This window comes from Patella vulgata, chromosome 2 (assembly GCF_932274485.2).
Source record: "Patella vulgata chromosome 2, xgPatVulg1.2, whole genome shotgun sequence".
Classification (NCBI taxonomy): Eukaryota; Metazoa; Mollusca; class Gastropoda; family Patellidae; genus Patella; species Patella vulgata.
This window is the reverse complement of record NC_065880.2, coordinates 74,766,143-74,875,247: the sequence shown is the minus strand read 5'-3', so window position 1 is coordinate 74,875,247 and position 109,105 is coordinate 74,766,143. Positions and strand designations below refer to the sequence as shown.

General features: G+C 36.3%; 5 protein-coding genes across 9 annotated transcripts; 3 read left to right on the top strand and 2 right to left on the bottom strand.

Moving 5' to 3' along the window:
* Window positions 1-23,473: 23,473 nt before the first annotated feature.
* LOC126811423 (uncharacterized) lies at window positions 23,474-44,045 on the bottom strand. Its single transcript, XM_050537029.2, has 7 exons — window positions 43,952-44,045; window positions 41,309-41,436; window positions 39,174-39,238; window positions 38,434-38,471; window positions 37,525-37,604; window positions 36,036-36,098; window positions 23,474-28,664 (listed from the first exon to the last, which is right to left on the bottom strand). The coding sequence occupies exons 1-7, from the start codon at window positions 44,001-44,003 to the stop codon at window positions 28,560-28,562; spliced, it is 531 nt and encodes a 176-aa protein (XP_050392986.2). The 5' UTR covers window positions 44,004-44,045; the 3' UTR covers window positions 23,474-28,559.
* LOC126811409 (uncharacterized) lies at window positions 40,226-52,424 on the top strand. 3 transcript variants are annotated; one of them, XM_050537002.2, is made up of 9 exons: window positions 40,226-40,319; window positions 45,173-45,595; window positions 46,167-46,308; window positions 47,005-47,129; window positions 47,688-48,303; window positions 49,129-49,339; window positions 49,975-50,048; window positions 51,048-51,164; window positions 52,066-52,424. In XM_050537002.2, the coding sequence occupies exons 2-9, from the start codon at window positions 45,494-45,496 to the stop codon at window positions 52,266-52,268; spliced, it is 1,590 nt and encodes a 529-aa protein (XP_050392959.2). In that variant the 5' UTR covers window positions 40,226-40,319; window positions 45,173-45,493; the 3' UTR covers window positions 52,269-52,424. The 3 variants fall into 3 exon arrangements, with proteins under 3 accessions (XP_050392959.2, XP_050392960.2, XP_055954527.1); XM_050537003.2 differs by lacking the exon at window positions 40,226-40,319 and adding an exon at window positions 44,040-44,093; XM_056098552.1 differs by lacking the exon at window positions 40,226-40,319 and having other exon boundaries at window positions 44,762-45,595.
* LOC126811420 (3-oxoacyl-[acyl-carrier-protein] reductase FabG) lies at window positions 52,369-68,665 on the bottom strand. 3 transcript variants are annotated; one of them, XM_050537026.2, is made up of 10 exons: window positions 68,635-68,665; window positions 62,376-62,483; window positions 60,371-60,504; window positions 59,175-59,267; window positions 58,098-58,183; window positions 56,056-56,149; window positions 55,244-55,313; window positions 55,016-55,052; window positions 54,153-54,216; window positions 52,369-53,982 (listed from the first exon to the last, which is right to left on the bottom strand). In XM_050537026.2, the coding sequence occupies exons 2-10, from the start codon at window positions 62,431-62,433 to the stop codon at window positions 53,824-53,826; spliced, it is 795 nt and encodes a 264-aa protein (XP_050392983.2). In that variant the 5' UTR covers window positions 62,434-62,483; window positions 68,635-68,665; the 3' UTR covers window positions 52,369-53,823. The 3 variants fall into 3 exon arrangements, with proteins under 3 accessions (XP_050392983.2, XP_050392984.2, XP_050392982.2); XM_050537027.2 differs by lacking the exon at window positions 68,635-68,665 and adding an exon at window positions 67,985-68,005; XM_050537025.2 differs by lacking the exon at window positions 68,635-68,665 and adding an exon at window positions 67,814-67,862.
* LOC126811422 (3-oxoacyl-[acyl-carrier-protein] reductase FabG) lies at window positions 68,603-75,298 on the top strand. Its single transcript, XM_050537028.2, has 9 exons — window positions 68,603-68,747; window positions 69,712-69,845; window positions 71,324-71,416; window positions 72,096-72,181; window positions 72,771-72,864; window positions 73,465-73,534; window positions 74,007-74,043; window positions 74,326-74,389; window positions 74,710-75,298. Exons 1-9 carry the CDS (start codon window positions 68,699-68,701, stop codon window positions 74,866-74,868), a joined length of 786 nt encoding a protein of 261 aa, XP_050392985.1. The 5' UTR covers window positions 68,603-68,698; the 3' UTR covers window positions 74,869-75,298.
* A 6,780-nt stretch (window positions 75,299-82,078) lies between these two features.
* Window positions 82,079-90,736, top strand: LOC126812549 (mitogen-activated protein kinase kinase kinase 4). The gene is made up of 7 exons (XM_050539006.2): window positions 82,079-82,198; window positions 83,803-85,558; window positions 86,605-86,880; window positions 87,601-87,759; window positions 89,005-89,162; window positions 89,519-89,538; window positions 90,732-90,736. The coding sequence occupies exons 1-7, from the start codon at window positions 82,125-82,127 to the stop codon at window positions 90,734-90,736; spliced, it is 2,448 nt and encodes an 815-aa protein (XP_050394963.1). The 5' UTR covers window positions 82,079-82,124.
* Window positions 90,737-109,105: the final 18,369 nt, after the last annotated feature.

Genomic DNA, 109,105 nt, shown 5'->3' with positions numbered 1-109,105 from the left:
GACGTCCTAAACACGGAACTTGAAGACCTACGTACATTTAATCAACCATAGATAATGAAAATAACTACGGGTTAGTCTCAAAATAGTAAAGGAAACAGTGGCATTGTTTCAATCGCGATTAAGAGTAGTGTCCCCTGTCTAAACCCGTGGGTTTTCTCCCGGTACCCCGGCAAGCCAATGAAGAAAATGAAATCGCACCTATGTTGAGTGGACGTTAAACTCATATCTTTGCTTCCTGTTATATTGATATTTATTGTGCTAGATTAGTATCATGTCGTGATGTCGTGGTGTCGCCCTTTATAAGGCGACAGCCCGACACTACGACATTTTAACCCGTCACCACGACAACCTGACATCGGGTTAAAATGTCGTGATGTCGGATTGTCGTGATGTCGGGTTGAAAAAATTATTACTGAAAAAAACGCAACACAATTTATATGGAAAACAATCACTGCTTTATACACATAGCACAAGTATTCTTAGAAAGCACATATGAATTGTGTTGTGTTTTAATGCGCTAAATCATTAAATGCCGCACACGGATTGTAAGTTATTACTGGTGTCATACATTAGGCAGGTGGGCTTACCCTTTCTAGAACACCCGATACCACTTCCCATTTGAGGAATTAACATAGCTAACCAACTTCTGTTTTATTTTTTATACATAAAACATTTCATTATTTTGAGTGCGAACAGAATATGATAAATTAATGAATATGTTTTTAATGAGTTCCTACTATAGTGGGGAGCCGCTGTGACTCAGTGAGTAAGAAATGAAATGAAATGAAATGGGGGTTTAACGTCCTACTGTTCTGCTCCGAATGGGCTAATAAAGACAGTAGCGAGTTAGACGTTGGCTCTCTAAGCTGGATGCCCCGTGTTCGATCCCGGTGTTGGCCGAGACAGTTCATCTGGATTTTCCAGCGTGGTTCCCCCTTGTCAGTGGTGCAGTGCGAAGGGCAAATGTGAAGTCGAGAGCATATAACTAATTTTGCTAGACCATTTGAATAGTATAATCTATTATCATATGAAATAAAGTACAACTATTTCGTCATATCCTTTCTATATATGATTGTATATTTTATCTTTATATTGTTAATGTTACGTGCTTTAAACCATGTCTTGGGTTTTAATCAAATGCGTTGACATTGATATCAAATGAAATAGGTTTAACGTCCTACTGCTCTGCTACGACATGGCTAATGAAGACGGGCATACGCCATGCAATGTGGTATGAGGGTATATTATATACTCTTCTATCGAATTCCAACTGCCAATGGATCTATTACGTGCATTAACAACATATTTATTATATTAAAAATCATTATTTTTCACGAGAACGAAGAATTCCTATAAAACTGAATAACCCAACATCATTTAAAATAAAACGTATCTTACTATGATGAAAGATGTACTATAGGATTGTCAATTGAGATACGGCAATAAAATACATTATTTCAAATATTTAGTTAGAACCTGTTGTAATATTAACATGATGAAACATGTGGGATTGTCAATTAATAAAATATATCATTTCAAATAGTATTTAGTTACAACTGTTGTAATATTATCGTGACACACATCCTCGTCAGATAAAACCTCTCATGTCACGCACTATTTCCTGGTAGATTACTCGCCCTGTTACCTGTCAAATAAGCTTGTAATAGACATGCTGACCTAGAAAATATGATTTTTTTGATTAAAATGGAATATATCGGGTGGCCCTAAATCCTCTGACCGAACGTTAACACCCATAGTTAGATATTGTAACTGAATGACCACAATCCGCATCAAAAACACATTTCAGCAATATTTGACATTGCTCTGGTAGATTGGCACTAAAAGTTATGAAGCTGAAATTTGTTCGATCTATGCATGATAGTGTTCATTCAATTAAAACAGTTTGATATTCTAATGAACGGTTTCCGGCCAATGTGGTGTTACAGTTAGGCTAATTTGTTGGTGGGTTCGATCTATGCATGGTAGTGTTCATTCAGTTAAAGGACAATATCGGTGCCAGTCATTATCACATATGTGATAGAACTGGTTAAACACGTTCCAAATATTATTTTATCAGAGATCATTGCTACAATAGATGCGTAATCAATGTTTGAACAATCGGAAGTGACGAACGCAAAAGGAAAACACGAGTTATCCCTCTATATAAATGACTGACAAAAAGTTGTTATATGAGACTGTGAAAGGACATCTGACAATTCATAAAATAAATTGACTGTCACTAGATAAGAGAACATGGAAGAAAAATAGAAAAAATCTAAGGACATTGAATTTCTCTTTTGAATTGTCAGATATACTCTTACAGTCTCATATAACAACTTTTGGTCTTCGTGTTTTCCTTTTGCGTTCGTCACTTCCGATTGTTCAAACATTGATTACGCATCTATCGTAGCAATGATCTCTGTGATAAAATAATATTTGGAACGTGTTTAACCAGTTCTATCATATATGTGATAATGACTAGCGACAACATTGTCCTTTAAAACAATTTGATATTCTATGGAACGGTTTCCGAGCAATGTGGTGTTATAAAGTTAGGCCAATTTGTTGTTAGGGCGGGGGCACCCGATATAAAATTAAAATATTTAAATACTCCAGATTTCCAGACCAGGATATATATCTTATAAATGATGTTTAGGCCTAAATATTTGACGATCGACCCTGTTCGACGCAAACCCAGTCAGATATTTGGTCAAACTTTGTAGGAATTTCATTAGAAAGTTATACTTATACTTATTCTATTGTGAATTTTATCAAACGGATTGCCGTGTTATTTGCACAGGGTTTATTCAACGCAATTACATGTGTACTGAATGCTTTATGGCAGCCTTTATTAGGTGGATGATAGAGAGAGAGAGAGAGAGAGACAGAGAGAGATGGGGTTTAACGTCCACTCGACACAAACTAGGTCATTTCGGGACTAACATATGGTTTAATTTTATTTCAATAATTCGCTTGCGCGTAGGGGTCTTTAGCAGTGGAAAGAAACCGGAGGACCCGGAGAAAACCCACGAGGTTGAACAGGCAACCCTACTCCTTGTCACGTACAACCGGGGGGTTATTTTATGATTTGAAATAAGCTATATTAAATGATAGAGGTTATTTTATATTTTATGATGTATATTAAGCTGATGGCAGAGGTTATTTTATGATTTGTGATAGGCTTTATTAGATGGTAGAGGTTTTGAATTCATGAATTATGAATAACATCGAAAACATAAGTATTTTGAGACTGCCCAATTTCGGGGATTCCCTTAATTAGTCATCAAATTTGAATACAAATAATGAATCCATTAATTCTTTGTCGTTCCCTCTACCTTTATTGACGTCAACTAAGAGAGATATATTATGCATTAATATAACTATTTATAACTATGAAACGGTGTATTTGTAAAGTATAGATTCCCCGGTTGTACGTGACAAGGAGTGAAGTCGCCTGTCCAACCTCGTGGGTTTTCTCTGGGTCCTCCGGTGTCCTCCCACTGCTAAAGGCCCCTACGCGCAAGCGAATTATTGAAATAAAATTGAACCATGTTTGTCCCAGAATGACCTAGTTTGCGTCAAGTGGACGTTAAACCCCACATCTCTCTCTCTCGCTCTCTCTCTCTCTCTCTCTCTCCGTGAAGCATAACAGTAATACGTAAAGTACCGTTAATGTTTGAAACCGCACTCGATATAGACAATGGTGAAATAACACGAGAAGGAATGTCAAGTTCTATTTTCGTCAAGGTTACGGTATCCGGTTAATTACGTTAACTTTCTGTTTTCTCTAAAAGACGTGTATCTACAATATTAGGCTTTTTGGTACAAGAAACGCAAATATTGCAAAACATTAACCGCAATGAAATAGAGGCTTACATCAATCCCCCGTAAATTCTGAAAATATATATATATTTTAAAAATCAATATGAACCTGTGGGCTGCTTTAAAGAACAAAATGTAAACTAATAGAAAGTTCTTCATTAATTTCTAAATCAAATATTTTAAATGATTCATCTAACAAAGCAGACATACTATGGTGCCCTCATTACCATGATGCCCTAAGCACGTGCTTATGTTGCCTAATGGTTAATCCAGCACTGGGCAGAGCTATGATTTCGATCATGTAGGCCTTATATCATGTGGCCAGGCATTTTACTCCTTTTTTATGATCTTTTTAAAAAGACCTCACCCCGGGCCGCACCCGCATGCCAGAATAAAATAAATTATTTCAATGTTATATTTTCACATTTTATCATTGCTTGATAGAGAAGCCTAGTCGATATGTAGTTCGGTAATAAGCAGTAATTGTATTCCATAGATTTGTAACCTGTATTTTCTAAAATAAAGTAATTACAAAAACAGAGCTTTGGTGCTGCCTTGAAATCCTTTTTTAATACCTGATTATAGCTATAGTAAAATAAAAATATGATTGTCAGAAATATTCTTGTCATAATTAAGCCTGAATTGTATGTTTTTTTATAAGCTATTTAATTCATTTTGAGAGAAAAACAAGGACGTGGAAATCAGCGATAAGAGGACAGAGGGCTATTAAAATATTCATAACATGGTATTATATAGTATTAAAACACTAACTAAAAATCGATTACTTTAAAATAAGCTGGCGTAATCATCATAATGGCCTATATAACCAACAGTAAAGCATGAATATTAACAAACATATATGCTTCCATTCTTTCTGTTTTAAAGAGAGAGAGAGAATTGGGGTTTAACGTCCACTCGACACAAACTAGGTCATTTCGGGACTAACACATGGTTCAATTTTATTTCAATAATTCGCTTGCGCGTAGGGGTCTTTAGCAGTGGGAGGAAACCGGAGGACCCGGAGAAAACCAACGAGGTTGGTCAGGCGACCCTACTCCTTGTCACGTACAACCGGGGAATCGATATTTCTGTTTTAAAGTTTATATGCAAATGAAAAGAAATGGGGTTTTACGTCCTACTTTGCTGCACCGACTGGGCTAATGAAGACAGGCATACACCGTACGTGTTATGAGGAAAATATTTTCTCGGGTATATAGGGCACTACAGCCTACTCTTATATCGAATTCCAACTGTCAAGGGTTCTTTTACGTGTACGCCAATGTGTACACGGGACCTTGGATTTTTATATTATCCGAATGACTATACGTTGTCCCTTTCCAGGCCTCCCGTCCTGCACCACTGACAAGAGGAAACTATATCAGCCAGCACTGGGATTCATTCACTGTGCTATGAGGGAAATATTGCAATGCTCGAAAGGGTGTATTCAGTTCAGTACAAACGATAACTTATCTTAATTAAAGATACATTATGGGAGATAAGATAAAGATATGGCAGTTCTCGCTATAATAGTTAAAAACTAGATAGTGTAAAGGTAATTTGCTGGAAATTTCAGTCAAATTGATCCACTATGAGCGGAGAAAGAAGCGGGTGAAATTTTTGCATAGTCTCGGTCATCATTACTAAAATCATTAATATAAACAGCATAGTCTCGATTATCCACTTTTTCTGATTTAATTATCAACGTCCGTTAGCGGCATATAGGAATCTAATCCAACCAACATCGAAGGCTAGCCTTGACATCGAGAGTTTATTATGGTCTGGATAAGTTAATTAATGTCTAATTGGTAATTTAGATAACATTTCAGGCCTAAAGAATGACTTGTAATAAGCAGATTTTGCTCTTGCATAATGTATGTTTAACAATTACTATTAAGTGTTATTTAGCAGAATTTACTGTGGGTCGCAGTAGATCAGATGGTGGTATGTAAATATAGCGGGGGGGGTCATTATTAGCAGAATTTACTGTGGGGCGCAGTAGATCAGATGGTGGTATGTAAATATAGCGGGGGGGGGGGGTCATAAAAAGAGGAGACTACGCAGAGGGGGTGAGACGACGTGGTTCATCTAGATATCTGACACGATATGTTTGTTAGATATCATGATGACTTGTTGTTAAGTAACGTGATATAAGACATATGGAGGCTATAATATACATTATAATATACATTATGTATATCAAGATCTTAAATCAAACAGTCACATGACATGAGTAATATGACCGTTTGTCATTAATGAACTCAATGAAGCATAAATATGAGCGATACCCGGATTAAGAATAATTATTGTCATGTAGGCCTATACTTATCTTACATATTGACCTTTAAATGATCTTTGTGGCTATTAAACAACTTAATTCTTCAAATTTCCTTTGTCTCAAACCAGAAACATATTAATACGTGTATAATATATATATTTGTTTAGAAAATGACGTTCGGCTACATTTGAATATAAATTCAGAAATATCCCTCGATATCAACAGATTAAATATCTATATTTGTCCCTTTGCATGTCATGTGTTTGTGACGTTTGATTGCATATTTTTAATAAAGATAAAAGTAATACCCTTGAATGACATTTAGAAGTACAGGGCTGGATTAACCATCAAGCAAAATAAGCACGTGGTTAGGAGGGCATGATGGGAATGGGGGAAACGCGGGATATCTAGGCTACTTTAGTATGATGCCAAATAAAAAAGTATTTTATTTTAAAATGTTCGATGTTTTTTGTCTTTTCTTACTGCGACCTGTTTTGTCGCAGTGGCGTTGCATGTAATGATATAAGAAGTAGTAAATCCATAAAGTTTTTTCGACGATCATGTTTAGGCTACAATGGGGAGACCACGGGTAAGACACTGGCTCGCTAGTCTGGAGGTCGGGTGTTCGATCCCTGCATTGGCCGAGAACGTTCATCCAGATTTTTTGGCGTGGGTCCACCTTGTCAGTGATACAGGACGGAGGGCCTGACAAAGACAGCTGTCTAATCGTTCGGATGGGCGAAAAACCGAGGTCTCGTGTACACATTGGCGTCCACTTAAAAGATCCCTTGAGAGTCGGAATTCGATGTAAGAGTAGGCCGTAGTGCCGCTGTCCGAGCAAAATTTCCCCTGTTAGCAAACTGTATGGCGTAGGCTATGCCCGTCTTCATTAGCCCAGTTTGGAGCAGAACAGTACGACGTTAAACTCCATTTCATTTCCTGGATTTTCCAGAATAGTTTGTAGGATAAGAAAAGGTGTCCAGCTTAGTCGCGGTCTGGTATATACCGTTGACAGCATATTAATAAATCTCAATCGAAATAAGGGTAGGCCCTAACGCCGCTGCCCGGACAAAATTCCGCACAGTGTACATTGTATCGCGTTTTCATTATCCTGGTCGGTGCAGAGAGGTAAAACGTTATCACAGAGTTTATTCTTATTTAAACTGCTTATTAAGGCCAATATCTAGGTCATTCTAGTGTTGTTTTTGTTGGTTTGTGTGTGAATTGATCGACTTTACATAATAAAGGCCTTAGCCTGCACTGAATGGATTCACCAAATATATAGGCCTGTATACTAATGTTTAAATATATTGTAGTTAGGTACATAGTATAATGTAATAATAGATCTTTGTTATTTAACATTCGGTATACATCGGATAGCACAATTGAGTATGTTTAAAGTAGCACTTTTGTTATTGATTTATAAAAACAGAAATGAAATTAAATGAAACGGGGGGGTTAACGTCCTACGATTCTGTTCCGACTGGGCTAATGAAGATGGGCATACCCATATCCACTGTGCTATTAGAGAAAATTTGTCCTGACAGCGGCGCTACGGCCTACTCTTATATCGATTTCCAAATTTCAAGGGTTCTTGTACGTGCACGCCAATGTGTACACGGGACCTCGGTTTGTCGTCCCATCCGAACGACTATACGTTGTCCCTTGGTAGGCCCTCCGTCGAGCACGCTGGAAAATCCGATGAATTTTCTCGGCAAACGCAGGGACTGAACACAGGACCCCAGTGTAGCGAACTAACGTCCTACCCACTTAGCCACCGCCAATCCCTTTATAAAAACCAATCACGTCCAGTCTTTGAATGGAGTAAGAGTTAAAAGAATCTATATTATGGTAATCTACAGACTTATTGACTCCTTACGAAAATCTAAATTTCTCAAATGAAACTCTAATTTTTAAATGGTTTGGCTTCCAAAATAACGTTTATTTACAGTAAGTAACATTATACAAAGACATTATTCATGAATAATTCGAGAACCGGAACTTAAACGGTTAGATTTTCTATATTAATATACATATTGAACAAAAGTTGATTTATGACGATAAATTATTTTTCTGACTTGCATATATACCGCTTTAACATGACTTTGTGTGGCCGTTTGAATAATATTCTCTCGTGTCAAAATATGACTTTATTTATTATTATTATATGACCATCCTTACAACAAACCTCTTTAAATACGTCACAAGAAAAACATATTGTACAGACATGATTGTCTAGGCGCTTTAAAGCCCTATTATGAAATGAAATGAAATGGGGGTTAATGTCTTATTTTTTTGCACTTGGGTTATGAAAAGAAGGGAGAATATGACATGATCAATCTTAGGCTAATCGAAGGAGAGGGTGTGTGTGTGTGAGGGGGTGGGTGGGGGGGGTATGTGTCTATGTGTCTGTCATTGCGACAAATGAAATAAAATGAAATGGGGTTTATGCTCCGACTGGGCTAATGAAGACGGGAATGCGCCATGCAGTGTGCCATAGGAAAATTGTACTCGGGCAGCGGCTCTATGGCCTACTCTTATATCGAATTCGCACTGCCAAGGGATCTTTTTACGTGCACGCCAATGTGTACACGGCACCTCGGTTTATCGTCCCATCCGAACGATTAGACAACTGTCCTGTGCCACTGACAAGGGCAAGCCACGTCGGAATATCCCTCTGAACTTTCTCGGCAATGCAGGGATCCAACACGTGACCTTCAGGCTACCGAGCCAGCGTCTTACCCACTTACCCACTGTGGCTCCTTCGACCCAATGTGACATTTTAAGGAGTATGGTCGCCTGCCTAACCCCGTCGGTTTCCTCCCACACCTAAAGGCACCTACGGGCAAGCGAATTATTATTGTAATTAACAATTGTATGTTTGTCCCGAAATTACCTAGTTTGTGTCGAGTGAGCGTTAAACGGATTACCTCCGGTGACCCCCCCCCCTCCCCCTCCCACAGGAAAGCTGTTTGACGTTGTCAGGGATATACACAATGGTCCGCCATAAATTCGAGCTCAACTAAAAGAAGACCTTCACATACCCACGGTGCAACAGTTTGGTATAAACACCGTGGGGCTGAACAATAACAGTGCACGTAAAGGACCCTTAGTAAGAACAAAATCAACCTGGAAGGCGGATGTCCTAGACATATTCTGTCTCTGGCATTGCACGCATAGCTTCTCTCAATTTACCTTTCTTTGTGCAAGAATTGATTCTTTTTTATTGATTAGTCATAAAAATGCTTTCCTTCAAAAATATGGAATATACAATTAAGATTCCGCCGATCTTAAAGCTACTGTAAAGCAATAATTAGGATCAGTAAATACAGTTTTGAGAAAGAAATCAATCGTCTGTAAAGCAAATCCAATACCATTCAGGGTTCATCTCGGTATATGTGGGAGTATTAAACATATTTCTAATCCGTCTGGCTTAACAGATCTATACAAGATATTTTTGAAAAAAAAATAGATATTCCTTCATTCGAGTGATCTATACATAGCAGTAGTGTTTGAATGGTTAGTCTGTCCTGCTTTAGGCCAATTATGTAACAGTGCAGACACGTTGACAAGTCAAAAATGAACGACGAACAGACACCCCTAAGATACATCTACTTACAACAGCGAGAGAGAGAGAGAGGGGTCATTTTGGGACTAACATATGGTTCAATTTCATTTCTATAATTCGCTTGCGTGTAGGGGTCTTTAGTAGTGGGGGGAAACCGGAGGTCCTCCGGAGAACAACTACGAAAGGTTTTGACAGGCGACTCCTTGTCATACACAAGCGGGGGATTCGAAACCACGCCACTTGACTCAATGACAGACCTTTTTAACCATTAGGCCACCCAACCGTGCAAGTTACGAGACAATCCAATGTTATACCAACGAGAATTTAATTGTTTTGTTATTATTTGAACGTAGTTAAATAATAAATTCAATTTTAACACAGTCAAATTTGAGCTTCGCATTTACATAGCAAATAATACGAATGAAGCCTACCCACTGCAATGTTGCAATTTTACACAATAGCCTTTAAATCATTTATACCGTTAGATCTATGTTAACGAAATGAAATGAAATGGGGTTTAACGTATTTCTGCTCCGACTGGGCTAATGAAGACGGGCATACGCCATACAGTGTGCTATGAGGGAAATTTTGCTCGGGCAGCGCATTATAGCCTACTCTTATATCGAATTCCAACTGCCAAGGGATCTTTTCCGTGCATGCCAATGTATACACGGGGCCTCAGTTTTCGTAACATCCGAAGGACTAGACAGCTGTCCTTGTCAGGCCCTCCTCCTGTACTACTGACAAGGGGAAACCACGTCGGAAAATCCAGATGAGCTTTCTCGGCCAATGCGCGGATCGAACACCCGACCTCTAGGCTAGCGGGCGGGGAGGGGAGGGGAGGGGGGTGGATGGCCGAATGGTTAGCACGTGCGTGCTTTATCATAAGGCCTGTCATTGAGTCAACTTGCGTGGTTTCGAATCCCCGGTTGTCGTGACAAGGAGTAGGGTTGCCTGTCCAACCTCGTCGGTTTTCCCCGGGTCCCCCGGTTTCCTCGCACTGGTTAAGACCCCTAGGCCCAAGCGAATTATTGAAATAAAATTGAACCATGTCTTAGTCCCGAAATGACCTAGTTTTTGTTGAGTGGACGTTAAACCCCTCTCTCTCTCTAGGCTAGCGAGCCAGCGTCTTACCCACGTAGCCACCGTGGCTCCTATATTCATGCTAGCATCAAATGGTTAGAGAACGAGTATTTAATAATACACTACCGTCTTGGAAAAGAGTCTGCAATATATTTTAAGGAAAATCAACTATTTCGGCCGTTTCTTCCGGTGTGGATATAAATATTATTATGTAGAAAATATATGCTTGTTTGTATTACCAATGCCTTGGAAAAATGTCTACAATGTATTATAATCAAAATTAACGATATCTCCATTTTCTTCTCCGTGTGGATATATAGAAAATATAAGAAATGAAATGAAATGTTCTGCTCTGACTGGGTTAATGAAAACGGGAGAAAAAATAAGATTGACTTTATTCTGAGGTGAGTCATGTTATAAATATTTGTTCAATAATGTAACGGGTTTTCTCGATAACTACATTGTAAATAATATGATTATTTTTTTATTATTATAAACAACACCTGGTGTATATTATAAATTGTTCTATTTCAATTTGCTCATATTCACCTGCCGTTATAATATATATGTTACATTGATCAGTGTCTGTTATAATTGTCAAGATTTATTCAGCGCGGGTAATAATGAACAAATGAGATAGGATTTAATGTCCCATTTTTCTGCACATACCGGGACAATGAACATAGGCAGACGGGTATACATTATTAAAGGACAATATCGGTGCCAGTCATTATCACATATTTGATAGAACTGGTTCAACACATTCCAAATATTATTTTATCACAGAGATCATTGCTACTGGCACCAATATTGTCCTTTTATTCCAACTGGAAGGGGTTCTTTTAGTTACGCCGGAGAGAGAGAGAGAGAGAGAGAGTCCCTCCTCGTGAAATGGTGAAAAGGTAAGCATATCACGCCACATGCGCGACACCGGCCACTGCTGTCATGCTAGATTAAAGGGGTTTAACCTAACGTCAACACAAACTAGGTAATTTTGGGACTAATGTATGGTACATATTTATTTCAGTTATAATTCGCTTATAACCGGAAGTAACCCCACGCGGTAGCTCAGGCGACCCTATTACTTGTCATATACAATCTTGGGATCGGAACAGCCCAACTCATTAAACTTACTTTATGCAAGAGCTAAATCTGTCCATTGCAGGTTTGTTTTTTTTTAGGCCTGAAATGTTATCTAAATTATTAATTAGACATTAATTAACCTATCCAGACTATAATCAATTCTAGATGACATCGCTAGTGGATTATGAGCCGATTTACTGCATAACTTTCATTCACGATTTCACGATTAAATGGATAATCGAGACTATGCTGTTTATCGTACTGACTTTAGTAATGATGACCGAGGCTAGGCGGAAATTTCAATCGCTTAGTTCTCGGTTCAAAGAGGATCAATTTGAATTAAATTTTCAGCAAATTGCCTTTACATTATCTAGTTTTTAACTCTTATAGTGAGAACTACCAACTCGTTATCGAATCTCCCATAAGGTATCTTTAACAGACCTTTTGATCTAAAGCACACGTGTTATACCACTCGGCCATCCAACCCTCCTTACCTAATTAATACACAATATTATAGCAGATAGATAACACTTAGCATGTATAAAGTACTTTGTTTATTCCTGATCAAAGCTATAATGGTTTAGTACTTCCACATCTGTGTTTTATTATCAAGATAGAATTGTTTAAAGAAATAGCCATTATATTACGTAACTAACACTATGTGTATATAATTTAATTATAGGAGGTTTCGTTAACTATTAAATGTTATTCTAAACAACAGATAAGATGTCTGTTGGAAATCTGGAGAATTAGTAAGAGTAATTAATAATCTAGTGTTCGCTTTAACGGTTTCATTATGTGTTATTGATATCTGCTGAGTAGCTTGAACCAGGGACGGACTGGTAAGCTCTTGTTTCCCTGCCCCCCCCCCCCCCCATTCCCCGCTCCCATCGCGGCGCGGTGGAGCAAACGTGACATGACGAGGAAACGGAACTAGCTTCATTCTTCTTTCCTGCATGCTACTCATTATTCTCTTCGGAATTAGGTCATTATCTTTCTTGGTAAATGCGAAGATGAATGTGTGTCAAATTAATTTTGTTCACTCTGGGCCCATGGGCCATGTTCGACGGTCCCAGGGCCGGTCCACCCTTGTGTGCATTCTTAAAGGGTGGTTGTAGTGCCAGATTCAGATGAAGAGAGACCCTACGCTATTCCATTTATGAGGCACCTCCCAGTCCTCTATCCCCATGACTAGAGGAAGATGAACGGATGTTTTACTAAGAAAAGTCCAGTAAGAAAAGTCCAGGATACTGTCGGATGTTTAAGATTGCAGAGAGTTTAAGTAAGTCTTATGACAGTGTCAAATATGACATACATCTTGGCCGGAATCCCTACATATCAGACCACCTACAGATTTCGTCAAGGTTACACGATTGTTGCCGAGGATTGTGAGTTAGGGCTAGGCCTAGGGGTTAGATTTAGGGTTAGCGCCAGGTCTGTTTAGGCCTACATCTCGTGACCTTGGCGAAATCTTGAGGTGGCATTAATATTTAGACCTAACACCGGATATCTTGAGGTCCTAGGCTTCAGCATATAGCCTACGGGAAAGCCCGGCATTGGTTCTTTGGCTGGAGTGCCACTTTTCGGCCAGTTTCTACGCTTTTGCATACACATGTACATAGTAAAAAGGATCAGCTTTATTCGCTTTTACATGTTGGATTGTCTGTATGGTATTCCCGTTCATATTGTTTAGGGTTATTTAGAGCAGGCGGCCTTTAATCTAGATAATGCAACAAAACGTGACAGTACATACACACAATGTATTTTTTGTTTTAAAATAAAATGGTCTATACAAGGTCCTCACATTAAAACCCAGAGTAGCGACGAATCCTTAGAAACAAGTACAGACGCATGTTTAATGGTGTCTGAAAGATTAAATATACAGGTTTGTCTTTAAGCCAACTGGACTCATTGATCCTATTTTGGGGGTCGGGGTGAGGTAATCTATTCGATCTCAATTCTTGTCAAGTAAAATTATTATATTAGAAACCTTGGCTGTGAACCGGGACAGCAAACCGGAAATGTTTCCAATTGAATCGCGCAGCCCCTTGTACCGCTCGTAGCCTTCCAGAGGAAATAACATGGAATGGAGATAAACAATTTAATCTGGAACACGGAGCACAAAATTTTGAAGAAATGTTTTGTTTTGTTTTGTTTTGTTTTTTCTATGATTCTGTAATACATTGCAGTTCAGGAGATCAATCTATTCCCTCGCTGATGGAGGTCACGGTGACTAAGTGGGTTAGACGCTGGCTCGCTAGCCTGGAGGTCGGGTGTTCGATCCCTGCATTGGCCGAGAAAGTTCATCCAGATTTTCTGGCATGGTTCCCCATTGTCAGTGATGCAGGACGGAGGGCCTGACAAGGACAGCTGTCTAGTCGTTCGGATGGTAAAAAACCGGGGTCCCGTGTACACATTGGCGTGCACGTAAAATATCCCTTGACAGTATAAATTCGATATAACAGTAGGCCGTAGTGCCGCTGTCCGGGCAAAATTTCCCTCATAGCACACTGTATGGCGTATACCCGTCTTCATTAGCCCAGTTCGGAACAGAACAGTAGGGCGTTAAGCCCCATTTCATTTCATTTCATTGCCTCGCTGAAAGCAAAATGTTTGTCCAAGTAGAATTTCTATTCATCCAAATATAAAATACATCAATATTGATGGAAATCTTGAAAGTATTCAATTGGTTTTGATAGGGTGGAGATTGGTGTGGTGATTAGAATTGACTGAATGCGCGGTTTGGAATAAACAACTGCTGTGATATCCTGTCGTTAATGGTAGGAATTCGTAAAACGAAATGGAATGTATATTTTACTGTTCTGTTCCGACTGGGCGAATGAAGATGGGTATACGTCATGCAGTGTGCCATGGGGAGAATTTATGCAGACATCGGCTCTACGACCTAATATCTTATTTCGAATCCCAGCAGTCAGGGGTTCCTTCAATTGCATGCCAGCCTATACATTATAGTTTTTTTGTACTATCCGCACGACTAAACGTTGTTTCTTGTCAGATCCTCGTTCTGCAAACATTAATAAAACCAATCAACAATACCACATGTAAGTATAAAATAATAACAGAAATGAAATGACACGAAGTTTACGTGCATGCTAGCCTGTACACTATACTTTAGTTTTTTTGTACCATCCGCACGACTAGACATTGTTTCTTGTCAGACCCCCGTCCTGCAAACATTAATAAAACCAATAAGCAATGCCTCATGTAAGTATAAAATAATAACAGAAATGAAATGATATGAGGTTTAACGTCCTACTGTTAATGAGGTTAATGAAGACGGGGAAGAACAACGGGATATCAACTTATACTAATTAGATTTTTTTATCGTATTAATCTATTACATCACGTGTACTAATCCTGTCATTACTAATTATGATTGACGACGTCATTATAAACCCTATTGGATTCAGTTGGAACCAGGATTCTGGATGACGAAAGAGGACAGCAGACACCGGGGATTCTCCATTTTAAATAGATGGGATACGGAGCGGGTTTCATATTACGAAGAGACAGATGTGGAAGCAGCCACGGGGATTCCCTATTTAAAAACCGAGAGGATTAGCATGGAAGCAGCCATGGGAGTTCCCGCATTTTAAATCAATGGGATATGGAGATAGTTTCATGTTACCAGGGGGCTACGGTGGCTAAGTGGAAAAGACGCTGGCTCGTTAGCCTGGAGGTCGGGTGTTCGATCCCTGCATTGGCCGAGAAAGTTCACCCAGATTTTCCGGCGTAATTCCCCCTTGTCAGTGATGTCTAGTCGTTCGGATGGGACGATAAAACCGAGGTCCCGTGTACACATTGACGTGCACGTAAAAGATCCCTTGACAGTTGGAATTCGATATAAGAGTAGGCCGTAGTGTCGCTGTCCGGGCAAAATTTCCCTCATAGCACACTGTATTGCGTATGCCCGTCTTCATTAGCTAGGTCGGAGCAGAATAGTAGGACGTTAAACTCCATTTCATTCCATTTTATTTCATACTACGAAGAGATGGACGGTTTAGGCCTATTACTATTATTGCATGACACAAAAGTAAAAATTAATCGAATAATTATGATAGTATCAAAAATTGCGTTTCCATAGTAGCCAAGCACAATCAGTTGTTTTCACTATAGACTCAAGGTCGCAGGACGGTATAAGTCTAAATTGTAATCAATGAAAACGTACGTTGGCTCATGAAATGGAAATCAATTTACTCGGATGAAAGTAAACATTAGGTCTCCGTTGTAATAGATCTCTGTACCGCTGGCTGTCGGATTCCGTGGAAGTTCAATGGGGTGCGGGTGACATTTTTTTTCTCCCATTTTCTTCTAGTTCTTTTTCTTGGGGGGGGGGGGGGAATAACACGTGCGCTTTGTATTATAAGGTCTTTCATTGAGTCAAGTGGCGTTGTTTCGATTCCCGACTTGTACGCGAAATGGAGTAGGGTCGTCTATCCAACCTTGTGGGTTTTCTCCGGGTCCTCCGGTTTCCTCCCACTGCTAAAGACCCCTAAACGCTGGCGAATTATTGAAATAAAATTGCTCACTCGCTGTCTCTCTGTCTCTCTCTGTCTGTCTGTCTCTCTCTCTCTTGACCTGGGTGCTCCGGGAATCACAGGTTAGGGTTCCGATATGGACAATATGTCGCCGTTTCGCGCCTAATTGTGTAGCAGAATATGTGAATGCCAAGATAGGGGACTTGTTGGCAGACTATACTCTACTCAACACCTTTGGCTTCTGAATTCCAAGTTCACAGTATTTTTTTGCAATTTGTAGAACACCTGATATCACGTATTTATCCTCTTGATTTGATAATAATTTTATCTTAATGTCGATTTACTGTGTCTTGTCCGCGGGGTTGTCTTTTGGATTGATTTCTGTTTGTGTGTGGTGCGGGTTCTCCGTCACTTACGACTGGCCCTAGGGTCCATCCACATGATTTGATAATACTTTTTGTTGTTTATTCTTTGCAATTTCTGTATATTGGCGGTCTTGTCTCTAGGATTTCTTATGGATTTCTGATTGTTTGTTTGTTTGTTTGTTAGTGTGTGGCTCTTATCTTTGCATCTTTATATTTACTATAGTGTTCCTAATCGTGGACGGAATAACCACCATTATTGATTGTTGCCACTGGACAACTACTACAACTTGTCAGACTGGAATAAAATTTACCCCGATACGAGGTTTGATATAGAATTAATATCGACCATATAGCAAATTCCACAAATATTCCGGGTCGATATTTCAAGAAACAGTGTACTAAGGCTAGTAATTCTCCCTCCATTGGCCTATGATCTTTCTCGTCAAAATCCTGAAAATTCACCATAACCTGGAAGATATTAATCCAAATATTCTTCATCGATACAAAGTCAACAAACATTGTCTTGTAAGAAGGGAAAAGAAAGTTATAAGTAGCTAAAGAGAGAGGGGGGGGGGGGGTAACGTCCACTCAACACTTATGTGGTGTTCGGCAGTGGAAGGAAACCGGACGACACAGAGAGAGCAGACGAGGTTGGACAGGTGTCCCTAGTTCTTGTCATTTACACACGGGGATCTTAACCACGACACTTGACTCAAGGCAGACCTTATGATCTAACACGCACGCGTTAACGTCCAATAAACACAAACTAGGTCATTTTCGGAGTAACATATTTTACAACATTATTTGAATAATTTGCTTGCACTTAGGGGTTAGCAGTGTGAAGAATTCAAGGGCTTCAGAGAAAACAAACGAAGTTGGACATGCGAGCCTATACGGGGAATCGACACCACGCCACTTGACTCAATGACAGACCTTATGATCAAGAGGCATGGTGTCAATTCCCAGATACGTGACAAGGAGTAGGGTCGCCTGTCCAACCTCGTGGGTTCTCAAGGGGGGCTTCGGTCTTCACCCACCACTAGTTTCTGTCGAGTGGTCGTTAAAGACCAGATTACTGCCTGTTTTATATTTCGTTCGCATATCATATAAATGAAATGAAATGAAATGAAATGGGGTTTAACGTCCTACTGTTCTGCTCCTAAACTGGGCTAATGAAGACGGGCATACGCCGTACAGTGTGCTTTGAGGGAAATTTTGCCCGGGCAGCGGCACTATGGCCTACTCTTATATCGAATTCCAACTGCCAAGGGATCTTTTACGTGCACGCCAATGTGTACACGGGACCTCGGTTTCTCGTCCCATCCGAACGACTAGACAGCTGTCCTTGTCAGGCCCTCCGTCCTGCATCACTGACAAGGGGAAATCACGCCGGAAAATCTGGATGAACTTTCTCGGCCAATGCAGGGATCGAACACCCGACCTCCAGGCTAGGCATATCATATAATATACAATTCATTTCTAAAGGTTCGTTATTCGCCATGTTGTTGTGTTGTTTTGTTTTTGTATTATATAAATCAATAAATATATATGCTGCAGTAATTTTAAATAATGTTTTCTGAATGTTTTATTATTGAAAGATCTTTAATCAGCTTAATCGTTTTAGTAAACTAACAATATTAGCCATACTTCACTAAAACACACTATCATTTATACAGTCTATAAACACGTTTATCTAAGAACTTTGTTCACATTTAACATATGCTACTATACATTATTATGTGTTTATCAACAGACTGAGGAATTCAGGTAGAAAGCTGGTGGGCTAAACCTTGCTCTAAAGCGACAAGTATTATAGCTTTCTCGAAAAAATTAGGAAATAGATTTCGGGAAAGGGCAGATTACCGCGCAAAGATCAGAGGCGAGGTGACTCATGATTTTGCATGAGGAAACAGATCCCGTCTGGGCCCCCAAAAAACAATATTTATATGTGTGCCACCGGGTAATATTGGACTATGTGGAACATGCTAAATCGGTAAGATGCTGCCTCGCTAGCCTGGAGGTCGCTGGTTCGCTTCTTGTGTTGGCCGAGAAAGTTTATCGGGTTTCCCCTTGTCAGTGGTGCAAGACAGAGCATCTGACAAGTAGGCCTACAGCTCTTTAGTAGTTCGAATGGGACGAAAAACTGAGGTTCCGTGTACACGTTGACGTGCACGTTAAAGATCCCTTGGCAGTTGTAATTCGATATAAGGGTAGGCCTTAGCTCCCCCACAGCACACTGTATGGCGTATGCCCATCTTCATTATCCCTGTCGGAGCAGAACAGTAGGACGTTAAACCATATTTCATTAATTATCCCGGTTGGAACCGGAGAGTAGGGTGTTAACCACTTTTGCATTGAGTAGAAGTTCCTTTAAGGTAAAAATAAAGTGTAGGTCGAAGCTGGCAGTCTTACCCTGCTAATCAATGTACCAAGTATTACCTGGTATTATGTTTCCCTTTATTCACTCACTGAAAGCATCGTATTGGTCTTTCATCTGTCTATTCTATCTACAAGGTATACCCCAGTCTCCAAACAAGGCAATGACGCGCCGTTCACCGGTAAATACCATTCTGCCATGTGATATCTCGTCTGCTGTTTTTAGTGTATGGAGCGCCAGTAACTCCACTCCATTCTTCATTAATTGAATGTTGTTTATGATTCCAGAATTTTCCTGTAGCTTACAATTGTATACTGTGTTATAATTGAACACATACCTTGGAATCTGAACATACTGTTGTAATAAGCATAGTTGCTATAATCAAATTAATTGAAACCAGGGCCAATTTTCGGCACATTTGACCAAGTTCCCCAAATTGGGCCCCGTACTAGAACGGGGACCCGCAGACAAGTATAAAAAATTTCCCAGGCAAGCTGGCTATTTTCAGGTATTAGTCAATTATACTAATATGGGCCTTGTTAAAGTTACGTTTATCCTGCAGTGTATTCATATCCTGTAATTTGGGGCCTCCCAAATTGGACCCCGCTTTTTGTACAACCGGCCATGATTGAAACCATAGCTGACCTATACAACAACAAATATATTTAGATATTGACTGTAGACCTACAACGGGTCAAATTCCAAACATTAAAGAGCTAAACCTGCCAATTAAAACTATTTTTTCCGGCTTTAAATCTTATATAAATAATTATTTACATGTTTTTTGTTGGGGTTTTTTTTTTCACTTGACAAATTATAACCAACTCTCTAGATCATCGGACTACAGATATACAAATGGATTTGAACAGCCGAGAGATTTAAAAAATTTAACGATAAAATGAATAATCCACACTAAATTTCGGTTGTCAAGTATTGTTGCTACATTAATATACAATCAACGCCGCATCTTAAAACAGTCATTACTTCGCCCAGAATAAAGTAATTAAATGAAATTCTCAATAAATACATTTTTCATTATCTGTTTTTGAACTATTATGGCAAGAACTGACAGCTCTTTATCTAAATCTTACACAATGCTTCAAACGAACCTTCATTGAAATGATTTCTAAAATTAAATCTACAATCATCAGATTTCAAGCAAATGCAACATCAGCAACTATAACATATGAAACTTGAGTTTTAGGTCTTCAATTCCTACATCGACGATTTCTTTCAGTATACTTCGAGGATTTTGAAAAGTATTTATTCTGCTTACATAGTCATATTTAATGAACTTGGAAATATTACCTTTTATAGTCCAATTACTACCGTTGGTAAGTGTATAATTATTAATAATTAATGACTGTTAATGATACAAGTACTTTACTAAGTACATTATAGTGTAGTGGTTGGATTCAGAGTGTGCAGGGGTTTGGTGAGGTCCGGTGCCAACTGCTTGGTTGTATATGCCCCAAACACTCAGGGTCCAGTGCGGAGAAAGGTTACAGAGTAAGTGGGACAGTAGGACAGCGTGCAGCCTACTTTTGTCTCGCAGCGATCACCATGTTTGGCGCAATATAACCCTGTTGGAGCTGGGGTACCATAACACACAATCTTATTCATTCATGGAGCATGTACAACGATAATATTTAATTTTAGATCACTAAATTTTAATTTCACTCTTTGATTGGATGCCAACGCCCCCTTGAATGAATGACCGGAACCGTCTCTTCTTCTGCCCTCGCCGTACACGAAACTGGTTGAGTCTACTTTAACATTTGATCAATACATATATATCAGCAGATATTACTCTATTTGTACTATAGAAAACAAGGAGAATTCGACCTTGACATTTGGAGATGGTGTGGTATAATACTTTCATCAATTCACTTGGTACTTTATTTTTACCATCAATAAAGAAGTATTGCATCATCAGATTTGATATTGATACGTTTCAACACTTGTGTTTATATTCTATATTTATTTCTATTACACTGTAAAACAAACACTGACATTTTACATCCATTATGTATGGTTTAATGGTCGAGGGCGAGACATTAAGTAATATATTGTAACAAGAGGGCCATAGGCCCGAATGTTTTTACAATGTATTACGCAATGTCTCGCTCTCGACCATTAAACGACTTAAAATACAGACATCCTGAACGTGCTTTTACAGTGAAATACGTCACGCAAGTCCAATATTTCACTAGTATAAATAATGTACGATTTGAAATAAAGTTACGCCAACATCAAAGGGTGATGTCGCATTTGTATTTTAATAAGAAATATACCACGAGACACATTGTTTTGGTGGCCAGATCAAGTGAATATAACGAACCATGCAGGGCTGCATCTTGTGGTGAATAATGGGATTTTAAAACCCTGGGGCCTGTTTCACGAAATTTTAACTAAGATAAAATCCAAATTTTAGTAATTTGATTGGATAATATTAGACTGATTGTAGTGCTTAGCCAATCAAAATTGAAGTATCTATACTAAAATTTGGATTTTATCTTTAGTTAAAATTTTGTGAAACAGGACCCTGGTATATACGAGAATCACTGTTGTTAAAGGAACTCTCCCTAGTCAAGGCCAGATTTAGATTAAGCCCTTGGCTATTTCACTGATGAGACCCTCCCAGTCCCTCACCCTCACGACCAGAGGAAGATGGGGGGTATGTTTTAAACGCAGTTGAGCAAAGTCGACGATGCTGATTTGTAAAAATGACATATAACGTTAGTGTTAAGAATATTATACGCCTTGGTCGAGGGCGCCTTAAATCTTGAGGCCCTAGGCTTCAACTTGCAAAGCCTGTGGGTAAATCTGGCATTGTCCCTGGCAGAATATTGCGTTGGTGTTAGATTAGAGCGTAGTATAAGAAAGCAAATTAAGCTGAAAGAAAAAGAAGTTATACAATAATTGTAATTGTATTGCCCTCTTTTCCATACTATAATTTAGGAGCAATGAGTTACTACCACCCAAACGAGCTCACGGATACATGCCAAAAGTTCAAAGAATATATTTTCCAATATTTGAATTTGAAAATTATCTATTAATATGAAATTTATTTCAGTGTGCGTGGATGATCTGAAAATTTGTTATTTATCATGAAATGATAAACGAAATGAAATGTCAAGTAATGAACAGCATGCCAATATAATGGTTTTAATATATTGATGTTGTCATTGTAAATATCCACCCAAATAATAAATTGGTTTATTGTCTAACTATTATTGGCATAAATTCATTTTGTATTGTATATAAATTAAAACCGAGCCATAATTATTTTCAATAAGAAATGCATGAATTGCTGGATCGAGACGTAACCTTGGAAACAAGCAAAAATGCCGTAGGAGAATGTACTAAAACGATATGCTGATATAATGGCACCACACTGCAGGCCCTTAGGGTACCATGCCATATTGGCTGGTTACATATATATTTAAGAGTAACACATCAGGATGGATTAAATCATTTAAGCATATCCATGTTTGAATTAAGCGCTAGGCTAAAAGGCCTATCATGTTTTGGTTGGGTTTTTTTGGGGTTTTTTTTTACTTGGTAGTATTTCGCATCAATGAGTTTAAGGTTAGGACAGGTGATTGTTGATGAGATTGTGGGTTAGGGTATAGGTAAGGGTTAGCGCTAGCCCTGTTTACATAATGTGACCTTTGACCAATTCTGTAGGTGGCCTTAAGAAATAGACCTAAACCATCTCAAACCCGAAACGTGGACGTAAAAAATTCAATCAACGGTAAATTGAGAGGAACAAAATAAGAGTAAATTAGGCACGACTCTACATGTATTACACCTGTAAGTGATTCTGTGGTTACCTAGGTAACATGCTAGTCATGTTACAAAACATCACAGACAAACAATAAAACAGACAGGCACAGCAAGACGAGTTGAGGAGATAGAATAAATGTTTACAAATTGTGAAGGGTGATGTATTGTTTTTAGTCTAACCAGGTGTATGGAGTGGAAACCCTCTCATTGAGTTTGACATCTCAATCATTGCAGTTAGTAAATGACTGACATTTGAGAAGAGAGAAAGATGGGGTTTAACATGCACTCAACAAAAACTAGTTGATTTCGGGACAAACATATGGTATTTTAGAATTCAGCTGGAGGAAACCGGAGAACCTGGAGAAATCCCTTGAGGTTCGGCAGGCGACCCTACTTTTTGTCACATACAAGTGTGGAATTGAAACTACACCACTTGTCCCATGACCTACCTTATGCTCTAAAGCGCACATGTTAGATCGTTAGACCATTCGCCCCCCACCCCTACACTCACTACAATTCAAACCTAAGATTATATATATAGACCTTTGGAGAGATCGCCTGTCTACTTCCCTTAATGTTTCTATCAGAACAATAAACAACAAACAATACATAAACATCAATAAATATATATATTTTTTCCAGTACCAAATAATTCATGTACATACAGTATCAAGTTCATAATTATACTGTACCATTTAATATATAATGTACATATACAGTACCATTTAATATATATTACATATAATACAGTACCAATTAATATATTACATATAACACAGTACTGATTAATGCATGTACATATACAGTACCAATTAATATATTCATGTAATACATACACAGTACCAACTAATATATAATACACATACAGTACCAATTAATATATACATGTAATACATACACAGTACCAACTAATATATAATACACATACAGTACCAATTAATATATACATGTAATACATGTGTATTACATACACAGTACCAACTAATATATAATACACATACATATACAGTACTAATTAATAAATAAAAAGAACCAATTGTGTAAATAAGCAGTACAAATTAATATATTGTATAAATATAATAATAAATTTGTGTATCATTAAACCATATGCTTTATATTACAACTAAAATAATCTACTATAATTAACAAAAGTTACATTTTTAAAATATATATTTTGAACAAAGAACTGCTACATTAATAATGTAATAATAAAAATACATCTATTTTAGTTTACATAATAAATACAACAATAGAATCACAAGTAGATACAGTAGTGTACAAAGGATTGGTGATGTCAGGGGTCAACTCCTTGATTGTATACCCAAGACTCTGTTATAGGACCCAATTGGCAAACGTCAGCAGATTCCAGTATCGTACATCTCGCCTCGGCTGTATGACGAAGTCCGCCATTGGAACTACTGTCAAGTTCCCGGATTACCAACGGCGTTGCCCATGACAACGCCTTTGAAGAATGTTTTATCATACCATGGACCTTATAATATTATAAGGTCCATGATCATACAAGTATTTCAAAGCCTGAAGCTGTTTTTCTTTCAAGTTTATCCAATTTTCTTTAAACAAGGACAACTTTGCACTGAAATTTCTACACACGCTTCGAACGACCCAATTTTGATAACTTCTTTTTAAAAGCGGCAAGTTTTCCTAATAAGTAAACCAGTGCCGCATCGCAATTGTATAGGCGTAGGAACATATCACTTACCATCATTCAGCCTAGGCTAGATGTAGAGTAACGGAATCTGCCAAGTGCTATAGAGATGTGCGAAAGGAAGACATTTCAAATATGTCAAAACAGATAACATAAAATTTGTATTCAAATTAATTTCACTATTTGATTGGATGCCTTCTGAAATGGGGTAGTGCCTCATCAGTGATTCTGGGTAGGTATAAGTAATCTATATTTATATTTCAACAATAAAGGTGCTGGCTACAGGTGGATATAGGTAATCAATATGTATAATATAAAGTTATAAGTCAAGGTGAAAAATATTCCTACTTGTAGTAAACACCGATCATATGCGGCCGATTCTTAGATGGCTGAAACATTTTTAGAACACAAATGATAATAAATAATAAATGAAATTGTAAAAGTTTTTAAATAGCTGCTAAATACTCATCCAAAATAATAAATCCCATGAGAAAACGGAACAAACACAAAGCAGCAAGGTTCAAATTTTATCACCGTTCAAATCTGATATGAGGAAAATTGTTGCTGCCCATACATGTTCCTACATAAAGAATTCCCTGAAAGTTTCTTTTAAAGTAATGATTTGTCATATGCATTTTTCACTAAAATATCGATTTTCTAATGGCTTAATCAAGACTAAATATGTACTCGGATTGATCTTTTAACATTTAATCAGAATCAATATACTAACACTAGATAACCTCACAACCTTGATTTAATTGGAATTAAAATAGACCTATCACTTCTCTTAGCCCACAACAAAATTGTGGGGGGTGATCAGCATAGATCAATGAAATTTGATTTCAATATATCTTTGTATATACTGAACAGAATTGCACAATTTTTGCACTGATGTTCCTATTAGAGATTTATCTTTCACGATATTGTAGTTTGCAAGGGATTTATATTGTTCCTAAATTAATTTTACTACTGAAAGAAAAATCAACTCTTCTAGATTCATGTTTAAAGAGAAATGAATGATACATTGAATTGTTTGGAAATGACAGACGCATTTTCAAAAAAAAATAAAATTGATGAAGAGGATGTATGAACCTTGCTGCTGAACACAAAAAAAGTTTCAAAAATAAAAGACATCCAAAAATATTTACATTTAAAAAAAATAACATAATATAAATATTGATTTAGAGGAGATATTTACATTGAGGTAGTACAACACATTAACAATTTTACATAAATAAATAGGAATTTAAAATTCTCAAATATACAACTAATCATACAAGAACAATCATATATTTCTCACAAAAACAGAATACACAAATTGAATACAGTGGGAATAATATATGTTGCTCTTCATCAATAGGCAGTGTACATATATTTGTGAATAGTAGTGGGGGTGGAAGGGGGGGATGGAAGATCCAGAGGAAACCCACAAGGTTGGACAGGCGACCCTACTGCTTTTCACATACAAGTGGGGAATCAAAACCACACACTTGACTCAATGACAGACCTTGCGGCCACCCAAATCCTAACAAAGGAGCAGACTGACAAACAACAATCACAAATATATAGATTTGAACTCTGGCCCTATGCAAATGTACAGTACAGCAGAATAATATATCTTGAGCATTAATAATATACAGAACTTCACTCTTATATTTACAAGCAAGATAAGCTAAAATTGTCTGGGTTTTACTCACACTTATATATAATAGATAAGTGATTTACTATATCTACTGAGTGTTATACACTTCATACTTGTGACCAGAATAAAAACATAAGCCAATAAATCGTTTATGGCACTCTTCCCAACTGCTATTCAAGATGTCTGTAATATGTTTGCCAAATGTATTCTTCTCGAAGTTGAAACCTTGTATTCTATAGACAATATTGGCAGATTCATCAGTCTTCATCTTTACGCAGAAAATTATCGTATTACCGGTATGATAAAATTCTATTTAAAAAGACATTATGCAAGAGCTGAATCTATCTATTACAGATCTTTTTTTCCTAGCTTCAAATGTTATATAAATTACTGATATTATTTAGACATTTATTAACATAAAAATCCCATAATCAACTCTAGGTCATCGAATGGCTTAGATATTGAATGGATTAGAACACTCCTGGCGTTTAATAATTTAACGATAAAATGGATAATCAAGACTTTGTTATTGTAGCAATGGTACTTGACAATCACAACTATGATGTCAAAACCTCAAACACTTATAACCTAGCTTAGAATAAATTCCCTTTTCGTTATCTATTTTTGAACTATAATAGCGAGATTGGCCAGCTCTTTATCTAAAGGCTTTTTTATCGACTTGCCAAATCAATTTGAATTTAATGGATAAGTCATGTGACGGTATATTCAATTTCAAAGTGCTTTGGGGAACTTGTTAATGCGCGGATTAGCTGTAAACAATTCTTGTGGCTAGACATAGTTGAAAAAAAAACATGTGATGAAATCGCACCTAGAGGTGATTTTGCAATTTGTGGTAATTGCTTAGAAATTCGGTGTCTATTAATTCGTTGATTAGGGTAATCGATTTCAATTCGGTGGACGGTAAAGATGAAAATTTGATTAAATGCAAATCACTTTGGCTAATCAGTAGACGATTAACGCCTCCTATCTTACATAATGCATCTTTAAATAAAAGTTAGACAATATTGGCAGCTTCATCACTGTTATTTTGTTCACAGAAAATTATCGTAATAAAAATATAATGCAGTTGAATTGATAACCTGATAAGGCTATATATAGGCCCATATAATTTGCAATCAAATATTTTGGCATATCACTTCTACAGTGTAATTAAAACATAAAAGAAATATTAACAAGGACTAAATAAAGAAAGTATTTCAACAGGTCTAAGGCCTGTACACTTTTGTGCCTGTTCATGGAAAAGGTCCAGTTCGGAACCATGTACATGGAAAATGGGCCTTATTTTTCAAGAACAAGTGCATGGGAATGAAGTTGAAATATGGCAGTTGTAGGTTAAATACAAATGGCAATAAAAACACTACATGTACTAGAGAGAGAGAGAGAGAGAGAGAGAGAGAGAGAGAGAGATGGGGTTTAACGTCCACTCGACACAAACTAGGTCATTTCGGGACTAACATATGGTTCTATTTTATTTACATAATTCGCTTGCGCGTAGGGGTCTTTAGCAGTGGGAGGAAACCGGAGGACCCGGAGAAAACCCACGAGGTTGGATAGGCGACCCTACTCCTAGCCACGTACAACAGGGGATTCGAAACCATGCCAGTCGACTCAATGACAGACTTTATGATACAGCGCGCGCACGCTAACCATTTAGCCATCCAACCCCCCCACATGTACTGGAGCATCTTCATATTATCCAATGTGAAAAGTACTAGGGCTAGATACACACTGAACACAAACTCAGGATTTACATATGGTGTATTATCCAATGTGAAAAGTACTAAGGCTAGATACACACTGAACACAAACACAGGATTTACATATGGTGTATTTTTACTTTGATGTATATAGCTAGATAGCAAGAGTCGTGTCATATTGCATTCAGGGCTCTGTAGCAGTAGAAAGAAACTGGAGTAAACCAAGGAAATTGACCGTAATTCGTGTTGAGTACAAACATGGATTCATACTCATGACTTAGCATTTGCATTGAGGACACAAATGGGGTTTAACATCTTACTTATCTGCACAGATCGAGATAATCAAGATGGACATTGAGAATAGGCGGTTTAAAAGTTACATACAGCGATAACCAGAGGTCGGAACTCAAGTCTCGCAACTTGGACTAGAGTCCCACGAGTCACATCAATGACCCGACTGAACTCGGACTCGAGGTCCCACAACTTGTTCCAACTATAATCATCCATTTATCAAGAAACAACTGTACATAATGCATTCATGGATGCCATAGTACTTTTCACAGTGGCTAGATGTCCACATGGTTATAATAAATAATATTTTAATAAAATTTGTATCAATATATTGTAATGCTGTCAAATGTGGCTCAGTTGTCAATGAAGTGTTCTAAGATATCACCATAGTGGATTTTTACGGAACATGCCAGTCCAGTTAGCATCATCAGCTTCTGCTATTCTTTTATTTAAAAAATTTAACTTTCTATCAATATCTTCTAATTCCTGTAATATAAAAATTCATATCATAAGGAAATTAAAGAGTAAAACTGTGCAAATGAAGATGGGTGTACACTATACAGTGTGCTACGAGATAAGTTTTCTTTGGACATCATCTGAATGCGAAGATGGGGCAAATAGACCAGTTAAAAAACCCAACTCTCTTTCTGATTCTGAGAAAGCTTTCTTTGCTTAAATACACAGACTCCAGCTAGCTTTGGACATGTAGAAAATGTATTTTCCTAGCAAAATAATGACATGTGCCTATATGTAATTAACTTTTAACTGCCGAGGTCTACCAGTACATATTGTTAACCTAGCAAGACTGGCTTTATCCTATCATAAAAAAACCTTGGCGATTTTAAACTAGTTCAAATAATAAGCATCTGAATGGCCTATTGATATCATAATTATGTGGTCATAATGACAAAATGTCAAGATGAATGACCTATGCTCTTTAACCAAATTTGATATCTAATGAATGGAGAACATGAAATTTACTAATCTGTGACCTGTCTGCCATCCATGGATTAAACCACTATATCTACACATAGTTTTGTCAAGTTTCTTGCTCAGGGATTATTTCTAATTTTGATTACAATATTACTGGAGGCAGAAGATGATCTTGAGAACAATCAGGGATTATTATATGATATAATATAAAAGTTTATCAATGTCTTCTATATTATCTAGTTTAATGATATGACTCATAGATGTGTGTGTGACTCTTTCCTTGTAATAAACTACAGCTTATCTATAGACAATCTATGAACACTTGACATTGATAATAGAGGCCAGAAAATTATATGTACTATATAGAGAAAGAGGCTCAACACAAACTAGGTCATTTCGGGACTAACATATGGTTCAATTTTATTTCAATAATTCACTGGCGCAGAGGGATCTATAACAGTGGGAGGGGAAACCAGAAAAAAAGTTATGAAGTTGGGCAGGTGAACCTACTCCTTGTCACATACAAGCTTGGGATTGAAACCACGCCACTTGACTCAATGACTGACCTTATGATCTAAAGCGCACATGTTAGACCACTCAACACCCCTACCCCTGTACTGTCAGCTATCAGTCTAGATCTTTAGTCCTCAAAGAGACAATGTCTGTTGTTTGTTTTAGCCTACATGTATTTTCCGTATAATTTCATATAAATTTAAATCAGTGTATGACAATACCACTTGTTAAGTCAGGGGCACGGTATCATAACGGTAAAAAAGGGTAACAATATACCAGTTGAACATATTGGAACTAAGATACAAGTTTTTAAAACAATGAGATCTTTGTAAAACTGATATCTAACTTCCCCAAATCAAGATTGTTTTTTGCTTTAGTCACATGTCCAACCCACCGGCACCCCAGGTTGATAATTTAAACCACTTGATAAAACGACATGTTTATGATGACATTGTAATCTTAATATAAAAATGACCTTGATTCAAATGACTTTCATCTCAATCGTTCATTTTTTTTAATAATCACTTCAAACAAATATTTTTTTCACTGAAAAAACACACCAGGTCATTCAAGGCCTAACATGATACAATTTTATTTTAATTATTCGCTCGCTTCTAGGGGTCTTTTACTTTTTAGCAATGGGAGGGAAGTGAAGGACCCGAAGAAAATTCATGGGGCTGGGGAGACGACGGTACTCCTCGCCAGTCGCCATGTACAAACTTGACATCGAAACCACTATACGAATTAAAGTTAACACGTAACTCGCTTTTTCTCTAAGAGGAATACATCAATCAATTTTTCTTATAAGCTGAAACTGAACTAAACTGACCTGCACAAAGACATTTGAATGTCAAAATGAACTATTTGTAGATATAGAGATTGAAGATAGTTATATTAGGTCCTTGTGTATTGAGTGTGTAACTAGACAAACAAACCTGTGGGCAGACACATTGACGGTACAATATTTACCTTAGATCAGTCATCCTGACATTACACAAACTCCAGGTAAAACAACGCTAAATACACTAAAACATGTAAACGATAAAATACCTTTGCTTCCATGTAAAGTGAACTTTTATAATAAGAGAGAGAAAGAGAGAGAGAGAGGGGGGGGGATAAGGTCCACTTGACACAAATTCAATTCTATTTCAATATATAATGCTTGTAGATTTGGGTCTTTAGCTGTTTGAGGAAACCAGAGGACCCAGAGAAAACCCACGAGGTTGGACAGGCAGCCATACTCCTTGTCAGGTACCAGATATGTAATAAGATATGTACCAGGTACATGTGTATGTCCATTTAACCCTTTCACTGCGTATACCCGGTAGTACCGGGTATTATAAAATGTCGGTAAAATGCGCGTACCGGGTATTACTGTGTACTCAGTAAAGCCCTCGCTAAAATTAGTACCGTAACTGCAAGTGCCATCTATTGTATTTTCTATACACTAAAACATATTTTCACGTGTTTCAAAGCGGCAAACCGTAAAATGGTGGAGTGCATAGTGACAACGTAGACGATGCACTCTTGACGAAGTCGTGAATGACGTCTTGCTGACCAACACGTGGACAATTTCGAGGCGGGTGATACACATAATTCGTTTCCAGTTACTTGAAAATGATAGTAGTCAGGACAGTGATTGGTATTATGAAGTGTGTGATTTATTGCGCGACGTTCTGCCCATGGCTAGCTATGTCTCTCGTGCATGATGAACAAGCCCAATGTGAACACGATAGCCCTGTGTCTGCAGTAGATTCTGACAATAATTCTGATGTTGATAATAATGCTGGCCTGCTGGATCGTAAAAAGACGTAGGCAATTCCTGAGTCCCGAACGTGTCGATCTATTGACTGACTATCTTGAAAATGATATGGGACTTGGGGATGAAAGTGAAAGTGAAAGTAAAAACAAGGTATTGCAATCCGCACGTGGTCATGGCAGCAGGAGACGTGATGCGCGTGTTCGTGACGGCATTGCTCATGGCTGCTATTGATATTTTTGTTCATTTTATATATCTTTATCAAAATCCAGTGAAAAAAACAATATCTTTTAAGTATTTCATGGAGAAAAATTCGTTTTCGTGTTAGCTTTAGTGAGAAATGAGAAATCCAAAATGGCCGCCATGACGTCACGTGACTACATTATTATGCTAATTTCCAAAATTCTATTTTTTCCTCTTAGCCCAACCTCATGCCCACCCCAACAGACAAAAAGATTTTTCATAAAAGCTTCCATAAGTACTGCTTGGCGTTCAGTTCCAACCTCCCTTTTTTCCTCAAAAAAGGGTCTAGCACAGGCAGTGGATTTACGTCTAGCATTGAAAGGGTTAAACAGAGGAAATAATAACGTATGTACATGAACATTTTGGAATGAAATCTGTGAAAAAGATAAGCTCAGTGGAAATAATATGTAGGGATGGGGTTTAACATCCACACAACACAAACTAAGTCATTTCGGGGCTAACATACAGTTCAATTTTATATAAATATAATGCTTGAATTGTAGGGGTTTTCAGCAGTGGGGGCAAACTGGAAGACCTGGAGAAACCCATAAGATTCTTGGTTAGGGGTTCCTACTCTCTGTCACATACAATCTTATGATCGAAAGCACGCCACTTGACTCAATGACAGACCTTATGCCCCTCACCCCTCCAACTATACATTAATTTGGTATTATTCACAATTTCAATACTTTTCATATGTATCCTACACCAAGATGTTTATTTTAAAGTAACGAGATCTAATATCAACAAAATCAAACAGTCAACGAACAGAATAAATTACTGGATGTTTTGATGGTAAATATAACACACTTCAGTGTCCAAGTCGTATATAATCTAAAAAAAGATAAGTTGCCAGACAACTAAATATGCATTAAAGATGCATTATCTGACTGTTGCAGTTCTTTCTTTTGGCTTCAAATGTTATATAAATTATCATTTTGACATTTACTCACATGAAGAGTCCAAAATTAACTCTCTAGACTACCGGATGGCCTAAATTTAAATGAATTTGAACACTCGTGAGATAACAAAATTAACGATAATAAACAATCTACACCTCATTTTCAAACAGTCATAAATTTGCCCACAATAAAGTAATTTAAATGAAATTTTCCATATATTCAATTTTCATTGTCTATTTTTGAACTATTATAGCTAAAACGGCCAGCTTTATATCTAAATCTTACATAAAGCTTCTTTAACTCTGAGATGTCTATCTAATTTGTCGCAATTGTGATTGTCTCCCTCTTGTCTTAACAATAAACACTGCATTTAAATTTCAAGTTAAGTGGATATTAACTTTAGTCTCTAGAGTGATCAAGGGAAATAAATCTGAAAGGAAAGTAGTTGCATAGGTTTCCTTGTATCATAAATATAAACATCGCATTTAAATTTCCAAGTCATCTGAATATAAATTTAGCCTTTAGAGTGATCAAGGGCAATAACTTGGAAAGAAATATTAAATCGGTTGTATCATGAATATCAACATCAACTAATTCAAATAAACACTGCATTTAAATTTCAAGTTAAGTGGATATTAACTTTAGTCTCTAGAGTGATCAAGGGCAATAAATCTGAAAGGAAAGTAGTTGCATAGGTTTCCTTGTATCATAAATATAAACATCGCATGAATATAAATTTAGCATCTAGAGTGATCAAGGGCAATAACTTGGAAAGAAATATTAAATCAGTTGTATCAACTAATTCAAATGACCACTTTAGCATCTACAAATTTTTAAAAAATCCAATAATAACTTAAGCCTCAACAGCATCCACCTTGAATGGCGGTCTTACCAACGGGCAGGGGTGATGAAAACATACAAACACAATTCAATGTAAACCTTTCAAAACAATCAGTTAAGCTCGGATGAAGGATTTTGCTTACATCAAATAATAATACTCAAATTTTCCAATCAAATAATAAACCAGCATAAAAGGGGACTTCAAAATCGTCTATCCGACAATCTCCCAATGTCAATCTCTCTTTTGTTCACATAAGTTACCTAATGCTGACATGCATTTTTATGAAGATAATAATACATAGAGACCATGGAGTTGTCTATTATTCTACCATATATTGTCATCACTGTGCTAAGTAACGCTAGATTCTACAATATATCTTCACTCTAACCCCTTCTATATCTTATACAATACATCATATACTGACAGATCAGAACATAAATACGTTAAGATATATAGTTCAAACATAATAATAATAATAATTAATGAAATAGATTTCGAAGATAAGAAATTATAACACTGTTGATGACTTTCAATAAAAAATAAAGGTGAAGTAAACCTTGAGATATAGAAGTTAAGTTGACAGTTCTATATCTAGACTCAAGTCATAAATACATAGTATGATTCATACAACAAGCAGGGCACTTAAAAATATAATCTGTTTCACAGCGCTAATTTAAAAGCTTTCTTTTGACTCTGTGCAACATGACTGACCTTAAGTTCACGTGCAGTATAGGTTATGTGTGGCGTCACATTATAGGGTGTCGATAATACATGCATTGTTATACAAATTGGTCTGAGAAGAATTGAAACCCTATACTGATTTTAAGCCTTCGCGAACTATTTTAGGTCTTCATTTACACCAGAAAGGAAATATTTTTTATCCAGATAACGCTTTTATTTTTTTTTTAATAATTTAAAAAATTGTTTTGGAATTTAATTTGCAGAAAAAAAAAAAATTTTGAGAGATAAATTACCACCCCTCTCGGTGATAGTAGCAGCCAAGTGAATATTTAAAGATGCATTATGTAAGATCTAAATCTATCTATTGCAGGTCTTTTTTCTGGCTTCAACTGTTATATAAATTATAATTTAAGACATTTATTCACATGCCTAACTCTCTAGATTATAGGATGGCTATAAGATATTGAATGAACTAGACAATGACTGCCATATCTTTGTTTAAAGTTATATGGATGCCACTCACGGTTAACCTTCACAATAAAGAGAATTGCACAATGTCTGTCATATCTTCGTTTAACTTTAATAACAACCACACTCACGGAGATTACAGATTGAAGGACTGATTGTAGCAGTGGTATTTGACATTCAAGACTACTTGGGCTATTTCTCGTCAAAACTTCAAACATTCATAACTTCACTCAGAATAAAATAATTTAACTAAAATTTTCAATATATTCATTTTTCATTATCTATATTGAATTATTATAATAGCAAGAATGGCAAGCCCTGTATCTAAATCCTACATAAGGCATCTTTAAAAACAAAAAATTACGCTTAGTTTGCACAATAAACTGTTATTGACAAACTCTTTTGATTTTTTTTTTTTTTTGTGGGGGGTGGGGGGTAGGGGGGGGGGGGGGGTAGAGTGATTTGGTTTAGTCAATTTCTAATGCATTATAAAAATCAAATTCATTAAATTAGTGTAGAAACTGGCAAGAGAAATTTATTTTTTTGCAACTGAACAGTGACCCACATCAAAATTTATACTACCGTTACATGATTTGAGAGTATGTGAAAGGTTAGAAAATGCTAATGAACTCTTTCAAACAATTTAGTTAATTTAATTTTTTGGGACTAGGCTCAAATCCAATGAACAGAATAACTAAAGACTTTTTTTATCATCCAAATCCCAAAACGAAAGCATTTCAATATTACTGATGAAATCAGAGAAATAATAAAGAAAGGAAAGGGGAAGTAACTCTTGTCCATGGCAATGTAAGTCTGTTTCTCAATATTTTTGTCTGAAATTATGATGTACTATGTGTTTACATGTGCAAAATAAGGGAGGTGAAATTAAACTCTTGTAATGCACTGACAATTTTCAAATGGTGGATTATTGGGACCAGACAAGACAGAAAGACATTCTGCTATGACAGAAAAAGAGAATATGGCCTACAATGAACTTTGGCAAGAAGTAAGGCCTTTCATATTCAACCCAATGCAGATCCTCTATTGAACATTTCAGAGTTAAATTCTCTAAATTCCATGTAATACACCAATTCTGTAATTTCAGTTTGTTCTGGATGCAAAATCAAGCATCTCCTTTCATAACTGCATCTCAAAACATTCATTGATATAACTGATAGAATTTTCCACGATTCATAAACTATGCTTATAGCTGCCAATCGATCTCGTCTATGATAATTCAATATCTTAACCATGCAAGATCATAGAATGGTACTATGGACCAGCATCCATCTTGGAATTGTAACATCATATCAAACCTCGAAGTCGGTCAATCAATGTGCAATTGTTTAAGGAATCCAAGGAACATATTGATTGTACTTGAATTCGAGGAGCCTTAGGCTTTTTTCGAGGTATGTTGTCCACAAGAAGAACAACAAGAACCAGATGAGTATTGCTTGTAGCCCAGCTCTTGGTCCAAAAATATCCTTAAAAAATTAAGCTCAGAATAAATTACTTACTGCATGTACTTTTTCATCTCTTTTGGACTGTAATTGTGGACAAGAACTTTCTAATTTCTCAATCTGTAAATAAAGTAACAAATACAATAAACCAAATTACAATCATTTAGAGGTGCTCTTTGACTAGAGGTATCTAATATTGCCCCAACCCCTACCACAAAAAATAAAGATATAGATTGCATATATTTTTTTATTCGTGTAGTATAACAATAACAATACATCTAGTTGTGAATTCAAAGTAGTCGCGTATACATGTTTGTTTAGTAATACTGGATCTCTGGCCCCCCAATATTTCTTTTACTTTCATCATACTGAATCATAGCGTTTCAAAATGCCGTGAATTTGAGTATTCCCCACCCCAACTATTTTAGCGATTACGCGACCACTTAATAAAATCTCGGTGCTTTTTGTGCTGACATAAATTAATTACGCTTGGGTGCATTGGAAGCGAACATCAATACTTGCATCGATAAATTTGACCGTCGCTGAATCTTGCGCCGAACGAAAATTCTTTACTCAAATCTCGAACATAACTTCTGTAAACTTGTCATTTTGTAGCAACCTTCGATACAACTGTCTACCATTGTAATGTATTCGATAATATTTATCCATTTTTGTGAAGAAAATCGATGAATTAATTTTATTTTATCAAAAAAACACATGAACAAAAAAACATCGCTGATTTTATCACTGATTTACAGGGGATGTAACTCTGTATGTAATATTATAGGGGGCGCTAAAACGTCTGTTTAATAAAAAAAAGTGGCAATGGAAAAGAGATACTAGATGATCGTGACAAAACTTTCATTTTATTCACTCAGTATCAAATAATGTGTCGTTACACGTGAAAACAATGACCAGGTAAGTTGTTTTAATAAAACAAAAGATTAATAAACAGATAATCCCGGGTTGATTGTTATTTTTACATTTCTTTTTACCTGATCAGTGGGGGTCCAGTTAATTAACTACTACTCATGGGATTAGCGGGAGTGTTAAAAAGAAAGAACGACAAGATGCTGTCATTCAACAATGGCCGTTGAATTTATTAGTAAGATAGTGACCGCTGACCGCGTTAGAGGAGTGCCTGTTAAAACAGTAGAATTTTTACGGGGGGAATTAATCGTGATACCCGTTGCACGCGTTGAACAGGTGCGTGTTTAGTAGAGGTTAAATTACTTAAAAATCACTCGGGGGGGATTTTTTGGTGCTCGTTGAAGCAAGTGTTCGCTGATTAGGAGTGCACGCCGGAGCAAGTTCTACTGTACTTTTAAATATATTTAGCAAATAAAATGAAATTGGGTTTAACGTCCCACTTTTCTGCTCCATCTGAGCTAATGCAGGTTGGCATATGCCATGTAGCATGCTAATGGAGGGACATTTTGCCTGGACAGCAGTATTATATTCAACTCTTACATCGAATTCCAACTATCAAAAGTTCTATAGCATGCATGCCAACAAACCATAGAACATACAAAACAAATGTACTTACTCTAGTAATGATATCAACTAATTTTAACTTCATTGTTTCATTATAACTTTCTAACTTTACAGATCGTGATAATGGTGCAACTAGAAAAATGAAGAAAAAACACATCAATTTAAACTAAAAAAAAAATACTCAATTCAAAACTGAAAAGTCTTTTAGTTTTACTATTTACCTTTAATGTCCACTCGAAACAAACTAAGTCCTTTTGGTACAAATGTATTTCAATAATTCACTCACGCATAGGGGTCTTTAACTAACTCCTTTTGGGACTGTCATATGGCCCAATTGTATTTCAATAATTCCCTCACGCATAGGGGTCTTTAGCAGTTGGAGTTAACCCTTGGGCAAGCACGCCTATTACTTGTCCCATACAATGGGGTCATTTCCTGACTTATATATGATAAATCTTTATTTAATAGAGAGAGAGAGAAATGGGGTTTAACGTCCACTTGACACAAACTAGGTCATTTCGGGACTAACATATGATTCAATTTTATTTCAATAATTTGCTTGCACATAGGGGTCTTTAGAAGTGGGAGGAAACTGTAGGACCCAGGGAAAACCCATGAGGTTGGACAGGCGACCCTACTCCTTGTCAAACGGAGAATCGAAACCCTGTCAGTTGACTCAATGACAGACCTCATGATACAGCGCACACGTGCTAACCATTCGGCCATCAAACCCCCCTTTATTTTATAACATCTCCTGAGCATAGAGGTCATTGGCAGAAGGGGAAAACCAGAGAAAACTAATGAATTTTGGTAGGCGAACATACACCTTGTCACATACAAGCCTGGGACCCAAACTACATCACTCGACACCCCAAAGATTTGTGACCAAACTGAAAGTAAGATTCATCCTTATTAATTTTGGCCAGTGTGTGATCTAGAAATAAATAAGCAGCCAACTTACTGTTTTGATGTCTTCTAACTATTTCTAATTTATAAGGACTGGAAAAAAGAAAAGTATAAATCAGTCAATTAGTCCAATATCAAGTGAATTATACAAAATATGGTACTAGATCAAAAAGATTATTTGTTTATTCCATGAATGTTGTAATGATCATTATTTAAATAAAGACTCAGTTTATATGTAAAATAGATCAATGTAGCATATTTATTTCTGATTGCCGTATACAATATGGGTGAAAAATGATTCTTGGTATAACAGGAACAGAACTGGTAATGTAGAAATGTTTAAAACAACATTAAATGAAATGGGGTTTAGTGTCCTATTTTTTTGCACCAATCTGGATAATGAAGATGGGTGTATGCCATGCAATATGCTATGAGGGACATTTTGTCCACACGGCAGAGCTACAAGCTGAACTCATTTCGTATTCCAAATGCCAAGGTGTACACAGGACCTCTCTGTTTTATGTCCCATCCACACAGGAAAATCCTGAGGCACTTTTTTGGCCAACACCGGGATCGAACACAGGACCTCTAGGTTAGCGAGCCATCGTCATACTCACTGAGCCACCGTGACTCCCTAATGTCTTATGCCCCTTAAATGATTCAGCTAAAGATACTGCTTTTGACAACTTTTTTTTCTAATTTCTAAACTGAAATCCTATTCAAAATGGAATATGAAGCATACAGCACAATGTAGAGAAAATGATAAATAATTACAATATACAGGCATAAACTTACTTTTCTTGTGAATTAGATTCCAGTCTTTTGTTTATTGGTATTAACGATCCCCTCTCATTTCTCACCTACAAAACAAACACACAAAATATTATTAATGGTATTAGATAAACAATAAGACAAGATGCAGGGGTGGGGAACACTTACTAGAGTAGCACAGGTTGGACAAGCTTGTAGATCTATGTAGCTGCTGGATCAAGATACAGGGACAGGGGAACAGTAACGCTCCCTTAAAAGAGTAGCAGAGGCTGGACAGGCTGGTAATCTAATGATGCAGGCAGAGAGAGTAGACAAGAACAGATAATTTAAAAATGCCCGCGCAACAGTAAGACAAAACAGATTTTAAGTTCAATATTGAGGTGTGTTTTTTCATAACGTTTCGGGTTATGGATAAACTTAAAATCTCTTTCATACTACTGTTGAACAAGGATTTTTTAATTATCATAAACAATAAAATAGTAGTTGTCAGTTTATACCCATACCTTTCATATCTAGTATAAATATATGGGAGCAGCAGTGGCTCAGTGATTAAGGTGCTGACTTGCTAACCTGGTTTTCCTGATTTCGATCGCAGTGTTGGCCGAGTGCAGTACGGAGGGCAGAAAAGTAGGACATTAAACTTAATTTCAATTCATTTCAGTTCTCTGCTGTCATTATTAAAGAACCTTTCTGATTTATCTACCCCCAAATGGAGTTATGTCCCTTGAATTAGTTAATTTACAGGAAGGAGTTTACAGCAGATCAGAATTGGAATAGTATATCTGACTATTTTATCCTAGTGCCTAGAATTATATATATTCAAACCAAAAGTGAACAACTACAATATTTGTATATATAACGATAAACTAAGAAATATAAACCCGGGTAAAGTAGTTGGCGTAGTGAACAGTTATGAAATAGTCTACATTCCACAAAGAAAGTCTATTCTACATTCTATATTTATCAAAGCAATATCAAGATGAAATTTACATTTCAACTAATTCATTATTTATATTTTATTAGTTAGAATAACATAATTCACACTGAAAGAAGACATAATGATATTGTTTATTTATAGTATTCTACATAATAAGTTGTTGTTCTGCTTGAATGATCACATTGCAATATAGTGCAGGAAAGACTTGACTCCTTGAGGTCTAAGACTTAACAGTAAGTATAGTCATTAGTCTTGATATATACTGAGAGGGTTTAATGTCCACTCAACACAAACTGTGTCAATTCGGGACTAACATTGTACAATTTTATTTTAATAATTTGCTTGCCCGTAGGATAGGGTCTTTAGCAGTTGGAGGAAACAGGAGAAAACCCAAGAAGTTAGGGCTACCAATATTTATAGAGTATTTTATTGAGCAATGTGAATGAAGCCATTAATTTCAAACTAGCAGCCAATCATGGTGATATATAGACAATAATTTTCAATTTAAAATGGTTTAATAAGAAGTAATACCTCTTTAACTTAACAGTGTGACTACAGTACTGAGTTTAGACTTATTGGGTCCCCTGCTGGTCATTTTTAGGCAAAATACCAAGATTTAACAAAGATATTTATTTTGTATTTTATATTAATCATGTACAATTCATTGTTATGATCCATGGTCCTCTTGAATTCGTTTATTATTGGTATTATTTACATTTTTAGTTGTCAGTTATTTGATTGCTTATATCCTCTGACAAAGACATCAAAAACGAAATGAAATGGGGTTTAACGTCCTACTGTTCTGTCCGACTGGGCTAATGATGACGGGATATCACAAACATCCTGTCAAAGTCATCAGGGGCGTAGTGAGTGGCTAAGTGAATAAGACGCTAGCTCGATAGCCTGGATTTCTTGGGGTCGCTCCCGATGATGGCGGAGAAAGTTCCTCAGGATTTTCCGGTGCAGTTTCTCCGTTTCAGTGGGGCAGGACAGAGGACCTGGCAAGAACAATGGTTTAGTCATTCGAATGGGACAAAAAACTGATGTTCTGGTTCACATTGGCTTGCATGTAAAAGAACTCTTTGACAGTTGGAATTTGATAAGAGTAGATAGTTGCGCCGCTGTCTAGGCAAAATGTCCCCCCAGCACACTGTATAGAGTATGCCCATCTTCATTAGCACAGTCGGTGCCAAACAGAAGGACGACTGAGAATACAACCCACCTTAATAATCAAGCCCTGATCATCTAAACCTAAATCACTTCTTATTTTCTGTCTTATTTCTTCACCTATGTCATCTTCATTCACTTCAATATTCTTTACTTCTGTTTTTTTAGGACTATTACCAGCATCTACAAAAAAATTAAAATATATTTAGGCCAAATCAAATTAATTTTGAGTTCTCCAGGACTTGATACATAAATGGCCACTCAAGTTTCACAAACAATGTGTTACATTGCTTAAAATTTCAAATCTTCAATATTTCGAACTATTTAAAGGCTTTTGAATAGAGCAACTAAGTACTTTTTGTTGTCAAATTAGTTTTTTCCCCAAACAAATAGGAAGTAAAAATTTTAATAGGTAATAGAGAAGAACAAAACTTCAAACTAGTATGGCCTTATTAAAGACCTTTTCAGTCCTGGAAATCAAATCACTTCTGACTGCTGATTACGTAGTGATGCACAGCATGAAAGACTCAGCGGACAGGGGTCGACAAAACTCAAAGTCACACATTTCAATGTTAAAACTATGGGTTTTTTTTAGTGCATAGAAGTTGTTTTGTCTGGTGGATATTGGGATTTAATCTTACATGCCTATATTCAAAACTTAAGTTGACTCGAAATAACATTGCATCAAAGGCGTCTACTAATTTTTGGCTGAGGCAAATGTAAAAATATATCAGCATTTATCCCAAGTATACCCGGAGTATCGAGGTTAATTGACAGGATTGCATATTCACTGGCGATTTTTTTTGAGAAATATCAGATCACAATACTACTTAAAGGAGCTAAATCGCTAATATTTTGGGCCTAGAAATTGATACAAATTGGTCGTAACGCATAGAATAATGTAATAGGAATATATATAAACTGATTTACATTCAATCGTTTCCATTTTTACTCTAATTTAAAATCAGTTACGTTCGGCGAAATATGTCAGAAGTCTCAATCGAATGAAAATTACTAGCGTCTGGTTATTCTAGTCTACATTGTATTTATTGCGCATACTCTCCCGATATGAATATGCCGTCACCGTTTGACATGACTTTTTGAATGTCTAGCCTCGTTCTTAGAGTCCCTTGTTAGAATGGGCCTGAAACGCATTATGGTACACGCAAGGCTCTACACAGCATTTTGAACTTACTTGTGCAAACATAAGTAAATTTTCAAAACCACTAGCCAAACAAAATTTTCAGTTGCCAAGTCTGAAGATTAGCTAAATTATATTGTGAACATACATAACACTTCAACTTGTCGTCCTATAATAATAATAAAAGATGTTTTAAACATTTTTTTCCGACTGGGACTCACTGCGAGACGAAGACGGCAAAGCTTGTAATTTTGCTTGTTTGGGTTGTGTAGCGTCAGTAGCATGACTATCATCATTTTTCCCCAACTGAGACTCACTGCGAGACGAAGTTACTTTACTAGTAAAGTAAGACGATATAGGTTTGATTCGTCTGCTGGCCATGCTGTCAGCTGTCTCGTAAACTTCCGATAAATACAGCGCAAGCGCAATGAGGATTTCCTCGCAGAGGACAATGAGATTGACCCAATTTCAAACCAGGAAAGAAACAAGAGTGACAGTTGACCGGGATCATTGCTGATTACGTTATCTTTACAGAGAAAAGTTCAGATAGCTATAGTGTTAATTGGGGACTTTAAGATATATGTTCACTCGCCAGAAACCTAGCATTTATAAATATCTGGTCGCCATTGTCGAAATTCACTCGCAAATGCGAGTGTTTCAGTCGCATTGTAGAGCCTTGGGTACACGATTCGTGTACCAATGGTAAAATGTTTATTTTGTCTTAAATATTGGATATCAGAAGCCCATCTTTTTCCGGTAAGATCACAACATCAATGTTGTTTTAAATTGACAAATAATTCGTGTTTTCAATGTCGCAGATTTTGGATATTGATATTGAGTTAGAGACTTAGCTACTTTACATATGTTTTTGTGCGCAGAAATATGCACGAATAAAATATCAACCGAAGCAATATGAATGTCAATCTTTTGGTTTTGAGCATGGGCGTGGATTATGGGGGGGACAGGGGGGGGACAAATAGGTCTCTGTCCCCTCCCTGATTTTGATTGCAAGGACAGATCATTTTGAGGTTGATATCCACATGAATGTCCAGGTCTGAGGGCTATCTAACCACTGCCTTGGGTCTCGCCACAGTTACAAATCTTCACAATATCATATTACCCCTAGTTACAACTTTCATCGAAATAACACTGATACAGTAAACTGTTCGTAATTATTATTTTGGTTTGGTAATCATGAAATGTTCCAGGTTCCATCCGTCCCCCACAAAAGTTGGTACTATTTCAGTAACGTACCTCTACCAGTTCCCATGATCGTAGAGACTTGAAATTTTCAGGGGGTATTCACATGGCCTAGCCATGACCTCACACCAAATTTCAGCCGAATCTGGCTATAACTTTTTATTTTACCGCAGTTTAGCTTATAACGAGAGAAAGTTTATCAGATTTTGACGCCAGAAAAAAAAAGGCAAAAGGCATGCTTACTGTGTAGAAACATAATCAGGGGAAACTGGAAGAAAGAACGTTACCCTGCTGAGACAGAACAGGTGTACAAGGAATCTAGTAAACTGAATAAAAAAATTGGCTCAAAGAAATAACCTGTTTGATATAATCTGTGGATTTCAAACCAAATTGCTTTAGTTTCTGACATTTTTTTGACAGCCGGAAGTTTAGAAGGTTATGGGGTCAAGCTGATTCAGGGGAAACAACTCTGCACCGCAGGATTTGGATACAGACCACAGTAATTTCTACAATTATACAATTTCTTTTCTCTGCTCTTTATATTTGTATCGTTCACTTGAATATAGCTCTCAAAATAAATATCGTATTTCAGTAGCTGGTTACAGAGGCCTGGGACACACTATATTGATATGCGTCACGTGTTACTTCAGATGTCATCATGTGAACTATAAATAATCACCAATATTGATATACGATAAGATATCAATAATCAAATAATATCATAATCAATTTACTTAGGCTACTGCTTAATCATCAAGAATATAGTCCTTAGTCGGTCCGCCATATGTCCTTGAGCTGGGTTCTTTTCGGTGCAGGGGCGGATTAAGACCCATGGAGGCCCTATATAGGCACTTTAAAGAATTTGGTGCCCGCCCCCCCACCCCATATCGTCAAATGAGGTTTATATATGGCATTATTATTTGAGTCAAAGAAGGTAACACCGATAAAATGATAAAACACAAAAACAACGCAAAACTAATTAAAGTTCCTAACTAATTTTTGGATTCAATATTTTAAATTTGTCATACAACAAATCAGAAATTCTTTTGGTGCACCATGTCCCATGATGCCCTAATATCACCATGTGCTTATTTTGCTTAATAATAATGGTTAATCACGTCCTGCCTGCTTCAATGGCGTGCAGAGGTGGTTGTATGACCTCAAGATTCTAGTACTAAGGAATGGGAAAAGGGAAGTTTGGATTCACTCCTGAAATGGATGCACCCTTAGCCCTGAAATGGAAGCCCGCCCTTTCAGCTGAAATGACCCGTATCCCCGGGCCGTTGTCGGTGAATATATGGTATGTGAAAAAAAAATTCGATAAGCTCCGACTTGTGTGCGGAGATCATTATGGTCCGATAGATCACCATATTGGAAGTAGATATTTCAGCTGACACCTCATGCTAACCACATGAACCAATAACGCGAATTGTTGTGTTAACCCTCTGAAATAGTATTGGTTGATTTATTTTCCGGACGTTTGTCTTATCCACCGGACATTAACTGTGAGGACCACCACTGGAGAAGTATGTGGATATCAAATAAATTGACTGCTATTTGCGTCTCTTATCTTTTCAGTGCATCAAATTTGAAACACATAGATTTGTTGATCCTCTGTAAGATGATAGCGACAAATAACAGACAACAACTTGACGTTCACAGCTCTGGCCTTATTTTGATAAAACAAACTCCAGTCAGATTGATAAGAGTAGAAAGCTATGTGTACTGTGAACACAACAAATGGTAACTTTAACCCAAATGACTACTGATGATACAGCATTATTATAATATTAATCACAAGCTTATGTTGAAATCACATGAGGTGAAAATCACGGATAATACTACAATATAAAGATTACAGTTGAGTACTCGGGGTTTTGAGTACATCGCTTGACAATCATGGAGACATTATTAGCTGTTTTGTTCTTATTTTTGGGAACAGCATCTGCCCACATTTGCTTAATTTCTCCACAACAAAGAGGACAGATAGACATTAGCACTGTAAGTATTTTCTTTCATTTGAAGCACTCTGGGACACACCTAGCATTTATCTTTAACAAGCCATGTTTTTAGCATTTTCCAAGAGATTCGTTGGTGGGGTAACCTGTGTTGTTCACCTTGAGTTAAAGTGGTAGCCCTATTATAATCGGATGTCCTTTTGTTGTAGAAACATATGTTCTCCGTGAGTGAATCCTTGTTAGATCTGGAATATTCTTGATACTACTGCTCCTGTAGAGTGGGACATGGGCACCCTGTGGCCACCTTTTAATATCGGAGATAAGAGATGTTTTCAGACATTCATGCCACCAGATCAGTATCGACACCGGAAAATCAATTAATTCCTGAGAAAGGCCAAACTCGAGTTCGACGTCATTTCTAACAGTACCATAAATATTAAAACCCTACACCCAAATACCATTTCTTTGATCTATCCAAGATAGAGATTTCTTTTCAGAAACGCAAGCCTCCAGTTAAATATCGACACCGGACAATCGATTAGTTTCTGATAAAGAAAATGCTCGGGTTCCATATATCGTAAACCCGTTTAGTCATAATATTCCTTCATTTATAGAGTGGTAGCAGGACATGTTTTAAACATGGCTTCCCTTGTGGTGGAGATTCGCCAGCTGCTCCACAATTTATTCTAGAAGCTGGACAACCAGCATTCATCAAATGGCAACAGAACTACAATCATTATGAAGTAGGATTTCCAGGTAAAACTTGATTTTTTTATGGATATGGATAGGATTAAGCTGGGAATATGATTACTGTTTGAATAAAATCTTCTCTCTGAGGTAGGCCTATCCAACCACACCCTTTCCAACCACGTCGACATGAGCTGACTACCAAACTTGCTTTTGATAGACAAGTATTTCTTACCTGTTTATTTTATTGTAAGATTACTAATTATTTTCAGTTAATAATTCTCTAAAAATTGCCATACCTTTTTGTTAAACATATTAAATGAGCCAATAAACATATGTTTAACGAACAACATCGATAAATAAATCATATTCACCATTTTCATGAATACACAATTTGCCATGGGGGTCGTGGTGGATGAGTGAGTAGGTGATGACCGAGATGTCCCGGCTTGGTTCCCCCTTCTCAGTGATGCAGGACGTAGGGTGTGTTAAGGAACAGTGTCCAGTCGTTCGAGCAGGACGAAAACCCGAATTCCCGTGTACACATTTGTGGGCACGTAAAACAACTCTTGAGAGTTGGGATTCGAAACAAGAGTAGACCGCTGCGCTGCTGTCCGGGAAAAGGGACCCTCACTGCACATTGGACGACATATGCTTGTCTTCATTAGCCAAGTCGGTGCAGGAAAGTAGGAGGTTAAACCCAATTCTTTTCATTTCATTTCTACCATTTTAACATGTGACTTAAAACTCTTATTCTTTCTATAGGTTATATGGATATATCTTATGGTCCAGTTAACAGTACACAGGAAAGTCAATGGACAGTATTAGCAGTTGTTTCAGATAAATATGTATTCTCTCAAGACTACCAGGAAAATTATACAGCAATTGTGGTTTGTACCGTAAAAGCTTTTCAAAAATCTGTGGGAGGACGTTAAACTCCATTTCGGGAGCCACGGTGGTTCAGTGAGTAAGACATTGGCTCGTTAACGTGAAGGTCCCGTGTTCGACCCCGGTGTTGGACACCATCAAGATAAAATGGATAATCGAGACTTAGTCTGGTTTGCCCATTAACATTGTTGCTGCGATAATAAACACTCTACGTTACATCTCCCAACACCCATAAATTTGCTCAAAATAAAGTTAAATTAGAATTAACTTTTCAATATACTCATTTGGATTATCAATTTCTTAACCATTATAATAAGAACTGTTAGCCATTTATCTAATTCCTCCATAATGCATCTTTTTTAATCAAAGGGCCAAGGCGATAATTTAATTCGTCTGATTTGGAGTATGAACAAGGTGATAGTTACCTGTCGGATTCGAAACATAGGCAATAAGTACACTTTTACACAACAAATGATACTGGCTTTTGGTGAACTAGACTAAGAATTACATACTTTTCCCAACCTTTGCGATGTCATCATTTTAGTAGCTTTATTTTCCAGACAATACCAAACACTCCATGTGATCACTGTGTACTTAGGGTAAGATACAACGCCCACAAAGCAGGGGAAGATACTTTCTACCAATGTTCGGACGTACATGTTTCATCTAACACAGGACATGCGTCACCCTTAAAGTTTCCACTCACTGATTCAAAAGATAAGGCTCTTCAGGGAGCTGTTCAATTAACTCATCGTAAAAATAATCCTAAAAATGTCAAAGGAGCTGAATCTTTCTATGGTGAAGCATATGATCCCTTCAATCCGTCCAGAATCACCTATGTCCAAATAGATCCCACGACTGGAGAAAAAACGAGCATTAAGAGAATGGACTTTGGTTTGGATGGTGGCAACTCCCAAGCTGGCGATACCAAATATATTGCAGATACCGTTGTTGGTGTAGATCCAGTCGGGAAATCAACTGTTTTTATGTTCCATGGTGCTGGTTCTCTCGATGTTATTCCCAAACAATTACTAGAGATCGGTTTGTCAAACGGAAGTGTCTTGAATACACAACATATCCCAGCCCTAGACGGTACAATGGCTATCAATGGTTTAGCCTACATGTACCCAGAACATTACTTGACATTCAGCCTCCAGGAAGAGTCTACAAAACCAGGTACGTCTTTAATATTAAGTGCAGGAGAACCGCAATACACGAATAAAACAAACCGATAAGACAAACCCGCGGACAATACAAACTACACAGATTTTGCAATCCGGGGGCCAGCCAGGAGTGTCCACTTGGCTGTACAGTCCCGGGCATGTAAAAATACAGGTTTCACTCATATGTCTCCATCGAAGGAGCTGGATGCAAGCTGTTCGACACAACTAGTTGATAAAATGTCTGGTAGCCAATAGGATACACGAGGGTACAATATTGCAACTATTGAACACGAATGTTCTCTCATGTGTTCAGCATAGGTGAGCCCTCCGCCCCACCCCACTTCCAAAATATCCGAACTCCTGAGATATGGTGTTGCGGATGCAATAATGGGCATGTTCAGACTAATTTAACACATTATAGAACGCGACGCTGATTACTAGTACATGTACAGGGAATTCTCTAACATTTACGTACTTGTACATAAACCAGAGATCAATAACCCCTTATTCTGGGGGGTTTATGCATTATTGTTGTATCGAGGTATTGTTTTATTTAATCGTTGGTTCACAATGTACGGAATAACTATACGGACGACATAATATGTGGGTTAAAACAAATTGTGAGTATTACCTGTTTTCTCTAAAGCTTGGATGCCCTTGATTGTCTAAATAATTCATTTTTACCCTAAATACGAGAAGCCGGGAAGGAAAGGATATCAGGAAAGTTTAAAATAATGGAAATTTGAAGATTTTAATTTGAAATTTGCCCGCATTTATTGATACATTCTCTCAAGATAAATACTTACATTTTCTTTTAATAATTCGTTTATACATTTAGGTAACTTTTACTTTGTTGTTGGTATTCTCGACCACACTGGTGGTTGGAAAATGCTGGCTAAAACACCAACAACTGAAAACCTTTACGTCAATTACCAATCTATAGTTTACAACAGAGGCAAACATTTACTTCATATATTGATGGGAAATGAAAACGCTGCCGATGCGTTGAATGCGAGGATATACACATTTAACGTTTCTCCAAGCACAGAGTAAGTAATTCTTTGCTATATCCTTTGTTTATGAATCCAATTTGAAGTCTTTGGACTAGCAAGTGTTCTGGTGTTGATGGGATGTATTTATGTCGATATTACCACCATTTTTTACTGCCAGATCTTTAATATTTGAGCCAAATCAGCTGAAAACATCATTTAATCTCAAGTAAATTTAATATAAGCCATAAATTCAAATATTTCACTGACTAGTGTATAAAATAAGCGTGTTCCGAAAATGTGGAGCCGCGATGGCTCAGTGAATAAGGCGCTGGGGGTTATGGGTACTATCCCGATGTTCGCCGAGAATCCTCAGGATTTTCCGGCGTGGTTACCCTTGTCAGTGCTACAGGACGGAGGACCTGGCAAGGGTCAGTGTCTAGTTGTCCGGATGGGGCAGAAACTGAATTAACGTGTACACACTGATGTGCTCGTAAAAGAACCAATGGCAGTTGGAATTCAAAACAAGAATAGGTCATAGTGCCGCTCTCCGGCCAAAATTTCCGTCACAACACACTGCAAGGCGAATGGGACCACAGTTTTCGTACCATCCGAACGACTAGAGAATGTATCTTTTAAAAGAAGGTATCTGTCTCCCGTGATTCTATTAAATATGTTTTTATTATTATTTCTAGACGATTCCAAGGTTTCCGTGAACTGGATGTTTCGAGTTTTACGTTTATGTCTATCGACGTGTATGAAAAAACTGGTATGTATTTAAAATTCAATAATTTAAAAATAACATATAGAAGTCAATACACAGTAAAATTATTCTACCCGAAATGGCCATTCGGTAAACTGATGCCACTGCAACCTTCGGTGGCCGTTAAAACTGACGTTTGCATCTCCACTTTGGGGAACAAATGCTGCCCAGGCCCGTTGCCAGAATTTTCAGAGGGTCTACCCAGGGTTGTGGAGCGGAGGGGGGGGGGGGCTGTGGTGGAGATTTCCCCGTGCAAGATATTTTTATAAAATCGCTATGGCAATGATTATTTCTGGTGCATATCTGGACCTGAATATACAATGACGGCACAACTTTATGCGAAACACTAGTGTTTTTCAAGTGCAGCACACACCTTTTTAGTGTTTCGATCCCTGGGGTGAGAGTATATGGCTTGGAGATAGGGGCGCCTTCTCAACCTCGTGGGTTTACTCTGGGTACTCCGGTTTCCTCCCACAGGAAAGTCCCCTGCGCTGAACATAGTAAAATAAAACAATCGGTCTAAAATATCACCATCGGTGAAAGCGGTCGTTAAACACTAATAGAAGAAGAACAGATCGAGGGGATGATGGGTGTCTGCCTTCATTAGCCCAGTGGGTGCAAAAACAAAAGCAGGGGGTTAAACCTTTTTCACCAGGTCTATTTACTGTTATATGTGTTTTATTTTATCATCAGGTCAGGTATTAGCTGTATATTTACTGTTATATGTGTTTTATTTTATCATCAGGTCGGGTGCTAGCTGTATATTTACTGTTATATGTGTTTTATTTTATCATTAGGTCGGGTGCTAGCTGTATATTTACTGTTATATGTGTTTTATTTTATCATTAGGTCGGGTGCTAGCTGTATATTTACTGTTATATGTTTTTTATTTTATCATCAGGTCGGGTGCTAGCTGTATGTTTACTATTATATGTGTTTTATTTTATCATCAGGTCAGGTGCTAGCTGTATATTTACTGTTATATGTGTTTTATTTTATTATCAGGTCAGGTACTAGCTATATCACCAGGATTATTTACAGATACATATCCTAGTTATAGTCTGGTTGAGATAAACCCTATAACTGGTAACGTCACTCAAATAATGAAGGTCACTCCTCCAGGTAAAACACGTTGTATACACTTAAATCACTTTTATTTTCCCTAATTCATAAAATTACATTCCCACTTCTGTCACTTTTGTTTTCCCGCGAAACACTGTCTCCCAATAACTCTATGGGGTATTTATTCATAGAAATGACATTCCCATCCATCACAACTGGAGATGTCTCAAGCACCTGGTGATCAATTGTTTTATCAATTCCATTGCACATTTCTATTTTATATATCCATATCTGCAGCTTTGGTGATCTGTCGAATCGAAATCAATAAATAAATCAATCAATAAACAATTATCATAAGCCTTACTAATATTTCATTTTTAAAGTCCCATATTTATTTTTTTGTGTACACCATGCTGAAAAAGTGGTATAGACACGTGAATTCACAATACCGTATCATGAATAAAAAACATGAAATATGAATTTATTTTGCAAAGTTTTCATGTGTTATCAAAAATGACCGACAGTGAAAATTTTGAAGTGGAAGCCCAGGTTTGAACACTCTTGCACCCTTGGTACATGAGTAAAGAAATGAAATGAAACGAAATGGGGTTTAACGTCCTACTGTTCTGCTCCTATGCTGGGCTAATTAAGACAGGCATACGCCATACAGAGTGCATTCCAATGTATACACAGGACCTCGGTTTTTCGTGTCATCCGAAGGACTAGACAGCTGTCCGTGTCAGGCCCTCCGTCCTGCATCACTGACAAGGGGGGACCATGCCGGAAAATCTGGATGAACTTTCTCGGCCAATGCAGGGATCGAACACCCAACCTCCAGGCTAGCGAGCCAGCGTCTTACCCACTTAGCCACGTGATCCCCACACGAGTAAAGAGAAGCATGAGATGTATATGATGTTTAAAATGTTAATGGTGAATTAATGTTCTGATATTTTCATTCTAGGTATATTTGAAAAATATTATGGTGGATCTGTTGTTAATGGCTTAGATCAACTGAACGGTCAACTTAAACATGTGTTCAGAGTCGCTGATTCAGAAGCAGATGTAATTGCATCTATTAACATTGACAGTCAAACAGTTACCTTCTCCCAAATCACCAACTTGAGACATATACATAACATAGTTCACGTCCCTGCCACACCTTAAATAGTCACCCAGTTACTTCTCTTCATAAAACCATATTGTCATATTACTCAAGACAGAAATTACTAAATGATTTTTTATAACAAAATAAAAACTCTAGATCTAATGAAAACATTTTTATGCATACATTGTATTTTTTTTTCTCACAAAAATACAATTTCAATTAATAATACAAATATCAATAACTCACCATTTAATAGCTATATACCTTGGTTAATAAAATACAATAATAAAATATATATGAAAGTTTTGTATTATTTCATACTATATAAAGGGAACCATTGCTACTTAATCTTATCATTGAGCCATCCATTTCGAAAAGTCTTAAAGTGTGAATCCATTTGATTCAAATATCTTCCAATTACATTTTTGTCACTATCAGGATCAGCCTTGAAAAGCTCATTTATTTGCATGTAACATTTCTATTAGTGTGTCCTTCGAGATTAGAATGTATTTCAACGGATTTTGGTCTGTTATGTTTAATATCTGCAGAGTGTTCTTTATTTAGGGGGCAAGACTATATTTCTACCCTGGTAATTTGAAACATTATGACAGAGAGATTTCTTGTCAGTCGTACCAATAAGGAAATAGCTATATTGGTCTAATTTACTACAGATATAGTTCTCGTTTGACACATTGTTGGAATAAATAAGCTAAGACTCCACTCATTTGTGGATTTCTGCATTGAGTTGATCCGTCTCGCTCTTGTGAGCGAATCTTTTTTGATAGTTCCTTTGGGTACATCTCTAACAAAACAATAATAGTTTTCCATATAAATTCTGTTGTGTTTCTATAGTAATAGTTAATTTAAATGAATGAAGGCTTTCTGATAAGTGGGATGTTGGATGGCCGAATATCTTTGTAAATACTTAACAGAACAGTTTTGGACTGATATTTCTATAGGAGATTCATCTTTCACAGTATTGTACTTTTCAAGGAATTTCTATTGGGCTTCAATAAGACTTTAATATGCCACAACATGCTTACTTTTAATAAACTTCTTGTTAAACATGTATTATGCAAGAGCTAAATCTGCCTATTGCAGGTCTTTCTTTAGGCCTGAAATGTTTTCTAAAGTATTAATTAGACATTAATTAACTGATCTATGTCTTAATCAACTCTCGATGGCATCAGATTTCTCTGATATTAAATAGATTAGAATGGTTCTGCGATACTTTGATTTAGTCAAATGTGGAGGACCGAGACTTAGCTTCGATCAACCAGCACGGTGGTTGAAATTATTGCACACGTCTGTCGAACCTTCAAAGGCTAATATCTTCGCTTGCAATAGAGTAATTTGAATGAAATTTTCAAATTATTCATTTTACATCATCTACTTTCGAACTATTATAGCAAGAATGGCTAGTTCTTTATCTAAATCTTGCATAATGTATCTTTAAGATTACATGCATAGTATTAAAATCCCAAATTAATTTAATAACCATTAATATCATAAATATAAGCATGATGGGTATGTTTTCAATTTTGTAATGTCTGTAAGTAATGAAAAGTTTGTTTGAGGCACTTTTCTCTCCTCATTCTATACTCAGATGTTACTTTATCGTGGACACATGGCATGTCTGCCGCCATCTATTGGTGTTGAAGTTCCTGTAATAAAGGAGGCACTATCTGATGCCAGAAATGCAATCACACTTGATACTTCCTCAACTTGACCATGTCGACCTAAAGCATGAGTTGTCTTACATCTCTCTAAAAACTGAAATGAAATAAAAAAGAAAATATAATAAAAAATGTCCGATTGGGCATATTCCATTTAAGTTGTTTGCCAACTTGCGTAAGACATGTCTGGCATATACGAGCGAAACAGCATCCATGTAAAACCAATTGTTGATAGAGAGTTGATATAGTATTACATTGTAAAATTACCTGAACATAAGCTTCATCTGACATCCCACCTCTTTTATGGATTTCTGTCTCAATTACACCAGGACTAAAATAAATATGTAAAACTTGCAATCAATCACATCAGGAGAGTGTGAGAGAAATAAGATTAAACGTCCCCTTGACACAAACTATGTCATTTTGGGACAAACATGGTACAATTAAATTTCAATAATTAGCTTGCATACAGTGAAAGGTAGCTGAAGGACCTGGTGAAAACTCATGAGATTTTGCATGCCACGGATCAAAACTATGCCACTTAACTAAATGACAGACCATATGCTCTAAGGCACACATGTGAATCCCCCCCCCCCCAACCAGCAACAAAAGAAAAACATTATATGTGGGGAAAACTTGCAGAAATTGTTAAAATGGTCATTAAAATCTTCATTCAAATACTTCTTCGATTCTGGTGGGTGCATGTTTTGTTAATTGGCAACCCATTTTTTTCCTGGGTTGGAGTAAGAGAGAGATAAATGGGGTTTAAAGTCCACTCTACACGAACTAGGTCATTTCCAGACTAAAATAAGGTTACAATGTTATTTCAATAATTCTCTTTTGCATAGGGGTCTTTAGCAGTGGGAGTACCCAGAGAAAACTCATGGGCAGGGCCATATTAAGCTTACATGGGGCCCCTGGCTGAAAATTTGGAAAAGGGACAGATTAATTCATTGTCCATTACACTAATGCAATCTGTATGTGAGTATTGTAGATATATAGATTTATTTGGTACAAAAATATACATTTATTTTGGATGCCCCTTTAATATGACAGTCATTTGTGGGTTGGTTGATCATTACTTAAATGCTGGTATATTTTTGGTAAAACATATAGGACTGTTAACTTACTTGACACTGTTAACTCTCACTTGTTTTGTTGCAAGTTCTAAAATAATGTAAATAAATAATAAATAACAAGAGAATATATATATACATGCATACAAACACATTATTCTTAAAATTCTTCGGTACATAAATTATAAATGAAATAAATGAAATAGGGTTTAACATCCTACTGTGCTACACCAACAGAAAATTTGTCTCCTGTGAATATAAATACATTGATACGTATCTTACCTAATGCTGTACATCGAGTAAATTGATCTATAGCACTTTTAGACATACAATAAGCCAAAACACCAGGAAACTGTAATTATAACATCAAACATGTTAACTTAGAAAGTTTCAGCATGTAACAATGGGGTTTAGCACCAATGGAGATAATGAAGACACCCATACGTCATGCTGTGTGATATGAAAGAAGTTTTCCCCAGACAGGGGCACAACAACCTACTCTCATTTCGAATTCCAACTGTCATGGGTTGTTTTACGTACAAGTCGAAATATACACAGGACCAGTTTTTTTTATCTCATCTGAATAACTAGACACTGTATTTTGCCATGCTCTCCATCCTGCATCATTGACAAGGGAGAACCATGCTGGAAAAATCCCTGGGAACTTTCTCGGACGACACTAGGATCAACCATGGGACCTCCAGGTTAGCGAGTCAGCGTCTTACTCATTGAACCACTAATGCTAGCAAAAGAGAAACTGAGTTTAACATCCAGTGGGTCGCCACAAACCACAAACTAGGTCAATGGGGGAGAGAGAGAGAGAGAGTGGGCTAGGTCAATAAATAAATCTAGCATATGCTAGAATAGTAAATTTTATATTGCACAGTATATACCATAATATAGTTTCATACTTACATATGTTTTTTTTTTGTATGTAAATAAACTATTTTATAAAAAAAGGAAGCCACTCAATCAGGATTTCAGAAAAGAAAAAAACCCCATGAGCTTACATTAATTACAATACACATATGGATGCTGACCCCTGTACAGGACATGAATCATTAATTTCTTGTTTGACAATATAATATACTTACTGATCTAACACCATTGACACTTGAAACATTTACAATATTTCCTTTACTCTGTGTTAAATATGGTACACATAACATAGTTAGATGGTATATAGATCTGTAATAACACATAACATAGTTTGATCTGTAATAACACATCACATAGATCTGTATTAACACATAACATAGTTAGAATTATGTAATAACACATCACATAGTTATATCTGTGTGTGAGAGAGAGACAGACAGAGAGAGGTTAACTCCACTCAACACAAACTAGGTCATTTTGGGACTAACATATGGTTCAATTTTATTTCATTAATTCGCTTCCACATTGGGGTCTTTAGCAGTGGGAGGAAAGGGAGGACCCAGAGTAACCCCACAAGATAGGACAGGCGACCGCACTTCTTGTAACATACACCCTGAGAATTGAAATCACACCACTTGACTATATGACAGACCTTATGATGCAATGCGCAAGCGTTAACCATTTGGCCACCCATCCCCCCAGATCCGTAATAGCAAAAACATAGTTAGATGCAATCATTTAATTTTCGTACGCTAGTTACGTATGAGTTAGATGCAGGCATCGATATTTCCGCGCACATGCGCAGGCACAATTGCTTTAAAAAAAAAATTTGCAGGCACATTTTTAAAGATGTAGCCACCCCGGCGGCGCCTGCGCCCGGCACTATTTTTTGCCGCCCAGCACAAAGAAAAAATCGAAGAAAGCCGCCCAGTCATATTTAAACCCCTTCGTCCTTCTCTGTACACAAACTCGGCGCTCAAAATTTACCACGGCAATTAAACGGCAAAGCCATGGTAAAAGCCGATGTACGCAAACCATGTCTGTCACGGCATAATTTATTTTTGTGTGCCGTAGTAGACCCTATCATCCCAAATTAGTTTAAAGAAAGATGTATTGGTATTTTGTTTATTTATACTTAGAAGATGTGTAAGCCTAGGTATATTCATTTTACAATTATTCTACGGTCTTTATATTTGTTTATTTGCCGTAAATAGGTCACCCAGACCAATTTACGGCACTCCAATGTTACAGGTTTGAATGTCGTAATTGTCCAACACGTGCCTGCAAATTTTCATGATGTTTCTTATTTTATTTCTTACCTGTGTTGACCGTGGATTTGCTACGCCACGAGAGTAGGACTAGGAGGACGATGAGAGCTTTCTCAGTTTCTGCCTGACCTGATTCTCATTCCACCGTAATAATAATAATATTCGTGAGACACGTACAACAACTTTACAAACAAGTCAAATAATACAACGTGTTTTAATTATCAATATCTACCTGTTGTCATAATTCGTTGCAGTACTCAAATAAAACACAAACACCGTTTTAAGAATCGTTTTAATTTTTAATCTCAAAGTAATAAAGTAATATTTGAAAAAAAAATCCAACAAAACAACAAATACCGAAAGGTCCTCAACTATCCAGAGAAACAGAGTGGGGTGGGACAATTTTATGCTTGGTCGGGTGGTGTCAAAAAGTTTTTAGATCCCTGTATCATTGATGAAAATTAAGTGAATTTGGTAAAATTTGAATATACAGTGTATAAATGGAAATTTGATTTGCACTGAACCAAATACAAAAGGCAGCAGATGCTCTGAAAATACACCAAGAAGGATTTATTTTCATAAAAGACCACGCTCCCCTCTCAAAATTTTTTTAGACTCCCTCCGCTCGCCAGATATATTTATACACCACTCACCAAATCATGGCTACATCCCTGTGTTTCAGTATGACCCTGCAGGCACATTTTCAAGTGTGTGCGCAGGCACACTCAACTTTTATAGAGCCCTGGTTAGATGGTGTATAGATTTGTAATTCCAAAATGATGTGAAGTATTAAATCAAGTAAATAAAATCGGGTTTACTTGAATGGACAGGGACTTAGGCTTTGTACGAAGTGGGCCACCTTGAACAACAACAACACTGAGAAGAAGATGAGTAGAGCTTGAGGACCACCAGTTCCTGATCTAAAAGTAGTTACTATACCATGGACCTTATAATACATATCATATTATAAGGTCCATGACTGTACTTACCTGACATTAACATTGAAGACCTTATCATACTGTTCTAATGAAGTAGTCTCTATAGAACCCACTTCTACTATACCAGCACTGTTAACCTGAAGTTATAGATTTTTAATACAATATGGGTTTTACATCAGGGGTATAAATATATTCTCTAAAATGAACCTTTATTCCTGGATGGTTATGTAACGTTTCTTCTTCAGATTCGGACTGTTTTGGTTTGTCCAGGGACGTACCATTCAATATATCCCAAGTTCCAAAGGGTTAACAGTGCAGAAATGTACCCATCAATTTTTAAGGCAGGTACATTTTCTTTTTAAATGGTTTCTGTAATTAGTCATAATGTACCTTTTTTCCTGAATAAAATATCTGTGCAAAACTTTTAAACAAAGTCATTTGGTAATTTAAGGTAAATTAATTGTTTACTGTTATACTGTTATGATCTTTCACGTTCACTTCCAAAGTGCACATATGAAATCTGTTTCTATTGATAACAGATCTGGAATGTATAAAACCCACATGTTAATAACATTTACAGTTAAATTAACAAGGTTTTTCAAGAGAAAAAACTATAGATACAGGTATATGGCTCCCTGCCCCATCCCCTAAACATTAGGGAAGAAAAGGAATAAAATACACCAATAAAATACTTTGGTCATTTTGAAACTAATATCAGATAATTTGTCTTGTGAGCAATACTAGTAAAAAGAGAAAGAGAGATATGGGGTTTAATGTCAACTCGACACAAACTAGGTCATTTTGGGACTAACATATGGTTCAATTTCATTTCAATAATTCATTTGCACGTACGTGTCTTTAGCAGTGGGAGGAAATCGAAGGACCCAGAGAAAACCCATGAGGTTGGACAGGCCACCCAACTCCTTGTCCCGGACAAGTGGGGAATCGAAACCACGCCACTTGACTCAATGACAGACCTTCTGATCCATCGTGCACGTGTTAACCATTCGGCCACCCAACCCCACAATACTAGTAAAAGTTAGAGGGGTATGTCATCATGTATAAGTTACACAAGTCCTAGATTCCACAGAATCAGCAAATACTGGTTCACATAAAACAAAATCTTACCAAGATATCAAGCTTTCCATACTTTTCTATTGTTTTTTCAACTACAATTTTAACATCAGCTTCTTTCACAAGATCAGCTGGTATCAATAAGGGCTGGAAAGAAATGAACATATGATAAATCTTTAAGTCAAACTTTCTTATAAACAGGATTGGGAGTCACGGTGGTTCAGAGAGTAAGGCACTGGCTTATCAACCAGGATCCGGAGGTCTCAGGTTAGACAATGGTGTTGGCCGGAAAAAATTCCTCATAATTTTACAGCATGGTATATTTGTTAGTGTTGCAGGATTGAAATCCTGGCAAGGAACAGAGTCTAGTTATTCGAATGGTATAAACAACTGAGGTCCCAAGAACACTTTGGCAGTTGCAACTTGAAACAAAAGTTGTCCGTAGCGCAACTGTCCTGGAAAATTTTTCCCTTATACTACACTGTATGGCATATGTCTGTCTTCATTAGAAATAGAAATCTGTCTAACTACACATTTCTCATCACTGTGCTGGTATAAAATAATACACTAAGATTTTAATATAGGTGTACAGGTCGATTTTCCTTGAGGGGGCTGTATCATCTTTGCCGGAAAACTATGGTGGAATCGCCGAAAAATGAACCTACCTAACTTTACCAGATAGCACCCAATCGGCAAGTAGAACCGATGGAACTGCAGTTTGAGTTTGAGAACTAGACACCTTGAATCAAAATCAGAATTGTGTGATTTTCTGAAACTCTGAACTCAGATTTGGAATTGCATCACCCCATCCAATGGTCAGTAAATGGTCTTGGATTTCGGGCACTTCATTTTGAGGGATGGAATCATTTTCATTTGTTTTGCCTGATGCCTATTTCCTTTAACCTTTAACCAATGAAAATCCTGCATCCTTAAAATAGTTTAGTTAAAGTTTTTATGAATACGGTCCCTGATTAGTTGTCATTTGATGACACAACGACCTCCGGTGACAAATGAAAAGCAGTACCCCCTCTCAGCAAAATAAAGCTAATGCCTGTACAACTTTTATTCCAGAAAAACTAAACCCACCTTTTACCCACTGTAACACCGCTGAGTCTGTTCTCACAGCAGATTTTTACTGCCAACAGAAATAGTCAGGTTATGTGGATGCTTTCCAATCATTGTGGATTCTTAAATTCTGAATACCAGGTATATTAAAACTTTTATACTTTTAATAATTATCATATATTTACTTGTTCTGCAGAATTCTCTTTACACTTTGAACCAGTCTTATTTAAGTTTTCTTCGTTTCTACCAGTTAAAGACAACTTGGCACCAAGCTTCGCGAAAAGCACTGCTGTATCTGCACCTATACCTGAACTAGCACCTGGAATGAAACGAAATGAAGTTTAATGTCCTACTTTGGCTAATAAAGACAGGCATACACCATAGAATGTGTTATGAGGGAAATCTGAGAAATGAAATGAAATTGGGTTTAACGTCCTACTCTTCTGCACCTAACCTGGGCTAATTGAAGACGGGCATACGCCATACAGTGTGCTATGAGGGAAATTTTGCCCGGGCAGCGGCGCTACGGCCTACTCTTATATCGAATTCCAACTGCCAAGGGATCTTTTACGTGCACGCCAATGTGTACACGGGACCTCGTTTTTTCGTCCCATCCGAACGACTAGGCAGCTGTCCTTGTCAGGCCCTCCGTTCTGCATCACTGACAAGGGGAAACCACGCCGGAAAATCGAGATGAACTTTCTCAGCCAATGCAGGGATCAAACACCCGACCTCCAGGCTAGCGAGCCAGCGCCTTACCCACTTAGCCACGTGATCCCCGGGAAATCTGAGACCTAATTTTATATCAAATAAAAACTGTCAAGAGGTTTTTACGCTCAAACCAGCATGTACGCCAACAACTTCACACAGTGTGCTATTAGAGAAATTTGCCTGGACGGTAATTTAATTCTATCTGTCAAGGGTACCTTTACGCCTAGAAGCTCTTCATTGCCAGGCACTCTGTTCTACACCACTGAGAAGAGGAAACCAGACTAGTAAATCGAAAGGGACTATCTCCGACAAAAACTAAGATGCGACCGTCGAGTTATTGAGCCAGCAGCCCTGCACCCTAGTCACTTAGCCACCTCAGCTCTCAAACTAGCACCTGAAGTAACAGAAGAGAAGACGTGGATTTCAAAAAATAATTCATATCATAAATAAATCATTCTTTGTTCGGATTTTGCAAGCTTCTAGCTCTTACTACATTATTCAAATTTTGAAAGACCCTTAAAAGGACATAATACATAAATCTAATTATGAAATGAAAGATAAATGAAATGTGGTTGAACACCCTACTTGTCTGCTCCTACTGGGCTAATGAAAATGGGTATACGCCATACAGTGTGCTATGAAGGAAATTTTGACAGGACAGCAGTGCTACAGACTACTTTTATATCAAATTCCAACTGCCAGGGGATCTTCTACGTGCACACCAATGTCTGCACGGGACCTTGGGGTTTTTTTTCATCACATCAGAATGACTATACATCGCCCCTTGCCAGGCCCTCGGTCCTGCACCACTGACAAGGAACCAAGCAGGTAAATCCAGATGAACTTTCCCGAATCTCGACCAACGCAGGGATCAAATACCTGACCTCCAGGCTAGCGAGCCAATGTCGTACCCACTGAGCTACTATGAAATCCCAATTCTAACTATGATGGGATTCATCTTTTTATTGGTATGTTAAAGAGACTGACCAATGATTTTCAACAAGGTTTCCATAAATTTTAAATATGTATTTAGAAATAATCCTCCTCTGTAACACAAGCAAAAAAGTTGTTATAAGCGAGAAATTAGTTTTATTATAAGTGGAGTTGGTGTAATTGGTGCAACAAGTTTGTTGGTCTTCCTGTGTAATATTTGTACTTTGAACGGCAATAAAATTAAGGTACTGGAGAATACGTTTGAATACAAACAGCAAGGTAAAATTTATAGCTTTTATGGTTACATTTCTATTTAAACTAATTTGAAGAAATGACCGGCTGGTAAAACTCTGAATTAATGAAATGGGGTTTAACATCCTACATTTGTGCACCATTCATATTGTGGATGCTCCATTACAACCTTGGGGTTCACTGCAAAAAATGTTCAATAAATCATCAAGAAATTCCTCACCCCAAGCCCCAACCTGGCCAGATTTCTTTTCTTTTTTTTTTTTTTGATCAATGGGTTAATTCTTAATAACATACCTGTGATCAGGGCAACTTTTCCATCTAATCTCGAAATAACAGATGTGTTGCTAGCCATAACAAAGCTTCTTCAGTATTAATGCCAATAACTTGAAGTAACCATGCAACCTTAAAAGTTAATGATAATTAGAGGCCAAAGTCAATCATCCAAGCTGTTTATAAAAGCTATCATTATTAATATGCTTTGAAAAGTAAGAACTTGATCTGTGGTGATATGTGGAACGGGCTAATTTTTTACTTAATAAAGCGAGAGAGAAAGAAATGGGTTTTAATACCCACTCGACACAAATTTGGTCATTTTGGGACTAACATCTTATGTTAAATAATCCACTTGCGCGTATGGGTCTTTAGCAGTGGGAGGAAACAGGAGAACCATGAGAAAACGCACAAGCTTGGACAGGCGACCCTACTCCTTGTCATGTACGGTACAAGCGGGGGATCCAAACTACGCCACTTGACTCAATGTCAGACCTTATGATTTCATGAGCACACGTTCTAGACCACCCAACCACCCTTTTTACTTGATAATGTTATATGCCGTGTTTGAAATATAGTATGTATATAAATATAGAAGTCTATATTTCCATACAAATGGATTTATTTAGTTTCAGCTAGAGTTGGGAGTGTTGTCAAACATACTGTGTGTCCTCCAGCCCCAAATGCTGGGTATTATTCGCCACCGCCATATAGAAACTTATTCCGTCAGAATCCAAGTAGAAATGGCCCTCCTTCTAGCAAGAATTTAGAAAGTGCAAGATCTGTAATACCGAACTGGTACAACCAGAAAAGTGATATGTGTCAAACTAATTGATGATACATGTAGAAAAGTGAATACACCTCAAACAGTGTCTAGTTTATTGTGATTTATTTCTGTGATCCAATCAGCAGTGCTTGTGTAAATTCATGTTTTGTAGTGCTAATAATTTTTGCTTGTATCTCAGGTTGCATGTAGACATTACAGGAAGAAGAAACAAAGTCCAAAAGTGCTGGAAAACCCATCGCTCAACTGCACCCTATTCTTAATCATTGCATTATTATTTATTGAAAGTACATGTAGTACGCTTATACAGTAAACTACATGTACAGTACCAATGCATGCTATATTAGTCATTACATTATTTCAAAGATTTTTATTTAGCCTTGAATCTGCATGAAGAAATACAAGATAACCACCAGTGTGGCTCTAAAATAATTTCCATTGTATTATGAATTTGAATCGCCTAGGAATAGAGTTATCTCCCATGTATTGTACAAACACAAAATTGAGCACTTTATATTTAAAGCAATAGTTTTATCTAATTATACATGTGTGCATTTATAGAATCTTACTCTCTGCTCAAACCTCTCTTCTGCATAGCCCACAACCAGGGTTACACAATACATGTACCTATACTGCATTCTAATGTACAATTTTATTTTATTTTTTAAAAAAACTATGTCTTCTGTTGAACATATATTTATTTACTGTGATATTCTCACCCTAACCTTTATGCTACAGCTTGTAAATGATCCGGCCATTTCTATGCGCATAATATAAGCTTATAAGTTTTCCTATTCTGCAGCTTTGAATCGCTTCCCTTCCCTCACGCCTTTGCTTAGCCCATTCACTCCCACAATCTATTGTGATTATTGTTCCCATTGTTTGTTTATTATAATAATTATATTACCACATAATATAAGCTTGTAGATATCTCTAACAGGAGTCAAATGCCATTAGATCTAGATCTATTGCGAACACATCCCTCCCCTTACTCATATGCTTAGTCTTTTATTCCCCATTTCTCTTCCATTTAGTTATCTATAGGTATTATAGTTCCCAGTGTTTATTATACATAAACTTGTTGGCACTTTGCATGTCCAAACAGATTTTGATTTGTTTTCGCACCATATCACTCACCATAAGTTATATACATTTCCTTGTTTATATGTGAATTTTTGTTTGTTTTTGTTCTACTTTTTTTATCCTTAATCTGAAGTGTTGCCAAGCTATTGGTCTAATCTATACTGGGCATTGCTTGTATTATTATAGCCCATTTTGTTAATTGTCTTGTCACATGACTTAGCCTCTGCTGTATTAGAAGTAGTGAGTTTTTAGATTTACATTCTGTTACTACATGTAAGTGCATGCCAGTTTATCATTATTATTTGTCTTTATTATTATTGTTGAATGAACTAGTCATGGTGTTAAGTGTAGGGTTCTGGAACATCAATGGCCTCTTGTCGAAGTTAAATAATGACAAAACGCATAATGATCTATTTCAAATGATAAAAAATTTAGACATAGTATGTTTTGTAGAAACATGGACCAACTTTGAACAAACTGATGTTGGAGTTTTCGATAGTGCTTTCAAAGGATATTCAGGTCTAACCTTTAGTAGGAAAATAACAGGGATAGGGTCAACAGTTTCAAGGGGGGGCTGTGCTATTTTTGTTAAAACCTATCTTAAAAACAAAATCCAATTACTAGACCAAAAAGATGGGGACATTATCTGGATTAAAGTACCAAAAGATATTGCAAATTTACCAAAGGATCTTTACATAGCAACTGTGTACATTCCTCCCCAAAATTCCAAAATATGGCTGAGTAAAAACTACAACCCATTTGACATTCTTGAGCAAGATATCTCAAAATACCAAGTTCTTGGTGATACCCTTCTTGGGGGAGATTTCAATGCCCGTACATATAATGTTGAAGACATTGTGTTTTCTGACAGTAATTCATCTAACCTGAATCTACCATACCCAAACATAATCAACGAAAACTCCAACGTCAATTTTCTCAAAATTAGAAATAACAATGACAAAAAAACTAATCTATGGGGTAGACATCTGATCAATTTATGCAATAGTACTAACACGTGTATTTTAAATGGCAGGTGCGTCGGGGATTTACTTGGAGCATACACTTGCGTAAACTACAACGGGTGTAGTGCGGTTGATTACATTCTAACTGGCGTATCGAACTTCGACCAAATTTCAAGTATGCAGGTATCGCCACTAACATATTTGTCTGACCACTGTTTTGTTTCGTGCAAAATTAAAACTAATAATATCCGTCCAACCGAGGTTAAACCGAAAGTGAATAAACCTATTTCTCCCAAAAAGCAAGATTATATAATAGGGAAAAAGAAGTTAGTTAAAAAATTTGTCTGGCAGGAAAACTCACAGATCAAGCCTTCTTGATTGAGCTACATAAACCAAACTCCTGTACATCTATTAACCAATTCATGGTGACGGATCTAAAACCTAATCAAGATGACATACAGCTGGCAACCTCCAATATCAATAATATTCTTATTAATGCCAGTAGGGCCTGTGTTAAATTAGTAACCATAAAGAAACGGCGAAAAAAAAATAAATGGTTTGACCGTGATTGCGAACGATTAAGACATGATATGATGACCGCACAAATTAAACTAACTGATAACCCAACTGACAATATATTAAGAAAGATTTACTATAGTAGGAAAAAACTGTACAAGAGAATTACCAAATTTAAAAGTCGCCAAGCCAAAAATAGTATTTTAGAAAAACTTAATGAAATTCAGAGTCAAAACCCGAAAGAATACTGGAAACTAATAAACTCGTTAATTAAAGAAAACCCCAGGGATGATAAGAATGAGGGCATATCCATTGATAGTTGGGAAAGACACTTTAAAACTCTATTCGAAGATAAAACCATGTCAAACAAACAATGTGAAGAAACAGATGATGCTATCAATTTACTTCTAGAATCAAACAAAACTAATAAGGAAATAAACTCAAAGATAACTGCAATTGAAGTTCGAAAAGCTTTTATGGGACTAAAGAGGAATAAGTCTAGTGGGCCCGACTTAATACTAAATGAGATGCTTCTTGCATCATGTGAGTACATGATTGATGTGTATATAAAATTCTTCAATCTAATTCTTGAATCTGGGAGCTTTCCCGAACAGTGGCGCGAATCGTTCAATACATAAGAAGGGGAGCATAGAGGATGCTTGTAACTATCGCGGAATTGTGCTAGCCAGCTGCTTGAGTAAATGCTTTTTATCCATTTTAAATAACCGTATATCTAAATATATTGAATATAATAACCTTTTTGACCAAGCACAAAGCGGATTCCGAGCGGGCCGTAGGACGGTGGATAATGTTTTCATTCTTAAGACTTTAATCAACAAATACAAGAAACTTAAGAAACCTCTATATTTATGCTTTGTCGATTTCTCAAAAGCATTTGATTCAGTTTGGCGCAAAGGTCTCCTTCTTAAATTATTGAAACATGACATTAATGGGAAAGTATTTGAATTGATTAAATCTATGTATAAAAATACATCCTATGTGGTAAAACACAACGACTCCATTTCAAATAATATTGATTCTACCATGGGAGTTAAGCAAGGATGTGTTTTAAGTCCTACATTTTTTAATATTTACATCAATGATTTAAACCAATACTTAGACAATTTTACAGACAGTGATAATTATCCTATATTAAATACTACTGGTCTATCCCATCTGCTCTTTGCTGACGATCTTGTGCTGATGTCAGCTACCGAAATAGGATTACAGAACAACCTTGATAATCTAAAACGTTTCTGTGATGACTGGAAACTTGACCTCAATAAAGATAAAGCAAAGTTATGATCTTTAAAAACAATAAGAAAAAAACAACAAAAAAATTTGTCTTTGGCCACGTCAATTTAGATATTGTAAAATCTTATCTTTACCTAGGCATTTTCATAAATGATAACGGATCTTTTAAATCAGCTATTGTGAATTTGGAAAAGAAGGCTAGGAGAGCCTGTTTTGGCTTAAGACATAAAGTCTGTACATCTAATCGACTTCCAACACATGTTCTGATAAAACTTTATGAATCAGTCGTGAAACAAATAGCTTTATATGGTTCAGAGGTTTGGGGGGATAATTTAGTGTTCAGTAAGAACTTTGAGATAGAAAATTGGGATAAAATAAATACGAATAAAATGACCATTAAAATATGTAAATCTATTCTTACACAGCCATTATAATCATCAAATATAGGCTGCTTGGCCGAATTAGGAATTTTTCCTGTTAATATCGATATATTTCAAAGAATGGCTATGTACTATAAAAGACTAAACGAAAATAGCAATAACTTAAGTAACTCATTACTGAATTCTGCATACCAGGAAGACATAAAAATTTCGCAATCAAACCCAAAACTCTCCTGGTATGCGGCTATCCAAAATATCTTCAAAAAATATGACATTCCTCCAACAACAATTTCGAGACAGAATATTAAAAGTTCAATAGAAAGTAAGTTTAACGATCTCCTTGCTGAATCTTGCGGGCCGAACCATAAACTCAGAACCTTCGGATTATTCAAAAAGAAATTCAATAACACTCCAAAATATCTAGAGGTTGTTAATAATAAGAAGTTCAAAATTGCGATGTCTACCCTACGATTAAGTACTCACCATCTTGCCATTGAAAGGGGTAGATATCTTAAGATACCACCAGGATCGTTTCTGTAAAAAATGCAATGCAGGCAAAATTGAATCTGAAAAACATTTTCTTATGGAATGCCAAAATTATGAAGATTTAAGAAAACAATATATATATCAAACTCTTGACAATACTGGTCTAACCTTTTCATTTGAAAACCTATTCGACCCACCGAGTATTATAGCCACAAGTGTCGCAGCCTTTGTCTACTTCTCTTTTCTTAGGAGAGACATCTGTTAAATATGCATGATATTTTATTTTCTTTTATGTGCGCACGCTTTGTTTTGTATTTTGATATATTATGTACCCTGTATGTGGGTCTTATACTGTCGAGTTATGTGATTTAATACTTTGTACATTTTGTTCCATATGCAGGTTTCATACTGTTTATTTATGAGTGCTCTAAATTTATGTCCGTCCATATTTGTGTATCCGTCCATTTTTTTGCACCTGTATATTTTGTATATTGTATGTTGTCCTCAAGGGAGGTTCCGATGCAATATTGTGTGTCTTGTGTAATAATTGTCATATCGTTATAATTTTTATGTACACGTTTATAGTGTATGCTGTCCTAAATGGATGTTTCGATGCAATAAAATCTTATCTTATCTTATCTTAATTGGTTGTAATCTGACATTTATATTTATTTCATGGTCTATATAAAAATTCACTTTGAAGCCAGTATATGTTTCATTTTTATGCATGAGAAAAATATGATCAACTCAATGAAATATGTTCAAGAGATCATTAAAAAAAACAGAGACTATTTTAAATTTACAGTCCGCGGGCATACCTCTCTTGGTTTGCTTTTAATTTGAGACTGGACAACCTTTGCTTAGCGGTCAAGGTCGATCAACATGGCAGGATCTCTGTGCAATTTGTCGGGCAAAGTTGCTCTTGTTACTGGTGAGTATGAGCTAGATGTCAATCTAATTTGGGAAATTATTGTAAATGTGTGCACAATTATGCTAGAATGGTCATATATTTCTGCGTAAAACGCCGACTTCTTATAAGAATCGTCACTTATGTTAAGATTTACCGAACCCAAGGGGAGTTAACTGCCCTTTAGTACTACTATCTGCAGATAATACAATATAGATAGGTCTACCTGCTGGTGTTATCTGACCTTTCAAAAAAACTATAAGTTTACTTTGGTGATTACAATTTGTGGTAGATTAGATACTTATCTCCAATTATTATAGTCACTGACATCCAGGCACTACATTACTAATTTGATAAAAGGGTGAACAGTAGGGTAGTGAGCACCCAACACACAGATCTTATAGCACACTCTATGGCGTATGCCCGTCTTCATTAGCCCAGGTTAGGAGCAGAACAGTAGGACGTTAAACCCCATTTCATTTCATTTCATTTCTTATTCTCTTTTCATTCTCTCTTTCTTCTCGCCCCTGTCTTTCCTAATGATTTATATTATTCTAAAATATGTATTGAGGATCACAATTAAATAGATTCCCATGTGGTATATAGACAAACAGTAAACTCCAAGCAAATCTCAATAAGATACAAAATGAAATGAAATGGGTTTAAACGTCCTACTTTTCTGCTCCATCACGGCTAATAAACACGATGCGCAGTGTGCTATGAGGAGAAATTTTGGCAGGACAATGACACTGCGGTCTACTTTTATTTGTAATTCCAACTGTCAAGTGTTCTGTTGCGTGCACACCAACATGTATATTGATAAGATGTACGGAGTTCAAGTAAGATTAAGCCTTCTATTGAAGATGGGAACCTCCAAGTTATGAGCCAACTGTGCCTTACTCACTGAGCCCCCATGGCTCCCTCACTAAAATACTACACGACATAATTTCAGAAATCAATAATTGATTGAATTGTTTTGCTATATCAGGTGCTAGTTCTGGTATTGGTGCAGCTACAGCAGTTTTATTCTCAAAACTTGGAGCTCAAGTTGCCATTACAGGGCGTAAAGAAAATAATTTAAAAGAGATTGGAAATGAATGTGAAAAATCAGGAAAGAACAAGGTTTGCAAGACTTCCATAAATTCTAGATGTGTTTCACATAACATTTTTCATACAACAGGATATGATACTCCTTCATTTTTTAGCAAACTGTTTCATCACGGTAATTCAAAAGCCTGCTTTAACCCCTTTACAAGATCACTGACTTTTAAGGTTCCGCCCAGTAAAGTTTTACGTGTGACGTTACATCATATTATGTCGAATCTGTCGATAAAGCGTCATGCGTTGTTTACATCGGACGTAGTAATACAAACTAGTCCCTGCAGAATTGACAACTTTAACTCATTTTACATCGACACATACAATTTTATGTACCCATTCACATTAAATAGGAAATATTTTTTTATCCAGATATACTTCTTGATTTAATTTGCAAAGTACAAAAAACTCATATTTAGAGCTTCTAAACTCACCCTGATGTATTCCCTATCATTGATATTGGTGGCCAAGTGAATATTTACTGCAGATTAGTTTGCATTTTGGGAGGTGCAATACATTTTCAAAGCATTTTGATTACAACCAGAATATATATATTTTGTTCAGCCTTTAAGATAGAAAGAAATGTGGAAGAAGAATGACTAACATCTGCTTGATAAAGATGAGAGTATCATCGTCAAAACATTGCATGTTAAAGTTAATAAACCAGCAATTGTTAACCATAAATAGTGTTTAGTGTGTAACAAAATATAGTCTTTTTAATGCCATAGAATATGCTACACCCCCCATTTTGAGAATTACAATTCAATTTCAAAGCCTTGATAGCTCTATACATATGAGGAAATGATTGATAGATTTGTTTTGTAGTTCATTTCGAATAGACCAAGTGTGTATTTTTGATAGGTTATTAAGAAAAAAATAAATGCAAGAAAAAGGAACCATCAAGATATGCCCCAATTGATAATATCTTGAGTACACTTGACACAAATTTCATATCAAGGAAATGGCATATATGTGACCCTTATCAGGAGTACTAGTTTAATTTCATTGTTCATAACTCATCAAGAATCAGGATTCAAGATTATGCAATAAATCAAATTAAATTTCAAGTTCTGAAACATATCAATCTGTTTAAAATACAGATCTATATTTTGTTTCTTTTTTTATACTTTCGATGGCCTACACTACATGAAGATCTGACAAGTTGTACTGAGAGGTCGTGTCAGGGGTCGTCGAAGGCTTTTGACCCTATGACATCAGACATTGATTAATCAATCAGCGTTGACATTTCTAGTGGTTTACCCACAGTTCCGTGCATTGCATTGCAAGAAGTCGCTCTAACAGACCATTTCATTGGCTTATCCCTCATTTCAGCCAAAACGCTGGTAATATAACAACTCTTCCAGATCCTAGTTTAGTAAAAACAAGTAAAAAAAAAAATTTTGAACTACAAAAAACAAAACGAAATAGGATCTGTGTTTTAATCAGATTGGAAACATATTTAAATGTTGTTCTTATGATAACATGCATTTGTTTTTGTCTAGCCCTTTCTGATAGTTGGTGACTTGGCTAAAGAGGATGACACCAAAAATGTATTGGAATCAACCATCAAACATTTTGGGAAGTTAAATATATTAGTAAGTTTGTTTAATAAAGTCTATTAATCATACATGGAGGTTTATATTGTTTGATATATATCATGGAAAATGTTTTTATAATAGTCAGAATTCATTTATAATCATATTTTCACATGAATAGTAACTACATGTATATGACAATATTTTCTTTATCCGTCTTGAAGCATGTTAGCAATACAATGAAATTTGCTTTAACGAGTGCAATGTGCTATGAGGGGAATTTTGCTTGGACAGCCGCAAAACATCCGGAAACCTAGTATTATTTCGAATTCCAACTGTCAAGGGTTCTTTTACGTGCCCATCAACGTATATAAGGTACCTCAATTTTATATACCATCTGAAGGACGAGACACTGTTCCTTTGCCCAGCCCTCTTTCTGCACCACTGACAAAGGTAAACTACGCTGTAAAATCCACAGAAGCTTGAAGCATGTTAGTACCTATGGACATATCAACATAACTCCCTGTTTTCTCAACCAACACTGGGATTGAAAGAAGTTAGTACCAATGCACATATTAAGTTGAATTCTGACCTTTATGACCACCCACCATGTGTATTAATAGGTGAATTGATTACTGATGTGTATTGATAGGAGAATTGATTACTAATGTGTATTGATAGGTGAATTGATTTCTAATGTCTATTGATAGGTGAATTGATTACTAATGTCTATTGATAGGTAAACTGTGCTGGTATAATAGAACTTGGTAGTATAGAGAATACATCACTAGAACAATATGATAGAATGTTTAATATTAATGTCAGGTAAGTCTTTGTTATTCATAGGTTGTAAAATACTTATGATCACATTGAACTCATGACATTCCCCTGTCTGCTTGTTTGTTCATCTTTCTGGGATTTGGCAGCTTCATTAGGCCTGCCCTGAGGCTAAACTTTAGGGTATCAGGGCAGCGTGAGTCAGAGAGTTCCTGGTGGCTATGCTACTTCTGGTTTCATGAAACTCCCATAACAAATCTTCCAATGGCTCGACAGCTAGTCTATATATTAATGTAGTCACATATTGATTATTGTCGTTGCCCACGTCCGTCTATCCATACGTACTTGCATAATATACTCACTTCTGGAATAGTTAGTATAGAGCTACGCAAAAATATGTAGTCCTAGAATTAATTACAAACCTTTGTACATTACCGTATTGGATTGACTTCTTCACCTAGTTCTGATATTGTTATTATTGCTGGGGAATGCTCTGCCTCATTAAATTACATAGTGCCTTATTTTCTCATAAAATAATTTATTTATCTTACATAATCAATATTTGATTAATCAAACGCTTTGTTATATATTCATTTGATTATTTTTAGATCAATATATTCATTTGATTATTTTTTAGATCGATATATTATCTGACAATGTTAGCAGTGCCACATCTTATTGCTGAGAAGGGAAACATTGTCAATGTATCAAGTGTTAATGGAATAAGATCAGTAAGATATTTAATCTCATTTTATAAACAGTGGTGCACAGAGCGAGGGGGACATCCGATCAAAGAATGAAAAGGACAGCTGTCTAGGCAATCGGATGGGATGAAAAATTGAGGTCCTGTGGACACATTGGCATGCACGTAAAAGATCCCTTGGCAGTTGGAATTTAATACAAGAGTGGGCCTTAGTGCTGTTGTCCGGGCAAAATTTTCCCTCCTAGCACACTGTAAGACTTATGCCTGTCTTCATTAGGTCAGTTGGGGCTGAACAGTAGGACATTAAACCCCATTTTATTTCATTTTATCTGTTGATGGTCTAACACAATTGCTTTTGTTCAAGGTCTGTTTTTTAGGTTTCCTGCAGAACAGTAGGACATTAAACCCCATTTTATTTCATTTTGGTTTTCTCCCACTGCTAAACACTCCTACACACAAGCAAATTTTAATTATATTACACCATATGTTAGTCATGAAATGGCCTAAATTGTATCGAGTGGATGTTAAACCCCATTTCTCTCTCTGTTAACAAGTGGTATCAATTTTTCTGGTATGTTAATCCATAAACTACAAGTACTTGTTTATAAAATATTGTGTTTATTTTTAGTTTCCAGGTGTTTTATCGTACAATATGTCTAAAAGTGCTATAGATCAGTTCACCAGGTGTATTGCATTAGGTAAGTTAGGCCATATAAAAAAAGATATTCTAGTTCTCAGACAATACTTCCCCAAATTCTGATACACTGCCCTGTAAAACATGGAATTAATGTTAAAAATTATTTTACAATTTATACTCATATAAATGGGTATGCGGAGGAAATAGATAATCTCAATTAGGCTGAAAAGAGGCCAATCAAAAGAATTTACTGAACACTAAATATGTGGTGATAGCTTGTTGATATCGACTGTAGGGAAATTTTACATTCACCATAACTTTGTAAATACTGAATGGAATTGAACCCTTTTAGACTGATGATCTTAAATATTACATATTCAAATTCCAAAATATTTTCGATCAGCAGCTTTAAAGTGGAGATTCGTTTATATTATTTGTGTGGTTGTGATGACAATATGTGACTCTAAAGAGGAGATCAGTTTTATTATTTGTGCAGTTGTCAGTTTATATTGTTTGTGCTTTTAATGTTTCAGAGTTGGCACCAAAATCTGTCAGGGTAAACAGTGTAAAGTAAGTAGACAATATTTTCATGGTTATAGCACTACACTCAAGTTCTTAGTCTAACTAGATTGAGTTGATTTTAAACTATTACTCACTGAATACACATTAATCTACTATTAACTCACTTGATTTTAAACAGTGTGTTTTCTCCGGGTCCTCTGGTTTACTTCCACTTCTAAAGACCCCTACACGCAAGCCAATTATTGAAATAAAATTAAACCGTATGTTAGACCCAAAATGACCTGGTTTGTGTCGAGTGGATGTTAAACCTCATTTCTCCCTCTCTTTCAGCCCAGGAGTAGTTCTAACCAACTTACAAAAACGTGGAGGATTAGATGATGCAGCTTATGCCAAGGTAAAAATAGACTGTTACTAAGAAATTAAAACTATCACTCAGTTTATAACATATATTAGATATAATGTTTATTTACATCAGGAAAAATAACATATAATATACATGTAAATATATACAGTACTCTAACAATACTTCTAGGGCATATACTACAAGGCTAGCTTACTCCATAGTTAGATGTCTCCGCAGTAAAATCCAGCAACTGATGTCTGCTTTCCTTCTCTTCCCTATGATTTCAAGGGTCTTATATACTATAATGTTACCCATTTTAAATGTTGTTTTGTGTTAAAATATTAAAATCAGTCTTGTTATTATCATTTCAGTTTTTAGAGAGAACAAAAGATACCCATGCTTTAGGTCGACCTGGTGAACCTAATGAAGTGGCACAAGCTATTGCATTCTTAGCTTCTGATGATGCTTCATTTATTACCGGAACACAATTACCTGTGGATGGTGGAAGACATGCCATGTGTCCTCGATAGTTAAACATAATTTTACAATTTATGATTTTAGTCAAATTAAAAGCATTTTTAACCAATTCGACCAATTCATTTACATTATTAGGGCTAAGAAAAACTTGAATAAATTGATTTTGTGCTTTGTACAGTAAGCAAAGGGTAGGGACACATAAGTACAATTTATATCCTACATCTGATTCTTATTCTAATATTGTCACTTTGTGAAGTGCCCCTGAACATGTGATATGAAAGGCTGCACTATAAATATGTTGTAATAATAATAATACAAGTTGTTCGATCAGTTAAATATATGTTTACCGGTACACAAAATAAAAATCTATGTTTAATTATGCTAATTGTGACTTTGGTGCTAAATTGATTTTAAGCGATTGAGAAGACTGATTGTGTATAAGAAAAATGTGTAAATGATAAATATATATATATACATAATATGAATGATATATATATGAATGATTACAGTTATAATTGTAGAAAAGTGTATGTAAGCAAACACATATTGCAAAATAAAAAATATCATATCAATGAGGACTTTTATAGTCAATAAGCTAAGAAAATGAAATGAAATGAAATAGGGTTTAACAAACTACTGTTCTACACCAACTGGGCTAATTAAGATGGGCATATGCCATACAATGAGGGAAATTTTGCCCAGACAGCGGCGCTATGGCCTACTCTTATATCGAATTCCAACTGCCAAGGAATCGTTTACAATGTGTGAACTGGACCTTGATTTTCCATCCCATCCAAACAACTAGACAGCTGTCTTTGTCAGGCCCTCCGTCCTGCACTACTGACAAGGGGAAACCATGCCAGAAAATCTCGACGAACTTTCTCGGTCAACACCAGGAGCAAACCCGCGACCTCCAGGCTAGCAAGTCAGTGTCTTACCCACTTAGCCACCATGGCTTAATCTGTCTGTCTATATACTGGTATTTGAGACTATAGTGCCCAATCAGCTAATGGTGTTAAATGGGTTTGAGTGAATTTAATGCAATCTTTATATTTTATCTTGTGTAAGTAAACACATGATGCAAAATAATAAAAAAAAAAAAAAAATCAATAGGGGATTTGTAGCCAGTAAGCTGCAGAAGAATGATTTAATTGACTTGATGAATAACTAAGAATAGTAATCTTCAGCTAATGCCTAGTGTCGAGTGGACGTAAAACCCCATTTCTCTCTCTTTCACCAAACATTTAAACATAGATTAACATGGGACGGGTCCCCAGTGTACACATGCGTTAATCCCATTATGAAGCGTCTGGGATTAAAGATCTACTATCTTATTTATCAAATAACAATCTTCTCTTACAGGGTTGCGGGGTCACCCATACATTTTCTCTATATTTATTTTATATGGGGCAGAAGATCATATTTCGACTAATAGTTCAAGTTATCAAACCATCACTATCACTGCATGAAGCCGTGGTGACTCATTGTTAGGTCCAGGCCCCGAGTGTAATACTACTATAGGGTTTATTTTAGTAACTAAGAAATGTGTTCTGTTTAATATAGAAATCTTTACCTACATGATGTGTGACGAAAACTAGGGTAATGAAGTAGCTTGCCTTATTCTACTTCTATCTTAGACTAACTCACAGACAGTTATGTCAGTATCCATTGCTGGAAGTAGGCTACTATAGTCCAGTCATCTCGTGCACGGTTTAGTACAATTAACTAGAACAGTGTTGACGTAAAACGGTGCCCATACGAAATACTTACCCAAATATGGTAATTGCCCCGCCCTAATAGCTGAAGCGTTTACAATTTCTGTATAAGAAAGAGCGAGTTTAATTTCTCCTGCAATACAAGCAATGTGCCGGTTTCCAGATTTTCGTGTTGTTTTGTAAAAGCAAAATGTATAACGGAGAATAAGTTCAAAGTATGAGTTAAAAGTGGGAAAACATACCATGGTAAAATGGGTAATTTAACGTTGGATTCGAATGTGCGGTTAGCTGTCAAATAAATTTTGAATTCTCGGAAATGCCATGCGTAGTGTATACGTAAAACCATACTTAATGACAACGAAAACGTCAGGAACTTATTAATAAATTGTCATATGTTGAAAGTAAGAAACATAATTACTTACGGCTGTGTTATATTGGCTATTAGTCATGAGTAGCGAACAATTTGGTCTTGAGATAAATATTGATCACATTTATTTCAAGATGCTGTTTTGTTTGATTTTAGAGAAGAAATAAATTCAGAAATCAAAAACATTTAAGATGTTTACTTGGTGTATCTATGGTATTTAGAAAAGGGGGCGTGTGCCTGTCAAAAAGGTGCTCTATAGAGTTCTATACATTGAAAGATTCACCTTTCCATCCTATATACTCAATGTTAACTGTGGGTTTATAGCACAGGTGGAATGTCTTAAACAATAACCAGATACGGTTAGGGTAATTAATTGAAGATTATTTGTTAATGAGATGATGAAACTATTCACTGTTAACAGGTAGTTAACAGGTAAAGAACGTTAGTAAAGTAATGAGTTTTTAATTTATTAATGACTGTTGGTGAGACGTAATAATTAATACTATTAGTTTATATTAAAGTGACAAATTAAGTTGTATAGCGTCAATAGTTTATTCAGTTAAAAGTAAATAGAATTAAGGATTAATAGAGGTATATTCACAACGAGGAAAAAAGTTTAATTTTACATAAGCATAAGGGTATGGATAGGATTAAATTATAACCGTATCCAATTAATATTAAAATTAATGTTTTAAATTAAGGGTAATGTAATTGAATAATTAGTGGTCTAATTGAGTCAGTACACTGGTCGGTTACGGGAAGTAATTTACCTTATCTTAACGCACAACAACACCGAACCAGACCGGAATTCCGGCATATAAGCAATATGGTTCTAAAGAGGAAATGAAAGACGTGTTAACGGATCACCAAAATTTACAGTGCAAGAAACAGAACAATTCTAAACAGGATCTGAAATTATGTAGTGTTAGAAACAGTGAACTTATTGACATTGAAACAGTGTTTTTTAACCCTTAAAAGCTTGACTGTAGAAATAATTGAATAAAAAATCTGCCACTGAGTCAATAACTACCTAATGATCCAAGAATTCGGAAAATAAGAACAATTTTAAATTTGATGGGGGTGGGCCAAATTTCGGGTGGTATTAGATATACCTCAGGCTTTCTAGGGTCATTTGTGAAAAATAATGAGAAAATAACAAAACCCATTTTTTTCGTTTTAACAAAATCTAGTTTTATTTATATCAGAAACAAACATTGAATACATAATTCTGAACACAATTTTCACTAGCAAAACCACTATTTCTGGCCTTATTCTGACCGAAACAAATGCTTTGTGTATTTTGCAGTGTTTTCTGTTGAGGGAATCCCCATTTTTAGTCATTACTTACTTATGAAATGCAAGAAAGCAGTTTCTATCTTTATTCAGACAGAGATGTGCGTTACACTTCATACATTTTATATAAGAGAAGGCATTGTCATTCCTTGGTCAAACCTTGCATCTCTGGCGAACTTTGTCGTACCTTGGAAAGTGGTTGAACTCATCCTTCTGAACATCCTGTGTTACCCCAACATATTTCTGCTTGCGTGACTTTTTAGCCGGCAACTCTGCCTGCTCTTCTAGAGAGGGGTGACCACGTGCTGGTTCCCCCCCCCCCTTCCTGCTGTAATAAGGGAGTTAGCACAGGCGGACTGAAATTTACGGAGAGGGAGAACAGATTTGTGTCAGTACCCAATTCCTCATGGTGTCGCCTAAAAAGGAACCAAGCATTTACTAGAGTAATAGTGGGAGAATGCAAAAATATGTACACGTACCACCTTCGCGATCTAACATGGTACTTGTAGAGGTTAGTACACGTCATGTTTAGTAAATCAATACCCTCCCCCCCCCCCCCATGAACTTGTTATAATCCTCTACTATTTTAGGGCGGTTGATTTGAACAAACTCTTTGTTTTTTCTGTCCCACCGTCTAGCCTTAGTGATAGACTCTGGCCCAACATATGAGGAGATTAGGCTGACAACTTTATTGTCATTCCACCTAACACAATCTACATTTGTATTTTGTTCAACCTGTGTTACGAAGTGGCCACGTTCAGTTTTTTTTCATTTCGTTGTCGTTAGGGAGTTTGTTTCCAGCAACACGGTTCATTCGCACTGTCCCAATATAAAGTATCTGTCTTTTTTTCAGTTTCTCAGCAAGTGGCACAGACGTAAAGTAGTTGTCAGCAAAGACTTTGAAGTTTTTTTCCTCGGGTAAAGACTCAGTCATTTTCTCGACTACACCAGCAGAACGCCCAAGTTCTGAAACCTGTTCATTAGCCCGTGTTGGTTGATATAAGTCAAAATCATAGATAAAGCCATCAGAGTCAGAACGGCCCCAGAGTTTGAACCCCCATTTGTGGAGTTTATTTGGCATGTTAACTCTGAGACCAGATCTTCCTTTGAATGGAATTATTATTTCATCTATTGATTGGCATTCTTTAGGTGGAATTTTCAAAAAATTGTTCTTCAGCATCCATCCAAGGCCGAAGTTTCCAGAGTTTATCCTGTTTCAGGTCATCGGTGGCAGCATTGTTGTCAACAAAATGAATTATTGTCAGTAATTTCAGGAAACGATCACGAGACATGACACACTTGCTACAGGTTCAAACCAAATGTCATTTCCCCAGTATGATCGAAGGTTTGGCATTTGGACAAGTCCCATCAAGAATAGCATACCAATGAGCTGTTCTATTTCCTGAGGATTTGTTTTCACTGATCGACCGTCTTTCTCAATACTGTACCGATTTGATTCCTCGGCAAGGTCTTGTAACATTTCATCTGTGATGAACAACTTGAACAGGCTGTATGGGCTAATTTCCCCATTTCCAGCACCAGACAGGTCAGGTAATTTGTGTCACCACGAAACTGGATATCATCTGGTGGCACAAATTCACGGTTCCGCCACTTGTAGGAAGTAGCGGCTGTGAGACGATCTCTCTCGAAAACGACGTAAAGTAACGTCATCATCAGAATCCCAATCACTAGCTGCATCATCAGTATTAGCATAAGCATCCTCACCTTCATTTTCATCACTTTCTGAGTGTGGTTGAAATTCATCGTCAGATTCATGTTCACTCTCGAAGCCCTCGAACTCACTAGCGCTGCCATTTATGATGTCTAGGACGTTTCCCAGTTTCAATAGTCTGTTGAACTCGAGACATGTTTGCTACAAGGACGGGGCCCGGGCAAAATTGCCCTCAAAGTATAGTACACTGCATGGCGTATGCCCGTCTTCAAAGCACAGTCGGTGTAGAACAGTGGAAACTTATTCCCATTCAAGGAAATGCCAACTTCCTCGTTTGGAAATTTTTCTCTCGTATGAAATTCAAATTCCACGAATCATTAACATCTGCGTCGTACTCTGCACTGTAATTCATTCATACTATCTTAGTATCAAATTGATTTTCCCCCGAACACGAGATTGTGAATGGTTGATGAAAAAAACGAGTTGGTAGAGTATAGGAAGCGAAGACATCGATTTAGAGTTTGATAACAATGCACTAAGATTTATGTTATCTAGATGATTATAATCGGGGAAAACTGCGCGCCACTTCGACCGGCCGTACTATTTACAAAGAAATGTCATTGCATCATAATTAAATTTGTATATACGTTTACGTTTTGTACTTTCTGTCCCATCCGACCGACTAAAAGTAACGTGATGCCTAGTCGATGGGATGGTATTGAAAAAAACTATGGTCGGGCGGTTACGCGTTGCTACTCCCATGAAAAAAGCCATTGTTAGGTAGATTTCCCTGAAGTATGGCGGGTATGAGGCTGTCCGTGCAACATATTTCTCACAGTATTGCACATGGGACAAATTACAAATGTTTGTTTCAAATTGACCGAAGTATATTATTGATGAAGCGTTAAATCATATTCCTTTCCTTTCCAAAGTAACCATGTTCTCTCCCTGTTTCATCGGAAACGAAATGGAATGATATGGGGTTTAACCAGGCCCGTAACTAAGGGTGGACAACCCCCACCCCCCTGTGAAAAAATTGTCAACCATTAAAAAAAGATATACGGCCCTGGGTTTAACGTCCTACTGTTCTGCTCCTGTGGATTACGCCCCTTCTTAGATGGAAAAAAAAATCACATGGTTTTCAACTTAATAACATGCCCCTGTATGAAACGTGTAAATGAGAGTGGAATTCAAAAATTTCTCGGGCGCCCTCCGCATATCCTGCGTCCGGCAATGTGTCTGACGTCTCATGTATTCCAGTCACTGAATGTCTCAATTCCATACGAACATACTGATATCCAAATTAGTTTTTAGTTCGAGTCTTTTGCCGAGACATAAACAATTTTGCCTGAGTAGCTACAAAAGATTTTTTGGCCCGTAACATAATTAATTATTTTTCGACTTTAATAAAGAATTGTTAGCTAACTACCCCAATGAGAAGTAACCATAAAACACAGCCCCAGTTTGATTTTCATGAAACTGGATGGAAAATAGGAACGGTAAGTTTTAATCGTTCATTATAAATAAAACATTTTTTTTTCATACTTGTTAATTTAATAAAGATCGTTACACTGTAATATAATTTTAAAAGCAAAGTAAAAAAACTAGACAGCCTTGTACCTATTATATTGGCTACAACCATCCCTTCCGCAACCATCCCTACCGCAACCATCGCAATTTAAAAGATTAAAAAAAAATACACACACACAAAATTTATTTGCACACCTGGCGATTGTCAAATTGTTTGACCCACGTAAAATCAAATCCGTCTAAATGAAACGGACTGCCACTTACCTTTTCTCAGATCAATTGTTTATTTTTAGTACATTTTTCTGGTTGTGAATTTGTGCCCGTGTGTAATTTTTTACTTTTATTCTATGCTGCCCCAAAGGGTGTTTCGATGCAATAAAATTTTTATCTAATCTATTCTACTCTAAGCCATAAAAACAGGACACATTAAAATTAAAATAATAATTATGACTCATTAATTAATAGTTTTGAGTCATACTTAAACAGTATTTTTATTGTGTGGTAGTCAAATGAATATGACCGAATATTGACGTTTTATCGGCTGACAGCGGATTTATTTTTAATTTGTCCATCGCGGCATCACACAAAGGAATTATACCTATATCTATAGACGCATTTTTCCAGTTGTGGAAAACCATAAAATAAACATTTCAGTCTGGATAATGTAGTCTTTCAAGGGAGCACCTGTTGAATTCGGTTGGCGTGTTTTAACGTGATGTCGCGAGACTTAGTATGGCGGATGATCGGGCGAAATCTAAGTTGTCTCGTTCTCCAAAAGAAGATTTCGACCCACTTGATGCTGACAGGTAATAATATTGCATGTTATTTTTAGGCGCTGTTTAATCTTGGGATCATATTGCACGACCAGATATGGAGCGTGCGCCGCTAAATTTTGCAATATATTGCTCTGAACTGGAGCACTTAGAACTTGACATATTTCCATCTCGGTTCATTCATCACTACATACATTGACATTCGGATCAATTATTTCCATACAATGTCATTGACTTTGTTATTGAGGATACATTCTATGCTGTTATTTAATTATGTTCAACAAGTAATTAAAAAAAAAATTGAATGCTTTTATGGTTCCAGTCTTTGACAGAAATTTTGTTGTACATTTTAATTCTAAGAAAGATGATCTTTTGAAGTACGGTACCGTATTAAATTGGAATTGTTATGCAAATACCAGAAAAAAAATGCAAGTAGATCTAGGTCTAAATTGAATAAACAATGATATTAATTGTTTTAGTATTATTTCTTTTCTAATCGCAGTTCCTTGTTAGAATCAAAGTAGTATTTGCTTCTACATGTATATATTATTTTTTTTTAATTACCAATTTATGATCAAACATAAGTCATAGATCTTTACACTGCAAATTAAATTTTGACAGATTTAGAATGAAACATGTAGGCTACGATAATGGATTATTGCCAATTCAAATAGATAAGATCAAAGATGATTATCAAATATGTGTACATGCATCTATTATAATCTATACTGATTACTAATATTTGTGGCGTGACTGTTATTTGTCTGTTTGTCTGTTCAGAGTTGGCGGCTAAACTACTAAACTAGGGCTGTCCTGGGGCTGAAATTTAGTGTAGGGGTAGCTTGGACCGGGGAGTAACATGAGCTAGGTGGTGTTGGTCCACTGCTTCCAATTTATCAGAGTTATACTACTTTCTACTTGTGCAGCGTCGGGTCATTTCCTAGTGTATAATAAAACACCATAACCATGGCTCCAAGAATTGAATGTTAGCTTGGTCTAAATAGAATAACTTTGTATGAATATTACACAATGTGAACATCGTTTACATTATCCATTTCATTGATCAAAGGGAGTCACAGTGGTACAGTAAGTGGCTTGGTATCCACAGTGGCTAAATGAGTAAGACATTGGCTCGCTAACCGAGAGGTCCCGTGTTTAATCCCTGCCTTGGCCGAGCAACTTCAGCGAGATATTCTGACATGGTTCCTCCTTGTCAGTGGTGCAGGACCAAGGGCCTGGCAAGAGACAATGTATAGTCGTTTGGATGGTATGAAAAACCGGGGTCCTGTGTACACATTGGCAAGCGCGTTAAAGATCCCATGGCAGTTGGAATTTGGTATAAGAGAAGACCATAGTGCCGCAGCCAGGGCAAAATATCCCTCATAGCATACTGCTTGGTGTATGCCCGTTTTCATTAGCTCAGTCGGAGCAGAACACAGACATGTACACAGGACCTCAATTTTTTGTCCCACCCGAATGACACTGTTCCTTGCCAGGCCTTCCGTCCTACACCTCTGACAATGGGAAACCACGCCAGAAAATTGCAAGGAACTTTCTCTCTACCAACTCCTGGAGCAAAGTCAAGAGTAATGAATAAATTATTAACTTTTTATTATTTATTTATGTTTATTTATTAGAGGTGATGATGATGGTGAAAAAGGGATAGCAACACCTGTCACCAGAGATTACCAAGATGTGGACAATGATTCTCAAACCGATGATGAATCTGAGACTACTACAGGTAGATACGTCAACACACCTCCAGTCAACTTCCGGGTCAGAAAACGTGAAAAGAGTCGCCATCAATATAAAGAAACGAAAGAAAAGTTAGAACTGAAGAAGAGGATCAAACCTAAAGTGGTTTCTTTGATCAAAGAAGAATATTTAACTGACTCGTTGAACATGATCAGCGGCACAGACTCTGAGGACAATTTTGATAGGGATAGTTTTCAGGAAAAGAGAGATAGAAAACGTAAAGATAAAGACTCAAAGAAACAGATATCAAAATCTCGAAGTCAAGAGAGGTTTGACAAAAGAATATCTGATGATATGACGAACAGATTACGCAACGCAGCTCCAAATTTAAAATTAGAAATGCCAATTAGAAAACGGATATCAGTGACATCTATGAATGCCAAACCCATTGCATGTGTGCCTACCAAAAATCGTTTACGTAGAGAAGTCTCACTACCACTGGAGTGTTCGCAAGAGAGATTTACTTTCTCGCAGATGTTCTCGACTTTAGTTAAACTAGATGTAAATCCAACAAAAAAGGAAAAAGACAAAAGTTATCGAACACAAACAAGTATAAAACGACAAATGAGTACAGAACAAGAACTACGTCAAACGGAAATTAATCGGGAGTTTATGTGGTTAGAGTTACAAGCTTTTATCAATGCTCGATCCGTGGAAGATCAAGACAGTTGGATCAGTAGGGAAAGAGCAAAAAATGAAAGTGTTCTCCAAGGTATTATGGACTTTAAGGTAAATCAAAATACAGAATGTGTTGATTCAGCAAATAATGATCCGTTTCATGACATAGGTGTAAGACCTCTTTATCAAGTGTCAAATAGTGTATCAGAATCGTTTCGAGCCACAACATTATCTCCAGACACTATAGAATGTCAACGAGATGCTCTAGGCAAAGTAGAAAGTTTGCTTCATCGGTTGGATACTTGTGAACGTTTGTACCCTACAACTAAGAGTTTCAACAAGGCCAATGAACTATATGCTGGAGAGTGCTTCGGTCATCGAGTGAAGAGCTTAATTCTCTGGTTAAATATAACCCGTGATTTGTGTCATAAAATTAATTTATTAGGAAAAATTTTAGGTGTTCATAATATGCCAGAAATAGATTGGCCAGTGATAGAATATGACAGTCCACGAAGTTCATCTTCAGGTACATTAGAGAGAAACTCTGTGCCCATTATTCAGCAAACGGAAGCATCTACAAGCGAGGACAGTGATAAAGGGGATGTAAATACAGATGCCGAAACTGTGATAGGTGAAAACGTTAATGACGAGTTAGGATTACTCAGAAAATCTGTGACTTTTTCTATAAGTGGTGGCACTAGTAGTGAAAGATCTTCGTGTGCTCCTAGCCCCACTCCAGAATCAAACACTGGGCCAGTTGATACCTCAACGCCAATAAAAGTGTTGAGGGGCACGATTGGTTCCTATGCCCCCTGTCTTTCACGAGCTGCTAGTGATGCTAGTTTAGACGAGGCCCCGATGTCACCAGCTTACAGACATTTTGTTGATAAAAGTTTGAAAAAGACGGGCATGAATAGATTATTAGTCAGGTTACGAACTTTACTGGATAGATCGTTACAGAGAGCTAGAGAAGCATTAGAAAGACCGAAAAATGCTTTATCTTACGCAGAAATACTCAAAGTAAGTGTACCGGTAGCAGGGATGGACAGGTGGGGGTGGGGGTAATGCCCAAGTGACACAAACAAGATCATTTACATGTATGTCCTAATTGGTTCAAATTTAATTCAGTAATTTGCCTTCACATAGGGGTCTTTACCTATGGGAGGAAACGGGATAAAATACACAAGGCTGGACAAGTGACCCCTCTTTGTCATGCACAAGCTGGGAATCAAAACCATGCCAGTAGACTCGAAGATGTAAATATGTGGTGCATGGTAGTTTGTATATCTGGAGACGCCTAGATTATTATATCCTGTTATGTGCTGTCTTGACTTTAAATACGGTACATGTACATGATCAGGGATGTAGCCACACCAGACGGCACTCTGTTTTGCCGCCCAGCACAAAGAAAAAAATCAAAGAAAGACGTCCAGTCGTATTTAAACCCCTTCGTCCTTCTCTGTACACAAACTCAGCGCTCAAAATTTACCACGGCAAACATCAAAGCCATGGTAAATAAAACACAAACACCGTTTTAAGAATCATTTTAATTTTTAATCTCAAAGTAATAAAGTAATATTTGAAAAAAAAAAAAACATTTCCAGAGTTCAGATTTTGACCTTAGACAATTTACATTATTATCAGTTGGCATTTAATTATGAATAATCAATTTGTTGCCTGTCAATGTCTGATACATGTACGTGCCCTGTGTTTCCAGGCTGTACAAAATGGTTATGAATTGTGATGTGAATCGTATCATAGCACCTGAATTGCAATATGTATAGTATCATGACTGCAGTGGCAATAACCAGCACTAATCATAGCCAGTACATTTGTAGGCATCAATTAATTACATGTAGTAAATCTTTGACAATCTAAGGGCATGTGTGAGGTTCATCTACAAGACAAATAAGGCATGTACATACATGTACTCATGTCTAATCGGTGTGAACCAGAGATTAAAAATATAAGTAAATGGAGTCTGTTTCTACCCTAAAGGAAAAATATTTTGTTTAATTGTAAAATTCACATTTAACATGTTTCATGCTGACCATTTTATTTTTCAGTCATCTGGTCAGAATGACGATAGAATGCATGATGTGGCATCCTCACCAACATTAGATTTAACAAGCGTGATTAACAATGCTGCCTTATATAGTCGTAGTACTAGTATATCAGAACATGGTGCCTGGAGTGAAGAATTTGTTAAGATGGGTCTACCTTCATTCCGACCTAGTTATTTATTTCTGGTCAGAATTCCATTGGATGTTATACACGAATGCTTACGATTACGTCTGGAACAACGACCAGTAAATGAACCATCATTCCACAGTACCCGTCAGGTATAGTACAAGTACACTAAATGAAATGAACTGCGGGGTTTAACATCATACTTTTTCTGCTCAAACCTGGCTTATGATGGCGGGCATACATGTAAGCCATGCAGTGTGTGATTAGGGACGTTTTGTCTGAATAGCGACGCTACAGCCTACTGTGGTTTCGAATTCCATCTGTCAAGGGTTATTTTTAAGTGGATGCCAATGTGTACACGAAACATTTAATGGATGTTTTAAGTAACTAGTGTACAGTAGCTACATGTAATGAGATACTTCATTTATTTTGAGTAGTTGATAAGACACTGGATATTTTAATTACTTGTAGCTAATGAGATACTGGATATTTTAATTAGCTAATTAGATACTGGAGACTTTGATTGGCTAAGCACTAAAATCAATCTAATATTATCCAATCAAATTACTAAAATTTGGATTCATCTTAGTTAAAATTTCATGAAACAGGCCCCTGGATGTTACAGTCCCCATGCGCCATTTTCATTTTCACTAAAATATCAAATTTCTCATCGCTGGAACAATTTCTTGGACTTATATTCCTATTAAAGACTCAACTTAACAATATTGTAGTTTGTGAGTGATTTCTATTGCTTAAAATGGCACATCAAGACTTTATGTAGCTAATGAGATAATTGTTTTACATGTATTTTAAGTTTTTAATGAGAGAAAGATTTTGAGTTGTTAATCAGATAATTGATTTATTTTGAGTAGTTAATGAGAGAATGTAAAGAAGTATTACGGGGAGCTGTGGCTGTAAAACAATATTATCAAGTTATGGTATCGGCTGTCATGTGGGATGATAAAGAGATGGATGAAAAATTTGCTACTGATTTAGAAGTATTTGATGTTGATATGCAATCTATATTAGAGGTAAACTTGTATATTTATAGAACATTGTATGTAGGATATTTTTTAGAAACCGCTATTATTAACCCTTTAGGCCCCAACAAATGGAATTTCTGTTCTTTGTAAGCACCTGTAAATATGTCCTTCTTATTTCTTCCAAAAAACCCCAACTTATTTGAAATCCAAAGGCAAAGATACATGTACTTGGTTGCATAGTTCAATAGCTTTTTGTTCCAATTTTTTAAGTATTTGATGTGAATATTGCTTCGTATTGTAGGTCCGTGTACTAGTTCTTGGGGCGTGTGGGTGGTCAAGTGATTTACGGTCTGAATGTGTGTATACCACAGATTGTCCATAATGAGAATTAGGGTAGACCTGCCAAATCTCATCTGTTTAACCTTGTTCTGCAGTTTGCTCCCAATGTTAAACTACTCAGTCTAAAAATGACCTACAGGGGTATAGTCAAAATTGGAAATAATTCATCTGTCACAAAGTCAGGCTTAAATTCAGGATTTCTCAGGCAAAATCCATCTGGTACCTGTCATTTTTTTCTGGCACAGATTTGGCTTTTGTCAGTCTTTTTAATCTATACTAATATTTGTGACTGTCCTTTGTCTAACTATTCAGGGTTAGCGGTTACACTAGGGCTGTCCCGAGGCTAAAATTGGTGTATAGGGGTAGTTAGGACCGGGGAGTAACATAGGTTAGGTGGCGTTGGCCTACCGTTTCCGGTTTCGGAGTTACAGGCACAACCTGGGCAGCGTCGGGTTATCTGCTTGTTATATTTATTTGTAATATATATACATGGTATCTGGCAGAAAGTTCATTATGGCTGACATTTTGTCAGGTACATGTACATCTAAAATCTTTCTTTCTTTTGTCTTCCATTCTGTGTATTAAATTTTACATCCTCAGTATCCCCTGTGGTCTCATTCCGTTCCATTCCACCAACCCCTGGGTTCATCCATGGGGGAGACACATGTTCAAATTACCTGTCCTCAGTTACTGTTCTATCTTTATCGACCAATCAAAAAAATTGTTAAATACTAAGGAAGTTGCAACAAATAAGCTGCTAAACTGTTTTGTAGAATCAAGCTACGAATGATGAAGGGCAAATAATTTGAATATGTGAATACCCTCCCCTCCCCAGGTGGGAACGCAGGGTATAGTGGAGTAGAACGGAATGAGACTACTGGTGATACCGAGGATGTAAATTTTAGAGCTATCAGATTATTAGAGTATCATGGTGTTTTATTTCTGTCTTTGTAGGTTTATTTTTCATATTTACAAAGTTGGATGAATCATGTACAGAATTTACCTGAAGCTTCCTTAGGTTTGAAGAATGATTTAGAAATAGAATGGACGTTTACCAAACAAATATGTCCTCATGTTATCGGTGGTGAGGCAGAGGCTGGAAAAAGATTCAGGTAATTTGAATAGGATAAAAGTTGTTATTCGAAATAAAAATCCTACTGGTGGAACCTGCATTTCAAATTTCAAATGACAATTGTGGAAATAGGTTATGGTCTGACTTGCACATTGACACAAACTATAACGTTTATCGCCAAGTATCAACTGCTGCTCGACCATGTGTGCATGAAATTCAAAACATGTGGTTATTGAAGCTTTCTTGGCCAACACCAGAATAATACATTAGCAATTGATTATATTTAATTTTTTTTTTTAGTGCACGTACATGTACGTCAGCAAATAGTTTATAAGATTGGACTTTTTTTCATTACATTAGCTGATGGTTAATTAAATTCGATTTTTTTTTTTTCAGTATATTAGCTAATAGTTTATTAAATTGCATTTTTTTTTCAGTATATTAGCTAATAGTTTATTAAATTCTATTGCTGATTTTCTGTATAATGGTATTGATGAGATAACTACCAAGTTATTTGATATGACAAAAGGTGATGATAACGATGATGATGAAGATGATAATAAAGATGGAGTGGAGGATGAACAAATGGAAGTTGAACAGATTAATAAAGAAAAAGCCTCTGAATTCAGGTAGAATGAAACTTGATAACTGTTGTTGTCGTGACCAAAGTTGTACATTAAAGATGCATTATGTAATAATTAGATAAAGAGCTGGTCATTTTTGCTATAATAGTTGAAAAATAGATAATGAAAAGTGAATATATTGAAACTTTTTTCAAATTACTTTATTCTGTGTGAAGTTGAGCATTTGAAGTTTGGACAAAATGTAGCCTAGATTTAACACTTAAATATTCACGTTGTTCCAATCTGACCCAGAGAGCTGATTTGGGCTATGTTAATAATTTATATAACATTTGAAGCCATTAAAAAAGACCTGCAATAGGCTCATTTAGCTCTTACATAATGCGTCTTTAACCCATGCTACCCCTTGTCAGTGGTGCAGGACAGTGGGCCTGGCAAGTTACAATATATGGTCGTTTGGATGGGAGAAAAAAAACGAGGTCCCGTGTACACATTGATCTTTAATCAGCAGTAACCCCTACATCATAATTCTTTACTAATGGACTTCATGTATTTTGAGTGATAGTCTTCATTTGCCCAGTTGGAGCATTTGTAGTGGGGTTGGATGGCCGAATTGTTAGCGTGTGCGCTGTATCACAAGGTATGTCATTGAGTCAACTGGCATGGTTTCGATTCCCTGGTTGTACCTGACATGGAGTAGGGTCGCCTGTCCATCCTTGTGGGTTTTCTCCCACTGCTGAAGACACCTACGTGCAAGCAAATTATTGAAATAAAATTGAACCATATGTTAGTCCCGAATTTACCTAGTTTGTGTCGAGTGGGAGTGGATGTTAAATCCCATATCACTCTCTCTCTCTCTGAGTGAAATTTGTTAATTTGTATTGCAGGCATTCCATCCAGCAAACATGTAGAAGTTTTAAGAACCTGTTCAATGAGGCCAGGGAGAGAGCTTCTAAGGCATTAGGATTTGCCAAGATGCTGAGAAAGGTATTATAGAAATTTATATCCATATAATCAGTGTATTTTAGGTTAAAGAAACATGTTCTTTGTTGATTACAAAATAGCCTAGTATTGGTAGAAATTGATAAACCCTTGCATTATTATAAAATCATAGCGGCATTTATGGTGAGACATGAAAAATACTTTCTATAAAAATTGTATAATTTTCCACCATTTTCCTCCAATAAAATGATCACAACTTAGTACCTAATATACCTATGCATTTGATTTTTTGCACATAAACTCATAATAACCATATCCAAACTCCTGCCAAATTTGAATAAAATCCATACAGTAGTTTAGACAATAAATTTTTCCTCCCACGTCTTACCGTAACATAGTATAGCTGCTGATAGTCATTTGTATTTTCCTGATAATATCTGATATTTCAAAGCTTTATCCATGTTAAATATTGTACTCTGATTGATTATTTAACATTTGATTAAAAAATCTAAATATCAACAGTAGATAATCAACGTCTTGGCGTTGGTGCTATTAAAATGAATTTCATCAAAAGATGTTAGCATAGATTATAGGTGACGTTGGCTTGTTTTGACCATATCTGGTTTATATCGTCTACAGAGTATACTGAATGTTGACAGATTTTCAGTTCGTTTTTCTTTGTACATACCAATCTTGGACTGAGTGATATTCCTTTTAGAGATCGGGGGTTTGGTGGCCGAAGGGTATGCGAGCGCGTTGCATCATAAGGTCTATTATTGAGTCAAGTGGCATGGTTTCAATTTCCTGCTTGTACATGACAAGGAGTAAGTCGCCTGTCCAACCACGTGGGTTTTCTCTGGGTCCTCCGGTTTCCTCCCACTGCTAAAGACCCCTACATGCATGCAAATAAATGAAATAAAATTGAACCATATTTTAGTCTCAAAATGACCTAGTTTGTGTCTAGTGGACATTAAACCCAATTTCTCTCTCCCTTTTGGTTTGCAAGAGATTAAAAATCTCTCAAATGACGATCAGATACTTTAGATATATTGCCACCCAGTTGATAGAAATTTTTATTAAAATCTTTAATGAGTTGTGTATTATATTGGATATTTGATAGGATCTCGAGATAGCTGCAGATTTTAATATAACTGTTACAACTAAAGAATTGTTAGAAAAATTAGAAGCAACTCATCATGTTCGAGTAAGTATGAAAATTGTTATGAATTATTTATAAATCTGAAGTAATATGAATGTGTGATATAGACTTGATGAACCACGCTTGGTGGAACAACTTCCCAATAGGACATGTAATGAATAGTACATTTTATAAAATGTAATGGTCAACGTCATATCACTTTACATCAACATAATACAAATTTCATAAAATGTAGCGGTCAAAGTGATAAGGGTAAATATCATAGGCACCACTGAATGGTGCAGGACAGAGGGTTTGACAAGGAACAGTGTCTAGTTGTTCCAATGGAATGAATTATGTACGTGTACGTTAAAGAACCCTAGAACTGCATTGGCCGAGAAAGTTCATCCAAATTTTCCGGCGTGGTTCCCCCTTGTCAGTGATGCAGGATGGAGGGCATGACAAGGACAGCTGTCTAGTCGTTCCGATGGGCAAAAAAAAACTGAGGTCCCGTGTATACATTTGCGTGCACGTAAAAGATCCCTTGGCAGTTGGAATTCGATATAAGAGTAGGCCGTAGTGCCACTGTCCGTGCAAAATTTCCCAAATAGCACACTGTATGGCGTATGCCCGTCTTCATTAGCCCAGTTCGGAGCAGAACAGTAGGACGTTAAACCCCATTTCATTTCATTTCATTTATTCCCTCATAGAACACTGGTGTTTAATAAAGTGGAATGTTAAACCCTATTTCATTTTATATGTGTTTGTGTTTTAGATTATTGCTCAACTAGGAACTGGTTATTTAATGTTTATACCAGATCGTATCACAACTAATACACAACTTATTCTACAACTCTTAAACGTTACATGTGGTCGGGAGGAGACAACTCTGCCAGCTGATCTTGATACTAACAATGGCTACCTAGTGATGGTACGTTATGAAGGAAGTGCTGAAAATGTAGAAGACTGTCCATTATGGAAGGGTAGTGTTTTACAAGTAGCTCCTACAGCAGAAACAGCCATTGCGCTTTCACACATTGAGGTATGTGTTTTGACAATGTTTTGTCTTGATGACGAGAGATAATCAAATGTAATGCATGTTTGATAAAGTTCAGCCTGTAGTTGAACTAGTAATCTTCGATTTGTTTTGCCTATATTGTCCTCCTTGAACATTTTTATGAATAAAATGAGTTCGAGTTCATTTATAAATAAAAAATGCCTACATTGCACAATAATACTAAATCATAACTCACTTGATTCTCATCTTGCTACTCAGATATTACATTCTCTAGTATTTTTTATGAAACAATTGATATTCGAGAAGTATTCGACTAGGCATATGTGTTTGGATGTCTAGATTTAAACATGCATTATGCAAGAGCAAAATCTGCTTATTACAAGTCTTTCTTTAGGCCTGAAATGTTATCTAAATTATCAATTAGTCATTAATTAACTTATCCAGACCATAATAAACTCTCGATGTCAAGGCTAGCCTTCGATGTTGCCTGGATTAGATTCCTATATTCCGCTACTGGCCATTGATAATTAAATCAAAAAAAATGGATAATCGAGACTGCTGTTTATATTAATAATTTTAGTAATGATGACCGAGACTATGCAAAAATTTCACCCGCTTCTTTCTCAGTTCATAGTGGATCAATTTGACTGAAATGTTCAGCAAATTACCTTTACACTATCTAGTTTTTAACTATTATAGCGAGAACTGCCATCTCTTTATCTTATCTCCCATAATGTATCTTTGAAGTGATAAAAGCCTACTTGGCCTGTTTTTGGTATCCTATTCTTTATGCCTTTATGTTGTACAATATTTTCGAAATAAAGTAATTAACAACATAATTTTGACAAAAATCAGAATTACATGATATTGAAAGCGGGCAAAAATCAGTGTTCTGGTTGAAGTGTACTGTATTAATGATCATTTGAAGACTGATTTGTATTTTCAGGTTGAGGCATTGTTTGTGGTTGTTATACATTCGTCTCAACTAGGAGCCATGAGAAAAGAATTTGCTAGTAAAATGGGCGAGTCTGTAGATTTAGTCAATGAACAGACATCTTGTCATCAAGCCATAGCAGAATCTCTGGCAGAAATAAAGGTTTGGATTATTTTTGTATTTAAGATCAGCAGTGTTCTGTTTTGATTCTGATGATTTTCCTACATGCATTTGAGTCCACAACTTTTTTTAGTTTCACACTTTTTGATCTTTCAATAGATAAAAGGGATAATTTTGTAGCTTGATTTTGAAATTATATTTGTATTCCAGATCAGCAACAGGGGTTGGATGGCCGAATGGCCGAATGGTCTAATGTGTGCATTTTAGATCATAAGGTCTGTCATTGAGTCAAGTGGTCTTGTTCGATCCTACACTTGTACATGACAAGGAGTAAGATCGCCTGTTCAACTTTGTAGGTTTTGTCTAGGTCCCCCTGTTTCCTCCCACAGCTAAAGACCCCTATGCGCAAGGAAATTATTGAAATAAAATCGTACCATCCTCAAATGACAAAGTTTGTTTGGAGTGGACATTAAACCTCATTTCTCTCTCAAGATCAGCAGTATTGTGTATAATTCCGATGATTCTCACAAATGCATTTTTGAGTATACAATTTTTTTAGTTTCAAAGTTTTTGCTTTTCCAAAAGTTAATCGTGATATAATTCTTATTTATTTTGTCACGTTGATTGTGACGCTGTAATATCCAACAATATCACTTCAAGATATCAGTCTGAAAGTCTCAGTCATTTCGATTCATTATATTCAATAATTCCAGTTAGAATTTATCTAATGACTGAATTATATTTGAATCAGGAAGTACTCATCTTGTTCCTGTTGTTGTCCTTTTTGGGTTGCAATGCTCTTCGGAAAAGCCTAAGGCTCCGGTAATTCAAGTACAATCATAGCCATCATAGGACTTTTGTATTTGTTTTATTAAGAATTGTCTTATATTAATTTCTAGACTATAGCTGTACAACTAAGAGAAAAGGTAGCTAAAGCAATAGAACAAGTGGATGAAAAGTTAAACTTTGATGATATTTTACAACATGAAGAAAATGACAGAAATCATTTAGTTAAACTTTATAGAGAAACGATGCTGCAGGGATATAATTTTGGTTTTGAGGTAAGAAATGGTCAAAGTTAATTTCTGACATTGATCACCTGTTAATTTTCTGTTAAGCTAGAAAGTATCATATATGCGAACTTGCCACAGGTCAACGTCTGGGAGCCCATTTAGATGAGACCTGTAGCAAATAGTATTGTCAGAAGAGTAAGTATAATCTGCCTCATACACCATACTTGTGTATGGTCCTAAGATTATATGTGGCAGATAGTGTTGTTACTTTTTAACCTGTCTAGATTCTTTTTACCCATTTACACTGACTACACAAAGAAAATTGACAACATTTACCATATGTTAATTAGTGCTGGGTATTGCCACTGCAGTCACGATGCGAATTGGGTGCTATGATACGATTCGTATCACGATTCTTGAAATGAAATGGGGTTTAACGTCCTATCACGATTCATAACGTGGTTAATATTTACTAAGAAAACAACAGGATGCCAATGTCAAGAAAATATCACAATGTTAATATGGATCATAATAAGGACGAAAACAATATAATAGTGTTTGTGTACCTATGGATAATGTGTGACATGGATTATTAAGAGTGACAGGTTACTTACTGAAGCAACTAATCAATTCAAAGCCTTGCAGTTCAATGCGCAAATCGTAATACAGTGAATCACGATATATCGCTTCAACGATACATCATGCCAGCTCTAATGTTAATAGCCACCATTTCTCTGGCTTACTCTGTATTTTAACATCATAAAGAAGTATGACATTGTTTCAATGACAAGAAGTAGGGTCACCTGCCCAACCTCATGTGTTTTCTCTGGGTCCTACCGGTCTTCTCCCACTCCTGCAGACCCCTATACTCACAAGCAAATTATTGAAATAAATGTGTAACCTATATTAGTCTCCAACTGACCTAGTTTATGAGTGGATGTTAAACCCCATTTCTCCCTCTTTCTACTATAGTATCATAAAGAAGTATTACGTTTAGTCAGTGGAGAACAAAGACAGAAAATGGTACCAGGATTGGTTAGTTTTGCTGAATATTGGATGAAATTTGTTCTTGCAAAATGTGAAAAGGGTCGGGGAAGAAGACCAAGGTAAGATTAGGTCAAAGTCTTTGTAAACTATATTGTCATTGGGCTTCAAATATATTACCTTTATCAAACTGTCTTTAAAGCATATGAAAAGGGATTGTTACATTTATCTATGTTGTGAATTTTTTCAAAGTCAGTTAAAGATATGTTGTTTAGAAGTTTGATGTTCATGGTTATAACTTATTTCTTCTCAAATATTGTTTTGCCACGAACCATCTCATGGCTCGAAATGTTTGCCTGTCTGCTACTTGACTAAATTTAACTTGATGTTGATGCTTGCGACTGGTAGCTTTTTTTAACATTTCTAGGCCTGACCATCTACATGAAATAAGTAAATAGTAAAAATAATTCTTTCTCTCTGTCAACCAGTAACCTGTCAGGATCTGGGACTGCATATGACATAGTATCAAAGACCACACTGGTTAATTAGTTATATTAGTTTAATAACAAATATTCTTTACGCCTTCAACAATTTTGTATTTATTTATTGTTGTCATCCATGTCTCCTTGTCTATAATTGATTGATATCAATGTTTATTGTAATGTATATTTCAGATGGGCAACGCCAGGTTTTGATTATTTAACAGTAGTCTGTGATCCTAAAGTTCTTGCTTGTTTGACCAGTGAAGCCTTTGAGGTGTGATTTATGCTTCTATTATAAAACTTTGGGGGTTGGGTTGCAAAATGGGTTAACATGTTCACTTTAGATCATAAGGTCTGTCAATTGACAAGGAGTGGGGTTATCTGTCCATCTCAGGTTTTCTCCGGGAAATCTGGTTTCATCCCACTGCTAAAGATTCCCATGCTCCTCAAGAGAATTATTAAGATAGAACGATACCACATTTTACTCTCAAAATGACATTAGATCCCATTTCTCTTTCTATTATAAAACTTACTAAAGAAAAAGTATTGAAGTAAAATTGTACCATATGTTAGTCCCAAAATCAACTAGTTTGTATCAAGTGGGCCTTAAACCCCATCTCTGTTTCTCTTATATTATTTTTTTTTATTATTATTTTTTTACAGAAATTACAGAAGAGCATATTAGATTCTATAATACATGTTATAGGCCAGGCTGAAGCTAGGATGCCAAACAGTCCTACTCATAATATAGGTCAGTATGATTACTGTACAAACTGTCCTACTTATAATATAGGTCAGTATAATTACAGTACAACCAGTCCTACTTATAATATAGGTCAGTATAATTACTGTACAAACCGTCGAACTTATAATATAGGTCAGTATAATTACAGTACAAACAGTCCCACTCATAATATAGGTCGGTATAATTACTGTACAAACAGTCCTATTTATAATATAGGTCAGTCTAATTACAGTACACTCAGTCCCACTCATAATATAGGTCAGTCTAATTACAGTACACTCAGTCCCACTCATAATATAGGTCAGTATAATTACAGTACAACCAGTCCTACTTATAATATAGGTCAGTATAATTACAGTACAACCAGTCCTACTTATAATATAGGTCAGTATAATTACAGTACAATCAGCTGACTCCTAATATATTTCAATATATTTACTGTAGTCAGTCCTACTCATACAGGGGTCAAAATTCGTGAAATTGGAAAGACATTTTTTTTTCAAAAAATGCCACAGTAATTCCTTCTTCACTAAGGCATTTTTTATGCATACTAAGTCAAAAGTTTTAAATTACTTTTGTCACTAAGGCATTATTTAAACTGGGAAATCTTGCAAGCCTGTGAATAGAGTCCGTAGTTATTATTTATTTTCTACGGCAATTGCTGTGGGTGCCGTCGTGAATTTTGACCCCTGTCATAATATACTCGTAGGTCAGTAAAATTACTGTACAATCCTAATATAGATCAGTATGATTACTGTACAATCAATCCTACTCATCATAGATGATGTTGTTGTTGGTGGGTAGTTTTACCTGTAGAGAGAAATGGGGTTTAACGTTCAGTCGAAACAAACTAGGTCATTTTAGGACCAACATGGTTCAGTTTTATTTCAATAATTCGCTTGCTCGTAGTTGTCGTTAGACCTTTGTTCTTTCACGCACACACATTAATCCACTACACCACCCAATAATTTTATTTTCTTTTATTTTTAGGGCAGCCGGCGATGTATCGTCTTACTTCATGGCCTGCTCAATCACCTTATAGAAGATCGGTATCATCTCGATCTGTACCATCAGAAGTGGGTAATTTATCAGGTATATCAACACCATCTACACCAAGTCCTAGTCTAACAGATATGAGTAAGTTGATTTTTCTCAATCAGTTTAACAATAAGAGTATACTTATTGTAACGTCTCATGCTTATATAATAAACCAGTGATTGTTTTCCATAAAAATTGTTTTCTGCTAATGTGCTTCTCAATTATTAAGTCCTAGTCTAATAGCCCGGGGATACTTGTTGAAATGTTGTGCTTATATAATAAAACCAGTTATTGTTTTCCATAAAAATTATTTTCTGATGCTTCTCAATTACTAAAGTCTAGATCACAACCCGCCGTACCTGTTTTGACAAACGGGTTCTGTGTACACATTGGCGGGAACATAAAAGATCCCTTAGCAGATGGAATTCACTATAAGAGTAGGCCGTAGCGCCGCTATCCGGGCAAAATTTCCCTCATAGCATACTGTATGGTGTATGCCCGTTTTCATTAGCCCAGTCGGAGCAGAACAGTAGGGTGTTGAACCCCATTCCATTTCATTTCATAATACATAACATATACTGTGTTTGATGGATTTTTTTATAATAATAATATTGTCATTTATTAAGCTTGTTAATACTAAAGAAAACAGCTTTTAAGGTGCTTTTGGTTGTTATATTTACTGATTATTTACAGATCAGGGTTTTGAAACATCCCTTTAAACTGATGGCATATGGGAGGTGGACTAATATGTATAGGCTTAGTCATGTTTCTCTAACTACCCACTTAAGCATACCTTGAATCTGCAATATTATTTTACTCCATAAGAAATATGTGTGACCTGTGATAGCAAAATAAGTCAGACTTCGCAAATTTGTTATGATATGAAAAAAAATGTTAAAATAGGCTGAAAATGTCTTTTTAATGATATAATACAAAAAGTTAAAAACTAATTTTTTTATATATTTTTAGCTGATTGCAACATTTTTGTTTGTATATCAGAAACAATGACTTGCAACTTTCCACTCAAATTGGGGGGTGGGGGGTGAATGTTTATCGCATGTGTGCGCATTGCATCATAGGGTGTGTCATTGAGTCAAGTGGCATTGTTTCGATTCTCCCACTACTAAAGACCCCTAAGCGCAAGCGAATTAATAAAATAAAATTGAACCATATGTTAGTCCCAAAATGACCTAGTTTGTGTCAAGTGGACATTAAATCCCATTTCTCTCTTTCTCTCTCCAATCATTTTGCTGTCACAGGTCACATATTCTCAGATATAAGCTTATGTATGGCGGACCGGATTATTATTAAAGGAATCTGCCTTAAATGAACCAAAATTAATTCCCTCCTATACAGGAAATCAACGTTCACCTGAAACATGTCCAGATTTGTTGCTTTATGGGATTGAACATGGCTATACTGAAACCTATAGACGTCGTAATTCACGAGGTTTGACGATTTACAAATCCAATCATTGGCTTTTGGTTCTTTCTTCCTACCTAGTTGTTATCCTTTGTTTTCTGTAGATTTTGACCAGTAAAATCTCTAATTGCACAAATAAAATGTTCTCAGATATGAAACACTCTTAAAACGATAATTTAACCTTAACATTTTAGGACAAATATCTAATTTTTTCACAGCTTAACCCACGCAGAAATGTACTCTTAAAGTTTGTTTAAAGGTGCAAAATCCCTATTTTTTGGTACCTACAAATGGGTTGCAATGCGTATAATAATGTAATACAAATGTATATAAACTGATTTACATTCTATCGTTTCTGTTTTAACTGTAATTTCTGATCAGTTATGTTAGTGAAATACGCAAAGAGTCCAAATTGAATGTCAATCTTTGATGTCTGGTTATTCCAGTCAACACCAGTAGTATTCTCCAGTGAGGTATGGTTAGCCTTGATATTCAAGTCTTTTTATAACAAATAGTGCTCAAAACCATTCTGGCACACGCTTTGTGTGCCAATTTTAAAATTTTCATTTTGTCTTAGATATTGAATATCAGAAGCCCATCTTGTCACTATAAGATAACAGCATCAATGTTGATTTAATTAAGCAATAAGTCGAAGACTGTGGATGATATTGAGTTAAATACTTGCCTCCTTTAACAATACCAAAATATCAACAGTAGATAATCTCTCAGCTTGGATTTACTTGGATTAAATAGAGGCCTTTGACAAGATTAATATTATAGGTTGAAGGGAATTTATATGAAGATCAAAGGCTTTAAGCAATTCATTGTAATATGAATATGGCATATTTTGAAATATTGTCCAATAATATTGATATAATATACATCTTGGAAAGTTAACAAATTATAGGGTGTTTCATTCTCGAACAGGTTTCAAATTAAAGTTTTGTCTTTCAGATATTTAAGTGGCAGTATTTTATTGTAACACCTGTCCGTCGGTCTATCCTATCTGTCTTTGTCCAAGCACAATTTTTGGAAACATTCTTCAGCAAACTTACTGGAATTCTTGAGCTATTCATAAGGAGGTACCCTATTGACATTCATTAGACATATTTTAACAGTTACTGCCGTTGGCCCAAAAGCCTTGGGATCTCTGTACAGGTCAAATTTTTCCGCAATTTTCTGTCCAGCTTGGTACAATTATCTTAAGCGACTGTTTTCCATCAACTGCCACCATTGAATGTTTGACTATTTTCTAGTGACTCAATTTTGGTCTGTACGTTTCCAAATGAGCGGTACCCTTTCATCATTCAGAGTCACACAGTGACTGCCCCGGTTACTGAAAGGTTATAAACTCTCTACAGGTCAAACTTGCAGGAATTCTGTCAAAACTAGGAAATGCTCTCAACCTCCTAAGGTGATAAGCATACACTGTATATTTATTGCCAAGCAAAGCTATATTTATCAGTATTGCTTTTATAAAGAGATATGGACATTTTTTTTCTGGATCATTTGAAATGTCTTCCACATATCAGTTTTTTGCCTATGAAATTTTAAATTTGCTTTGGATGGTATATTTTTGTATAAATTATTAATTTTTATTTAAATGAAATATTTGTACATGTAGAATATACTCCCACATTCTATATACCTCTTGTTCTGATATCACAATTCTCTGTGACAATCAAGAAACATGAATATGAAAGGTAATTATTTTGGCTAGATTGACGAATTTCATATAAATCAATAAATTATCCAATTAAATTTGTATTAAACTTTGGTTAATAATATTTAATTCTCAGAGAGTCCCTCAAAAAATCTGATGTGGGAGGGAGGGTTTTGTTTTTATTTTGTTAAAGGATCACTACTGGGCTAAATGACATATCACATTTTAAGGCACTACATTTATCTCATCATCTTGTTAATCATGTTTGATTAACCAGTAGAATTTATGATAGTCAATAACATTTGTCACGGTGGTATACTTGATTATTCAGCCTACGCCACATTTCTCGATTCATTCAAAAAAACAAAAAAAATATACAACAAACTCCTGTAACAAGAGGAAAATATATATGTGCGGTAATTAGTGAGACTTTTTGAATATTTGACATAAAAAACAAGTCACGTGTAGAAAATATCTGCATGCATTAATTAATGAGAACTTGTCATGTGGCTCTTTTAAAGTGATGCAGGAATATCTGAGAAATAGGATATATTTTGATATGACAATAATTGATCACTGATAAGACTGATAATCTGCTTGACAAAAGATATGTAGAATGTGGTTTTATGATATTTCAATGGCTATATTTATAATCATCTTTCCTTACTAATCTTAGTATTAATGAATATATATGTTACTTACTAATTTTGAATTCTATCAAAATTTATCCCAATTAACTTTTTATTGAATACCCTCTTAACATAACTTGATAAAACTTCTACTAAACAACTTTGCTTAGATTTGCTTAGAAACATGCACCAATCTTTAAATTAATTAACAATTTCATAATATTGAACTCTAATAAAGAATTTAGCTAGTATCAAAGCGTTTTCATTTTAATCCATATTGAAATTGTTTTTTAAACTTTATTGGTCTGTAAATCTGGGAATTACTGTATTAAGAGTATTAGTGCAGCACCGAGGGCCTGGCAATGGACAAAGTATATTTGTTCGGGTGCAATGAAAAACATTGGCATGAACATAAAATATCCCTTGGCAGTTGGGATTTGATATAAGAGTAGGCCGTAGTGCTGCTGTCCGGGCAAAATTTTCCTCATAGAACACTGTATGTTGTATGCCCGTCGTCATTAGCCCAGTCAGAACAGAACAGTAGGAAGTTAAACCCCATTTCATTTCATTTTATATTGAGGGTGTTAAATATTTAAAGATGTATAAATAAATATTTAAATCAGAGCTATGCTTTGTTTGTAAAATACATTGTGCTATGGGTAAACAATATCTGTGAATATTATACAATAGAACATAATACTCTGTGAGATTAAAACAACATAATATTGTCAATTTTATGTTAAATCTTGTTGTATTCAAATCCTACTTAATTCTGATATTCGGTTGAGTTGTTTACTACAAAATACTTTAAATTTAAATGTAACTGGCTTGCACACATAGTAAACAGTTTGATCTTTCTCATGAACTCTAACATGGTTTCAAATCAAGAATACACACGTTCTGGAGATACTTTTTAAACAGCTTCGGCAGATATTTAGAATTTCTATTCTCACTGGCTGCTTGTTAATTACTTTGCTGACAAACACACACACAAAACAAGTATGTACATAAGTACTATCAAATCAGTTGATAATAAGTGCCAACTACAATGTGATACAGACTTCACTAAACATGAACTCCAACCTCGAAGCGCAAGCAAATTATTGAAATAAAATTGAACCATGTGTTAGTCCCAAAATGACATAGTTTGTGTCGAGTGGATGTTAAACCTCATTTCTCTCTCTCTCTCTCACTAAGCATGAACAAACCTCACAAACTTTGTGCCTTTTCATTGACTGTAAAGAAAAACAGCACAACTTTTTAAAAATTACTATAATTCCGACACTAGTAAAAGTATTATTTGATTATTTTGGCAGCATTATCAGGAGATCCAGCCGTTCCATTAACAAGAAGTGAAAGAATTATACAGCAGATTAGTGAAATAGATAGAAAGAGAAACAAGGCGTTACAGGATCGTCGAATGGTTGGGCGCGTAACTAATAAAGTTAGTGATATAGACTATAGGATCAGTGTTAGACGTGTAAACTTCAAATGGCAGAGAGGAACCAAAATAGGTAAAAAAATAAAATTATATTATGCAGCTTATTTTTTTAGCTAAATAAATATTTCATGTGAACTCAATCTCACAATTTGAGATATTGGTTCTCAGAGACATACAAGAAGTGGTATCAGTTAGTCTGTAGTTACATAAATCATAATGCTGATTTATAGATTTATCAAAAGCGGAATATTTTTCAGGACATTTTGCACATTTTATATTGATCCAAGATAATAATCAATTATTTTATTTTATTTTTTTGTACCAGGAGAAGGTCAGTTTGGTAAAGTATATAGTGCTGTTAATGTGGATAATGGTGAGCTAATGGCAATGAAAGAGGTAAAGTTGATTATTTCTGTATGTAAAAATAAATATTTCAGATCAGCAAGCGCCCAATTCTTGTTATTTGAAGGGGGTGAAATCAGTAGTGTGATGGAAGAGCGGTGGGGGGGGGACATACCCTGGTATGAACTTCAGGACGACATCCAATTAAAGAGTGAAATTAAATTTGAAATTAATGCTGTTCACCGTGACCTTTAAAAATGTCTTCCTGTCTTACATTTCTTAGTACTAGGCCCTGTACTTAAAGCTTTACGGCATACAATCAGGGAGTTGCCCAGGGGCATCATCAAATCTCTGCACGCCCCTGGATGAAATATTTTGATAGTTGAAATACTGTCTTTCATTTCTGATGCTTACTAACTATTAAAGCCACTGATTGTTATTTGCACTTTTTGGAGAATATATAATTTTTCATAGCTTATCCGAACACTTGTAGGTGACGCTGGCATGTTTATGTCATATGTAAAAGATACAAAAAGTTGTGAAGTCATTTTATCATATCTTTGTTATTGGATTGATGTTCCTTTTCAACTTTCATAATAATATTGTAGTTTGCATTGTCTATTAGCGGGTATAAATCTCTTGTGACCACAAGGCAGGTGGATGGCCGAATGGTTAGCGCATGCGCTCTGTATCATACGGTCTGTCATTGAATCAACTGGCGTGGTTGTATGTGACAAGGAATAGGGTCGTCTGTCCAACCTCGTGGGTTTTCTACAGGTCCTCAGGCTCCCTCCCACTGCTTAAGACCCCTATGCGCAAGCAAATTATTAAAATAAAATTGAACCATGTGTTAGTCCCAAAATGACCTAGTTTGTGTTGAGTGGATGTTAAATCTCTCTCTCTCTCTCTCTCTTTCTCTTGTGACCATAAAGTGCTCTGTCATTTGTTATCTTGATATCAGTATCAAGTGGAAGAGTAATATATTTTAAATGATATTCATGATATATAATCTGTTGATTGTATTTTCAGCTCAAATTTTTACCCAGTGATCAACAAGAGTTCAAAGCAATAGCAGATGAAATCAAGAATTTTGAGGGAACAGATCATCGTAATTTGGTCAAGTATTATGGTGTAGAAATACACAAGGTAACTTAAAAATTGTCCTTAATATCTCATCTCAATGTCAAAATTACCGATGACATTTTACATGCCCACAGGTCATGACCTTTCGATATCATCTGTACATTGAAATATTGGATACAATAAACCCACATTTTCATGTGAATGTATTATGTCAAAGTCTGTGAAAATTCCTCTTTATTTTGAAGATTTAATGCACAAGAAAATAATATTAAAAATTGATGTTAAATTTGTTTGTATATTACAGGATGAGATGTTGATATTTATGGAGTTTTGTGATAGGGGTACAGTAGAGGAAGCTGCTAGACTAGGTTTACCAGAAGATTTGATACGTAGATATACTAGAGATATATTGATAGCTGTTCATTATCTACATGAACATGGCATTATACACAGAGATATTAAAGGTGGGTAAATAGATATTAAATGTGAGTAAATCATATTATACACAGACATATTGAAGGTGGGTAAATAGATATTAAATGTGAGTACATCACATTATACACAGATATATTGAAGGTGGGTAAATAGATATTAAAAGGGAGTAAATCACATTATACACAGACATATTTAACATGAGTAAATCACATTATAAACAGAGATAGTAAATCACAATATACACAGAGATAGTAAATCACATTATACACAAGATAGTAAATCACATTATACACAAGATAGTAAATCACATTATACACAGAGATGTTAAAGGTGGGTAAATAAAGTATGTCACAGTCTTTGATCTTGTAGAATTTTATCAATATTATTTTCTGAAAATGAACAGAAATCTGTTGAATAAACCGAATGGAATGTTTTAGTCATGAAACTACTTCACAATCGATCTCTCCTAAAACATTGAAATATAAAAACATTGTTTGTTTGTTTTTCAGGTGCCAATATATTTTTGACTGCTGATGGAAGTTTAAAACTGGGAGATTTTGGTGCATCTGTTAAATTAAAGAATCTTACAACAATGCCTGCTGATGGAGTTCAATTGGCTGGTACTACAGGTATATATCATTAAACATGCCTTCCTGCATACAAACTGGGTGATATGACGATATATTTGGACTAAAAACATATTCAAACTAAATAATCTATCAAAAATTTGTTTCAAATCCCTCTCAAAACATTGTATTTACGAGGAAATACCCCAACACATAAAAAATAATCTATTTTTAGAAGCCATATTTGTCATGTAACTTGATTGAGAAAGGGCCATTTTCAGAATTTATTTGTCGTTACTTACTGTCCATTTGCCATGCATATTGAAGAATAATATCTTCTGCCAACTTCTTTTTCTGCCATTTAATTGAAGAGTGTGTTGTATGTTTAACCATTCAGTCAAGAAATAACAGCGCTCCCTAAAAAGTCGTCGGATTGCCACTTAGTGAAACCCTGACATTTTTGTCAAGTGCTTGCCTCGTGGGTGTTTTTCATGGTATCTGGGTTTTTTTTATAGTACGATTGGGTGTCTCTATTTTCCATTTTGCCATACATTTATTGGAAATTTTTCCTGGATAAATTGTAATTTCCAACGATTTCAATTTAGACTCTTGACTCTGATTGGTATTCTATTTTATGAGCATAAAGTAATCTTTGTTGTTGTTGCACTTTGTGGTCATTGTCCTTTAGTCAGTACTAAAACAGAGATAGAAATGGTTTATGATGTATTAGTATTTATATGAATATAAATTTAGCATATGTTATGTTTTTAGCGTATATGGCACCAGAGGTTATAACACAGAATAAAGAGTTTGGTCATGGTAGATCAGCTGATATATGGAGTGTTGGATGTGTTGTTATAGAAATGACAACAGGAAAGGTAAATAAATCTTTACTAAATTAAGCTAAGCTTTTACTTCCAGAAGAATTTATTGAGCAGTAAAAAAGAGAGAGAGAGAAGAGAGAGAGAGATAGAGAGACCACTTAATACAAACTAGGTTATTTCGTGACTAACATATGGTTCAATTTTATTTCAATAATTCGCTTGTGTGTATGGAACTTTAGCAATGGGAGGAAACTGGGGTATCGGGAGAAAACCTATGAGGTTGGACAGATGATCCTACTCCTTGTCACACAGTGACAGACTTATGTTCTGAAGCACACGCCTTAGACGATTTGACCACCCAACTCCTCCTTAAGGACCCTGGACAATCTTCATGATTTATCAATACCTGTAATCACTAATCAGGTGTAGCTCTGGTGGTGTTGACTGAGAAAATTTGTTGTTGAGTCTTTGGGATTTGGGGGGGGGGTGGTGGATGGCCGAATGGTTAGCACGTGCGTTCTGTGCTGTATCATACGGTCTGTCATTGAGTCAACTGGTGGGGTTTCGATTCCCCGGTTGTACGTGACAAGAAGTAGGGTTGCCTGTCCAACCTCGTGGGTTTTCTCCAGGTCCTCCGGTTTCCTTCCACTGCTAAAGACCCCTACGCGCAAGTGAATTATTGAATTAAAATTGAACCATGTGTTAGTCCTGAATGACCTAATTTGTGTCGAGTGGATGTTAAACCCCATTTCTCCCTCTCTCTCTTTGGGATTTGATCCCCAAAATGTAATTACAGAATGGTATGAATGTAAGAGAATGCTTGATAATAGGAATTTAATTATATAGTTTATTGTAAATATCAGATTCATACATTTGTATTTTGTAGAGACCATGGTTTGAACTAGAGAATAATTTCCAGATAATGTTTAAAGTTGGTATGGGGGAGAAACCAGCCATTCCAGACAGTTTAAGTGCCGAGGGCAAGGATTTTCTTTCTCATTGTTTTGAGACGGACCCTAACGAAAGATGGACAGCCAGTAAATTACAAGATCATAATTTTACTAAGGTAGGGTTAAGGTTTAGCAACCTAATTTTTGATTTTTAAAGTTGATTTTGCAAGTTTGATCGGGTTATGGGATGATTTTGTAGCTTGTGGGTGGTTGCTAATAAGTTTTTGGAAATGTTTCAGAACCAATTTTAAACAGTTGCAAAAGGTAGAATCTCGGGGGTTAAGTAAAGGGGACACAACGACGAGCTCAGCATCATGGGTTTGGATTTTTAGCACCCACTGTCAAATGGAAAAACTGCTATAGTCGTATTGCTCAACATATGCTGTGCTGTGGCTCAGATATGCTTCACATTTACTCTAGTATTTTCTACACAAGCCAAATATTTCACACTCACTCAAGATATCTTCTCAACCCCCCCCCCCCCCACACACACACACACACACACACACCTATTGATCTAAATATTGGGTTTTTATATGCCCCCCACAGGTTCTTGTGTGTCATGCAAAATCAACAGTCACCATGCCCCTGAGGTTGATGGCATAGGCAAATGTTCATTTTGTACATAACTAGATAGATTTCGCAATGGTACCAGCACACTTTCTTCCCATTTTTGTTTTAAATTAAGAATTTTTATTTAGTTTATGAAATATGATGTTTATATATTTGTAGATCTATGATGAATCTGAAGCTAATATTGATTTACGATTTTAATTTATTATGGTAGGCATATAGTGTTATAGTTAAAATTTTCAATTGTTCAGTGACTAATGGGATAGCTCACTAATGAGGTTAAGGTTTTGATCCCTGTGTTGGCCGAGAAACTTCCCAAGGATTTTCTAGCGTGGTTTCTCCTTATCAGTGATTCAGGACGGAGGCCCTTGCAAGGACGTCTGGTCATTCGGATGGGACAAAAAAATACGGTCACATGTACACATTGGTGTGCACATAAAAGAATGCTTAATAGTTGAATTCGAAATAAGAGTATGAAGTTGTGCCATTGTCAGGCAAAATTTCCATCATAGCACACAGTATGGTGTACACCTGTCTTCATTGGTCCAGTCGGTGCAGAGAAGTAAAACGTTAAACCTGGTTTGACGTAAAGAATTGGTTTATATTATTATTTGTTAATTGGGAGCCTCAGTGGGTAAGACGTTGGCTCGCTAACCTGGAGGTCTGTGTATGATCCCTGTATTGGCCGAGAAAGTGCATCAGGATTTTCAGGCGTGGTTACTCCTTGTCAGTGGTACAGGACCGAGGGTCTGACAAGGGACAACGTATAGTCCTTTAGATGGTACGAGAAAGCAAGGTCGCGTGTACACATCAGTGTGCACGTTAAAGATCCCTTGGCAGTTGGAATTTGATATAAGGTTAGGCTGTAACGCCGCTGTCCGGGCAAAATATCCCTCATAGCACACTGTATGGTGTATGTCTGTCTTCGTTGGCCCAGTATAGGAGCAGAACAGTAGGACGTTAAACCCCATTTCATTTCATTCCATATTTGTTAATTGCTAAACTTTTTTTTATTTTTCAGCTAACTGTGATGTGGTAAATTGTATAACTTAGATGATTG

What these genes read in the sequence shown, in the direction of transcription:
- LOC126811423 (XM_050537029.2), bottom strand. Translation starts at nt 44,003, where the DNA reads ATGTCAGAAACTAAAGCAATTTGGTTTGAAATCCACAGATTATATCAA. An exon ending in CCACAGATTATATCAAACAG is followed by an intron (nt 41,437 to 43,951) that starts GTTATTTCTTTG and finishes ATTTTTTTGTAG; the next exon opens with ATGCTGGTAATAGTCCTAAA. An exon ending in ATCAGGGCTTGATTATTAAG is followed by an intron (nt 39,239 to 41,308) that starts GTGGGTTGTATT and finishes TTTGTTTTGTAG; the next exon opens with GTGAGAAATGAGAGGGGATC.
- LOC126811409 (XM_050537002.2), top strand. Translation starts at nt 45,494, where the DNA reads ATGGAGACATTATTAGCTGTTTTGTTCTTATTTTTGGGAACAGCATCT. An exon ending in TTATGAAGTAGGATTTCCAG is followed by an intron (nt 46,309 to 47,004) that starts GTAAAACTTGAT and finishes TTCTTTCTATAG; the next exon opens with GTTATATGGATATATCTTAT. An exon ending in AAAATTATACAGCAATTGTG is followed by an intron (nt 47,130 to 47,687) that starts GTTTGTACCGTA and finishes TTTATTTTCCAG; the next exon opens with ACAATACCAAACACTCCATG.
- LOC126811420 (XM_050537026.2), bottom strand. Translation starts at nt 62,433, where the DNA reads ATGGCTAGCAACACATCTGTTATTTCGAGATTAGATGGAAAAGTTGCC. An exon ending in AAAAGTTGCCCTGATCACAG is followed by an intron (nt 60,505 to 62,375) that starts GTATGTTATTAA and finishes GTTTCATTCCAG; the next exon opens with GTGCTAGTTCAGGTATAGGT. An exon ending in AAGAGAATTCTGCAGAACAA is followed by an intron (nt 59,268 to 60,370) that starts GTAAATATATGA and finishes ATTTCTTTCCAG; the next exon opens with CCCTTATTGATACCAGCTGA.
- LOC126811422 (XM_050537028.2), top strand. Translation starts at nt 68,699, where the DNA reads ATGGCAGGATCTCTGTGCAATTTGTCGGGCAAAGTTGCTCTTGTTACT. An exon ending in AAAAATCAGGAAAGAACAAG is followed by an intron (nt 69,846 to 71,323) that starts GTTTGCAAGACT and finishes GTTTTTGTCTAG; the next exon opens with CCCTTTCTGATAGTTGGTGA. An exon ending in GTGTTAATGGAATAAGATCA is followed by an intron (nt 72,865 to 73,464) that starts GTAAGATATTTA and finishes GTTTATTTTTAG; the next exon opens with TTTCCAGGTGTTTTATCGTA.
- LOC126812549 (XM_050539006.2), top strand. Translation starts at nt 82,125, where the DNA reads ATGGCGGATGATCGGGCGAAATCTAAGTTGTCTCGTTCTCCAAAAGAA. An exon ending in CTTACGCAGAAATACTCAAA is followed by an intron (nt 85,559 to 86,604) that starts GTAAGTGTACCG and finishes TTTATTTTTCAG; the next exon opens with TCATCTGGTCAGAATGACGA. An exon ending in GAGGCTGGAAAAAGATTCAG is followed by an intron (nt 89,163 to 89,518) that starts GTAATTTGAATA and finishes TTTTTTTTTCAG; the next exon opens with TATATTAGCTAATAGTTTAT.